The following is a 144,179-nucleotide window of genomic DNA, read 5'->3' on the forward strand; positions in this document are numbered from 1 at the left end:
GTAAAAATAATCAGGTAGAACAAAAACACACAAGATAAAGAAATAAGAAATAAGAAGAACACTAAAGTAAGTAAGAATACTATGTACAGGGTCAGTTCCAGTAACATATTTACAATGTGCCGTTTTGCCGTGATACTGGATCAATAGAGGTGTATATGTATAGGGGTACAGTGACTAGGCATCATGATATATGATAGACAGTGTAAATGATGATTGTATGAGAGTGGGTGTGTAGAGTCAGTTTAAATGTATGTGCATATTATATGTGTGAGCAAATGATGGAGAGAGTGTTTGTGTGTGTTTTGGAGTATCAGTGTGTGAGTGTGTAGAGTCCTGTGAGTGTGCATAGAGACATATAAATAAATAATACAAGCGTCAACTCAGATGTAGCCATGTAACTGTTTTGTTAGCTATTTAGTTAACTATTTGGTAGTCTTATGGCATGGGGATAGAAGCTGTTCATGAGCCTGCTGGTGTCTTGATGCACCGGTACGTTCTTTAGAATGGTGTGTAGACTGATGACACACCCCCTAAGGTGTACGAGAGGAAATGGAATTAGCATAATGCACAAATCCCCATAAAAATCTGTCAGCTTAAGCTAAAGATATCTGTTTTTGCATCGGCTGCATCTCAATCATAGGCATCCGAATTTGTCTCATTTCCGCATCTGCGGTGAAAGGTGACAGACCTAGAGCGGAGTTTGTCAGACCGTGAGACACCATGAGACATCCCGTTTTGCTCTACGACCTCCACTAGTGTCAGGAGACTCATCTGATCTGCCAACTTCTCTCTGTAGCGTCTGAACCGTTTGGGCAACACACTAATAGGTGAGACTCTCACGAACATGTACAAGTCTGTTGTTTTGCTCTAACTTCGTCTGAAGGTTCCCCAGTACCAGATAATTACAAAAGAAAATGGAAGTAGATACGGAAAGTGTTTTAATGCCAAAAATATGGGGTTAAATACATATACATGCTTCCTGATCTTTCTTATATCTCTCAGACAGACACTTCAGAACAAACTTCCTTTTGATATTCTTTGAGACTATCTGTTGTTTCATGCAGTGAATCTGTTATTTAATGCATTTGTATGGGCTTATAACACTAAGGCAAAACAAATTTTCATCAAATATATTTTTTATATATTTTTGGGATACTTCAAGGGGTCTTCAAATTCTAAATCAAATAACTAAATAGCTAAAAGTTATATTTGCATGATTTAGCTTATTCATAATACATTTTTGCATCATTATGTGACGACCGTTACTGGGTCATGCATGTGACAGACCAATACCTCACAAGGATTCTTCTCTCTAAGCTGAGACCTTGAAACTGAGATATCTTTCTCTAAACAAGGCTTTGGGCATACTGCCAAATTGCAGATACTAAAAGTGAAGATTTGTTCAATCAGTCACTTGCATGAACACAGAAATAGCACAAACAGAACACAGACATAGTTTTTTTAGAAAAGCACAAACATAAAAATGTTCATCACAAAGGGACACATCATTTTCCTCCACAATCCCAGGTCTCCAATGCTGCTTTTCACCTGTATTTTTAACCTTTTATTTAACTAGGCAAGTCAGTTAAGAACAAATTATTATTAACAAAGACAGCTTAAGAACAGTGGGTTAACTGCCTTGTTCAGGGACAGAACCACAGATTTGTACCTTGTCAGTTCGGGATGCAGTCTAGCAACGTTTCAGTTACTGGGCCAATGCTCTAACCACTAGGCTACCTGCCACCCTAGTAATGCCAGTGTTAAGCTAGACAGTGTCACCCTTATGTGATACTAGGGAAATTGTGTTTCCAAGGCTGACAGTGAGGAGAATCAACAACCTCTGCATAATCAAAACATTTGCTTTGTGAGAAGGTGTAAACCCATGTTCAGAGTAAGCCATGGTTACTTATGTCCCGCCCGAAAAGCCCCAATGGTCTTGCCTTGGCCCCAAGTTAGAGCAGGTCCACCAGAGCCAAGGCCCAGTGAAACACGATTGCTGGCCCACATAGATGGAAAACGAAAAGTCTGAGCCTTTTGGATAAAACACCGGGGTAAATCCTCAGTGGAAATGTGCCACAAGGGAGGCCAGCTTAGACATTTCTGTCTGTTTGTTGGCTATAGCCGATGGGGGGGCTGAGAGTCTGAGTTTGTCACACACCAGTATCTGTGCTGCAATAGTCTGTGTGGTCTAGAGTCCGTCTGTTACATCTGGTGTTATTCTTCTGTCGAATCTGATGTCCTGTGTGACCCTCCAATTCTCTCTCTCTTCCTTTCTCCCTCCGCTCCCGGAGGATTTGAGCCCTAGTACTGACTCATGGCTGTCCCCAGTCCACCTGGTTGTGCTGCTGCTCCAGTTTCAACAGTTCTGCCTGCGGGTATGAAACCCTCACCTGTTCCCCGGACGTGCTACCTTGTCCCGGACCGTTTGAACATCTTGAAGAACAATATGACCTTAATGGCCATGTACTCTTTTAATCTCCACTTGACACAGCCAGAAGAGGACTGGCCACCCCTCAGAGCCTGGTTCCTCTCTAGGTTACTTCCTTGGTTCCCACCTTTCTAGGGAGTTTTTCCTAGCCACCGTGCTTCTACATCTGCATTGCTTGCTGTTTTGGGGTTTAGGCTGGGTTTCTGAAGAAGCTCTTTGTGTCATCTGCTAATGTAAAAAGGGCTTTATAAATACATTTGACTGATTGATGTGCCGATCTTGTTTCCATGTGGTCGTGGTCCCTGCAGCATGTTTAATAGATGTTCCACTGCCTGGTGTGTGTGTGTGTGTGTGTGTGTGTCCGTCTTGTCCGTGTGTGGTTTCACAGTTATGGTGGGAGAGACTAGGACGTGTCCTGGTGTCACACATGGCTGACAGAATACATACTGTGGTCTAATAGCATTGTGTCATTCATAGATTAATTCACTCAGAGAGAGAGAGAGCGAGAGAGCGAGAGAGTGAGAGTGTGAGCGAGAGAGGGAGAGAAAGAATGAGAGGTAGAGAATTAGGGAAAGAGAGAGATAGGCATGGAGAGAGAGAGAGAAAGAAAAAGAGAGAGAAAGTGAGAGTTAGAAAGAAAGAAAGAAAGAAAGAAAGAAAGAAAGAAAGAAAGAAAGAAAGAAAGAAAGAAAGAAAGATAGATAGAGAGTTAGGGAAAGAGAGAGATTGGCATGGAGAGAGAGAGAAAGAGAAAGAAAGAAAAATAAAGATAATTAAGGAAAGATAGGGATGAGATAGAGAGAGAAAGAAAGAGAGAGAGAGTTGGGAAATAAAGAAAGAAAGAAAGAAAAAGAGAGAGTTGGGAAAGAGGGAGATAGGGATGGAGAGAGAGAGAGAGAAAGAAAGAAAGAAAGAAAGAAAGAAAGAAAGAAAGAAAGAAAGAAAGAAAGAAAGAGAGATATAAATATATATATATATGTCATATTCCTAGAGCTGCATTTCCTATTACACTGTGACAAATATTCAGATCTAAGAGAATGTTTCTTTCCCAACATTATCATTCAGTACAAATCATTTTAAACTATTAAAATCTAATATGTATTGGGTGAAAAGCCAAAATGTGCAGTTTTGGCAGCCAAATATGTGTCTTCCTGCCACAACCTGAGGGACAGACAGTGAAAAGTGCAATGTAATGTCAATAATATTTCTAATTTATTTTTGTTTTGGCTTTCATACGATGTCATGTGTCTTCTCAGTCAGGTTGAGACTGGTCTACTACTATTGCTTTAATGTGTTATTATTGTCATTAATATTGTTGTCACAGTTGCTGTTAATGCTAATCTCATTTCATCTACTACTATTATTATTGCTCTTGGTCCCACCATTTGTGTTATTTGTATACTTTGACAAGTAATTTAACTTGCCATGTCAATAAAGTCTATTGAACTGAAAATGGAATTGAATTGATACTGTAGATAGATGGGGAGAGAGAGAGTGAGAGAGAGAGAGAGAGAGGAAGAGAGAGAAAGAGAGATAGGGGGAGAGAGAGAGAGAGCGATAGGGAGCGAGAGAGATAGGGAGAGAAAAAGAGAGAGAGAGAGGGAGATAGGGAGAGAGAGGGAGAGAGAGAGGAACAAGCTAAACTAATAAAACATTCTTTAACATGGGTATTCCACTGCCTTTTATAAGGACAGCGCTCCAGAGGCAACCGCCTATCATATGGGGGTCGAGAAGGACTAATAAACTCTGGACAGGCTTGCCACACACACACACACACACACACACACACACACACACACACACACACACACACACACACACACACACACACACACACACACACACACACACACACACACACACACACACACACACACACACACACACACACACACACACACACACACACACACACACACACACACACTGTCAGTAAAATATGCAGCATAAAAAGCCTGGGTAGGACTCCCTGGATAAAACGTAGCACAACCCTGTGTCTTTCCAGTCAGGATTTTAACAGTTCTCTTCAGTGGCCAGGCTGCGTTCACACCTGCTGGATTGGTAGAGGAAACTTTGTGCATGTCTCTCCTGGGCCAGGTTTACACCAGATGTGGCCTTGGTGTCTCTGCTGCTAGGTACCTTTCACAGCCCTGTGGCTGACAGGATGAGAAGACAACGCTACAGAGGTTAATGGAAATGCACTGTATAGTCGGTTACCCAACACCTGGTTAAAAAAAACAAAAGGCTACCTGACATAATGTTACATTCAGACATCCAGAGCTTCTGATGTCTTCTAATTTGTCGAGCTTAGAGAAGGAAAGGAGACAATAGCACAAATGTGAAGGGCACAGTCAATATTCTCCAAATTCCTTATCTAACGATCAGCTCAGAGCAATGAGCAACAGATATACTGGTTCATCCCAGTCCGAGGTCAACAGGCTGACCCTGAGATCTTTAATGTACTTCACAGGATATACTGCTGCTACTGCTGGTAATACTGCTACTGCTGCAACGTGTGCTACTGCTGCTAATACTGCTACTGCCACTGCTGCTACTGATGCTGCTACTACTGATACTGCTGCTACTGCTACTACTACTGCTGCTACTAGCACTACTACTACTCCTCCTGCTACTGCTACTGCTATTGCTACTGGTACTACTGCTACTGCCACTGCTGCTACTGCTACTACTGCTACTGCTACTACTGCTACTGCTACTAATGCTGCTACTGCTACTGCTGCTACTGCTACTGCTACTACTGCTACTGCTGCTACTAGTACTACTGCTACTGCTGCTGCTGCTGCTTCTACTACTACTACTACTGCTGCTACTGCTACTACTGCTACTGCTACTACCGCTACTACCACCGCTGCCACCACCACCACCACCGCTACCGCTACTGCTACTACCGCTACCACCACCACCGCCACTGCTGCTACTGCTACTGCTACTACTGCTACTACTGCTACTGCTACTGCTAGTACTGCTACTACTACTGCTGCTGCTACTACTACTACTGCTACTGCTGCTACTGCTACTACTATTACTGCTACTACTGCTGCTAATACTGCTACTGCTACTTCTCCTGCTGCTGCTACTACTGCTACTGCTACTGCTGCTACTGCTACTACTGCTGCTAATACTGCTACTGCTACTGCTGCTGCTACTACTACTACTACTACTACTACTACTGCTGCTACTGCTACTGCTGCTACTGCTACTACTACTGCTATTGCTGCTACTAGTACTACTGCTACTTCTGCTTCTACTGCTGCTACTGCTACTACTGCTACAGCTACTACTGCTACTGCTGCTAATACTGCTACTCTTACTACTGCTACTGCTACAACTGCTGCTACTACTACTACTGCTGCTAATACTGCTACTGCTACTACTGCTACTGCTGCTAATACTGCTACTGCTACTACTGCTACTGGTACTACTGCTGCTAATACCGCTACTGCTACCACCGCTGCTAACACTGCTACTGCTACCACTGCTACCGCTACCACCGCTGCTAATACTGCTACCACTGCTACTGCTACCACTGCTACCGCTGCTACCACTAGTACTACTTCTACCTCCTGCTGCTGCTACTTCTGCTATTGCTGCTACTACTACTACGCTAATATTGCTACTGCTACTGTTACTGCTGCTGCTACTACTGACACTGCTGCTACTACTACTACTGCTACTATCAGTACTACTTCTACTTCTCCTGCTGCTGCTGCTACTTCTGCTATTGCTGCTACTACTACTACTGCTGCTGCTAGTACTGCTGCTAGTACTGCTTCTGCTGCTGCTTCTACTGCTACTGCTGCTACTTCTGCTAGTTCTACCAATGCCGCTACTGCTACTGCTGCTAATACTGCTAATACTGCTACTGCTGCTACTACTAGTACTACTTCTACTTCTCCTGCTGCTGCTACTTCTGCTATTGCTACTACTACTATGCTAATATTGCTACTGCTACTGTTACTGCTGCTGCTACTACTGACACTGCTGCTACTACTACTACTGCTACTACCAGTACTACTTCTACTTCTCCTGCTGCTGCTGCTACTTCTGCTATTGCTGCTACTACTACTACTGCTACTGCTACTGCTGCTAGTACTGCTTCTGCTGCTGCTTCTACTGCTACTGCTGCTACTTCTGCTAGTTCTACCAATGCTGCTACTGCTACTGCTGCTAATACTGCTAATACTGCTACTGCTGCTAATGCTTCTACTGCTACTGCTGTTGATAATACTGCTAACACAGCTGACACTGCTACTGCTGCTAATACTGCTGCTGCTGCTACTGTTACTGCTACGTCTACTACATCTACTACTGCTGCTACTGCTGATGCTACTGCTACTGTTGCTGCTGCTGCTACTTCTTCTACTCCTGCTCATGCTTCTGCTGCTGCTGCTGATGCTACTCCTGCTCATGCTTCTGCTGCTGCTGCTGATGCTACTCCTGCCACTGCCACTGCTACTACTTTTGTTTCTGCTACTGTTAGTGCTGCTACTTCTACTTATGCTGCTTCTACTGCTGCTGCTGCTTCTGCTACTGCTTATACTGCTGCTGCTACTGCTGCTGCTGCTACTGCTACTAATACTACTACTACTACTGCTACTGCTCGTGCTTCTGCTGCTGCTGATGCTACTACTGCCACTACTACTACTTTTGTTTCTGCTACTGTTACTGCTACTGCTGCTACGTATGCTGATTCTACTGCTGCTGCTACTGCTGCTTCTGCTTATACTGCTGTTACTGCTACTTCTACTGCTACTGATAGTGCTACTATTGTTACTGCCATTGATGCTACTACTTCTACTGCTGCTGTTGTTCCTGCTGCTCTGTTAGTGTGCTCCTGCATTACGCACTAGAGTGAATCTGACAGGTCTTGTCTTGGGTTGTTGTCATGACCGTAAACCCCCCCCGGCTGGAGAATGTGTGTGTGTGTGTGTGTGTGTGTGTGTGTGTGTGTGTGTGTGTGTGTGTGTGTGTGTGTGTGTGTGTGTGTGTGTGTGTGTGTGTGTGTGTGTGTGTGTGTGTGTGTGTGTGTGTGTGTGTGTGTGTGTGTGTGTGTTTAAAGGTGGTGGTGACTAAGACAAGTCAAAGGTCACAATATGAACTGAATACTAACCTCTGGAGGAAGAAATACTACTTGAGCCTGGGAATTGTTACAGCAGCATGTAAGGTCAAACAAAGACACATCACTTTTCTTGGAGTGACAGGCTGGAAAAATAGTGATATGGTAAAGTAGAATCTTCGCCTTTACTTTTTATAAGATCTTCGTCATCTTCTCTGGAATTTGCTTGGGTTAAAGATATGATGCAGAAGTTGTAAAGAGGTCAATGGAAAACAGACCGTGGGGATAGAAGAAGGACTTCATATTGGCGAACATTCAACAAATCTGATCTACTGTAGTAAAGTGGATACTGCCATGATTGATATATTCTAACAGGCCCAAAATGTGTTTACTTAAGTCGGATTTTGATATATTTAGCTGTTTTTGGTTTCTAGAAGTTGTTCCTTTTTAGGTTTAGGATGTGACTGCTAAATGCTAACTCCTGTTCATATATAGCCTAAATATAGGCACATTTTGCCGTGGGGTAGTGAGGTGATTCGGGAGCTTTCCCCCACAGCATCTTTCCCCCACACGTTTCCATGGTATTTTCCATTGTTTTGGTCAAGTTCCATTGACCTCTTTACCACATCTATGGTAAAAAGGATCTTGGTCATGTTCTCCATCTTCGTCAGGTCTCAGGAATTTCCCTCCATTGCTCTACAGCAAAGCAAAGTGTCATCATCATGAATCAAGTAACACCCCTAAGTAGAATCAGACATACGGAATGTGGCACCTTGCTACAGCATGTTTGTTTGTCTGAAGGGTACACTACAGCTTTTAAATCATGCTATGAAAAATTATCTGGAGATCGTTTCGAAGCTCAGCTGAACAGGCATTTAACTTGTTTGTAAAATAATGTCTCTTCTTAAGCGGGGCTAAAGTCCATCACTACTGCTACTACTACTGCTATTGCTGCTACTAGTACTACTGCTACTTCTGCTTCTACTGCTGCTACTGCTACTACTGCTACAGCTACTACTGCTACTGCTGCTAATACTGCTACTCTTACTACTGCTACAACTGCTGCTACTACTACTACTGCTGCTAATACTGCTACTGCTACTACTGCTACTGCTGCTAATACTGCTACTGCTACTACTGCTACTGGTACTACTGCTGCTAATACTGCTACTACTACTACTGCTGCTAATACTGCTACTGCTACTACTGCTACTGCTACTACTGCTGCTAATACTGCTACTACTGCTACTGCTACTACTGCTACTGCTGCTACTACTAGTACTACTTCTACTTCTCCTGCTGCTGCTACTTCTGCTATTGCTGCTACTACTACTACGCTAATATTGCTACTGCTACTGTTACTGCTGCTGCTACTACTGACACTGGTGCTACTACTACTACTGCTACTACCAGTACTACTTCTACTTCTCCTCCTGCTGCTGCTACTTCTGCTATTGCTGCTACTACTACTACTGCTACTGCTACTGCTGCTAGTACTGCTTCTGCTGCTGCTTCTACTGCTACTGCTGCTACTTCTGCTAGTTCTACCAATGCTGCTACTGCTACTGCTGCTAATACTGCTAATACTGCTACTGCTGCTAATGCTTCTACTGCTACTGCTGTTGATAATACTGTTAACACAGCTGACACTGCTACTGCTGCTAATACTGCTGCTGCTGCTACTGTTACTGCTACGTCTACTACGTCTACTACTGCTGCTACTGCTGATGCTACTGCTACTGTTGCTGCTGCTGCTACTTCTTCTACTCCTGCTCATGCTTCTGCTGCTGCTGCTGATGCTACTCCTGCTCATGCTTCTGCTGCTGCTGCTGATGCTACTCCTGCCACTGCCACTGCCACTGCTACTACTTTTGTTTCTGCTACTGTTAGTGCTGCTACTTCTACTTATGCTGCTTCTACTGCTGCTGCTGCTTCTGCTACTGCTTATACTGCTGCTGCTACTGCTGCTGCTGCTACTGCTACTAATACTACTACTACTACTGCTACTGCTCATGCTTCTGCTGCTGCTGATGCTACTACTGCCACTACTACTACTTTTGTTTCTGCTACTGTTACTGCTACTGCTGCTACGTATGCTGATTCTACTGCTGCTGCTACTGCTGCTTCTGCTTATACTGCTGTTACTGCTACTTCTACTGCTACTGATAGTGCTACTATTGTTACTGCCATTGATGCTACTACTTCTACTGCTGCTGTTGTTCCTGCTGCTCTGTTAGTGTGCTCCTGCATTACGCACTAGAGTGAATCTGACAGGTCTTGTCTTGGGTTGTTGTCATGACCGTAAACCCCCCCCCCGGCTGGAGAATGTGTGTGTGTGTGTGTGTGTGTGTGTGTGTGTGTGTGTGTGTGTGTGTGTGTGTGTGTGTGTGTGTGTGTGTGTGTGTGTGTGTGTGTGTGTGTGTGTGTGTGTGTGTTTAAAGGTGGTGGTGACTAAGACAAGTCAAAGGTCACAATATGAACTGAATACTAACCTCTGGAGGAAGAAATACTACTTGAGCCTGGGAATTGTTACAGCAGCATGTGAGGTCAAACAAAGACACATCACTTTTCTTGGTGTGACAGGCTGGAAAAATAGTGATATGGTAAAGTAGAATCTTCGCCTTTACTTTTTATAAGATCTTCGTCATCTTCTCTGGAATTTGCTTGGGTTAAAGATATGATGCAGAAGTTGTAAAGAGGTCAATGGAAAACAGACCGTGGGGATAGAAGAAGGACTTCATATTGGCGAACATTCAACAAATCTGATCTACTGTAGTAAAGTGGATACTGCCATGATTGATATATTCTAACAGGCCCAAAATGTGTTTACTTAAGTCGGATTTTGATATATTTAGCTGTTTTTGGTTTCTAGAAGTTGTTCCTTTTTAGGTTTAGGATGTGACTGCTAAATGCTAACTCCTGTTCATATATAGCCTAAATATAGGCACATTTTGCCGTGGGGTAGTGAGGTGATAAGGGAGCTTTCCCCCACAGCATCTTTCCCCCACACGTTTCCATGGTATTTTCCATTGTTTTGGTCAAGTTCCATTGACCTCTTTACCACATCTATGGTAAAAAGGATCTTGGTCATGTTCTCCATCTTCGTCAGGTCTCAGGAATTTCCCTCCATTGCTCTACAGCAAAGCAAAGTGTCATCATCATGAATCAAGTAACACCCCTAAGTAGAATCAGACATACGGAATGTGGCACCTTGCTACAGCATGTTTGTTTGTCTGAAGGGTACACTACAGCTTTTAAATCATGCTATGAAAAATTATCTGGAGATCGTTTCGAAGCTCAGCTGAACAGGCATTTAACTTGTTTGTAAAATAATGTCTCTTCTTAAGCGGGGCTAAAGTCCATCACTAGGCAACCAGAACTGTCAATCAAATGATCCAGAGCTGCCTGTGCGCAGAACCCTCGCTCCTAAGAAAATAACTTTGAAGTTTGTTAAATACAATGACTTACCAATACAATTAGTAGAAAGAAAACACATGTACTGTATCTACGCTCCCATTAAAAAAAAACAGCAGAAAAACAACAGCACATAATTCAGCAACGTTTCTTGTTGTCATGGAAACAATACCGATCAGTCTATGCCGGAGAATAATTATATTGTCTGAAAAGGTACAGACGCTTCTGATACGAAACTTTAAAAAAAAATGTCTGAAAGGTTATCAATTGTTGCTATCGACCGGTTACTGTAGAAGCATCCTATGTATGAAAAGGGTATTGGTTTTTAATATTTAGCTTCGTGATTGTTGTCCAGCAAAAGCACAGTGTCATCAGCCTGAATCAGACACTGTCCATCCCCTTTCCTGTTCTAATTATAATTTTCAATATCATCTCCACACTGATTGCTTCTATGAAAGACGTGGAGGTTTAAATAATATAATGATAGGACAAGACAGTGAGAAAGAAAAAGCCTCCATTCATTTTCATACCACAACACATTACTAGCTGTCTCCAGATGTCAATTAATAGTTTCAGTTCCAATGAATGTTGAGACGTTCATTTCAACAGTTTAAACGAATGGTGGGATGTTAATTTCATTCAGAGTCAAGGTTGCTGTGGTCATTATACTAAGGCTGATTGTGGTATAGAGATTGGAGCAACAGGGTGTCGTATTAGTCAATGTCAGTGTTCAGATGGCAGTTGTCAGTGTTAAGCACTCACACACACACACACATAGTTTAGTTGTCAGGGTTATTACACTCAGATAGCTTAACACACAGGCACAGACGCAATCACACACGCACATGCACACACACGCACGCACGCACACACGCGCACACACACACACACACACACACACACACACACACACACACACACACACACACACACACACACACACACACACACACACACACACACACACACACACACACACACACACACAGTTGTCAGTGTTATATTATACTCCGATATGCATATCATACCATTTGAGTAGTGGCATAGAGCAGTAGAGTAGAGACGATTACAGATGTAGCACACATGGGGACTAGTCTAAACTGTGAAGCCAAGTGTTTAGGATCTGAACACAAAGCTAAACACTTTTCTGTAACACTTTTTAAATGTGTTAAGGCATTTAGAATTTCAATGAAAACACGTTTATAATGTAAACACCAGAACATGTTTATTCAGCTGTAACACTTTTTAAACACACAAACACGTTTATGCAGCACTGGGGGTTTATGTTTTAAACACTAAACACTGGGGGGTTTAACACTGTACTGTTTTTGAGTCAATGTGAGATACCCACCCATGACTGTGTTTGTTAGTGACAGAGACAGGTTGTTGCATTCAGTAACTTCCATTCCTGAAGCCTTCACCAGTTGACTGCCGAAGTGAATTTCACTGCCTAAGTAAACCCTTTATGACCACATATTATACATGTCATAAGGACTTTAGTTATGGCCTAGTAATACTAGACATTGTTGTCTGAAATCCTGGCTCATCAGACCTGCAAATCATAAAACACTGTTTTTGTGAAGTGATTAGTAATTCCTATCAGAATCCAGCCAGAGGGAGGATATCCAACAATTTGAGTATTTTATCACCACCACCAGGTGAAGTACAACAACAAAAGACTACCAACACCATCTAAACTAGAACAACCATCTCAGTAATATTGTGCAATAAGTCCAACCCCTTACAGGTTAGATTAGTGTAGAATTTTTTATTTATTTATGCTTGTATAGTATAAGATCAATTAATCAAACAATATGCATTAGGAACATGGATATTAAAACAAACTATTTTAAAAATAAATCTGCAACAAAGCATGCTGGGCAATATGATAACGAGGTCTTTTTCACTTTCAGTTAACGGAAAAGAACTCAACACGGTTCAGTAACAACACCACGCGATTGAAAATATTTCTTGAATCAAATATCCTCAGTTCAGTTGTGCTGAAATGTACTGTAGGTAAGATGACAGACATTCCTAACACTGATATGAATAAAAGGCATGGAAAGTCACATAAATGTCTAATGACTAAATGCAACCTGAGCAGGACAATGGGGAAGTAAACACTATTGTTTAAAATCTGAACATAGTTGTTCTCCTGCTTGGAAACTGACTGGATAAAGCTGATTATCATGTTTAATGTTGTATTTTAAATGCATGTGTTTATGATGAGAACACTTATTGGCAAATCTAAATGCCTAATATTTAAGTTTTAAACACTGACGTTTAGGTTATAAACGTGTCAGATGTTTCATGGTTTTACAGTGTAGTGTCCAGGAAAAAAAAGTGGCCTTTTATGAATACATTTCATGCAATTCTACGTCATTTTACATGACTGGCGACTTTGGCAGAATCTTTTTTTAATACCGCACAAATAATTGAAATTACAGACTACTATGACACTGGCAAACTGAGAACCTGAGATCAATAAAAGCGATCTCATCTTGAATCCATCCAGCCTAGGCCTACTGTAGGTGTGAGGAGACACATTTTGTACAATATGATGAGGAAATCACAGTCCAAAAAAAGCTTTCCTTTTCTCTGATTCACCCAATGATGCGCAGCTCACTCGTCAGCGATGGCCGCATTGCGTTTGTGCCAAAAGCCTACCTCTCTCTTGTTTTACTTTGTAAACAATGTTTGCTCGATAGGCACATTTGGAAGTTGATAAAATATTGTGGTAGCATACAGCAGACAGATTAGTCTTCACTTTTCAGCAGGAGCCATTTGGAGCAGGAGCCGTTTTCCCACGACTGTATTTGACATATAGAGAAAGACCTGTTTTGTCTCCATGAAGTTCACCGAGAGATTTGCCATGCGTTTCCGATTGTAGGCTATGCCTTGTTATTGGGCTACACACAATCCACAGCTAGGCAATTTTATAAAATAAGCTATTCATCCTCTATGCCTAAAATATAGGCTTACTCATGGTGCTATTCTGAATTATTTCATTTATTTCTGGACAGCAGTAATTCTTTAACTCCAGCACTGTTCCCGCAGTTATGATTCTATAAGGAAATAAACTATGAAGTGCTGGTGCGTGTACTTCAGTTGAAATCGGATGTTTACATACACATTTAAATTCAGTTTTCACAATTCCTGACACTTAATCCTAGTAAAAATTCTCTGTCTTAGGTCAGTTAGGATCACCACCTTATTTTAAGAATGTGAAATGTCAGAATAATCGTAGAGAGAATGATATATTTCAGCTTTTTTTTCTTTCATCACATTCCTAGTGGGTCAGAAGTTTACATACACTCAGTATTTGGTAGCATTGCTTTTAAATTGCTCAACTTGGGTCAAACGTTTCTTGTAGCCTTCCACAAGCTTCCCACAATAAGTTGGATGAATTTTGGCCAGAGCTGGTGTAACTGAGTCAGGTTTGTAGGCGTCCTTGCTCGCACAAGCTTTTTCAGTTCTGCCCACAAATGTTCTATAGGATTGAGGTCAGGGCTTTGTGATGGACACTCCAATACCTTGACTATGTTGTCCTTAAGCCATTTTTCCACAACTTTGGACATATGCTTGGGGTCATTGTCCATTTGGAAGACCCATTTGCGACCAAGCTTTAGCTTCCTGACTGATGTCTTGAGGTGTTGCTTCAATATATCCACATCAGTTTCCTACCTCATGTTGCCATCTATTTTGTGAAGTGCACCAGTCCCTCTTGCAACAAAGCACCCCCACAACATGATGCTGCCACCCCCGTGCTTCATGGTTGGGATGGTGTTCTTCGGCATGCAAGCCACCCCCTTTTTCCTCTAAACATAACGATGGTCATTATGGCCAAACAGTTCTATTTTTGTTTCATCAGACCAGAGGACAATTCTCCAAAAAGTACGATCTTTGTCCCCATGTGCAGTTGCAAACCTTAGTCTGGCTTTTGTTGGAAAAATGTCTTGTGTCATGCACAAAGTAGATGTCCTAACCGACTTGCCAAAACTATAGTTTGTTAATAAGAAATTTGTGGAGTGGTTGAAAAATGAGTTTTAATGACTCCAACCTAAGTGTATGCAAACTTCCGACTTCAACAATATGTATTACACCATACCAAAACCGTCCAGGTGCGTGCGCCATCATGCACAAATTGGTTTTGCCCCCCCCCCCACACCAAACGTGATCATGACACGCAAGTTAAAATATCAAAACAAACTCTGAACCAATTATATTAATTTGGGGACAGGTCGAAAAGCATTAATAATATATGGCAATTTAGGGAGCTATCTTGCTGTTGCTACCTAATAAACGTAGCAACAGCTACCTTATAAACCTTATAAATGTTGCTACCTGTAAGGGCTGTCGTGAGAGAGAGTAGACCAAGGCGCAGCGGAGTTAGTGTTCATCATGATTTTAATTGAACAACGTGAACACTATACAAAAACAAGAAAACTGACAGCTAAACAGTCCTGTCAGGTGCAAAACACTCAACAGAAACAATTACCCACAAAACCCAAAGGAAAAACATGCTCCTTATGTGTGACTCCCAATCAGCAACAACGAACTTCAGCTGTGCCTGATTGGGAGCCACACACGGCCCAAAACAAAGAAATACAAAAACATAGAAAAAGGAACATAGAACGCCCACCCAATGTAACACCCTGGCCTAACCAAAATAAAGAACAAAACCCCTCTCTATGGCCAGGGCGTTACAGTACCGCCCCCAAGGTGTGGACTCCGACCGCAAAACCTGACTCTGAAGGGGAGGGTCCGGGTGGGCCTGCTTACGGCGCCGGCTCAGGTGCAGGACGTGGCCTCTGCTCCACCTTCGGCGTTGCCCTCTTAGGTGGTGCACCTGGCCGTGCCGAAGGTCTGGTGGGTGACCCTGACTGCACCCGGCTGGCGGGCAGTGATAGCTGCGCCCGGCTGGAGGGCGGCGATGGCTGCGCCCGGCTGGCGGGTGACCCTGGTTGCGCCCGGCTGGCGGGCGGTGATGGTTGCGCCCGGCTGGCGGGCGACCCTGGCTGCGCCCGGCTGGCGGGCGGCGATGGCTGCGCCCGGACAGGCGGGCGGCTCTGGCGGCTCCGGACAGGCGGGCGGCGATGGCGGCTCCGGACAGGCGGGCGGCGATGGCTGCGCCGGACAGGCGGGCGGCTCTGGTGGCTCCGGACAGGCGGGCGGCTCTGGCGGCTCCGGACAGGCGGGCGGCTCTGGCGGCTCCGGACAGGCGGGCGGCTCTGGTGGCTCCTGACTGGCGGGCGGCTCTGTTGGCTCCTGACTGGCAGGCGGCTCTGACGGCTCCTGACTGGCGGGCGGCTCTGGCGGCTCCGACTGGCGGGCGGCTCTGGCGGCTCTGGACTGGCGAGACCCACTGGAGGCCTAGTCCAAGGAGGCGGCACAGGAGAGACCAGGATGGGGAGACCCACTGGAGGCCTGGTCCGTGGAGCAGGCACAGGACTGACCAGGATGGGGAGACCCACTGGAGGCCTGGTCCGTGAAAGCGGCACAGGAGAGACCAGGATGGGGAGACCCACTGGAGGCCTGGTCCGTGGAGGAGGCACAGGCTTAACCAGGATGGGGAGACCCACTGGAGGCCTGGTCCGAGGAGGAGGCACAGGATAAACCGGGCTGTGGGGGAGCACTGGAGTTCTGGTATGGACACTCTTTACCCACACTCCAGGCTGAATGCCCACTTTGGCCCGGCACGGGCGGAAAACAGGCATTTGGCGAACTGGACCCTCCCAGCGCCCTGGAGACACAGTGCGCAGAGCCGGTGCAGGATACCCTGGCCCGAAAAGGCGCACTGGAGACCAGACACGCTGAGCTGGCACAACCCATCCTGGCTCGATGCCTGCCCTCGCATGGCACTTGCGGGGGGCTGGTATGTAATGCACCGGGCTTTGAACGCGCACTGGGAACACTGTGCGCTCCACAGCATAACACAGTGTCTTACCAGTACCACGCTGCTTCCGGTAAGCACGGGGAGTTGGCTCAGGTCTACCGCCTGACTCCACCAATCTCCCCGTGTGCCCCCCCAAAAAAATTATTGGGGCTGCCTCCCATGTCCGTCGCTCTCCCTCGGCAGGTTGTTGCAGTGGTCAAATAATTGATCCCATGTCCAGTCAATCCTGGACTCCAACACCTCCAGCGATCAGGATGCCATGACCTCCCGAGCGCGCTGCTTCCTATAGTCCTCCTTGTGCTGCTCCTTCCTCTGCTGCTTGGTCTTCTTGTGGTGGGTAATTCTGTAAGGGCTGTCGTGAGAGAGAGTAGACCAAGGCGCAGCGGAGTTAGTGTTCATCATGATTTTAATTGAACAACGTGAACACTATACAAAAACAAGAAAACTGACAGCCAAACAGTCCTGTCAGGTGCAAAACACTCAACAGAAACAATTACCCACAAAACCCAAAGGAAAAACATGCTCCTTATGTGTGACTCCCAATCAGCAACAACGAACTTCAGCTGTGCCTGATTGGGAGCCACACACGGCCCAAAACAAAGAAATACAAAAACATAGAAAAAGGAACATAGAACACCCACCGAATGTAACACCCTGGCCTAACCAAAATAAAGAACAAAACTCCTCTCTATGGCCAGGGCGTTACACTACCTTATAAACATTGAGTTGTTATTTTACCTGAAATGCACAAGGTCCTCTACTCTGACAATTAATCCACACATAAAACGGTCAACCAAATTGTTTCTAGTCATCTCTCCTCCTTCCAGGCCTTTTCTTCTTTGGAGTTTATATATTGGGATTGGCAACTAACTTTCATAAGGTGTATTACCACCACGACCTCCGTTCGTCTTTCAGTCACCCACGTGGGTATAACCAATGAGGAGATGGCACGTGAGTATCAGCTTCTATAAACCAATGAGGAGATGGGAGAGGCAGGACTTGCAGCGCGATCAGCATCACAAATAGAACTGACTTCTATTTTAGCGTTTGGCAAAGCAGACGCTCGTTGGCACGCACGACCGGTGTTGGTGCAATATTTGAATAGCATGTAAACTCAGCAAAAAAAGAAACGTCCTCTCGCTGTCAACTTCATTTATTTTCAGCAAACTTAACACGTGTAAATAATTTTAAGAACATAAGATTCAATAACTGAGACATAAAATGAACATTTTTGACAGACATGTGACTAGCATAAATGAAATAATGTGTCCCTGAACAAAGAGGGGGTCAAAATCAAAAGTAACAGTCAGTATCTGGTGTGGCCACCAGCTGTATTAAGTACTGCAGTGCATCTCCTCCTCATGGACTGCACCAGATTTGCCAGTTCTTGCTGTGCGATGTTACCCCACTCTTCCACCAAGGCACCTGCAAGTTCCCGGACATTTCTGGGGGGAATGGCCTTAGCCCTCACCCTCTCATCCAACATGTCCCAGATGTGTTTAATGGGATTGAGATCGGGGCTCTTCGCTGGCCATGGCAGAAAACACATTCCTGTCTTGCAGGAAATCACGCACAGAACGAGCAGTATGGCTGGTGGCATTGTCATAGTGGAGCCTGCAGGGAGGGTACCACATGAGGGAGGAAGATGTCTTCCCTCTAATGCATAGCGCTGAGATTGCCTGCATTGACAACAAGCTCAGTCCGATGATGCTGTGACACACCGCCCCAGATCATGATGGACCTTCCACCTCCAAAATCGATCCCGCTCCAGAGTACAGGCCTCGGTGTAAAGCCTTCGACGATAAATGCGAATCCGACCATCACCCCTGGTGAGACAAAACCGCGATTCGTCAGTGAAGAGCACTTTTTGCCAGTCCTGTCTGGTCCAGCGATGCTGGGTTTATGTCCATAGGCAACGTTGTTGCCGGTGATGTCTGGTGAGGACCTGCCTTACAACAGGCCTACAAGCCATCAGTCCAGCCTCTCTCAGCCTATTGCGGACAATCTGAGCACTGATGGAGGGATTGTGCGTTCCTGGTATAACTCGGGCAGTTTTTGTTGTCAACCTGTACCTGTCCCGCAGGTGTGATGTTCAGATGTTACACGTGGTCTCCCACTGCGAGGATGATCAGCTGTCCATCCTGTCTTCCTGTAGCACTGTCTTAGGCCTCTCCCAGTACGGAGTTTGCAATTTATTGCCCTGGCCACATCTGCAGTCCTCATGCCTCCTTGCAGCTTGCCTAAGGCACGTTCATGCAGATGAACAGGAACGCTGGGCATCTTTCTTTCGGTGTTTTTCAGAGTCAGTAGAAAGGCCTCTTTAGTGTCCTAAGTTTTCATAACTGTGACCTTAATTGCATACCGTCTGTAAGCTGTTAGTGTCTTAACGACCGTTCCACAGTTGCATGTTCATTAATTGTGTATGGTTAATTGAACAAGCATGGGAACAAGCAGTGACTAAACCCTTTACAATGAAGATCTGTGAAGTTATTTGGATTTTCACAAATTATCTTTGAAAGAAAAAGGGACATCTCTTTTTTTGCTGAGTTTATGTCTAAATATATTTTGCAACGCTCACGCATGCGACTCAAGCAGTGTAGTCAGCATTTTGTGTAATTTCAGGAAGAATAGCTGATGCGTTTGCAGCCGCTAATGAAGATCCTAATACAGTTTTTAACAATCACTTTGGGACTAATTTCAGAACCTTGTGGTCATTTTTCAAAACTCTAGACACAAAACTCAAAACGGTCATCACTTGTAACACAGGCTGTCCAATGTTCAAAACATTGCATTGTGCATTCATATCTTTAAAGAAATCTTGCACTTGCAGAATCATTGGTTCAAATAACTCATTTATCATGAAATACCATAGAAACATTCATTTAGATCACCCACACACAAGATACCGATAGTTTCACTGTGTAGTTGTTCGTACAATAATTAAATATTGTAGTACAAAATATGTGATACATGTTTCATTATGCTACCACACGTAAATATATCAATGTAAAAGGACTAGTAGAGAGAATACTGCAGACACAGTGGAATCATTGAACAAAATATGACATTTATTGATGAAATACAATAAAATCACAACATAGGTTTCTTTGAATCAAAGCAAAAATAATTAGCTACAAAAAAAGAAAAAAACTACAGTAAAACATAAACTGCAGCGTTCCTCACCTGGCTTACTGTAAAACGCTAAACAAAGGATTGATTACTGTACTTCTATATTTCCATCAACCCTGTCTTGTGGATTTGGCCATAGGTTCTCATCCACGTCTGTCACGTCCTGACCAGTAGAGGGTGTAGTTGGGTCAGGACATGGCAGAAGGGAGTAAGTGTTTTATTGTTTCATTTAATTTTGGCCGTGTGACTTCCAATCAAGCACAGCTGTAGAGGGTTGTGGTTGATTGGGAGTCACACATAAGTTGCCTACGTTTCCGTTGTGTGGTGTGGGTAATTGTGCTTGTCACTGTTGTTGCACCTGACAGGACTGTGTTGGCTGTCAGTTTTGTTGTTTTGTTAATTGCATAGTGTTCGTAACATTAAAAATGACGAACCCTAACTCCGCCGCATTTTGGTCCACTTCTTCCGTAGACAGCCGTTACAGAATTACCCACCAAACCAGGACCAAGCGGCGGAAGAGGAAGGAGCAGCAGGACTACTGCGTTATGGACAAATGGACATGGGAACAGATCCTGGACGGAGAGGGACCATGGACTCAGGCTGGGGATTATCGCCTCCCGCAGTGGGAGATTGAAGCGGCGAGAGCGGAGAGGCGATACTACGAGGAGAGAGAGCGCAACGAGCGCGAGAGGCAGCCCCAATATTTTTTTTGGGGGGGGGGCACACGGGACAGTCGGTGGAGCTGAGGTCGGAACCAGAACCAGTCGGGATGACATTGGAGGTGAGCGAGGGCTATGAGACAGAGACTGTGACGGGGTTAATGGGAAAATTAGGAGAGAGAGAGATGAGAGAGCTGCTAGTGTGGTGCATAAAGTACGGCATTCGCCCTAATGAGCGTGTCGTGGGTATGATGTCACCTGAGGCAGCTCTCCATACTCGTCCTGAGGTGCGTGCTGGTTGTCTGGTAAAGACTGTGCCTGCGCCCAGAAACAGGCCTCCTCCATGTCTTCCCAGCCCTGCACATCCTGTACCTACGCCCAGAACCAAGCCTCCTGCATGTCTTCCTATCCTGGTCAAGCCCGTGCCTCCTCCACGGACCAGTCCTCCAGTGGGTCTCCCTATCCTGGTCAAACCCGTGTCTCCTCCACAGACCAGTCCTCCAGTGGGTCTCCCTATCCTGGTCAAGCCCGTGCCTCCTCCACGGACCAGTACTCCAGTGGGTCTCTCTATCCTGGTCAAGCCCGTGTCTCCTCCACGGACCAGTCCTCCAGTGGGTCTCCCCAGCCTGGTGAATCCTGAGTCGGAGCTGCCCGCCAGTCAACAGTCGTCGGAGCTGCCCGCCAGTCAACAGTCGTCGGAGCTGCCCGCCAGTCAACAGTCGTCAGAGCTGCCCGCCAGTCAACAGTCGTCAGAGCTGCCCGCCAGTCAACAGTCGTCAGAGCTGCCCGCCAGTCAACAGTCGCCAGAGAGGTCAGACTGCCCTGAACTGCCGGAGTGGCCAGACTGCCCTGAACTGCCGGAGTGGCCAGACTGCCCTGAACTGCCGGAGTGGCCAGACTGCCCTGAACTGCCGGAGTGGCCGGACTGCCCTGAACTGCCGGAGTGGCCGGACTGCCCTGAACTGCCGGAGTGGCCGGACTGCCCTGTTCTGCCGGAGTGGCCGGACTGCCCTGTTCTGCCGGAGTGGCCGGACTGCCCTGTTCTGCCGGAGTGGCCGGACTGCCCTGTTCTGCCGGAGTGGCCGGACTGCCCTGTTCTGCCAGAGTGGCCAGACTGCCCGGTTCTGCCAGAGGTGCCCGCCTGCCCTGATCTGCCAGGGTGCCCGGCCTGTCAGGATCAGCCCGAGTGGTCCTCCTGCCCTCCGGTCCAGCCCGAGTGGTCCTCCTGCCCTCCGGTCCAGCCCGAGTGGTCCGCATGCCTTCCGGCCCAGCCCGAGTGGCCCGCATGCCTTCCGGCCCAGCCCGAGTGGCCCGCATGCCTTCCGGCCCAGCCCGAGTGGCCCGCATGCCTTCCGGCCCAGCCCGAGTGGCCCGCATGCCTTTCGGCCCAGCCCGAGTGGCCCGCATGCCTTCCGGCCCAGCCCGAGTGGCCCGCATGCCTTCCGGCCCAGCCCGAGTGGCCCGCATGCCTTCCGGCCCAGCCCGAGTGGCCCGCATGCCTTCCGACCCAGCCCGAGTGGTCCGTCTGCCAGGGTCAGCCCGAGTGGCCCGTCTGCCCGGCGCAGCGATCGGCGCCAACAGAGTGGGCGACGCCGAAGGTGGAGCGAGGTCCACGTCCTGCACCTGAGCCACCTCCAGGATAGGTGGGCTGGGGAGGGAGGGTGTAGCACAGTGCCGTCGGTGACGGCAGCCACCTTCCCTTCCCTCCCTTATTGTTTAGGTGTTCCTTTTTGTTGGGGATTTTTTTTGTGTTTTCCTTTTTTTAGGTGCATCACGGGGTCTGCACCTTGAGGGGGGGGTACTGTCACGTCCTGACCAGTAGAGGGTGTAGTTGGGTCAGGACGTGGCAGAAGGGAGTAAGTGTTTTATTGTTTCATTTAATTTTGGCCGTGTGACTTCCAATCAAGCACAGCTGTAGAGGGTTGTGGTTGATTGGGAGTCACACATAAGTTGCCTACGTTTCCGTTGTGTGGTGTGGGTAATTGTGCTTGTCACTGTTGTTGCACCTGACAGGACTGTGTTGGCTGTCAGTTTTGTTGTTTTGTTAATTGCATAGTGTTCGTAACATTAAAAATGACGAACCCTAACTCCGCCGCATTTTGGTCCACTTCTTCCGTAGACAGCCGTTACAACATCACAATGGATGTTTTCATTAGCCAAACACCTTGGGAAGAATCTTCAGGCATGGCAAAACCAGGCCTGACACTGGTCTGCCGTGATGTCATTGCATGCGTCATCCATGGCCTGGAGAAGGGTGGCTTATTCGTGAGGGCTCCTATCATATACCTTCCACCTCCATGTGGAGAAAAATTCCTCAATCTGGTTAAGGAAAGGAGCGTATGGGGGTAAGTACAGGGTGGTAAATTGTGGATGGGCCTGAAACCATGCTTGCACCATTTGAGCATGGTGGACCCTGACATTATCCCACACAATGACATAGGTCATGCCATCAGCTCTACAGACCTGATTTATCCCATCAAGGAAGGTTACATTTGAACAGCGAATCATGTGGCTGCCTGCAACTCAATATATAGAGTAGAGAGCTTTAGTTGTTGTTCGACCTAACATTAGAACGGGCAAGATGCGTAATCTAAGCAACTTTGACCGTGGTATGATTGTTGATGCCACACATGGTGATTCCAGCATCTCAGAAACAGCTGCCCTCCTGGGATTTTTACGCACTACAGTCTCTAGATTTTACAGAGAATGGTGCGATAAACAAAACGCATTCATTGAGCGGCAGTTCAGTGGGCAAAAACACCTTGTTAATAAGAGAGGTCAGAGGAGAATGTCCAGACTCATTCAAGCTAACAGAAAGGCCATAAATGCTCAAATAACAGCTGTTTAAAGCAGTGGTGTGCAGAAGGGCATCTCTTAACGTACAACACCGTGAATAATTCAGGCTGCTGTGGATGCAAAAGGGGGTCCTACCCAGTACTAGATAGGTGTACCTAGTAAAGTGGCCGGTGAGTGTACAATAATGTAAAATCTGAAAACATGGTCTGGAAAAGTGGTACATGGGACCATAGAAACAGTGTCTCATAAAGAATGATGATGAAATATTACATCCATAGATAATGTAGTCCAATTGGTTCACGTTCCACAGTAACTGGTGTCAATGGATCTCGTTATCCTGAAACTTTCATGATCTAAACATGGAATATTGGTTGTCAGTTTCCATAAAACTCTGCATTAAGAGTAATGCAACAGTTACTTATCATTTTGAGCAGTTGTATCAATTGATAGTTAGATCATTGTAATGAAATAAATAGACAGTCATTTCAGATGTAATGTGTGAATTGCATTTTGAAATGGTAATACTTTGATGTTAAGTTGTGTCATTTTGAACGGGTGATTTTAGTTCAATGAACAAATGATCTTAGCTTTATGTGTATTGTATCCAAGCAATTGGAAAAGTGTTAGAGTTTTGAAAAATGTGCATTTTGATCATTGGTTATGAGTTTTGTGTCTAGAGTTTTGAAAAATGACATCAAGGTTCCGAAATTAGTGCCAAAGTGATTGTAAAAACTGTAAATACCAAATGTAGGCTATCAGCCAATCAGACCAAATATTGGTGACCATGTAAATCAAGTTTTATCAAGTGTTAATCAAATGCTATGCTGCTGTGGCAGTACTATTGGTAATTAAACTAGTTAGCTTGCTATACACACCCAACTGGGAGCGGCACGAGGCATCTTTATACAGATGTCACAATGACTTGTGGGCAATGGGTTCAGAACCACAGCGACAAAAACTGTATTCCAAATAATATGTATACCACCACCCAAAAGGGCACTTGGTGAGTGGGAGGGCAAAGGGGCCGGTGCTGGGCACAGGTAGCAGGTAGACCCCTATCTGTGCACGTGCCTGGTGTGTGGGTGTGTCTGTGTGCACATGTGTGTTTATATGTGCGTGTGTGTGTGTTAGATTGTGTTTGTGTATGTGCGTGTGTGTGTGTGTGTGTGTGTGTGTGTGTGTGTGTGTGTGTGTGTGTGTGTGTGTGTAGTGGCATGTATTCATGGACACCAAGGGAAGCTAGGATCCCCCCTAAAATAAAATAAAAATAGCATTCAAGTTCGCAAGAAGCTGAATGTATCTCACAGGAAATAGCATTTGAGCGAGCAAAACAGCTCCCCTCTGTCTCGCTACGTGTAAGCCATTTACATGATGCTGTCTGGTCCAAACAAGAATGATATTGTTGCCTCCCGTAGCATTCAATGCAAGGGAAGTTAGTGAGCATTTGTCCTCCCTTGAAAAAAAGTATAAAAAATTTGGCAATCAGTGTTGAGCTAAACTGAGTGAGCTCAACTGTGAATGGTCCTGGCAAAAGAAAAAAAATTGTGCCAAGGGAAGCCAGCTTGGATTTGTCGTCTCTCCTATCAAATCGCTTTGAGAGCAATACGTCATTAGCCTGTTATGGCTAGGGGGCAGTATTTTCACGGCTGGATAAAAAACGTACCCGATTTAATCTGGTTACTACTCCTGCCCAGTAACTAGAATATGCATATAATTATTGGCTTTGGATAGAAAACACCCTAAAGTTTCTAAAACTGTTTGAATGGTGTCTGTGAGTATAACAGAACTCATATGGCAGGCCAAAATCTGAGAAGGTTTCATTCAGGAAGTGGCCTGTCTGACAAGGTGTCGTTCTTCTTGTCTCTGTTTATTGAAGAGTGAGGATCTTAGCTGTCCCGTGACACTTCCTACGGCTGCCATAGGTTCTCAGAAGGCGGCAAAAAGCGCAATCGTGGCTTTGCAGGCCCTGGCTGAAACAAAGTAGCGCGTTTGGGTAGTGGCTGGTTACAGTACTGTGAGACACAGGCTCGTGCCCGCGTCGACCGAAAGGTTTGTTTTCATTCCTCTGTTTAGCTAAATGGACATTCCCGGTCGGAATATTATCGCTTTTTTACAAGAAAAATGGCATAAAAATTGATTTTAAACAGCGGTTGACATGCTTCGAAGTACGGTAATGGAATATTTAGATTTTTTTTGTCACGAATTGCGCCATGCGCACGACCCTGATTTACCATTCGGATAGTGTCTGGGACGCACGAACAAAACACCGCTATTCGGATATAACGATGGATTATTTTGGACCAAACCAACATTTGTTATTGAAGTAGCAGTCCTGGGAGTGCATTCTGACGAAGACATCAAAAGGTAATCAAACTTTTATAATAGTAAATCTGATTTTTGGTGAAGGCTAAACCTGCCGGGTGTCTAAATAGCTAGCCCGTGATGCCTGGGCTATGTACTTAGAATATTGCAAAATATGCTTTCACCAAAAAGCTATTTTAAAATCGGACATATCGAGTGCATAGAGGAGTTCTGTATCTATAATTCTTAAAATAATTGTTCTGCTTTTTGTGAACGTTTATCGTGAGTAATTTAGTAAATTCACCGGCAGTGTTCAGTGAGAATGCTAGTCACATGCTAGTCACATGCTAATGTAAAAAGCTGGTCCCACCTAGCCCATAGAAGTTAATTCATACATTGTTGTGCCCCTGTACAGTAGCTACATGTAGAAGACTAATGTTAACTAGCTAACGTTGCCCAAGAATGGAAGTTAGGTTAGCGAGCAAGTGTTTAAACAAAAAAGAAAAGAGTGTACTGTATGACAGAGTGATAGACTGTTTCGTCAACATGAAAGTGCAGAGGATGAGTCAACATGAAAGAGAGGAGGATGGGTCAACATGAAAGTGAAGAGGATGAGTCAACATGAAAGAGAGGAGGATGGGTCAACATGAAAGTGAAGAGGATGGGTCAACATGAAAGAGAGGAGGATGAGTCAACATGAAAGAGAGGAGGATGGGTCAACATGAAAGAGAGGAGGATGGGTCAACATGAAAGAGAGGAGGATGAGTCAACATGAAAGTGAGGAGGATGAGTCAACATGAAAGTGAGGAGGATAAGTCAACATGAAAGAGAGGAGGATGAGTCAACATGAAAGTGAGGAGGATGAGTCAACATGAAAGTGAGGAGGATAAGTCAACATGAAAGAGAGGAGGATGAGTCAACATGAAAGAGAGGAGGATGAGTCAACATGAAAGAGAGGAGGATGGGTCAACATGAAAGAGAGGAGGATGGGTCAACATGAAAGAGAGGAGGATGAGTCAACATGAAAGTGAAGAGGATGAGTCAACATGAAAGAGAGGAGGATGGGTCAACATGAAAGTGAAGAGGATGGGTCAACATGAAAGAGAGGAGGATGAGTCAACATGAAAGAGAGGAGGATGGGTCAACATGAAAGAGAGGAGGATGGGTCAACATGAAAGAGAGGAGGATGAGTCAACATGAAAAAGAGGAGGATGAGTCAACATGAAAGAGAGGAGGATGGGTAAACATGTTTTCTACTTGCACAAAAGTACGTGCACACACACTCACGTGCACAAACAGAAATCAGAACCACGGACAGCCACATCATATGTAGCGTACGTTGTTGGACTAAATTGTTTTTGTTATCTTTTAATTCACTGTATTAGACGAAGCAGAGGTGATGTGATGATGTTGAAATGTTGAAGTTGAAATGGTGCAGAAATAGTGGTGGCAGCTCCTATTTTCTTTGCGACTTGCGGTATCTCTCTGTGGTATCTCTCTGTGGTTCTAAATCAATAGTTGTTTAGTATCTCGAAAATGTCGAAAACATTAACTTGCTTAACCATGCTGTAGGTAATGTACCTGTCTGTGGACTTCACCGGACAGAGGTTGCTCTCCGAATTTGTGGTAAAACAAAGGTGTGGTTGAAATTATTCTGCCACTGTCTTCTTACTGTCTCTGCCTTTAGGCTTGGCTTCCACAGTGATTTTACCCACACACCACTACTGTGTGTGTGTGTGTGTGTGCGCGTGGATGTGCATCTGTGTGTATCTATGTGTGTGTGTGGGTGGTTGTGTCTGTGTTTGTGTGTGTGTGTGTGTGTGTGTGTGTGTGTCTGTGTTTGTGTGTGTGTGTGTGTGTGTGTGTGTGTGTGTGTGTGTGTGTGTTGCATCACCTTGCATTGAAACACTTCCCAGGCAAGCAGATGGTTAGGTGACAGATGAGAAAATTCATGTATGTTGATGAACAGAGCTTCAGGTATTTACAACATCAAAGCAGCTCTTCACACCTTGTTTTCACCTGGAAGAGGTTACAACCACAGTGTAGACTATAGACTCACTTGTTGGGGAGAACTCAGCTAACAGCCATAGTAACAAGGAAATGATTTGAGTTTGTTAGGGTCTCTCTAGAGTAAGCCACTGAGGAGGGATGAATGTGTGACATGCACACAGGCGCACGGACACACTCACACACCACACTCTTCCTCCATAGAAACAATATGACACATGATCATAGGCCAGACCACTCTCACGCCCTCTTCCCCTCATTCCCTCACCGTCATGACTCACCCGTTCACTGCTCTGCCTGTCAGTGATTAAAGTAAAGCGGAGCCCAGCGTGTCGGAAAAATGAAACACCATGACCCTTTTTGCTCAGTTAAACACACTCATCTCGCCACACAGCCCACACGCCATTACTGTAAAACACCTACCCTTTATCTATCTTTCCTGTCCAACTTCCGGACCTGCTGGCCAACACTGTCATAATCACTTAATCCTTATGTGTGTGTGTATGTGTGTGTATTTGAGAAACTCTTACTAATCTCTATCAGTCCCATCTGAGTCATCCAAACCACTATATAATTGGCTGATGTGAGCTCACTTTACGTCGAGCACCTACAGTATTCTTATGAGACAGAAATTAAGGGCAATGTGATGGCAGTTTACAGATAAAATCACTGATGTGATGTATAGGGGCAAAACAGAATGAGGCTAAGACTAAGAAATTCTATTTACAATGAATACTTTTAGCAATTTCCACAACCTATGTTTTCCCATAATTCTGTGAAATATCTTCTCTGAATTAAGATTCAAAGATCTCTGCTCCTATGCACCTCACAAGTTGGTGCTCATGTCTGCCACTATGCACTTCACATGTTGGTGTCATGTCTGCTCCTATACACTACATGTGTTGGTGCTCGTGTCTGCTCCTATACATTTCACATGTTGGTGCTCGTGTCTGCTCCTATACACTACATGTGTTGGTGCTCATGTCTGCTCCTATACATTTCACATGTTGGTGTGCATGTCTGCTCCTATACACTACATGTGTTGGTGCTCGTGTCTGCTCCTATTCGCTTCACATGTTGGTGCTCACGTCTGCTCTTATGCACTTCACGTGTTGGTGCTCACGTCTGCTCCTATGCACTTCACATGTTGGTGATCATATCTGCTCCTATGCACTTCACATGTTGGTGCTCATGTTTGCTCCTATGCACTTCACATGTTGGTGCTAATGTTTGCTCCTATGCACTTCACATGTTGGTGCTCATGTCTGCTCCTATGCCCTTCACATGTTGGTGGTAAATGTATGCTCTTATGCACTTCACATGTTGGTGCTCATGTCTGCTCCTATGCCCTTCACATGTTGGTGGTAAATGTATGCTCCTATGCACTTCACATGTTGGTGCTCGTGTCTGCCCCTATGCATTTCACATGTTGGTGCTCGTGTCTGCTCTTATGCACTTCACGTGTTGGTGCTCGTGTCTGCTCCTATGCACTGCACGTGTTGTTGCTCATGGGATTTTTGACTTGGACGTACCCCTAATCTAGTGCAGTATTGGACAGGGCCATGGGTTAAACCATGCCCTGAAGTCTCATGGCCTTCAACTATATATGACATTGATTTTCACATGTTTTCAAGACACATTCAACATTCTGCATGTCAGTTGGAGGCTAGACAGATGTCACATTTAGGATGTCAGTTGGAGGCTAGACAGATGTCACATTTAGGATGTCAGTTGGAGGCTAGACAGAGATGTTACATTTAGGATGTCAGTTGGAGGCTAGACACAGATGCACGCACACATACTGTACATGCATTTATCTAAACGGGGGGGGGGTGCCCCCTACACAAAATTGGTTGAGATTGTATAATATGCCAAACAAAATTCATACGGTCATTTAAAATTGTTTGTCAAAATTAGCTCAACTGCCCTGTTGATAATAACAAGGCACAAGATAATAATCCAGTGCAGTGTATAAAATCATTCCATCTATTCTCATCTTTTTAAAGATCTGCCGGTCTGGAGGTATGCTCAGTTGGTCTCAGCATGCAGTGTTTTCTCCCTCTGCACTGTGACTGTCAAAGGCTGTCGTAAATGATTCCCTTCCCTGGTCTGAGTGGTTTCAGAGGTAGTGGAGAGAGTGCCCACTAACTACAGACAGCTCTTATTTACATTGCTGTGTTCAAAGGTTCTGGTCTAATTCAGCTGGGCAGAGAGAACATCAATATAGGGGAGCTATGCTCTGGGTTAGGCATCCATTATTAAAGGCCAGTGGCCTTGAGTCCAATGTTGTTTACATACTAGCCTCAACTTAACACGACTCAATGCAGGGGAGACTCCCTCAGGACCGACCACTTCACGGTCTCAGAGTAGAAATCTCTTTCATCTGAGAGTTTGTTGGAAAATAACAATGTTCAATGTGTGTGTGTAAGACAGAGACAGAGAAAGTGTGTTTGTGTGTGTGTGAGTACATGATTCTGGTGTGTTTGTGATTGTAGATGTGTGTCTTAATATGTGTGTCTAATTACAGACCAACGGAGAGTCTGTACTGTCGCCGCAGGATGTTGGATATTTGTGTCATTTACATGTATTCCAGTATTCCACCTTTCTTTTCAAATGTTCAACCAACTGTTTCTTTCCCTCCATAAAACCAGGGTGTTTCTGTGGAAACATGCAGGGCTGAGTGTTATTCAGGCATAACCCACTTTCCAATCGCACGCTGAAGCACATGTCAAATAAATGTACCGTTTGTGAGATAAAGCTCACTGATATTAACAGAATTAACCTTGCATAAGGAAATAAGCGAATGGGAAGATGTGTTCACATACTGCAGGCAGGGGGGTTGCTGAAGAATATTATTTAACTAGGCAAGTCAGTTAACAACAAACTCTTATTTACAATGACGGCCTACCCCAGCCAAACCCAGACCACGCTGGGACAATTGTGCACCGCCTTATGGGGATCCCAATCACAGCTGGATGTGCTACAGCCTGGAATCAAACCAGGGTCTGTAGTTACACCTCTAGCATTGAGATGCAGTGTCTTAAACCGCTGTGCCAATCAGGAGCCCCGATCAGAGGTGGCACAGGTCCCAGAGTGGTGTGACAGAGAAAATATTCTGGGGCCCGTAGTTTTTCTTGATCTGGTAACCTAACCAGGTGAAACTCCAGACTTTATACTGTATGACGTGATTAATCTGTTGTAAAACAGGTTGAATATGGGCTATGATGGGACCAGCATTGTTCTAATCAGGGCACGTTTTTTAAAAACTCCTGGCCTTGGGGAGGATGAAAACCCTGTCAAAATGCAGGAACCTTGTGCTTGTTCATCTGAATTATATTTTAAAGAAGGACTAGGGGGTTTCCTATACACAGACACAGATAAATCAACAGGATTGGTGGTCTTGATTTGATTTGATTGGACAATAAAATCAGAGGGCTGAGCTAGCAGGTTTGCATTGTGTAGTCCTGCCCTATGCAACTGTAGGACTAATAAAAAATGTACCTACAGTTAACGTCACCTATTGTGTTTATTCATTCATTCCAGTTAATAATTTTGGATTGAAAAAGTCTAGGTAGCCTAGTCAGACCAACTTTGAAAATAAACCACATTTGATCCTATTCACATTGTCTCACAAATAAATGCGTTACTGCTTTGTTGACCCTGGCCAGGGGGACATGGCACATAGCAGTCTAGACTATGCAGCTGCTGTTGTTAGTAGCCCACAGTTGATCAGACAAAAAAAATAGTATTGTTTCCATGCAATACAGCATGGCAGATGGCTAGTGTTTAGGTGTATAGGCTGCTACATTTATGGAAGAGTTTTTGCTTGTATCTGTTGGGAGTGATGTGTTATCACGCTTGCTAAATAAATATCTGAGGAAAGTGCGCCTTGAGTTCTGTGCATTGTGCCCGGTGCACCCGATTTCCATGAATCTGATTGGTCAAGACAGACAAAGAGCCTGCAGCAGCACTCTGATGTGAAGGACAGCGTAATTGTGCGCTAGTTAACAAATCATGAGGCAAATCAACAACAAAAAAAGCACTTTGTCCCTCTTTTTAACACTTTGCATCAGTATATTTAGTTCAACTACATCAAAAGTCTGATTGACAATTATTGTTACAAATGCAGTCTTGCCACACGTTCTCCTGTAGTCCTGTTGTGGATTGATGTACTCTAAGAGTGCCGGTAGAACCGAACCACTGCTGGGGTGTGTAATTGTATGTATCCCAAACCTAAAATAAGCTCTGGAAGAAGACATAATGGGATTCTCCCTATAGACGGGTTAACTTAGATTTTTGACAACATGTAAACTATATTTTGTCTCCACATGTTTATTGAAAACATAAATACATTTACACAATGAGCACTTGTTGTCTCTCAAATTCATTGTTACAGTTGTTGGTTAGCTACCTAGCGAATTTTTGTCATATTAGCATTGACATGAAATCAGTTTAAACATCTCAAAACAAGACATGGTATCAAGAAAATGATAAATCTTGCTTAAACGAGCCACCTACGATTCCGTGCATGGCAGCTTCTTGGGAATTTTGCTAGCTATCTCACCGTTCAAAATCATAACAAAGCAATGCTTCCTCCCCCATCGATGGGAGCACATCATTTTCGTGACGTTGTCAGCCAACACGTCAATTCTAAATAAACTCCCATATCAATAACCCAACTCAATTAGGTTCAGGCTCTGACTGGATCCTCATACATGCACAGGGTCACACACACATGCACACGCACACACACACACGAACACGCGCACATACACACACACACACTCGACCCCATGTGGTCTCTGGAATAAGAAATAGCACCCTGCTTATCCAATTCTGTCGCTAGACGTGGTGCTGTGTGTTTTGCCTGAATCTGTGATGATGTCACACCAACTCAATTGAGCAGAAGTTTTCTTAGGCAGTTCCACTAGTGGAGGATTCTGAGAAACAGACAGACAGACTGACATGTTAGAGGAGTGCTTCAACGTGGATTGCAGCAGGAGACTCACTATTTAATTTATGTGATTACCAGGCGATGAGAAATGTCACGAATAATACTTTTTAATTAAGTCTGGTCAGTAAAAAATAAAAATAAAACATAATCACCACTCATAAGCCTCTCTCCTGCGTCGGTAGGCTATCAGGTCATTCTCAACTCCACTTGACAACTCTTTAAATTGTAGACCAGCGCCCACGTTGTTTCATCTCTCAAATGCAATTTGACTCGATTCATATTAATCAGCATCTACTATCCACGGAACAAAAGAGAAAAGTTTTTGACGTTGTGTGAATTGAAGGTTTGGGTATCTAGATAACTCTTTTCACATGAGGTTATGAAAAGTGCAGTACTTAGCATCCTGTTCTATTCAGTGAGCGCATTTAGGGGGCATTCGGTTTATTTGATGTGGTGAAGCTCTCACAGCACCATTAGTAATTGATTTGCACATTCACTTTAGTAACTTAATTTAACTAATGATAAATGAGAACCTCTATTTGAGTTAGCAGGGAATACAATTTGAATCAAAATATGAATATATTTATGTAACTTTATTTAACTATATAGCCTTGCTATTTATATAAAAATAGTACAAATGCAGGTTTTTATTATCATGTACTGGTTGATTACAAGGAAGTGGAATAAAAAGATGTTCTGATTTCTTTCATAATAACAAAGAATCTATTTCAATCCAAATGAAAATAATATCTTCTTATTTCACCATTGGACCAGTACTGTTCACAGTAGAGCCTGTGCATATGAAACTCCAAACTCCATTCAACCCTGACATCCCTCAGAGACCTGTGTCAGTATTTGTGGGAAACACATTCTGAGAAAAGAACAGATCAAGATTCTTTTGGTAGTCAAGTGAACAGAGAAACAACCAAAGTTCCTCGCAATTCTTCCGCATTCCTGGAAGAGGCTTTCTGGCCTAGTGGAAGAGGATTAGAAGAAGACAGCACAGCTCACATGGTCTTAGTGCGGTTTGTCTCCACTCCCAACAGAGAGAGAGAGAGAGAGAGAGAGAGAGAGGGAGAGGGGGAGAGAGAGAGGGAGAGACAGAGAGAGAGAGAGTGTGAGAGAGAGGGTGTCAGAGAGAACGGGAGAGAGAGAGAACAGTGCCCAAAACTCAGAACAGTAATTGTCTTTGCATCCAGCAGGCCAAGCAAGGAGCGTGAGCAAACCACACTCCAACTCCAACCCATCCTGTCTCTTTGTCCCAGCTTCAATAAGTATGATGGACTCATCATTCTGGAAGTCTCAGGCTCTCAACAGTCAGAATTTAGTTTAGAGGGAATGAATCAAATGACGTCCTGGGAATAGAAGGAGAAGATACAGAGAGAGAAAGGAGTAGTTCATATTGTACAAGTTTTTTGGGGGTTCCTCCAACTTGTGAACAATGTCCCACAACCCAGAGTGTGATCTAATTGAGTCACTCAGATCCACAGCAACTTAAGTCCCTCAAATGCTCAGCAAACTGAGTCCCTCAAATCCACAGCAAATTGAGTCCATCAAATCCACAGCAAACTGAGTCCCTCTAATCCACAACAAATTGAGTCCATCAAATCCACAGCAAATTGAGTCCCTCAAATCCACAGCAAATTGAGTCCCTCAAATCCACGGTATGAGCTTCTTTAGAAGGAGAATAAAATACTCAGACACCTACAGTGCATTCAGAAAGTATTCAGACCCATTGACTTTTTTCACATTTTGTTTCATTACAGACTTATTCTAAAATGGAATGAAACCATTTTTTCCACCATCAATCTACACACAATACCCCATAACGACAAAGCAAAAACAGGTTTTTAGAAATTTTGCAAATATATTAAAAACAAAAAACTGAAACATCACATTTATATAAGTATTCAAATCAAAATAAAATGTTATTGGTCACATACACGTATTTAGCAGATCTTATTGCGGGTGTAGCGAAATGCTTGTGTTCCTAGCTCCAACAGTGCATTAGTATCTAACAATTCACAACAATACACACAAATCGAAAAGTAAAAGAAAGGAATTAACCTCTTGTCGTTCGCCTAGGATAGGGGGCGCTACAGCGATTTTTGAAAAAAATTCGTGCCCATTTTAAACGGCCTCCTACTCAAACTCAGAAGCTAGGATATGCATACAATTAATACTTGTGGATAGAAAACACCCTAAAGTTTCTAAAACTGTTTGAATGGTGTCTGTGAGTATAACAGAACTCATATGGCAGTCAAAACCCCGAGACCGATCGTAACAGGAAGTGGAATTCTGAATTGCGGACTCAACTTCATCAGTTTGCCTGTAAATCACACAGTGAGCAATGGTTCATTGAGCACTTCCTATTGCTTCCACTAGATGTCCCCAGTCTTTACAAAGTGATTTGAGCCTTCTACTGTGAAAACTGAATGAATGAGACGCAGTGGAAGGTGGTCACACGGAGAGGGCCATCACCATTATGACGCCGGCGCCCCTGGCTACCCTCCCCTTTCGAAATGTTTTGAAACACAATGCAATCGTCCCCCTTGAATCTTATTGGAGCTCTGGTTGAAAAAGGCCCTAAAGATTTATGTTATACAACATTTGACATGTTTGAACGAACCTACATTTTTTTTTAAATGCATTTTTTCGAAAGTGGAGTCCCGCGCACGACGGAACTTTTGGTGCAGCCTTCAGAACGCGCTAACAAGAACAGGCTATTGGAACATAAAGGATTAACTTTTTCGAACAAAAATACATTTGTTGTGGACCTGGAATTCCTAGAAGTGCTTTCTGATGAAGATAATCAAAGGTAAGGGATTATTGACAATAGTATACAAGACTAGATTTGATATGCGATTGTTCCAAGATGGCGCTGACCTGTAACGGTAGCCTATTTTTCTGAGTATCGCATCCCCTTTTATCGCAAAGTGTGATTACCCAGTAAAGTTCTTTTTAAATCTGGCATTACAGGTGCTTTCAAGAGATATTCATCTATAAATCTTAGAATGACAATATTACATTTTAAAAATGTTTTCGAATAGTAATTTAGTAAATTGTAGCGCTGTTTCACCGGATGCATTTGAGGGAAAATAGTTAGTCAACGTCACGCGCCGATGTAAAATGCTGTTTTTATATATATATATATATGAATATAAATACGACAAGAGGTTTATCGAACAAAAGAATGCATGTATTGTGTAACATGATGTCCTAGGGGTGTCATCTGATGAAGATTGTCAAAGGTTAGTGCTGCCTTTAGCTGTTTTTTGGTTATTTGTGATGCATGTGGTTGGTCGGAAAATGGCTATGTGGCTACTTTTACGATATACTCCTCTAACATAATCTAATGTTTTGCTTTTGCTGTAAAGCCTTTTTGAAATCGGACAACGTGGTTCGCTTCAGGAGAGGTGTATCTATAAAACGATATAACATAGTCCTATATTTGAAAAAATATATATATAAAATTTCGTTATGCTAATGGCGATAGGATTTTTCGCTGGATGTCCGTCCCGTATGCGGTTATTTCTTAACCCCGACCAGGGGTTAAGAAATATATACATATTAGGACGAGCAATGTCGGAGTTGCTTTGAAAAAAATACAGTATTGTAGAATACATTATATACAAGTAAAATGAGTAAAGCAGTATGTAAACATGATTAAAGTGACCAGTGTTGCATTATTAAAGTGACCAGTGATTCCATGTCTATGTAAATCGGGCAGCAGCTTCTAAGGTGCAGGGTTAACCTGTTATGGCTAGGGGGCAGTATTTTCACGGCTGGATAAAAAACGTACCCGATTTAATCTGGTTACTACTCCTGCCCAGTAAATAGAATATGCATATAATTATTGGCTTTGGATAGAAAACACTCCAAAGTTTCTAAAACTGTTTGAATGGTGTCTGTGAGTATAACAGAACTCAAATGGCAGGTCAAAACCTGAGAGATTCCTTTACAGGAAGTGGCCTGTCTGACCATTTCTTGAACTTCTTTGCCATCTCTATCTTTTACAAAGGATCTCTGCTCTAACGTGACACTTCCTACGTCTTCCATGGGCGCTCAGAGCCCGGGAAAAACCTGAATGTCGTCATCCCAGCCCCAGGCTGAAACACATTATCGCCTTTCTCAAGTGGCCGATCAAGGTACTCTGGGCTTAGGCGCGTGCCCTGGCCTCCCCCGTCTTTGTGATTTTTCCTCTGTTTGCCGAAAAGGAGATTCCCGGTCGGAATATTATCACTTTTTTACGAGAAAAATGGCATAAAAATTGGTTTTAACCTGTTAGGGCTAGGGGGCAGTATTGACACGGCTGGATAAAAAACATACCCGATTTAATCTGGTTACCACTCCTACCCAGTAACTAGAATATGCATATACTTATTACATATGGATAGAAAACACCCTACATTTTCTAAAACTGTTTGAATGGTGTCTGTGAGTATAACAGAACTCAAATGGCAGGTCAAAACCTGAGAGATTCCTTTACAGGAAGTGGCCTGTCTGACCATTTCTTGAACTTGTTTTCCATCTCTATCATTTACTAAGGATCTCTGCTCTAACGTGACACTTCCCACGTCTTCCATAGGCTCTCAGAGCCCGGGAAAAAACAGAATGTCGTCATTCCAGCCCCAGGCTGAAACACATTATCGCCTTTCTCAAGTGGCCGATCAAGGGACACTGGCTTATGCGTGTGACCCCGACCGCCCCCGCCTTTGGGATTTTTTCCTCTGTTTGCCGAAAAGGAGATTCCCTGTCGGAATATTATCGCTTTTCTACGATAAAAATTTCGTAAAAATTGATTTTAAACAGCGGTTGACATGCTTCGAAGTACGGTAATGGAATACTTAGAATTTTATTGTCACGAATTGCGCCATGCGCGCGACACTTCTTTACTATTTCGGATAGTGTCTGGAACGCACGAACAAAACGCCGCTATTCGGATATAACGATGGATTATTTTGGACCAAACCAACATTTGTTATTGAAGTAGCAGTCCTGGGTGTGTATTCTGACGAAGACAACAAAAGGTAATCAAACTTTTATAATAGTAAATATGATTATGGTGAGTGCTAAACTTGCCGGGTGTCTAAATAGCGAGCCCGTGATGCCTGGGCTATGTACTTAGAATATTGCAAAATGTGCTTTCACCAAAAAGCTATTTTAAAATCGGACATATCGAGTGCATAGAGGAGGTCTGTATCTATAATTCTTAAAATAATTGTTATGCTTTTTGTGAACGTTTATCGTGAGTAATTTAGTAAAATGTTAGCGAATTCCCCGGAAGTTTGCGGGGGGTATGCTAGTTCTGAACGTCACATGCTAATGTAAAAAGCTGGTTTTTGATATAAATATGAACTTGATTGAACAAAACATGCATGTATTGTATAACATAATGTCCTAGGGTTGTCATCTGATGAAGATCATCAAAGGTGAGTGCTGCATTTAGCTGTCTTCTGGGTTTTGGTGACATTATATGCTGGCTTGAAAAATGGGTGTCTGATTATTTCTGGCTTGGTACTCTGCTGACATAATCTAATGTTTTGCTTTCATTGTAAAGCCTTTTTGAAATCGGACAGTGTGGTTAGATTAACGAGAGTCTTGTCTTTAAATGGCTGTAAAATAGTCATATGTTTGAGAAATTGAAGTAATAGGATTTTTAAGGTTTTGAAAATCGCGCCACAGGATAGCAGTGGCTGTTACGTAGGTGGGACGAATTCGTCCCGCCTAGCCTAGAGAGGTTAAACAGCGGTTGACATGCTTCGAAGTACAGTAATGGAATATTTAGATTTTTTTTTGTCACGAATTGCGCCATGCGCACGACCCTGATTCACCATTTCGGATAGTGTCTGGGACGCACGAACAAAACGCCGCTATTCGGATATAACGATGGATTATTTTGGACCAAACCAACATTTGTTATTGAAGTAGCAGTCCTGGGAGTGCATTCTGACGAAGACAACAAAAGTTAATCAAACTTTTATAATAGTAAATCTGATATTGGTGAAGGCTAAACTTGCCGGGTGTCTAAATAGCTAGCCCGTGATGGCTGGGCTATGTACTTAGAATATTGCAAAATGTGCTTTCACCAAAAAGTTATTTTAAAATCGGACATATCGAGTGCATAGAGGAGTTCTGTATCTATAATTCTTAAAATATTTGTTATGCTTTTTGTGAACATTTATCGTGAGTAATTTAGTAAATTGTTAGCAAATTCCCCGGAATTGCTAGTTCTGAACGTCACATGCTAATGTAAAAAGCTGTTTTTTGATATAAATATTAACTTGATTGAACAAAACATGCATGTATTGTATAACATAATGTCCTAGGTGTGTCATCTGATGAAGATAAAAGGTTAGTGCTGCATTTAGCTGTCTTCTGGGTTTTTGTGACATTATATGCTAGCTTGAAAAATGGGTGTCTGATTATTTCTGGCTTGGTACTCTGCTGACATAATCTAATGTTTTGCTTTCGCTGTAAAGCCTTTTTGAAATCGGACAGTGTGGTTAGATTAACGAGAGTCTTGTCTTTAAAATGGTGTAAAATAGTCATATGTTTGAGAAATTGAAGTAATAGCATTTCTAAGGTATTTGAAAATTGCGCCACGGGATTACACTGGCTGTTGCGTAGGTGCGACGATTTCTTCCCACCTAGCCCAGAGAGGTTATCTAACCACACTGTCCGATTTCAAAAAGGCTTTATGTCAGCAGAGTACCCAGCCAGAAATAATCAGACACCCATTTTTCAAGCTAGCATATAATGTCACAAAAAACAAAACCACAGCTAAATGCAGCACTAACCTTTGATGATCTTCATCAGATGACACACCTAGGACATTATGTTATACAATACATGCATGTTTTGTTCAATCAAGTTCATATTTATATCAAAAAACAGCTTTTTACATTAGCATGTGACGTTCAGAAGTAGCATACCCCCCGCAAACCTCCGGTGAATTTACTAAATTACTCACGATAAACGTTCACAAAAAACATAACAATTATTTTAAGAATTATAGATACAGAACTCCTTTGTGCAATCGAGGTGTCCGATTTTAAAATAGCACATTTTGCAATATTCTGAGTAGATAGCCCAGCCATCACGGCTAGCTATTTAGACACCCACCAAGTTTAGCCCTGACCAAACTCCGATTTACTATTAGAAAAGTTTGATTACCTTTGGTGTTCTTCGTCAGAATGCACTCCCAGGGCTGCTACTTCAATAACAAATGTTGGTTTGGTTCAAAATAATCCATAGTTATATCCAAATAGCGGCATTTTGTTTGTGCGTTCAAGACACTATCCGAAGTGTAAATAAGGGTCTTGCGCACGACGCATTTCGTGACAAAAAATTCTAAATATTCCATTACCATACTTCGAAGCATGTCAACCGCTGTTTAAAATCTATTTTTATGCCATTTTTCTCGTAAAAAAGCGATAATATTCCGACCGGGAAAGCGTGTTTATGTACAAAAGAGAGCGAAAATAAAAGCATGGGATCCCCTCGTGCACGAGCCTGAGTCTCATAGTACTGTGACTGGCCACTATCCAAACGCGCTAATGTTTTTCAGCCAGGGGCTGCCTCGATATCATTCAGCTTTTTGCCGCCTTCTGAGAGCCCATGGGAGCCGTAGGAAGTGTCACGTAACAGCAGAGATCCCCTGTATTGGATAGAGATAATCAAGAAGGCCAAGAAATGGTCAGACAGGGTACTTCCTGTACAGAATCTTCTCAGGTTTTGGCCTGCCAAATGAGTTCTGTTATACTCACAGACACCATTCAAACAGTTTTAGAAACTTTGGAGTGTTTTCTATCCAAAGCTAATAATTATATGCATATTCTAGTTTCTGGGCAGGAGTAATAATCAGATTAAATTGGGTACGTTTTTTATCCGGCCGTGAAAATACTGCCCCCTAGCCATAACAGGTTAATGCCTAATTAGTGGAGTGCTGCAGAGATGGCTGTCCTTCTGGAAGGTTCTCCCATCTCCACAGAGGAACTCTGGAGCTCTGTCAGAGTGACCATCTGTTACGCACGCCTCTAGAAAGAGGGAACGCAACTCCCTGCTACAACTTAACTCTCCGTGGTGTGAAAGAGGTATGGGAGTGTAGGTGTGAGTAAGGATGACAAAAAGGTAGAGAATACCGTTAACAGGGAATTTATTCCTTCACACGGTAAGTTTGGGGAAAAGGGGTTGGACGGAACCAAAGCAAAGAAAGTAAATATCAAAGCCCCCCTCTCCTACCTTACCTGCCTACCCACTACTTAACTAACTAGCACCACCTGGTGCACTAACCAAAATAGAGGGGATGGTCCGCCCAGGTCTTTCATAGTGTGCATAGACAGTAAACTACTACGGGTAATGTTTGCCCGCGGGCCTCTTGCCTAAGCACTCCCTGGGTGCCTTCCCCTTCCCCCCTGGGTACAAAGGAAACAGAATAACACAAATGTAAGTAACAATTCCAATAATCCAAACACTGCGTCCTATTGACACACAACATAATTATCCAATCAGCTACCTCAGCAACAACTAACAGAGTACATACCAAATCTCTTAGTAACAACCAACATGCTACAACCCTCAGCCTCCTCTCTCAGCAAATATCTCTCTTACAATCATCTTTCAGTGGTCATCTTCTCCCTGCAATCATCTCTCTCTGACCAACAGAACACTGGCTTATAAAGCTTTAGGTGGGGTTGGTAATTGGAGACAGCTGCGTCCTGGCGAGGGGGCGGGGTCAGCTCTCCAATCTGCAATGGGGCCGACCAATCAGCTGCTTGGAGAACTTCAGGAAGCCATTACCTGAAACCCACTCACAAATACACAAACTACAACACAGAAACTGGGGAACGTAACACCATCAGGTTCTTGGTCACCTCCCTGACCAAGGCCCTTCTCCTCCGATTGCTCATTTTGGCTGGGCGGCCCGCTCTAGGAAGAGTCCTGGTGGTTCCAAACTTCTTCCATTTAAGAATGATGGAGGCCACTGTGTTCTTGGGGACCTTCAATGCTGCAGAAATGTTTTTGTACACTTCCCCAGATTTGTGCCTCGACACAATCCTGTCTTGGAGCTCTACGGACAATTCCTTTGACTTCATGGCTTGGTTTTTGCTCTGACTTGCACTGCCAACTGTTGGACCTTATATAGACAGGTGTTGCCTTTCCAAATAATGTCCAATCAACTGAATTCACCACAGAGGGACTACAGTCAAATTGTAGAAACATCTTAAGGATGATCAATGGAAACAGGATGCGCCTGAGCTTAATTTTGAGACTCATGTAAATACGTAAAAAAAATATATATATATATTATACATTTGTAAAAAAATATAAAAATGAAAAACTGCTTTCACTTTGTCATTATGGTGTTTTGTGTGTAGATCGATAACAAAAAAGTATAATTTAATCAATTTTAGAATAAGGCTGTACCACAACAAAATGTGGAAAAAGTAATGTGGTCTGAATACTTTCTGAATGCACTGTACATTCCTCTCTGACCGCTAGGCTAGGTTCCAGCCCAGTCCTATATCCTGGAAAGCCTGAGGTCAAGGAACTATCAGACCCCGCCATAACACCTCTGTTCATTCGACAGCGTCTGCCATCAGACACACAAGCCTCATCTAACAACCATTCCACAAAGTAAAGCAATCCCTCTGGCTGCAAACGAGCCAAGATCCCCAGCTTGTTGGGCAAAAGTTCACTCACTCTTTAGTTTCGACCGATATGAATCTACTACACAGAGCCTGTTTCCATTTGTGCCTATTTTCATTTTGTTTTCTCTTTTTTTATTGTCTTCCCCCAAAACAACCCGTTCAGCACTCCATGCAGTTACAGAACGGACTGAGGAAACAAGAGCCTGATGTAGCAGACTGCAGGGACTGCCACTTTCTACATTTTTTGGATCCGTGATGATTTATGCTTTGTGCGTGTGCGTCTCTCTCTCTCTCTCCCCCCCCCATCTGCACATACTAAGATCTCTCCTCTCCTCTCTTCCCTTCCTTCCCCTAGAGTTTTCCAGGCCGGGCCTCCAGCCCAAACTCCACAATACCGGTTGTCTGATTCTGAACAGATGGAACAGGAGGAAGTCCTTGGTAGAGAATCAGAGCGTCTAAGCTGCGATAGTGTTTGATAAGCCTCACACAAGCACTGGGAAAATAAACACTAGGAATGGGATGAAAAGCTGAGACATAAGAGGATGTTCTCTCTAAGGGATCTCTGCACTGTATAAACAATTAAGCCAATTATTATTCTATATATTTGGTTACATACTGTATATAAGGCCTAATTTGTATGTAGCTATTCCACTCCATGTCACAGATGGCTTACAATGGGATTTCTATTTTTTTGTATGTGTTTCATATCTCAAGTGTGCATGCGCAACATGTTTAATAATTGCAAATTAAATGTGTGAAACTGTAATCAAATTATTCTTAGTATGTGTAAAAAAAAAAGACACCAAATTGTTTAGCGTGCTTGTCTCATTATCTCAAGGGTACAAAATGTGTTGCATACAGTAGTAACAAATCGAGAGTTTGGGACTAGAAGGTTCTATCTGCAAAAAGGGGGGTATTACAAAGATATGCGGAATTGTTTTAAGAAGGTCATACCATGTATAATTTTACTATTTGATATAGAGTTTTAAGACCCCTTGAAGTATCATATTTTTTATAAAAAAATATTTGATTTCTACTAAGTTATATAGAATATGTTTGTATGGACTAAAAGGCCAAAAGGCAGTAAGGCCAAATAAAAAATATATTTGACATCCTAAACCCTACTACCCACAAGGCCTAGCTTACTTCCTGTCCCTCCCAGGCAGCTAGCCCTACCCAGCAGTCCATGCCTTTCCAACAATTGAGTGAGTAATGAACTTATTCCGCTGAGTGGTTTTCAGGTTGCACTCTACACCAGGCTGTAAATCCGGAGGCAAAATAGCAGATCAGAAAAAAAACTTGAGGAAATAAATAAAAGCAAAAAAAATCCATAGTACTGTCCTTCACTCACCATGAATTCAGTAAAGGTTTCAGTCAGTTTGTGTCAATCCTATCTTCCCGCTCTTCTGGCCGACGGTCAGTAGCCATCTGAGGCTTTCTGTGGTCTTCTGGAGTTATTAGCTAACAAAGGGTAAGTATCTGTAATGTATCCTGATTATCGTAATAATTGTATCTAACTCCAACTCTGTGTCCCCCTTTCTTTCTTTATTTCATTTTCTTTCTTTCTTTCTTTCTTTCTTTCTTTCTTTCTTTCTTTCTTTCTTTCTTTCTTTCTTTCTTTCTTTCTTTCTTTCTTTCTTTCTTTCTTTCTTTCTTTCATTCTCTCTCTCTTCTTTTTCAAATGTTTTTTATATATATTTTTTTACATCCTTGGACTTTCTCCTTGTCAAGCCACAAACCACCTTGGGCGAAACAGGAGGATCTCTCACAGTCCTGCGGGAAACATGGGGGTCTTTCAAAGTCCAGTGGGAAACATTGGGGTCTCTCACAGTCCAGTGGGAAAAATGGGTGTCTCTCAGAGTCCAATAGGAAAGGAAAGAGAGCAGAGAGCTGCTCCCATTCTACAAATATACCACTGAATTCTTCTCAAAATTAGCAGGCCTCCTGGCCAGATATCAAAATAAGCAGCCTGAAGTCAAAACAAAGGCACAGCACTGGCAGGGGTATAAACCCAAGATGTATACACACACACACACACACACACACACACACACACACACACACACACACACACACACACACACACACTAGAAACCCCAAGTAACCCGTCAAGCGAAAAGAATTCTGCCGACTTCTCATGCTGATGCTACCATGAGGATGATGGGAGAACTGACCTCATCTGTTAAATATTGTTTTTTATCTTGTACAGTAATTCCCCGTCAATTCTGAGTAGGCCCGGCCTACGACGCAGCACGGCGCAGTACGTGTTTATTCCTCTCACAGGGCTATAAATTAGTGTTTTTGTGGGAGCCTGTAACTGTTGCTAAGGGCTGGAGGGGGTGGGAGAAGGGGTGGCCATTGGCCAGTTAAAATACAGATGTTGGATCAGTGGCGTAACTCCATTCAGCCATGATTTATGTTTAGAACAGCAAGCAGTTGCCAAGCTCAGCCTACCACAGTCACTCACATCTCACGCAAGAAATCAAAGCCGACTATAACCTAATGAGAAAAGTGAAACGCTGAACTTTTATGAGTTGCTCGCAAAAGTCCTCTCTCACAACTTTCAGGCTCATAATGCCAAACCTCTTGAAGCTAATCATCTAGCTGAGGTGAGCTTAGAAAGGAGAACCTTCCGTAAGAGCTTCCTTAAAAGTCTATTGACGCACGTGTGTGTCAATCTTAGTAACATAATACAAAACTCCCCATCAAAATCGTCAATTCAAACTACAGCTATCCAGTGACATGCATTCATGGATGCCAAGGGAAGCCAGGCTTCCCCAAAGAATTTACAAAACAATTAAAAATAATACACATATCAAATAATGTATCTTTCGTCTCTAAGTGTTCAATCATTTTCCTTCAATTCTCAAGAGGCTGAATGTATCTCACTGGGGAAAGCATCTGAGCAAGGGAAACAGCGCCTCTTTGTTTCTGTGTGTGTTGCTAATCTATCTGATGCTGAATGGTCAAATAGAGCATGACATTGTTGCCACCCGTAGCATTGAATGCAAGGGAAGCCAGGGAGCATTTGGTCTCCCTTGATAAAAAGAGTATAAAATAATAGCCAATCAGAGTTGAGCTCAACTTAGTGAGCTCAACAGTGAATGGTCCTGGTGCACCAAAAAAAGTGTCAAGGGAAGCCAGTTCGGATTTGGTTTCACACCAATCACATCAAAAGCAAAACATAATTGACATAACAAAACTTTAAATGCATTTCATTGTGTCATTGTCCTCAGGTGGCTAGCTAGCTAAAAATGTCCCTTTCCTAAATTTGCCATGGAGGTCAAGTAACACACAACACAATTTAAAAAAAAAACATTTCTGTCTTGGCTTCTCCAGTGATTTCACCCACGCACCGCCACTGGAGATAGATATATTTTTTGCATGGACTGCGTCTCAATCCACCACTTCCGCCTGCGGTGGAAAGTGGCCGAGCTACAGCTTCGTTTGTCAGACCAGGAGACATCCCGAAAACATCTGAAGCGTCCAAACGGTTTGGCTTACAAACTAATATTTGATTTTTTTATTATTTTTTATTTCACCTTTATTTAACCAGGTTGGCCAGTTGAGAACAAGTTCTCATTTACAACTGCAACCTGGCCAAGATAAAGCAAAGCAGTGCGACACAAACAACAACACAGAGTTACACATCGAATAAACAAGCGTACAGTCAAAAACACAATAGAAAAGTATATATACAGTGTGTGCAAATGAAGTAAGATTAGGGAAGTAATGCAATAAAAAGGACGGAGTGGCGAAATAATTACAATTTAGCAATTAAACATTAGAGTGATAGATGTGCAGAAGATGAATGTGCAAGTAGAGATACTGGGGTGCAAAGGAGCAAAAAAATAAATAATAACAATATGGGGATGAGGTAGTTGGATGGGCTATTTACAGATGGGCTATGTACAGGTTCTATGATCTGTAAGCTGCTTTGATAGCTAATGCTTAAAGTTAGTGAGGGAGATATAAGTCTCCAGGTTCAGTGATTTTTGCAATTCGTTCCAGTCATTGGCAGCAGAGAACTGGAAGGAAAGGCGGCCAAAGGAGGAATTGGCTTTGGGGGTGACCAATGAAATATACCTGCTGGAGCACGTGCTATGGGTGGGTCCTGCTATGGTGACCCATGAGCTAAGGCGGGGCTTAACCTAGCAAAGACATATAGATGACCTGGAGCCAGTGGGATGGCGACAAATATGAAGCGAGGGCCAGCCAACGAGAGCATTCAGGTTGCCGATGTGGGTAGTATATGTGGCTTTGGTGACAAAACGGATGGCACTGTGATAGACTGCATCCAATTTGCTGAGTAGTGTTGGAGGCTATTTTGTAAATGACATCGCCGAAGTCAAGGATCGGTAGGATAATATGAACACTCTACGGAAAAAAGGAGTTAAATATGTGTCCAAAAACAAAAATATTTCCTGAGCTCTCTTTTATCTGCTAGATATACTGTAGGACAGACATTTCAAAGGCTTATTCCTTCTTATGTCTTCAATGTGTTTCTATGGGCTATAGAAGTAAAGGCAAAATTAAATATTAAAAAAATATATGTATATTTTTTTATACCTACAGGTGTCCTAAAATTCAAATTCAAATAGCAAAATTATCCATGATATGACCATCTTAAAACAATTCCCTCTGTTAGCTTAGTAGATGTAAGGCGATGAGTAGTTACGCTCAACTAAGGAATTCAGTATAACTCGGAGAAAACTCTTTGGGATAATAAGAGAAGCTTGAAAGAGAAGTGGTAACATGGCGCAGTGTCAGCTCCTTCTAAATAGTGGGCTTTCAGACTCTTACTTACTGACTGCCTCACTCCTCTTCACTGCCTGTGGAGCATAAGGCCTCAATAAGTCTATGTTATGCCTGTGGAGCATAAGGCCTCAACAGGCCCACGCCATGTAAGACGTTACATTGCAGCTTATTCAGCTGTTTGTTTTTTTTTACTTCAAATTTAGGCTCTCCAGATTCAATAATATAAACATCTACCCCACGCATTTGTACAGTTCTGCTAGTCTGAATAAAACAGGGTGCATTTTGTCCATAGCCAATAACTCAGTCTTTTAGAATCCAGCCGCCTATCTGTAAGACTCGACGCCGGAGATGAGAAGCAGCTATGGGGAGTTGAACATTTAATGTAGGACAGACATGGAACAGGACAAGAACAGTGTCAGAACCAGGTAACAAATGACATACGAACATTAATGTAGCAGCAGGGAACAGAGCTGGGGAACTGACAAATATAGGGGAGGTAATAAACAGGTGATTGAGTCCAGGTGAGTCCAATAAATCGTTGATGCGCATGATGAGGGAAGGCAGGTGTGTGTAATGATGGTGGCAGCAGTGCGTAATGCAGGGCAGCCTGGCGCCCTCGAGCACCAGGGGGGAAGAGCAGGAGCAGGCGTGACAATATCTGCTGTTTTAATACCCCTGTCCAACATATACTGTACAAACCAACCAATCCCTGCAGTCTTTACTCATACCCCAACTTCACACACACACTCAAACGTACGCACGCACGCACACGCGTGCACAAACACACACACACACACACACACACACACACACACACACACACACACACACACACACACACACACACACACACACACACACACACACACACACACACACACACACACACACACACACACACACACGCGGCTCCTGATTCCAGTTTTATAGGCAAAAGTCAGAGAAGCCATGATTTATAATCAACCAGCCTGTAAATTCTACAAACTAATCCATCAATGCAAAGGGGGAGTGCTGGGTAATAAATGCTTGCTTCCTCTTGAGGCAGCCAGATTTATCATTGTGTACAGGAGATGGTTTTGTACAAATAAGATCAAAAAAATGTTGATATTTGCAATTCAATGACACAAATGTTTCTGATGGCGAGAAAAGGGAAGGGAGGGAGAGTGCTTTTGGAAAGGTGTCGTTGAGCACAATTTTCTTTTCCCTTTAGAGTTTCTTCTCGGCTGATAAACAGGATGTTCTACTTGGACAATGGAGACAGGACATGGACTTTACTCTGTCTGTTTGTCTCCGAGGGCTGGGCACGTTGGCTCAATCACTTTCTAATCTTTGCGGTCAAGATGCTCCAATTAAATATCTGAATCAGAGGAAACAGACAATGCCTAAGGAACTTGGAATGCGCCGACGCCAGCAGTTAAACAATGGTCTTGACCTATCCTTCGGATAAATCATTATAGCCCTGACAAGAGGGTCACGAAGGAAAACCAAGAACACAAAACTGGTATTATCTACACAATGTAGGCTAACACTCTGGTTTCAGGAAAGCACTGTAGCTGAGAGGGGAACATATAGAAACAGAAACGTAGTCGGTCCAGTTTCCCTGGCTTTGAGTGTAGTATTCACGGTCTCAGCTCAGCTCAGACATGAACAAATTACATCTTGTAAGATTTTCCCTGAGTTGCACATTCCAGAGTGGGCGGCCTTAATGGAATTAATGCAAACTGTGACATGTCCTATTGATCAAGGCACGAGGGAGCACCTTGCCTCGCCTCACTGTGTGTGTGTGTGTGTGTGTGTGTGTGTGTGTGTGTGTGTGTGTGTGTGTGTGTGTGTGTGTGTGTGGTGGGAAATCCAACCCCTGTACATAATATGACCCTTCAGATGGAATCTTAAGGACAGTGTCCCTCAAATCTGAGCACTGAACATGGGTCGGTTGGGCCTCTCAGTGCACACACACACACACACACACACAGCTGTGTTTTCTTCACCCTTACCCTAACCCTATTTTTCCTAACCCCAAAACCCTAAACCTGACCCTTAAGAAATATTGGATATTGGGTTCCTGATAATGTTGGAAGACAAGTGCACGCACGCGCGCGCACACACGCACGCGCGCACACACGCATGCGCACGCATGCACGCACGCACGCACGCACACACACACACACACACACACACACACACACACACACACAGAACAGGGTGAGTGGAACAGGGGAGACAGACAGTGACAGCAGTATTTCTGAGGTAATCCTGTCCTTTAAAAAGACAGACAATCAAACATGTTCTCTGGCCGTAAAATAAAATATTATTTTAAACGAGAGAGGGGTTGTTGGGGGAGAAGGAGATGCGTGTGCCAATTTTCTTTATGGCAATAAAAAAAGGAGATTTGGGTTTCAGGGTTGCTTTGGGAAGATTGAAAACAAATGTGGGTCTCTCTCTCTATTTCTCTCTCTGTCTCTCTCTCTCTCTCTCTCTCATCTGCTCCCAGGACCCACTCTTTCCTGGCATCCTCAAGATGGAAAATCACATTAATCCTTCCACCAACACCCCACATGCAAGCACATAAAAACTCACACACATGTTCACCTGCACTTACATACACTCAGATAACAAAAATGCTCTCATGTGATTCACAAGCCCATGGACACACACACACACACACACACACACACAGCTGACTCAGCAGGACAGCAGCAGCAGTTACGTGGTCACTCAGATGGAGGAACACATGTTGGTCAGGGGAGAACTGACTGGTGAATGACATCAGCTCTGAGGCGATAATGATTAGGTTACCTAGCAGAGAGCTGGCTTCACTGTAGCACCCAGCGAACACAGCAGACCACGTTCTCACAAAATCATCAGCTGCACGCACACACACACACACACACACACACACACACACACACACACACACACACACGTGCAAACACACACAGCACCGCTATACTTTTATGGCAATCTGAATCCAATTAACAGGCAACCCACTCAGAGTTCAATTGCCAGAGGGGGGATTCAGTAAAGAAATATCAGGAATGTAATATTTTTTTATGGAGAATTCCTGGGTCTTTGTGATGTTCAACAATGGCTTTGTTCTCACAGAGAAGGAAAGAGTGCTCACCGTCTTTTTCTTGTCCCTGAGAGTGGAGGATTACGATGGAGGAGAGTCTCTCTTTTTCTCTCTTTTCTCTTCTTTAATCACGCTGCTTCGAAGTCATCCATCCGGGGTCAGAAAGAGTTTTGGGTAATCATTGTTTGAGGGATGGTGTCTTGAACACATCTGATTGGATCGGGGGAGGTGGTGGAGGAGCAGGGGAGAGGTGGGTGGGGGAGATGGTGTTGTAGGAGGGAACGGTGGATGGGAGAGGTGGTGGTGGAGGAGGGGAGATGTGAATGGGGGAGGCGGTGGTGGAGGAGGGGAGAGGTGGGGGAGGAGGTGGTGGAGGAGGGGAGAGGTGGGGGAGGCGGTGGTGGAGGAGGGGAGAGGTGGGGGGAGGCAGTGGTGGAGGAGGGGAGAGGTGGGGGGAGGCGGTGGTGGAGGAGGGGAGAGGTGGGTGGGGGAGGCGGTGGTGGAGGAGGGGAGAGCTGGGGGAGGCGGTGGTGGAGGAGGGGAGAGGTGGATGGGGGAGGCGGTGGTGGTGGAGGGGAGAGGTGGGTGGAAACAATGACACACTTTGGCATGGAAGGTGCGTCTAATCCCCTGCGGATACTTTGACACGGTGGTGCCATACAGAAGGAGAGAATAGAACGTCTGTGACGGATAAAGGATTGGATTGAATATACTCCGACAGGATATGTTAATGTGGAACCAAATAAGTTTCATATGCTGCAGCACAAGTGGCTGGATCGCTCTCGAGACGCAGCACTCCGTATGAAAAGGGTGTTGAAACACACGGCAATTGCTTTCAGTGTGGTTTGGCAGTTGTGTGTGAGCTTTCTGACTTTAGTAGCATTTTTTAGACAGGTGGTTTCTCTGTATTATTCTGGTAACATTACTGTACATTTCAAAGAGAAAGAGGGGAAAACCCGGCGATGTGCACTTTTAAAACTTGAGAAGCAATAAAAAAATAGGGAAAATGGCGACTTTCGAGAAATGAGGATAAACCTTCTCTGTGGAAACATTTTGTGCAGCAAAATAGGAACATAATAAATGATTTCAAAAGGTTACCTTGCTGGGAGCTCTCTGTATAACACAATCACCGCTGTTAGTGGTGGGAAAAAGGACACAAAAATAAATATAATCAGCATTGCAGCCTACTGTCATGAGCCTCTGAATAATTGAAACATTTTGAAAAACACCAGCTGGTGACTCAAGAAAATCTAAACATTTAACAATGGCTATTGTTGTCAGGCTGAGATTCCTCTAGCATAGGTGTTTCTTGCCAGGAAACTTGTCTTTCTCCTTTCCCTGACACTCGTACACTCCTATTCAATGTCTTCCTCTATTAACTGACTGAGGACTGAGTGTGTGTCATTCCCCTTCTTCATGGCAGGAAACTGATTTGTGAAGAGTTTTACACAAGATGGCTGCCGTGAATCATCCAGGTAGGTCGACACAGCACTGATGGATGAGGTGACTAACTTACCTAACTCCCATTCTCACAGTACAGTTCTACTTTCACATTCTCAGATACCACGAACAGCCACCTCATTACGGTAGATGTTTATGGTTTGAATCATAATGCAATCAGCATTACAATACTGAGAGAAAGAACTGAGAGAGAGGTACTGTCATCACACACACACACACACACACATCATAGATTATGCTTATAGCCTCCCTGCAGCCCTAGAGCCATGTGTACCCTTTACGGTGACCATATTGGGACAATTTCAAAGTCACAAGGAGTTGGGGAATGAATTCATTCATTTATTTGACAGATTTTTCAAATACATATATATTTGGCTCAACCACATGAGTACAACAATGCACCCATTAAAAATAATCAATTATTATTTCCATTGTGGTCCTAATTGGTGACTCTGACAGCAACACCTTGTGAGCATGAGGCTGTCCTAATATGGACACCGTACCAATGGCTCTGGGGCTGTGTTCTGTGCTGTCAGATATAACTGATATGTGGGGTTGGAGGTGTAATGGCATCCAGCTGTCTCTGAGCCTGTGGTCTTGACTCCTGACTGAGCTGAGCGATGTGGAGGTGCCACTGACAGGCAGCTTGACATATAAGTGTGGAGGAGGCAATGAGAACTGGGCTATTCTTACATAGCTGTGATACTCACAGACATGGTATTTTGTAACACTGGCAGGTAGTTTTATTGTTTATTACGAGGTTGTGACATTGTGTGTTGTCTTGAACTATCCCAGTAGGACTCTGACCTCAAAAGAACTTGATAAAATGACAAAACTACAGTATATGGCATGAAGAAAGAACATCACTTTTCCACCATAGTGCCAATGACTAGGATCTACTCTAAAACAAACCAAATTCCCTTTGGAGACAATGAATATTAATGAATTAATTGATTGATCGAATGATAGATTGTTTGAGACAACTGCCCATAGAATATACTGTATGGTCAATGATTTGGTATCATCAGGCAGACCATGTCCGATTGCTGTGAAATCAATATTTTCTTTTGATTAAAGTCATCATTAAATTGCAGTCTATCTCCCGATAGACTTGCAGTCTAAAGCCCGTAGATGAGAGACGAGGACTCAGAGATGAGGACCAAGCGTAGAGATGAATTCAACGATTCAAGGCCAAACCGGATTTAATATTTCAGAGGTTTTCTTTACGTAAGAGCCCAGAACATTAATGCCCATTTCAGCAAAAGTGGAGAATCTACTGGATGTTGGCAGATGTCAGTCAGTCTTCTGAGGGTGACACACACCATGGGACCAAGGCCTTCAGCCATTGCAGTCCTACTTATGGGAGTTGAAAGAGAGGAGATAGAAATGAATTCCTATTGACGTGTGAGGGAGGTTTTAATGTACCGCGATGTCTCACATCTTCTGAAATGTTTCTAACTAATGACAGATATGACAAGAACTATTTTACTTAAAATCACAGTTTTAGACGCTATGCTGAAATAAATGTATAATTTTATACTGTGGTTTTCACAACATTGGTCTGAGAATGTTGTGAGAAACCACCTCTCATTACACCAACTAATGCCAGCGATAAATCAAGAAGGAAAGAAAATACTTTTCCTAAAGTAACAAGCTAAGCAAAAACAAATGCAACAGTGAGACTGAAGTGTAGAAAACCTGGAGGTGACAACAAAATAAAACGATTTATAAATGGGCAGTTTGCAGCCGGCTGAAGAGCAAAAACAGAAAATTAAAGCAGACAAATCACATGCAACAAATCTAACAAAGTTAGTAAGCCTTTATCCTACTGTACCAGTCCTTCAAGGGTCTCATTCCTTGATATTCCTCCTGGTAAAAAAACTTTCCCCAAATATCAAAACACAGAAATCCCCTCCCCTCAAATCATAAAACATAAAAATCTCTAAAAACTGAAGTAACTTGGAGGACCTTGTCACGTCCTGGCCAGTATAAGGGTTAATTGTTATTGTAGTTTGGTCAGGACGTGGCAGAGGGTATTTGTTTTATGTGGTTCGGGGTGGTGTTTTGGTAAAAGGGTGTTTGATTTAGTATTTCCGGGTTTTTGGTTTATGGTCTATGTTTATGTATTTCTATGTGTAGTCTAGTAAGTGTGTTTCTATGGTTGGTTAATTGGGGTTGGGATTCTCAATTGAAGGCAGGTGTTTTCCCTTTTGCCTTTGATTGAGAGTCCCATATATTAGTTGGGTGTGTTTGTCTGTGTTAATTGTGGGAGATTGTTCTGAGTTTAGCCTTGTGCCTTGCCAGACTGTTTTGTTGTTCGTGAGTTCGTTTTGGTGTTCATTTAGTTTGTAAATAAATACACAAGATGAGCATCCACATACCTGCTGCGTTTTGGTCGACGACAACCGTGACAGACCTAGAAGCGAAAGCAATTCAACTACTTTGCTTTTCCAACATCTACAAAAAAAGGAGGATTTTAGGATGGGGTCCAAAGAGACTTCTCTTATTTTGATGCCTGTATAAAGTCACCAGGTTAACCCTTACAAAAAAAAGAAACATTTGCTGTTTTATATGTGAAAATTGGATTTGTTTATACATTTTCTAACTATTCAATTTTAGTTTTACCTACACTATTCTAATAAAGCTTATGTAGACATATTTAGTTGTCAGAGGTGTGACAGTCTACAGCTGTGACAGTCTGACAGTGGATTTGATCAGAGATATCAGCAACCCACTATTATCATCCCCTGTCACAGACAGACAGACAGCATCTTCAGAACTCTGACTGCAGATGGAGCTTCCACAGTTCCACATCTACCTTCTAATTCTACACTTCCATTCTACCATTATCTAGCTGGCAAGATTAAATTCTGTTTTTTCAGGGGGATGTGTGTGGAGCTGCTGTTTCCATTCAGACCTTGTGTCTGTGCTGTGAGTGCTGTGAGCTTCCAGTGTTCAGGCCTGCTGGGAGAGCCTCTTTTGCTTTTTTTAAATCATGCCACGAAAGCCTGTATTCAACCTCACAACACTGCAATTAATTTCTATGCCCATGTCAGGAGCCTCTGGGAAATTTGACCTGTTATTGCCTTCCTGAGTAAGTATGTTCTTTCTGTCGCCACTTCCGAATACCAAACTAGTACAAAATGAGTCCCAGCCAGGCTCCAGTGCATTTCTGTTCCATGGCTGTCTGATATGCCATAGCAAATTAAAATTATGTGTAGGAGCTGGTGATTTAATATGCTGAACTTCTCAAAGTTATAGCTACCAAATGATAAAATCAATTGGTTTACAAACAGTACCTACATGAGGACTGATGTTTTTATTACTTCACGATGATTGCTTTTCCTTTATTTTCCAACTGGTGTGATCCCCCAGAGATGTTATTTTTTGTTTGTTTAGGGTTGACATGCAGTGGTTTGTTTTTCCACAAAGGATCGTGACAATAATTTATTCAACCATAGATTTGCCAGATGTAACCACAGCAGTGATGCATAACTGGGGAGGTTACCTCCCTAAGCCACATGTTTCAATATGAGTCAGATAAACACTGATACTGTTGCATGTTGATACCTCCTTACGTGATAGCAACCACTCCTACAGATCTGGACTGATTAGCAATGCAAGAGGATGTGTGCTGTCTACTGTACATCAATGTGTGCAGGGGCTGTCTAAACATCAAATATTGGATTTTATCTAGGACGTTTTCATACTGAGGTTATGTTCTGAGGCTTTAGGAGGTAGCCCTTTCCTGCATTCAATGACCAAAAGCGCCCTCTTTGGCCTCATGGGTGGAATGTAATGAATATTTTTCACAATTTCTTAATTATTAAAGTTAAGAAAAGAAAAGACTATAATCAGATTTTTCTATTTCAAAACAGTTTTGTTATATTTCAGTCTTCTGTGATGTTTATAAAGTGTAATATTGGGATACAACTGAAAATGTAATACATTTCAAATCTTTATCTGATACCATACAGGTGTCTTCTTTGTTTAAGCCCATAACCATGTGTGTGAGGTGTATACTTTTGTTTCAAAGTAGATGTGCTTAAGACTACCAAGAAACACCCTGTGTGAGCCTGATTTAGCTCACCGCAGTAAAAGTTTAAGGTACAAGCTGTAAGATGTAACAATCATAGGAAAAATCATAATACCCTTACACACAGTCTATGAGTTTTCCTAGTGGTTTATTTTCCCCAGCCTGTTAAAATGACAGACTGTGCATTTAAATTCAGCCATATGTTTCTGTCATACGGGAACGACAGGTCCACAATGGCATCAGGACCACAGCTTGGTACAGTGGTGACTGGAAGAAACCAAAACAAGACAGAGGGTTAAACTATGACTCCATTTCCAAACATCTGTTCTTATCTCAGAGTTTGTGTACACTATGGTATTTACACACAGGTCAAGACAACTGCCAAATAGGAATAATCATTTGGAAATATGAATTACAATTTGTCTACAGCATGTGTTCTAATGTCCTTCCTTCCTTCCTTCCTTCCTTCCTTCCTTCCTTCCTACGTTACTTACTAGATAACTTTATTTGGACAAACATATCATATCCGTTTCAGAAGTAGGCCAAAATGGGTCAAATTGCTAAACCACAAAACTAGCCAGCCTACAGAGGGCCAAAAACACAATGGGACAAGTCATCTTCCAAATCCTCAATCAAACTCATTAACTCCATTCTTGTCTTCAATACTGTAGTTATCAACAACAGTTCAATAGTTATTTCAACACATGACATCATAGAATGCGGAACCCCACATTGCGGCCTAGGTGTTTTAAATTGCACATAAAATGCTTTTCATGCAAAAGTTAAGGGCGCAAAAGTCGGCAGAACCCAATTAGGCCGAACCATGAAAGAGCGTGCTCTTAGCCTGCAGGTGAATAAAGTCCATTATAACAAGACGAAGAGAAGGGGGGAAGGACATGGGAATTAGCCATTTGAAGTGACGAAGTGGCCCGGCGGCTATTTGCCCGAGCAGATTTTCATGGGGTATTAAGAACCAGCATTAATTGAGTGCAGATTCCCGAAAAGTAGTTTCCATCAATTCATTTGGATTTAAACGGTCCCCGCTAATGTGGCATTGAGGTTCCAGTAATTATCATGAAAGGGATGTTTAATACTTGTGACAGATACAGGGGTAGCTGATTTGTAATGTTGAGAAAAATCGAGTTATTGTACTGTAACTACCTTTATTCATTGCCATGCCTTTATGAAGCAGGTGAATAGACTATTGTTAGAACTGTCCTATTCTGTGACATTCTTAATATTAACAACCAAGAATAACCTTTTTATTCAATCTTTTGGATTGACTAAAGCATTGTTGGAGTAACTATTGAGTATAAATTCAATGTGTCAGAGTCTTTTAGAGATAGATAACATGGATCAGCAGAACTGATGATCTGTTTCCATATTCTGTGGCTGTGCTGTGGGATGTCAAGGTCTGCTTCGGCTATTGATTTCCTCTCTGAATAGCTTATACATCTTGTGACCTTGTTAATATATGAAAATGAGATGAGTCAGTGAGACGTAAGAGATGGGTGAATGATGCATTAACAACTAATCAAAACAAACAGAGGGAAACACGCGGCTTGGGTAAATAAATAAAACGTTGCGGATTGGAAATGAGGTTGTGACCTTTTTGTCCTTTAGTGACGGGATGAGAGGCTAGGGTGCCATTTTAGATACATTAATTAGTCTGGTGAAGATGGCCAGGGACGAACTTACCAATTTGTGGATTTGGGGAATGGAGAACCTGGCATCACAGACAACAAATAAATACACCAGCCACATCACGTCACCAGCTGATGAACACACATTTGTTTTTTAATAGACATTATAAACTGGGTGGTTCGAGCCCTGAATGCTGATTGGCTGACAGCCGTGGTATATCAGACTGTATACCACGGGTATGACAAAACATATATTTTTAAAATAAATGACGTTGGTAACTAGTTTATAATAGCAATACGGCACCTCTGGGTTTGTGGTATACTGTATGGCCAATATACCACACCGTGATGCATTATGCCTAAGAACAGCCCTTAGCCATGGTATATTGGCCATATACCACCCCCCCTCGTGCCTTATTGCTTAAATTTACCGTACAAAGGTGATGCTTGCAGACCTAGACTCTTAGAAAAAAAGGTGCTATCTCGAAACCTAAAACGGTTATTTGGTTGTCCCTGTAGGATAACTCTTTGAAGAACAAATTTTGGTTCAAGGATGAACCCTTTATGGATTCCATGTAGAACCCTTTCCACAAAGGGTTCTAAATGGAACCCAAAAGGGTTCTATCTGAAACCAAAACGGGGGTCAGCCAAAGAACACTTTTGGAAGTCATCAGAAGAGATCCAAAAAGGGTCTTTGTACATACTGAGGGTACATGGATCTCTCTCTATGCCACCAGAATGGTTGACTCAAACCTTCATTGTTTTAAGGTAGACTCTGCAAAGTGAAGTTGCTGCAAGCAGCACCAGATATTGAGGTAAGCAGTCAGATATTTCTTAATTGCATGTTTTTTTTTGGGGGGGGGGGGTTGGTGTATATGTGTATAGTTTTGTATACAGCACTGTTACCTTTAAGCATACGCTCTTATCCAGAGCAATTTACAGGCACGATGCACCTGCGATAACATCTGCTAAACAGGTGTACGTGACCAATGCAATTTGATTTGATTTGATGCTCTCACACAGTCACACACAGTATCTGCTAATGTGCACGGGTTCACTGTACGGAGAACCTGTGCACATTAGGGGCACCAAAACAGCAGAATTGAGCCAGGAGCTTCAACGGTCTTATTTATTGTAGAAATTGACTCACTGAGTTTGCCTTTTCTTTCCCTTTTAATAATCTCAGTCCATTCTGTCAGTCCATTCTGTCAGTCTATTCTGTCAGGTCAAAGGGAGTACTGATTTACAGCCTTTTCCTAATCACTTAGGTTACATTTCCCTCAGGCTGTGTTTTTACCCATGATTCATAGCCTCTCAGGAAAACGTCCTATTTGGCTCTAATTAAGCATAAGGTCAGTCACTAATCATCACCTCTCAGCAGTGTGTGTGTGTGTGTGTGTGTGTGTGTGTGTGTGTGTGTGTGTGTGTGTGTGTGTGTGTGTGTGTGTGCGCGTGTAGGCGTGTGTGTGTGTGTGTGTGTGTGTGTGTGTGTGTGTGTGTGTGTGTGTGTGTGTGTGTGTGTGTGTGTGTGTGTGTGTGTGTGTGCGCGCGCACGTGTGTGTGTGTGTGTATGTGCATGTGCATGAGTGTGTGCATGTGAACAACTGGCCCTGGCTGACACCAACACAGAGTTTCACAGTTCCCATAAACAGGGAAAAAAATACTAAATTATCTCCTCAAACGCAACATAAAGGACTTGTCCCAACATGCATTATTCTAACACAGTTATGAAAGCTAATGATGTGACTTGGAGCATACTTTTCTCAGTATGTGAACAAATTGGCCCAGTTGGTAGAGAATGGTGTTTGCAACGCCAGGGTTTTGGGTTTGATTAGCACGGGGGGACACGTATAAAATCTAGGCACTCATTACTGTAAGTCACTTCCGCTAGATGACTAAAATGTAAATATTTGTATTTATTTGTGAAGAATGCATGAAACCCTTATAAAGGGGGATAGAATATCACAGTGTTACTATTACGAGGCAACGGTACTCTTGAAAGATTGATTCCTAACCACTTTTAACCCTCCTCTCCTTCACACTTAACACACACCCACACACACGTCGGCATGCATATTACGTCTCCAAACTAACTCATTTCTACTGACGTTTATGGTCTATAAGTACCAGCGCAGCGGTCCCATGTGCAATGACTTAGCCGCTGTCTGCACTAGCTGCTAGTCCCCTTCCTCCTCATGCTTCTCCAGTCATCTAGCCCCCCCACCAATATTGCTGTAATCCTTACACACACACACACACACACACACACACACACACACACACACACACACACACACAGTCAGTCACCTCTAATGACCGACCACAGTCAGATCAGGAGTGTGTGACCATTCACTGTGAGACAGGGTGCATTGTTCTGAGCGCGTGACCCTGTACCTTAGCCCTGACACAGAGAGCTGTGTTTACCCTGTGACAGGTCTCTCTGCTCCCAAGCCATATCCAACGTAACCACGACCACCAGACCTTACAGACCTCACATAACCCCCAGGTCAAAGGACCAAGCCTGCCCAGATGCATTAATATGAGGAACAATGACCACAAATAGGTAGAAGATAAAACACTGCCAATGAATGGGATGTACACATCTTCATCTTGTGTTTCAGTCTTTCTAGATCAAGACTGGCTCAGTTGTTCCTTCCCTCTCCCCGTCTTCTGTTGTAAAACTTTTGGAACTAACATAGCACAGCACATCTGTTTGGTATTTACAACACAAGCTGTGTTATGATATTGCTTTTCTTAGCTTGTAAAACAAAGAAATGTCTACTTGATTTCTCCATTGACGTCAAGCATAGTTGCGTTTCTTTTTGGAACGGAATGGAATGGGATCAAAGTTTATGATCCTCTACCAGATATACTGAAAAATCTATTTCAGCCGATATCAGAGAGCTTGGCAGTCATTTCAGTCCAATGATGGAACCAGAAATGCAGCAGCCCAATGCAGTGGTGTAAAGTACTTAAGTAATATTACTTTAAAGTACTACTTAAGTAGTTTTTTGGGTATTTGTACTTTACTTGCTATTTATAATTCTGACAACTTTTACTTCACTACATTCCTGTAGAAAATAATGTTATTTTTACTCCATACATACTCGTTATATTTTGAATTCTTAGCAGGACAGGAAAATTGTCCAATTCATGGACTTATCAAGAGAACATCCCTGGTCATCCCCTGCCTCTGATCTGGCGGACTCACTAAATGCTTCATTTGTAAATGCTTCATTTGTAAGTTATGTCTGAGTGTTGGAGTATGCCCTTGGCTATCCAATTTATAATTTATTTTATTAAATGGTGACGTCTGGTTTGCTTAATATAAGGAATTTGAAATTATTTATACTTTTACTTTTGATTCTTAAGTACATTTTAGCAATTACATTTACTTTGATACTTAAGTATATTTAAAAATCAAATACTTTCAGACTTTTACTCAAGTACTATTTTACTGGGTGACTTTCACTTTTATTTGAGTCATTTTCTGGAAGTGGCACAGCGGTCTAAGGCACTGCATCTCAGTGGTAGAGGCATGACTACAGACACCTTGTTTCGATTCCAGGCTGTATCACAACCGGTCGTGATTGGGAGTTCCATAGGGCGGAGCATTACATTACATTTAAGTCATTTAGCAAACGCTCTTATCCAGAGCAACATACAATTCATACATTTCATTTATTTATTTTTTTCCATACTGGCCCCCCGTGGGAATCGAACCCACAACCCTGGCATTGCAAACACCATGCATTGCAAACACCATGCTCTACCAACTGAGCTACAGGGAACACCTGTTTAGTGTCGTCCGGGTTTGCCCAGTGTCGTCCGGGTTTGGCCAGTTTAGGCCGTCATTGTAAATAAGAACTTGTTCTTAACTGACTTACCTGGTTAAATAAAGGTTCAATTCAACAAAATATATATTTAAAAAAAATTAAGGTATCTTTATTTTTACTCAAGTATGACAATTGGGTACCTTTTCCACTACAGGCCCCATATCATGTAAACCAATGTAAGACCTGTCCTGAGTGATCTATGCTAGCAAAGGGGGCAACTATAACAGTCTACCAGAGACAGTCAGTCAGACAGACTGCTGAGCAGCCAGCCAACCGTGTAGGTCATCCTCTCGTCCTGGGTGTGTTCCTGTAGGGATACATGGTAATGGATGGAGGATTAAAAGTGCCAGACTCTTCACACAGACCATTGCAATTCTCCTGTGCCCAAAGTGTCAGAAACAAAAGGCCGTAATAGCTTGGCCTCTGACTCAGACCGCATTATTATGAACTTGCAGAAGGACACTGATGTCTTCCAGGACAAATGGCTCTCTGGGGTTAAGACACCAGCCAGTCCATACTTGTTGGTATAAGAGACCAGTAGCATTCAGTCAGGAGCAGACCTGTCAATTCCTATCAACCACAGAGGTACAAAAAAAAGTCCAGACAGTGTTTGCTTCCATAGGTGTCACATGATCCAGATAGTTTCTTGGCAGCTGCTACTGTTGAACTGTTAAATGTAGTCTGATGCGTATGCAGCCAGCACCCGTAGTCAAAAGGCATCTCAGAGTAGGAAGGCTGATCTAGGTTTAAGTTCCCCCTGACCATATAATCATATTCATTATGATCTAAAATGCCAAACTGATCCCAGATCAGCATTCTTACACTGACACTCTTTGTCAATATGGTCCAGATCTTCCCTAAAACATGGACTTGGCAACGTCTTTGCAGCCATTGTTGGAAAGTTAGGTGTAGTCTTTTGTATGCAGCCAGATCTCCTCTTTAGCTTAAGGGACGATGCAGACAGATCTCCTCTTTAGCTTAAAGGACTATGCAGCCAGATCTCCTCTTTAGCTTAACCTCTATGGCTAGGTGGGACGCAGCCAGTGTAATCCCGTGGCGCGATATTCAAATACCTCAAAAATGCAAAAACTTCAATTTTTCAAACATATGACTATTTTACACCATTTTAAAGACAAGACTCTCGTTAATCTAACCCCACTGTCCGATTTCAAAAAGGCTTTACAACGAAAGCAAAACATTAGATTATGTCAGCAGAGTACCCAGCCAGACACCCATTTTTCAAGCTAGCATATAATGTCACATAAACCCAAACCACAGCTAAATGCAGCACTAACCTTTGATGATCTTCATCAGATGACAACCCTAGGATATTATGTTAAACAATACATGCATGTTTTGTTCAATCAAGTTCATATTTATATCAAAAACCAGCTTTTACATTAGCATGTGACTAGCATGTGACTAGCATTCCCACCGAACACTGCCGGTGAATTTACTAAATTACTCACGATAAACGTTCACAAAAAACATAACAATTATTTTAAGAATTATAGATACAGAACTCCTCTATGCACTCGATATGTCCGATTTTAAAATAGCTTTTCGGTGAAAGCACATTTTGCAATATTCTCAGTAGATAGCCCGGCATCACAGGGCTAGCTATTTAGACACCCAGCAAGTTTAGCACTCACCAAAGTCAGATTTACTATAAGAAAAATGTTATTACCTTTGCTGTTCTTCGTCAGAATGCACTCCCAGGACTTCTACTTCAATAACAAATGTTGGTTTGGTCCCAAATAATCCATTGTTATATCCAAATAGCGGCGTTTCGTTCGTGCGTTCAAGACACTATCCGAAAGGGTAAATAAGGGTGACGAGCATGGCGCATTTCGTGACAAAAAAATTCTAAATATTCCATTACCGTACTTCGAAGCATGTCAACCGCTGTTTAAAATCAATTTTTATGCCATTTTTCGCGTAAAAAAGCGATAATATTCCGACCGGGAATCTGCGTTTAGGTAAAAAGAGGAAAGAAAATAAAGCACGGGGTCGACTCGTGCACGCGCCTAAGCCCATTGTCCTCTGATCGGCCACTTGCCAAACGCGATAATGTGTTTCAGCCAGAGGCTGCCTCGATATCATTCAGCTTTTTCCCGGGCTCTGAGAGCCTATGGGAGCCGTAGGAAGTGTCACGTTACAGCAAAGATCCCCAGTCTTCAATAAAAAGAGCCAAGATGAACAACAACTTGTCAGACAGGACACTTCCTGTTCAGAATCTTCTCAGGTTTTTGCCTGCCATATGAGTTATGTTATACTCACAGACACCATTCAAACAGTTTTAGAAACTTTAGGGTGTTTTCTATCCAAAGCCAATAATTATATGCATATTCTAGGTACTGGGCAGGAGTAGTAACCAGATTAAATCGGGTACGTTTTTTATCCGGCCGTGTCAATACTGCCCCCTAGCCCTAACAGGTTAAGGGACGATGCAGCCAGATCTCCTCTTTAGCTTAAAGGATGATGCAGACAGATCTCATCTTTAGCTTAAAGGACGATGCAGCCAGATCTCCTCTTTAGCTTAAAGGACTATGCAGCCAGATCTCCTCTTTAGCTTAAAGGACTATGCAGACAGATCTCCTCTTTAGCTTAAAGGACTATGCAGACATATCTCATCTCTAGCGTAAAGGACGATGCAGCCAGATCTCCTCGCAAGCTAAAGAATGGTCTGAATTATTCCACTCTCTCAAACCTGATAAAAAAGTTAAATATGCTGCAGCGATTTCCTGGTGATCATATTTCATGCTTCTCAGTATTCTCAGTATCGGCGACTTTAATTTCTAAAATTTATATCTCTGGGAGTCTTGTCAGTTTTCATTCATATTTCAATTTGTAAGCAAATCATCACAGCCTCAGCCATTTCCAGCATCATATAAAATGCTATGTTTTCTTGGCTTGATGCTCACATCATGTGACTTAGGCAGCCATCATGTGACTCAAATCCACCTTATGATATATTGATGCAGTGCAGAACTGTGACAACTTAGCGATAGTGTCTTGCAAGCCACCTTAACTGTTGTCTTTCTCATAATTGCATCCTGGTTGGTTTCATGCGTGAATCTCTAAGTCAGTTTGAAGGCTTTTTCCTTTGCTCGTCGCCACACTTCCTCGCTGTGTCAAAGCCTGGTAATAGTCATTGTCTTGTTGTATTAATTTCGTGGAAGCAGTTAAACATGAGGAATACATTTAAATAGCACATCCTTTCCTCCTGTCAACTCTCCTCTCCCTCCCTCCCTCTCTCTCTCTGATCTGTCCTGATCTGGACTCGATTTTGGTCACATGTCAGGCCTGGGCTGGTCCAGAGAACTAAGGTCAGGATGGTCAAGACGTGTGCCCTCCACGGGACACCCTCCCCCATCCCTCTCTCATCCCCTCCTCCTCCCAGCCATCTCTCCCCAGCTGCTCCTTCAGCTGTGTCCACTGGCCCCTGTCCCACTCCCCAGTGCATGTCCTGTTTATCTAATACACGTCTCCCCCGTCTCCAAAGTCCTCCAGCTAGCCATCACAGCTTTTCCATAGAAATATGTGTTATTGTGGAGATTGTGTTGACCAGAGGACACATATGTCATTGGCTTTTCACATCACTTTTGTGTTTCTTTTTTTTGGACATTCAAGGATCTGCTTGGGATATGGGTAAGAAATTAAAGCATGTCAATGTGTCCAGTTGTATAGATTAGCAGATTGGAAAAATATTATATAATAATATACTGAAAAGTGATTAGTTAATGAATCTACTGTCCATATGAAAGAGCATTATACCCATTAAAAGGTGCTGTATACTGTACATAGGCTTACACAGCTGAGGTAAGAGAGACACACACCTGTGGTCTGAACAATGGTGGACTGAGAGAAGGCTCAAGTGTTCTCCCCTAACAGCACCACAAGGAAACGGAGATTGTCTGCTTCCTCTGTATAAACCTAATCAGTGTAGTCTGGATGGAACACAGCTCCTCCTGCTGCTCCTTAGCAGCCCCAGAAAGGTGATCTGGGCCCTGAGCGAACTGACTGGAATCTCAGTGAATTCAACCCCAAAGCAAATAAATACAAGGAAAACAAAAAAATACAAAAAGTATATATATATATATATATATATACATATATATATACACACACAGTTGAAGTCGGAAGTTTACATACACATTAGCCAAATACATTTAAACTCAGTTTTTCACAATTCATGACATTTAATCCTAGTAAAAATTGCCTGTTTTAGGTCAGTTAGTTCACATTCTTAAAATAAAATGGTGATCCTATCAGAATAATAGTAGAGAGAATGATTTATTTCAGCTTTTATTTCTTTATCACATTCCCAGTGGGTCAGAAGTTTACATACACTCAGTTAGTATTTGGTAGCATTGCGTTTACATTTTTTTAACTTGGGTCAAACGTTTCGGGAAGCCTTCCACAAGCTTCCCACAATAAATCCCCAAGCACTCTCATTTGTTGAATTCTGTAATCGAAAAAGCCTTGGTTTCATGCATGTTAACATCAGAAGCCTCCTCCCTAAGTTTGTTTTACTCACTGCTTTAGCACACTCCGCCAACCCCGATGTCCTTGCCGTGTCTGAATCCTGGCTTAGGAAGGCCACCAAAAATTCGGAGATTTCCATACCCAACTAGAACAGTTTCCGTCAAGATAGAACTGCCAAAGGGGGAGGAGTTGCAATCTACTGCAGAGATAGCTTGCAAAGTTCTGTCATACTTTCCAGGTCTATGCCCAAACAGTATGAGCTTCTAATTTTAAAAATTAATCTCTCCAGAGATAAGTCTCTCACTGTTGCCGCCTGTTATAGACCCCCCTCAGCTCCCAGCTGTGCCCTGGACACCATATGTGAATTGATTGCCCCCATCTATCTTCAGAGTTCGTTCTGATAGGTGACCTAAACTGGGATATGCTTAACACCCCAGCAGTCATACAATCTAAGCTAGATGCCCTCAATCTCACACAAATTATCAAGGAAACCACCAGGTACAACCCTAAATCCATAAACATGGGCACCCTCATAGATACAGTGCTTGCGAAAGTATTCGGCCCCCTTGAACTTTTCAACCTTTTGCCACATTTCAGGCTTCAAACATAAAGATATAAAACTGTAATTTTTTGTGAAGAATCAACAACAAGTGGGACACAATCATGAAGTGGAACGAAATTTATTGGATATTTCAAACTTTTTTAACAAATAAAAAACTGAAAAATTGGCCGTGCAAAATTATTCAGCCCCCTTAAGTTAATACTTTGTAGCGCCACCTTTTTCTGCGATTACAGCTGTAAGTCGCTTGGGATATGTCTCTATCAGTTTTGCACATCGAGAGACTGAAATATTTGCCCATTCCTCCTTGCAAAACAGCTCGAGCTCAGTGAGGTTGGATGGAGAGCGTTTGTGAACAGCAGTTTTCAGTTCTTTCCAATGACTGGAACGAATTGAAAAAAAATCGCTGAAGCTGGAGACCTACATTTCCCTCACTAACTTTAAACATCAGCTATCTGAGCAGCTAACCGATCGCTGCAGCTGTACATAGTCCATCTGTAAATAGCCCACCCAATCTGCTCTTTTGCACACCAGCATCACTACTTACACACCATCATCTGCTCATCATCATCTGCTCATCTATCACTCCAGTGTTAATCTGCTAAATTGTAATTACTTTGCTACTATGGCCTATTTATTGCCATACCTCCTCATGCCATTTGCACACACTGTATATAGACTTTCTTTTTTTCTATTGTGTTGACGGTACGCTTGTTTATTCCATGTAACTCTGTGTTGTTGTTTCTGTCGCACTGCTTTGCTTTATCTTTGCCAGGTCGCAGTTGTAAATGAGAACTTGTTCTCAACTAGCTTACCTGTTTAAATAAAGGTGAAATAAAAAAAGTAAAACAATTAAATAAAAATAAGTTGGGTGAATTTTGGCCCATTCTTCCTGACAGAGCCGGTGTAACTGAGTCAGGTTTGCAGGCCTCCTTGCTCGCACACACTTTTTCAGTTCTGCCCACAGATTTTCTATAGGGTTGAGGTCAGGACTTTGTGATGGCCACTCCAATACCTTGACTTTGTTGTCCTTAAGCCATTTTGCCACAACTTTGGAAGTATGCTTGGGGTCATTGTCCAGTTGGAAGACTCATTTGTGACCAAGCTTTAGCTTCCTGACTGATGTCTTGAGACGTTGCTTTAATATATTCACATAAATTTCCATCCTCATGTTGCCATCTATTTTGTGAATTGCACCAGTCCCTCCTGCAGCAAAGCACCCCACAACATGATGCTGCCACCCCCGTGCTTCACGTTTGGGATGGTGTTCTTCGGCTTGCAAGCCTCCCCCTTTTTCCTCCAAACAGTTCTATTTTTGTTTCATCAGACCAGAGGACATTTCTCCAAAAAGTACGATACTTGTGCAGTTGCAAAACATAGTCTGGCTTTTTTATTGTGGTTTTGGAGCGGTGGCTTCTTCCTTCCTGAGCGGCCTTTCAGGTTTTGTCGATATAGGACAAATTATACTGTGGATATAGATACTTTTGTACCTGTTTCCTCCAGCATCTTCACAAGGTCCTTTGCTGTTGTTCAGGGATTGATTTGCACTTTTCGCACCAAAGTATGTTCATCTCTAGGAGACAGAACGCGCCTCCTTCCTGAGTGGTATGGCGTCTGCGTGGTCCCATGGTGTTTATACTTGCGTACTATTGTTTGTACAGATGAACGTGGTACCTTCAGGCATTTGGAAATGGCTCCCAGGGATGAACCAGACTTGTGGAAATCTACAAAAACAATGTTGAGGTCTTGGCTGATTTCTTTTGATTTTCCCATGATGTCAAGCAAAGAGGCACTGGGTTTGAAGCTAGTTTCTCTGAAACTGGAAACACTTATCTCCCTCACTAGCTTTAAGCACCAGTTGTCAGAGCAGCTCACAGATCACTGCACCTGTACATAGCCCATCTATAATTTAGCCCAAACAACTACCTCTTCCCCTACTGTATTTATTTATTTATTTATTTAGCTCCTTTGTACCCCATTATTTCTATTTCTACTTTGCACTTTCTTCTACTACAAATCTACCATTCCATTGTTTTACTTGCTATATTGTATTTACTTTGCCACCATGGCCTTTTTTGCCTTTACCTCCCTCATCTCACCTCATTTGCTCACATTGTATACAGACTTATTTTTCTACTGTATTATTGACTGTATGTTTGTTTTACTCCATGTGTAACTCTGTGTTGTTGTATGTGTCGAACTGCTTTGCTTTGTCTTGGCCAGGTCGCAATTGTAAATGAGAACTTGTTTTCAACTTGCCTACCTGGTTAAATAAAGGTGAAATAAATAAAGGCCTCGAAATACATCCACAAGTACACCTCCAATTGACTTAAATTATGTCAATTAGCCTATCAGAAGCTTCTAAAGCCATGACATCATTTTCTGGAATTTTCCAAGCTGTTTAAAGGAACAGTCAAATTAATGCATGTAAACTTCTGACCCATTGGAATTGTGATACAGTGAATTATAAGTGAAATAATCTGTCTGTAAACAATTGTTGGAAAAATGACTTGTGTCATGCACAAAGTAGATGTCCTAACCGACTTGCCAAAACTATAGTTTGTTAACAAGAAATTTGTGGACGGGTTGAAAACGAGTTTTAATGACTCCAACCTAAGTATATGTATACTTCGACTTCAGCTGTGTATATATATATATATATATATATTTACAGGCTATGTCTCAGCTGCTGCGTGCTTATCTTTATTAAAACAACGTTCCCATTCTTTAAGAGCCAAGGCCTGCCTGGTCTGTCTGGTGTTGTTCTGTTTAAAGCTACAATCTGTGATTATTTTTCACAGAGCGTCAGCCCTGTCGCTTGTTTTGGTATAGAGAGTGATGCTGTTAATTAAAACAGTCGTGCTAAGGTCATGAGGCATTTATAAGTTATAGTCTTTTGAGAACCAATGGGTAAATATCAAGAATGGAAATGACCATCGAATACATTCCCAGATCTGAGAATTTACCTTTAAGCTTGAATTTATTTCTGGATTGCAGTAGAGAAAAGCAGCCAAATTTAACATGTCATAAATTACATACCTACATTCTTCATCTTACTTTGATTAGGCAGGCTTGGGATAATATGTTCCATTCATGTGTGTGTGTGTGTGTGTGTGTGTGTGTGTGTGTGTGTGTGTGTATGCCTCACATAGCCCAGTCTGTTTAGTAAAGGCTTTTCATGCAGAACCCCTTTGTGACTAATGTTGAAGGATGAAGAAATTAGAACGTATGAAAACAGCTACAAATCCATAGCATTAATCTGGTAAAGATCTGTAAGGCGGTGTAATCTGCATGTTATCTGAGACACATTTCTTAAATAAGGAATTTATTTATTTATTTTTACATTGCTCGCTGAGTGAGAGAGTGAATCAAGGGAACAGTCGGCTTCTTTCGGAATGATAGAAGACATTGAAATGCTACACTTAGCTTTCTTTCTGAGATTCACCAATCATTTCTGGCCGTGCCTTTATTTTTTTCTCTGGCTCCGTTTCTCTCCCCCCACAGTGTGATCAAATCCAAAGCCAGAAAATACGCTGGGATATGGCAGACGGCATACTTTGAAATTGAGTTTGACAGCATTCGAATAGAGATGATATTTGATATTCAGGAGAAGAGAACAACAGAGGAAAGGAAGTGATGATATGAAGAGTGGAGCAGAAGAGAAGAGAAGGAAGTGATGATAGGAAGAGTGGAGCAGAAGAGAAGATAAGAGAAGGAAGAGAAGATAAGAGGAGAAGATAAGAGGAGGAGAGAGAGAGAGAGAGAGAGAGACTCTTCTAATGTGTGTGTATGTCTGTGAGTATGTCTGTGTGTGTGTTTGTGTGTGCACCCTGCAAGGCAAATCCCAGCACACATGCCTTTTGTTTAATATCAAAGACGCCTGCAATGGCATTCTTCTACAAAACAAAGTTAATTAAAGATCAAGTGGAGAGGAAGTTATGCCTTCATTCAGGAGTGAACATACGTTTCTCTCTCTCTCACCCCCCCATCTCTCTCTGACTCCCTCTCTCTCTCACTCAAACATGAACACAGACACACATGAAAACGGTTCATGTCAGTTTTTTCCCCCCCATTTCATTACAACTCTATTAACGTGTTGCAGGCGGAAAAACGACCAAAAGGCCACATAAGAGGATGTGTACCAAAAATAAAAGCTGTGATTGATTGAGTCAAATGTTACAACATTATCAAAGGAAAAGTAGTCACAGAAAAAAGACAAAACAATAAAAAAAAAGACAGATAAAGAAAACGTAATAAATAACTTCTAAAGACAATTTTATACATTCATTTTTGGTGAAACATTTTTTTTCTGAGGTTCAACCTGGTCTCAGAGCATTTCTTAATATTCTGTACGCAAATCTGGCCATTACATATTATGTTTCATATGGTAGAGTATGTATTCATTTGTGGTTGTCCATCACTCATTTCATAAAATATGTTACATGTTAATATGTTTACAATTTGTATTTTATGTTATGAATTTGCAGTGTACAATATGTTACGAAATTGGAAAAAGTACAATATATTTCAAATTTGCTAAACACATGATCTATTATGAATTCTAGCTAGGTGTCTAGGTGGCTAAATTTAGCTAGCTGGCTACGGTTTCCTACGCTAGCAGTTAGGGCTAGGCGTTAGGTTATGTTTAAGTTAAGGAGTTAGGTTAAAGGGTTAAGATTAGGGGAAGGGTTAGCTCAAAGGGTTAAGGTTAGGGGAAGGGTTAGCTAAAAGGCTAAGTAGTTGCAAAATAGCTAAAAAGTAGCAAATACACTGAACAAAAATATAAACTCAACATGCTAAATTAAAAATATTTACAATTGATACAAGGAAATCAATCAGTTTAAATTAATTCATTAGGCCCTAATCTATGGATTTCACATCTGGGAATACAGATATAATTCTGTTGGTCACTGATACCTTAAAAAAGTATGAGCGTGGATCAGAAAACCAGTCAGTATATGGTGTGACCACCAGCGCCACACATCTCCTTCACATAGAGTTGATCAAGCTGCTAATTGTGGCCTGTGGAATGCTGTCCCAATCCTCTTCAATGGCTGTGCGAAGTTGGTGGATATTGGCAGGAACTGGAACACGCTGTCGTACACGTCGATCAAGAACATCCCAAGAATGTTCAATGGGTGACATGTCTGGTGAGTATGCAGGCCATGGAAGAACTGGGACATTTTCAGCTTCCAGGAATTGTGTACAGATCCTTGCGACATGGGGTTGATCATTAAGAGCATTATCATGCTGAAACATGAGGTGATGGCGGTGAATGAATGGCACAACAATGGGCCTCAAGATCCCGTCACGGTATCTCTGTGCCTTCAAATCAGTAAAATGCAATTGTGTTTGTTGTCCATAGCTTATGCCTGCCCATTCCATAACCCCACCGCCACCATGGGGCACTCTGTTCACAATGCTGACATCAGCAAACCACTCGCCCACACGACACCATCTGCCCGGTACAGTTGAAACTGGGATTCATCAATGAAGAGCACAAATCTCCAGCGTGCCAGCGGCCATTGACGGTGAGCATTTTCCCACTTAAGTCAGTTACAAAGCAGAACTAGTCAGGTCAAGACCTTGGTGAGGACGATGAGCACGCCGATGAGCTTTCTGTGACAGTTTTTGAAGAAATTCTTTGGTTGTGCAAACCCACAGCTTCATCAGCTGTCCAGGTGGCTGGTCTCAGATGATCCCGCAGGTGAAGTAGCTGGATGTGGTGGACATTAATATGCTGTATGGGCATGAATTAAGCCAGAGCCCTACCCCTGCTCGCAACATTCAGGCCCTACCCTACCCAGGCATGATTGCTTCTTACAAATTCTGGGCCCTGCTCGAAACCCAAAATCAGAAAGAACTTCCTCCGTTAGTAAATCCATTAACTGCTTCTCTCTGTCTGTCACTTAATTGCTCTGCTTGGGCTGCTCTGCCAGTGATATTAGAGAAAGGAGGAGATAGGAATCGCATTGGGCAATGAATGGAGGAAGAGCAGACTGTCGACCAATCGCGTTCACATTGTCTTGCTGCGTCATGTGGATGCTAAGCTAATTGTCACGCAATCCTTTTTCAAAGTCAGGGTATGAGTTGAGAAACGTGCCTATTTTCCTTGAAAGTACATAATGCACCGCGCGGCCCATTGACGTAGCATGGACAAAGTACACAATGGCTGTTAATACTATTCCAATGGCGTTTCCCATCTCCTCAAATGTACCCGTACCGTAGTTACTGATGAAAAAAAACAGGCCCTACCTGGCCCTAACCCGATGTATAAAATCAGGGCACGTTGGGCTCACAACTGGTAGCAGAGCTCTAGTGGATATTCCTGCAGTCATCATGCCAATTGCACACTCCCTCAAAACTTCAGACATCTGTGGCATTGTGTTGTGTGACAAAACTGCATATTTTAGAGTGGCCTTTTATTTTCCCAAGCACAAGGTGCACTGTGTAATGATCATGCTGTTTAATCAGCTTCTTGATATGCCACATCTGTCAGGTGGATGGATTCTCTGGCAAAGGAGAAATGATCACTAACAGGGATCTAACTAATTTGTGCCCAAAATTGGAGAGAAACAATGTTTTTGTGCATGTGGAAAACTTCTGGGATCCCAACCTTTGGGTTGCTAGAATTTCATGTTATACGGCTACCCATCTACCCCTACCAACCACCCTACTTTCGTTTTTGCCTTAAGTAACCATCTGTCTCATGTAACCATACCAAACATAACATATATCATACTAATTTGAGTGTACCGGATTTACATTTACTATGTTACATCTAGTCTATGAGACCAGGCTGTGAGGTTTCACTCAGCTCATTGCTGATGTAATTTCTTCGTTTCTTCATCCCCCTTTCTTCTAGATTTTTTTCCAAGGAAGGAGGGAGGGAGGGGAGAACATCATGGCTCGTGACAGATACAGGCTTGGGTTGAAGATATGACATTTTGGCATTGTTGAATCATTCATTCATAAACATTCTTATCGGTCACTTAGGAAAGGTGCTTATAATAAATTGTCAACTGTAGTTGTTCACAGCAGAGGGAAGGGAGGGAGAAGGCAGAGAGAGCGAGGGAGAGAGAAAGCAGGGAGAGGGATCGACAGAGAGAGCGAGGGAGAGAGAAAGCAGGGAGAGGGATCGACAGAGAGAGCGAGGGAGAGAGAAAGCAGGGAGAGGGATCGACAGAGAGAGAGCGAGAGAGCCGAGAGAGAGAGAAGTCAAAGAGATGGAAGGAGCACTCTGTGCTTGTTTAAACAAAGTTAATTATTTGGAAGGCAATCAAACATAATTTAGGATATTTATGATGTGAGCTCATATCTACAGGAGATATCGAAGACAGTGATGGCTTCCAGAGCTCAAAGTTGGGCTGGGATCCAGGTCAAGATCACCACACTTCCCATTGCTAGCATACAGTAACTATTGTTGACACAATGCTACAGTACATGTGGTTTGTAAGTCTTGTCTCCTATACAGCCATTGGAGAGGATACTGTTTTGAGAGTACTTGAATCAGCCTGTTGAGCTAAGCAATATACTGTACAAGATGATGACATGAAAGAGACAGTGGATGACAGTCAGGGCCCTATTCAGTCATAACAGAATGCAGTAAACAGCTGGTTGTCAATAGCAATACATGGTAAGCACAAATATCTCCACACAATATCTCAAGATAGCCTACATGGTAGCTGCACTCCACAAACAAACGTCCATTAAACTCAGTATACTTACAAACTCAGGATACTCATAAACTCAGTTTATTCCTATGAAGTCAGTATAGTTATAAACTCAGCATACTTCTAAACTCAGTATACCTATGAAGTCAGTATACTTCTGAAGTCAGCATACTCATAAACTCAGTATACTCATAAACTCAGTATACTCATAAACTCAATATGCTTAAAAATGCAGTACAGTAGAATCGTGTTGCTATATTACATGTTGTGAAAAGTGTTCTCCTACTGGTGCAAGAGTGAAAGTGACTATGAGGATTGAAATGCAAAGGCTGTTGAGCAGATAGCGTTAGCTTGCTCAGAAGACAGAAGGTAATCCTCAGGCCAATCCATGCTCGTCCAGGCGAGACATTATGTACGGGCGACCCACAATGCTCCTCTCTCAAAAAGCCTCTCTCAGACACGGCAGACCTCTCCCTCCATAACTTATTACCATTTTGAAGATTTCCCACAAAACCAGTTCACATGGCCGGGGACTTTGGAATTAGGCTGATGGCAAAGGCCACAACGCCAACTCTCTCCTCTTCCAAAACGACTACTTAAAGACACTGGAAGGGAGGTGAGTCTATCTAACTCAAACAAATAAAATGTTATTTGTCACATGCACCAAACACAACAGGTGTAGACCTTACCGTGAAATTCTTACATACAAGCCCTTCACCAACAATGCAGTTAAGAAAATATAGTTAAGAAAATGTTTACTAAATGAAAAAGCTATAAAAAAGAACACAATAAAATAACATTAATGTGGCCATATGCAGGGAGAACCGGTACCGAGTCAATGTGTGGGGGTGTGGGTTAGTCGAGGTAATTTGTACATGTAGGTAGGGGTAAAGTGACTATGCATAGATAATAAACAGAGAGTAGTAGCAGCGGGGGCGGGGGGGGATGGGGGGGGGGGGTTCATGCAAATAGTCAGGGTGGCCATTTGATTAATTGTTCAGCAGTCTTATGGCTTGGGGGTAGAAGCTGTTAAGGAGCCTATTGGACCTAGACTTGGATCTCCGGTACCGCTTGCCGTGCGGTAGCAGAGAGAACAGTCTATGACTTGGGTAACTGGAGTCTTTGACAATTTTTGGGGCCTTCATCTTACACCGCCTAGTATATAGGTCCTGGATGGCAGGAAACTTGGCCCCAGTGATGTATTGTGTCGTACACACTACCCTCTGTAGCGCCTTACGGTCAGATGCCGATCAGTAGCCATACCAGGCGGTGATGCAACCAGTCAGGATGCTCTCTATGGTGCAGCTGTAGAACTTTTTGAGGATCTGGGGACCCATACCAAAATATTTTCAGTCTCCTGAGGGGGAAAAGGCATTGTTGTGCCCTCTTTACAACTTTCTTGGTGTGTTTGGACCATGATGGTTTGTTGGTGATGTGGACACCAAGGAATTTGAACCTATTGACCCGCTCAACTACAGCCCTGTCGATGTGAATGGGGGCGTGTTCGGCCCTCCTTTTTCTGTAGTCCCCAATTGTATTCTTTGTCTTGCTTACGTTGAGGGAGAGGTTGTTGTCCTGGCCCCACACTGCGACATCTCGGATCTCCTCCCTATAGGCTGTCTCATCATTGTCGGTGATCAGGCCTGCCACCTATGTGTCGTCAGAAAACTTAATGATGGTGTTTGAGTTGTGCTTGGCCACGCAGTCGTGGGTGAACAGGGAGTACAGGAGGGGACTAAGCACGCACCCCTGAAGGGCCCCCGTGTTGAGGATCAGCGTGGCCAATTTTTTTGTTGCCTACCCTTACTACCTGGGGGCAGCGAGTCAGGAAGTCCAGGATCCAGTTGCATTGAGCTTCATGGACTCTATGGTGTTGAATGCTGAGCTGTAGTCAATGAACAGTATTCTCAAATAGGTGTTCCTCTTGTCCAGGTGGGAAAGGGTAGTGTGGAGTGCCCACTCCATTGCTGGCAGGCCTACATGAAGCTGACTGCTAGCCTCCTGTAACCCGACTTCAAATCTACAGTGGGGCTGTGGAGCTCAGATGTACCATTTCCTAATATGAATGAGTCATCTAAGCCACCAGAGAGAGAAAAACTTAGGAATGTTCAATGTTGCCTAGCATTACTGCAGCTTGAAGTTTGGTGCAACTTATCATAATGATGTAGCACTTGTGGTGAAGTGGTAGATTTGAATTGAGAGTGTCCATTGTAGAGACAGATTTGTTAGGACTATTACACAGACAAACCAGGACAAAGTTAATATATAATTATTTTTACTTTCAGACTATCAGAATTCATCATTTAGCTTTTATTTGACATCAGTGGGAACTGGGAATAGCATCTAAAATATAATTTGACCAGTGAGATTGGGAGGTCTGAACTAATAATTCTGAATTCATAACTTCTCTCTATGTTTTTAACACACTCCCCATAGGGCGTAGCATGAGTCATATTTCCTCATTCAACACCGTAATAACGGCACTTGACACTGACTGAAATACCACAGTGGAACTACAAAGACAGTCAAAAGGTTGAAGTAATGTGAATTTCACAGCAATACTCATTTGCTTTTGTATTCTAACATATTGGCTTGGGATTGTATTTTTTATTTTACCAGATAAATTGACTGAGAACAAATTCTCATTTACAATAGCAACCCAGGGGGATGAATGAACCAATTTGTAGCTGAGGTTGATTAGGTGGCCAGGATGGTATGCGGGACAGAATGGGGATTTAGCCAGGACACTGGAGTTAACACCCCTACTCTTACGATAAGTGCCATAAGATCTTTACTGACCACAGATAATTAGGACACCTGTTTAACATTCCATCCAAAAGACAGAACACGACACAGGGCAATTTCCCCAATGACTGCCCTGGGAATCTTTTTTGGACCAGAGGAAAGAGTGCCTCCTACTGGCCCTCCAACAGCACTTCCAGCAGTATTTGGTCTCCCATTCAGGAACCAACAACAACCAACCCTGTTTAGCTTCAGAGGCAAGCCATCAGTGGTATGCAGGGTGGTCTACTGCTGTAACAGTCTGTCGCTACTTCAAAATAAACTCATCTGACAAATAGTTATGCGACTGATACTAAAGAATAATATCAAATCTGTCCATTCATTTTTCAATTCCCGAGAGGCATAAAACACCACTCTGAGGACAAATGATGGCAACACTTTCTCTTTGAGAAGGCATTCCATTTGGGGCTGATTGAAAAGACTGAGTGCCCCTAGGTTTAAACAACCCATTACAAGGCACTGTGTCTAGGCTCTTGGCTCCCATCTTCAACAGACAGGCATACTGGAGACGGACCGACACTGAGATATGAAGTGAGAGCAAAGAGAGAGAGAGTGACAGAGAGAGAGAGAGTGACAGAGAGAGAGAGAGAGAGAGAAGCAGAAAGAGACAGAGAGAGACAGAGAGCAGAGAGAGAGATGTAGAGCAGAGAGAGATAGAGGGAGAGCAGAGAGAGAGACAGAGCAGAGAGAGAACAGAGAGGGATAGAGAGAGACATAGAGAGGGAGAGCAGAGAGAGAGAGACAGAGATCAGAGAGAGAGAGATGTAGAGCAGAGAGGGAGAGACATGGAGAGCAGAGAGAGAGAGAGAGAGAGACATGGAGAGCAGAGAGAGAGAGGCAGAGAGAGAGAGAGACATGGAGAGCAGAGAGAGCAGAGAGAGAGAGAGATGTAGAGCAGAAAGAGAGAGAGAGACAAGAGCAGAAAGAGAGAGAGAGACAGAGATCAGAGAGAGAGAGATGTAGAGCAGAGAGGGAGAGACGTGGAGAGCAGAGAGAGAGACGTGGAGAGCAGAGAGAGAGACGTGGAGAGCAGAGAGAGAGACGTGGAGAGCAGAGAGAGAGACATGGAGAGCAGAGAGAGAGAGGGAGAGAGAGAGAGAGAGAGAGAGAGCGATGTAGAGCAGAAAGAGAGAGAGACAGATCAGAAAGAGAGAGAGAGATGTAGAGCAGAGAGGGAGAGACGTGGAGAGCAGAGAGAGAGACACATGGAGAGCAGAGAGAGAGACACATGGAGAGCAGAGAGAGAGAGACATGGAGAGCAGAGAGAGAGAGACATGGAGAGCAGAGAGAGAGAGACATGGAGAGCAGAGAGAGAGAGACATGGAGAGCAGAGAGAGAGAGACATGGAGAGCAGAGAGAGAGAGACATGGAGAGCAGAGAGAGAGAGACATGGAGAGCAGAGAGAGAGAGACGTGGAGAGCAGAGAGAGAGAGACATGGAGAGCAGAGAGAGAGAGACATGGAGAGCAGAGAGAGAGAGACATGGAGAGCAGAGAGAGAGACGTGGAGAGCAGAGAGAGAGACATGGAGAGCAGAGAGAGAGACATGGAGAGCAGAGAGAGAGACATGGAGAGCAGAGAGAGAGACATGGAGAGCAGAGAGAGAGACATGGAGAGCAGAGAGAGAGACATGGAGAGCAGAGAGAGAGACATGGAGAGCAGAGAGAGAGACATGGAGAGCAGAGAGAGAGACATGGAGAGCAGAGAGAGAGACATGGAGAGCAGAGAGAGAGACATGGAGAGCAGAGAGAGAGACATGGAGAGCAGAGAGAGAGACATGGAGAGCAGAGAGAGAGACATGGAGAGCAGAGAGAGAGACATGGAGAGCAGAGAGAGAGACATGGAGAGCAGAGAGAGAGACATGGAGAGCAGAGAGAGAGACATGGAGAGCAGAGAGAGAGACATGGAGAGCAGAGAGAGAGAGACATGGAGAGCAGAGAGAGAGAGACATGGAGAGCAGAGAGAGAGAGAGATGGAGAGCGAGAGAGAGAGAGACATGGAGAGCAGAGAGAGAGAGACATGGAGAGCAGAGAGAGAGAGACGTGGAGAGCAGAGAGAGAGAGACATGGAGAGCAGAGAGAGAGAGACATGGAGAGCAGAGAGAGAGACATGGAGAGCAGAGAGAGAGACATGGAGAGCAGAGAGAGAGACATGGAGAGCAGAGAGAGAGACATGGAGAGCAGAGAGAGAGACATGGAGAGCAGAGAGAGAGAGACATGGAGAGCAGAGAGAGAGACATGGAGAGCGAGAGAGAGAGACATGGAGAGCAGAGAGAGAGACATGGAGAGCAGAGAGAGAGACATGGAGAGCAGAGAGAGAGACATGGAGAGCAGAGAGAGAGACATGGAGAGCAGAGAGAGAGACATGGAGAGCAGAGAGAGAGACATGGAGAGCAGAGAGAGAGACATGGAGAGCAGAGAGAGAGACATGGAGAGCAGAGAGAGAGACATGGAGAGCAGAGAGAGAGACATGGAGAGCAGAGAGAGAGACATGGAGAGCAGAGAGAGAGACATGGAGAGCAGAGAGAGAGACATGGAGAGCAGAGAGAGAGACATGGAGAGCAGAGAGAGAGAGAGAGAGAGAGAGAGAGAGAGAGAGAGAGAGAGCGATGTAGAGCAGAGAGAGAGAGATGTAGAGCAGAGAGAGAGAGATGTAGAGCAGAGAGAGAGAGAGAGATGTAGAGCAGAGAGAGAGATGGAGAGAGACAGAGAGCGGAGAGAGATAGAGAGAAGCAGAGAGATAGAAAGAGAGATAGAGAGGGAGACACTGGATGATACCAAGGATCAGCCCTAGAAAATCAATCATGGGACACACATTACAGACAAGGCATCGGTATCAGGCAGACATTTATTTCTACATCACATTGTTGTGCGAAACAAAACTCCATCAGCAGAAGCTTTTACAAAAAAATGTATGATCCATAACCCATGTCAAATCTCATTCTATGACAAAGCCATCACAGCTGAAGATCAACATAGAGTTAGATATGATATACTGTATTTTCATGTATGGTTATATGTTTCCATGTGTATTACTGTTGTAATGGTTGCCTCGATAAAGTTAACATGGATTTTATTCCATATATGAAATATGGAAATATGACATCCAGTTTAGTGGAGATGTGCTGCTTGCCTAGATTTGATATTCTGCTGTTCACTGCTGTAAGAAAGCAATGTTTTTGCCAATCATCAAATCATCAAGAAATACTAGAAAACTTGGAGGGCAATCAAATGTTCTTGTGATGTTCTACAGTGAAAAGAGAAGCAAGCTCTGAAGAATGGACAATCAATAAAGTACTGTCCAGGCCTAGCTGAATATAGCACTGTAAAGGGAGGAAATATAGGTTGAAAGAAAGGCAAGACATACCTGTACTTGGGTTGATGTTCCAGTGATAAGGGAGGGAAATTCTATTCAGGGCCTAGAGGATGTGTGGTCTATTTCTAGTACTACAGAGATTCTTCCCCTTTTCGTAAGAATATCACAACTCAGTTTAGGTATTTCCTCAACTTTGGAAAGGAATTAGGAAAGAATGAAATCAAATTGGTGTAATATAATGAATGACAACATAAGAATATCATGGCTCAATTCAAGTATTTCTTGCTTTTGGAAATAATTACATTAATGTGGAGTAAAACAAATAGCAATGAAACCAATTATAACAGTTTCACATCAACCTTACAGTACACACGAACAGAATTTCTCACAGGCAACACAGGTGATGTCGTACACTTTTTCAGCTGCAAATAACTTTTCTTCTACATTTTTCTACCTTCCCCGGTATCCAAGAAGCTGTCAGAAAACACATGTCTATATAAAGCAGATGCCAGTAACTCAACAACGTGACCTTTCAGATTCAATTAAAACATTCCCTTCACAACACATTACTGCAGTGAAGGTTAACGACACCGCACACACCATCCTCTAGAACCATGCATATTTTCAAACTAAACACTTTGGTTAGCTTGAAGAACCCACCATGATCCATTCAGGGTGTGTGTGTGTGTGTGGTGCTTAAGACTGAAGAAAGATGGCGGTTGCCTCTTTGTGGGAGAGAGGAACAGAGAACAGGCAGGCAGGCAGGCAGGCAGGCAGCGTCAGTGGTGGAAAAAGGGAAAGGGAAAGGGGGATACCTAGTTGTACAACTTAATGCCTTGAAATTAAATGTGTCTTCCGGCATTTAACCAAACCCCTCTGAATCAGAGAAGTGCAGGGGACTGCCTAAAGCTTGTTAGGGATAGGGTCTAGTTTCCTGAATTTCCACCTGACTGACATGCCCAAAGTAAACTGCCTGTTACTCAGGCCCAGAAGCCACTATATGCATATAATTGGAAGCATTGGATAGAAAACACTTTGAAGTTTCTAAAACTCTAGTAATGTCTGAGACTATAACAGAATTGATATGGCAGGTGAAAATCCAAAGAAAAACCAACCGGAAATATATATTTTCTGAGGTCCCAGGCTCTTACAATGGAAAGCTATGGGTCCTATGTAACTCTGTCTCCCAGATTGCAATTCCTATGGCTTCCACTAGATGTCAACAGTCTTTATTCAAGGTTTCAGGCTTGTTTTTTGAAAAACAAGCAAGAATTTTGAGTTTTGGTGAGGAGCGCACCGGAACAATATCAGTCTTTCGGCGCAGAAGGGAGAGGGAGCGCACTTACTAATTTTGCTTTCCTATTGAACATACTACTTTCCGTATGAAATATTATAGTTTATTTACATTTTAGAGTACATCAGGATTAAATAGAAATGTTGTTTGACTTGTTTGGACGAAGTTTAGCGGTAGCTTTTTGGACTTCTTTGTCTGCATGTTGAACGAGTGCATTACTCAAATCGATGACGCCAACTAAACAGACTTTTTGGGATATAAAGAAGGATTTTATCTAACAAAACGACCATTCATGTTGTAGCAGGGACCCTTGGGATTGCAAACAGAGGAAGAATTTCAAATGTAAGTGATTTATTTAATCGCTATTTGTGATTTTGTGAAGCCTGTGCTGGCTGAAAAATATATGTTGATATGGGGCGCCGTCCTCAGACCATCGCATGGTATGCTTTCGCGGTAAAGCCTATTGTAAAATCGTACAACGCAGTTAGATTAACAAGAATTTAAGCTTTAAAATGATATAAGACACTTGTATGTTCATGAATGTTTAATATTATGATTATTTATTTGAATTGCGCGCCCTCCAATTTCAACGGATGTTGTCGACATCCACGCCTATTTAATCGACATCCACGTCTTTGGTGCCCGGGGAGCAGTGGATTAACTGCCTTGATTGGGGGCAGAACAACAGATGTTTACCTTGTCAGCTCAGGGATTCAATCCAGCAACCTTCCGGATACAAAATTACTAAATTGTCATACTTGAGTAAAAGTAAAGATACCTTAATAGAAAATGACTCAAGTAAAAGTGAAAGTCACCCAGTAAAATACTACTTGAGTAAAAGTAATTGGTTCTAAATATACTTAAGTATCAAAAGTAAAAGTATAAATCCTTTCAAATTCATTATATTATGCAGACCAGACGGCACAATTTTCTTGTTTTATTTACGGACAGCCAGGGGCACACTCCAACATCATTTACAAATGAAGCATGTGTGTTTAGTGAGTCCACCAGATCAGAGGCAGTAGGGATGACATGGGATGTTCTCTTGATATGTGTGTGAATTAGACAATTTTCTTGTCCTGCTAAGCATTCAAAATGTAATGAGTACTTTTGGGTGTCAGGGAAATTGTAAGGAGTAAAAAGTACAATATTTTTCCTTAGGAATGTAAAAAGTAAAGTAAAGTACAGAAAAAAAGAAAAAACTACTTAAGTAGTACTTTAAACTATTTTTACTTAATTACTTTACACCATTTAGTTGCGTAAGGTTTTCTTCCCCACTACAGTAGGTAGGTACATGAGAGACAGGCAGGCAGATGTAAGCGTTTCTTCCCCACTATAGTAGGTAGGTATATGAGAGACAGGCAGGCAGATGTTCACAACATGACTGCTCCTTCTTGAATATCTGATTATCTACCAGCTTCCCAGGAACTTGCTCTATTTAAGCTTCCTCTACTGGGAAACAGATTTATGTTGATTGTCATGAGTCTTGTCCTGGAGGCAGAACTGAGCTATTTCCCCTTAGATAGGTCAGCTGCAAAGTCAAAATTGGCTATATTGTAAAAATTCATGAAAACAAAAATGAGCTTTTTGGTCTTATTGTGACCGACCACTTTGATTTGGTCTTATGTCGCAAAATTTGAAATTGTGTTTTTTTACATTGGATAAAAGCAGAGACACAGAGCTACAAAATTGGTATATCATACCCTGCATTTGAGGAACAATGGGAAAGTAATTCTGCTTTGAAAGTTGATAAACAATGGCCTTTCAATGTTTTGGTACCTACTGGAGAGCTCTTCTTTGTCTAAACCAATTCAGCATCGTTCACACCCTCTTAAGCTGTAGCGCCACCCATCTCTTTAAGGGTTGATCCGAGCATTCTGTCCTAACAACAGTCAAGCACCCAAGCTAACTGGCTAACGTTGGCTAGCTTGATAGCTTGCTTCCAGACACAAATGAGAGAACAGCTCACTGACCAGTTTACTTGCCCTAGCAGAGCTGGTTGGGTTGTTTATGTTATCCAGAGCGTTGTTGACTGCAACTGCAACAATTGCCAGCGTTTAACCTGTTATGGCTAGGGGGCAGTATTTTCACGGCTGGATAAAAAACATACCCGATTTAATCTGGTTACCACTCCTACCCAGTAACTAGAATATGCATATACTTATTACATATGGATAGAAAACACCCTAAAGTTTCTAAAACTGTTTGAATGGTGTCTGAGTATAACAGAACTCAAATGGCAGGTCAAAACCTGAGAGATTCCTTTACAGGAAGTGGCCTGTCTGACCATTTCTTGAACTTCTTTTCCATCTCTATCTTTTACTAAGGATCTCTGCTCTAACGTGACACTTCCTACGTCGTCCATAGGCGCTCACAGCCCGGGAAAAAACAGAATGTCGTCATCCCAGCCCCAGCCATTTAAAGATAAGACTCTCGTTAATCTAACCACACTGTCCGATTTCAAAAAGGCTTTACAACGAAAGCAAAACATTAGATTATGTCAGCAGAGTACCAAGCCAGAAATAATCAGACACCCATTTTTCAAGCCAGCATATAATGTCACCAAAACCCAGAAGACAGCTAAATGCAGCACTCACCTTTGATGATCTTCATCAGATGACAACCCTAGGACATTATGTTATACAATACATGCATGTTTTGTTCAATCAAGTTCATATTTATATCAAAAACCAGCTTTTTACATTAGCATGTGGCGTTCAGAACTAGCATACCCCCCGCAAACTCCCGGGGAATTCGCTAACATTTTACTAAATTACTCACGATAAACGTTCACAAAAAGCATAACAATTATTTTAAGAATTATAGATACAGACCTCCTCTATGCACTCGATATGTCCGATTTTAAAATAGCTTTTTGGTGAAAGCACATTTTGCAATATTCTAAGTACATAGCCCAGGCATCACGGGCTCGCTATTTAGACACCCGGCAAGTTTAGCACTCACCATAATCATATTTACTATTATAAAAATGTCATTACCTTTTGTTGTCTTCGTCAGAATACACACCCAGGACAGCTACTTCAATAACAAATGTTGGTTTGGTCCAAAATAATCCATCGTTATATCCGAATAGCGGCGTTTTGTTCGTATGCGTTCCAGACACTATCCGAAATAGTAAAGAAGTGTCGCGCGCATGGCGCAATTCGTGACAATAAAATTCTAAGTATTCCATTACCGTACGTCGAAGCATGTCAACCGCTGTTTAAAATCAATTTTTACGACATTTTTCTCGTAGAAAAGCGATAATATTCCGACAGGGAATCTCCTTTTCGGCAAACAGAGGAAAAAATCCCAAAGGCGGGGGCGGTCGGGGTCACGCGCATAAGCTAGTGTCTCTTGATGGGCCACTTGAGAAAGGCGATAATGTGTTTCAGCCTGGGGCTGGAATGACGACATTCTGTTTTTTCCCGGGCTCTGAGAGCCTATGGAAGACGTGGGAAGTGTCACGTTAGAGCAGAGATCCTTAGTAAATGATAGAGATGGAAAAGAAGTTCAACAAATGGTCAGACAGGCCACTTCCTGTAAAGGAATCTCTCAGGTTTTGACCTGCCATTTGAGTTCTGTTATACTCACAGACACCATTCAAAGAGTTTTAGAAAATTTAGGGTGTTTTCTATCCATATGTAATAAGTATATGCATATTCTAGTTACTGAGTAGGAGTGGTAACCAGATTAAATCGGGTATGTTTTTTATCCAGCCGTGTCAATGCTGCCCCCTAGCCCTAACAGGTTAACCTCTCTAGGGTATGTGGGACGAACTCAGCCAGTGGAATCCCGTGGCACGATATTCAAATACCTTAGAAATACTATTACTTCAATTTCTCAAACACATGACTATTTTACACCATTTTAAAGACAAGACTCTCGTTAATCTAACCACACTGTCCGATTTCAAAAAGGCTTTACAACGAAAGCAAAACATTAGATTATGTCAGCAGAGTACCCAGCCAGAAATAATCAGACACCCATTTTTCAAGCTAGCATATAATGTCACATAAACCCAAACCACAGCTAAATGCAGCACTAACCTTTGATGATCTTCATCAGTTGACACTCCTAGGACATTATGTTATAAAATACATGCATGTTTTATTCAATCAAGTTCATATTTATATCAAAAAACATCTTTTTACATTAGCATGTGACATTCAGAACTAGCATACCCACCGCAAACTTCCGGTGAATTTACTAAATTACTCACGATAAACGTTCACAAAAAACATAATTATTTTAAGAATTATAGATACAGAACTCCTTTATGCAATCGCTATGTACGATTTTAAAATAGCTTTTCGGCAAAAGCACATTTTGCAATATTCTGAGTAGATAGCTCGCCATCACGGGCTAGCTATTTTGACACCCACCAAGTTTGGCCCTCACCAAACTCAGATTTACTATAAGAAAAATTGGATTACCTTTGCTGTTCTTCGTCAGAATGCACTCCCAGGACTTTTACTTCAATAACAAATGTTGGTTTGGTTCAAAATAATCCATAGTTATGTTCAAATATCCTCTGATTTGTTCGTGCGTTCAAGACACTATCCGAAGGGTGACGAAGGGTGACGCGCCCGACGCGTTTCGTGACAAAAAAATTCTAAATATTCCATTACCGTACTTCAAAGCATGTCAACCGCTGTTTAAAATAAATTATGCGATTTTTCTCGTAAAAAAGCGTTAATATTCTGACCGGGAAACCCTGTTTTCGTTCAAAGACGAAAAAATAAAAACATGGTGTCGGCTCGTGCACGCGCCCCCAGTCTCATTGTTCTCTGATCGACCACTATCCAAATGCACTACTGTTGTTCAGCCATGGCCTGCAAAGTCATCATTCACCGTTCTGCCGCCTTCTGAGAGCCTATGGGAGCCGTAGGAAGTGTCACGTTACAGCAGAGATCCTCAGTTTTCAATAAAGAGAGTGTAGAAGGCCAAGAAATGGTCAGAGAGGGCATTTCCTGTAAGGAATCTTCTCAGGTTTTTGCCTGCCATATGAGTTCTGTTATACTCAGACACCATTCAAATAGTTTTAGAAACTTTAGGGTGTTTTCTATCCAAATCAAACAGTTATATGCATATTCTAGTTTCTGGGAAGTAGTAATAACCAGATTAAATCGGGTACGTTTTTTTATCCGGCCGTGCAAATACTGCCCCTACCCTAGAGAGGTTAAAACAAGGAGCTAGCTAGGTAAACAATGAACCATAATCCCAACTCATGACGTTACTACCCTGCATGATTCTGCAGGTAGCTAACCAACCAGGTTCAATGTTAGCTAGCTAACATTATGTTATAACTAGCAAAGCAAATGGTTCTGAGATATGAATAATAAGATCATACATGTAACGTTAGCTAGCGAGACAGCCAGCTAATATTAGCTAGCTAGCTAACAGTACACTAACTTGAAATGAAAATGACTGTCAAAATTAGAAACGTGTAATATCTGAAAATGTTGCTAGCTAAGACTATCTTACCCATCATGGATGGATGCCTTTCCCTGCCACAGATGCCAAGGTTGCCCTTATTTTGAAGATTTAATCCAGCGATGTGTTTTCTCCATTTCCTTAGCTGTCATACTCTAATTCCACTGATTTCAAAACGTGATCCTCCAGAAAGTGGAGAGCAACACTTATGCAGTTCTACTACGCAAAATAGATTTTTTTTAAAGTAGTGTTAGACAGGATTACCAACACATACTGGCTAGCTCAAATAGACAGAAGAATGCTATATGGAAGATCTCATTTCTCAGCATGTCCAGCCCACTCATTATCTCAGCCAATCATGGCAAGCGGGATGGTTGCTGTCTATTTCTGTGGCTAAACCAATGAGGCTTGCAATTTAACAATTTTATTCGTATTTATAGATGGCATACAAGTCTGTTATTAAGGCATACGAAAGTTCACATGTTCCATTAGGAATGTCAGCCAAAAAACACATTTTGATTAAAAAAAAGTTGATGTTCAAATGGCTCTCCTGTGAAGTAGCGACCTGTGACATATGCCTAGTTTCCTGAAACAAGTCACAATTTAAGGTTAGCGTTAGGCATGCAGTTTATCAGTATGGTTAAGGTTAGGGATAAGGTTAGGGTTTGGTTTAAAATCAGATTTATGACATTGTGGCTGTTCCACCTAGCGACCTCTCTGCAGAGCTGCCTCCAGAAGAAGATTCATGATGAAAAACGCTTCCCTGTTACTGGCACTGTCAGTGGGGTTGCCTGTTTTGGTGCTGCCAGGTCCCACAAAGTCTGTCAAATCCACTTGGGTTGCCAGGTATACAGAGTCTGTTAAAAAAAAAAAAAATCATACCTATAGCATTACACCTAAGTAATGATTTTCAGTGGGGTTGCCAAGTCTGTAGAATTCACCCACACCAGTACACTTGAGTAATCACACCTTCATACCGGGGTGCTTGTGCTGCTTTTCACAGCAGCTAATGTTCCTCTTTTTCATACAATCAAATAAATGTAGTCCTTCATTCAGCCACTAGGACTGGGAATGGGGAATTGGCTTCAGACCCTGGCCAAAAGCTCTGTGGCTCGCAGTGGTGTAAAGTACTTAAGTAAAATACTTGTTAGTATTACTTAAGTCGTTTTTTTGGGTATCTGTACTCTACTATTTATATTTTTGACTACTTTTACTCCACTACATTCCTAAAGAAAATTATGTATTTTTTACTCCTTACATTTTGAATGCTTAGCAGGACAGGAAAATGGTCTAATTTATACATTTATCAAGAGAACATCAATGGTCATCCCTACTACCTCTGATCTGGTGGACTCACTAAACACAAATGCTTCATTTGTAAATGAATCTGTAAATCTGTTTAATTTACAGATTTGTAAATAAAAAAACAAGACAATTGTGCTGCCGGGTTTCTTAATATAAGGAATTTAAATGATTTATACTTTTACTTTTGATACTTAACTACATTTAAAACCAAATACTTTTTCACTTTTACTCAACTAGTATTTTACTGGGTGACTTTCACTTTTACTTGTGTCATTTTCTTAAGGTATCTTTACTTTTAATCAAGTATGAAAATGTGGTACTTTTTCCACCACTGGTGGCTCGGTATGCTTTACAAAGCTATACATGTCCCCTGGCCTTGAACTGCACTGGAGGCAGCCGATGTGTCTGTCTTAGATTGGCATGTTTGGAATTTCACTGACAGAGATGTCCGTGTTACAACAATTTGAGGGAAAATGTTAGTAAATGGCACTGTGAATTGGTGCGCACACACACAATCCCAGTTTGCAGAGAGAGCAGTGTGATCAGCCATTGTTCGGTTTTGTCAAGTATAATGGGAATAGCAGCAGGCAGTCTACACTATAATGAGATCTCAGCAGTACGATATACTAACGCTCCCGTAGCGTGGCCTCAGATTCCCACTGAATAAGAAGTGCAACACCAGTTGAAGCTCCCGGCTGTTATAGTAAATGACAAAATTATAAGATTGTATAACACACTTCAAAATAGAGTCATAGGGGTGGAGTTTAATGGAGTTAATTGGTCTTAATTCACTTCCACTATGTTCTTCATTGAATGGAACAGTGAGGTTCAACTTATCCTACTATGGTACATCCTTTATAGTATAGAGCTCAAATGGTTTTGATTATAGGAAGCTTTGTTTCTCTGTCGCCATGTTATTTTTTTCGCTCAATTACACACACCATCTTTGATGCCAAATATAGTGCAATCATGATTAGGTTTTTCTGAGGAAGGTGCATGTTGTCTGGATTCAGAAAATAGGCTGCAATCACAAAGGCAGCCCAATTGTCTTTTTTTAATTTTTATTAATTTGACCAATCAGATCAGCTATGAAAAAATATTTGATGTGAAAAGATTTGATGTGATTGGTTAAAAAAACAAATAGTAAAAAGTTAAATGGCCTGTGTAAACGCAGCCATAGTGTACGATATTGTATCAATAAACGTGATTTACATTTGACAAACTACAAAGCCCTGGCTTTATACTTCAACATTTAACTATATCATATAGAATGAGTTCTCTCACTTCTCTTAAACATGTCAGATTTGAAACAGAACTTGGGAACAATGTAATTCCCAGTAATGTGATCAGAGATGAGGAACAACAAAGAACGCTGTTGGCAGATTTTTGGCCAGCTTTGTACAGCCGACCACAGGAAACATGAAGCATAAATAACTAACTAAGAACGAAAAACTCTAAAGGAACTTGGCAGCACAAGATGTTTTTGTACATTTTATATTCACTTGTCCATATGTCAGTGTTGTCTGGTCTCGAGACCACATATTGAGTGTCTCAGTCTTGTCTTGGAGTCTGATACATTTTTACTTGGTCTTGACTCATAATTTCTTCCTGAGACCAGCGGAGTAAAAAAACTCATAATTATCAGCTTCCATTCAGTCAGTGCATAAAAGCGCTTCGCCAGGCCGAATATATAGGCTACACTCATTTCTTGAAACATAAATATCTTATCGCCTATTAAAACCTGGGATTCCTGCTTTACTCTTAACATTACTGTCCTTTACATTCATTGAAAAATAACTGCAACCACCAAAAATATATTTATTTTTATTTTTCCCAGACCTCTAAAATGGTCTGATGTAGTTTAACATTGTTATGGACTTAGAACATCACATTTTTTTTCAATATTTTTTTTAATTAAAAAGTGTAATTGTGAGTGAAAATCTGAAAAAGCTATAGGAAAACATAGGCTTTTTTGCAAGGGTGCCTTTCCTTCACACAGGACCCACTTCTCCAGGGACCGCTACACCGGTGCATAGGGCCGATGGAAAGACAGCAGTCCATTCACTCGGACATAAGCCAGTAGGTCCCAATCATAAGAATACAAAAACACAATCATTAGGCTAAGCATTTTCCCAATCGAAATGTACAGCTATTACACGCAAAGTAACCAGTGATCTAAAGATTAAATGCAACAATGTTTCACACAAGTTATTTTCAAAGAGATGGATTTTCAAAGAGATAGCATGCGAGCTGCAGTAACAAACAAAGTTCCACTCCGATCATTTGAAACGTAACTTCATGTTGTAAGTTATTCTTGAAAAGGGAGAATCTAACAAAATAGCAAGAACATCCTCATTGATAACACCTGCTGCAGCTGCTGCAAACTAGCCTACATCAAAAGCTAGCTAGACTGTGGGAAAACTACTGCTCACTATTGCACAGTGACCCGTTGGCCTTCAACCTGTTGGCCATTACAAGTCAATGTGATTGGTTGATTCCACTGTCACTCCAAAATTGTGCCCTAATACAGTTGAATGGCAAATGCCTTCTAGCAAGCTTCTGATGGCCTAGCCAACGGCTGACTTGGCTAGTTAGATGCATCTCCCAAGAGACCACCAAAGAAACATTCTGATTGGATCTTTTTTTCTCTTCAGTGTTAACTTTTTCCTTTCTAACAAAAACTGAAGATATTAAATCAGAACATAATATAATTATTATTATTATTATTATTATTATTATTTTATAAATCCTTGGCCTTTCGATGAAAACGTAAAGGCCCTCATTGTTCCCCACTGTGTTTGGGTTAGTAAACATTTATAGAGTGGCTCTATTTACCATCAGCATGCCTTTTTTTCACCATTCTGAATGTCCAAAGAATCCAAATGTTCTTCTGAAATATGAACACAGAAATACTGGACATTTTTAACTCTTATGGTGACGATTTGACAAAATTACAGTCATGGTCTTGAATTGGACTTGCATTTTTCTGGTCTCGGTCTTGACACGGTCTCGGACTTCTCATCCCCCTCCTGGTCTCGGTCTTGACACGGTCTCGGACTTCTCATCCCCCTCCTGGTCTCGGTCTTGACACGGTCTCGGACTTCTCATCCCCCTCCTGGTCTCGGTCTTGACACGGTCTCGGACTTCTCATCCCCCTCCTGGTCTCGGTCTTGACACGGTCTCGGACTTCTCATCCCCCTCCTGGTCTCGGTCTTGACACGGTCTCGGACTTCTCATCCCCCTCCTGATCTCGGTCTTGACTCGGTTTTTGTTTTATTATTTTTACTTAAAAATTGATGCTTTCTCCTTGAGAAACCCTGCTGGAGAAATACTAAGTTAACAGATTTTCCATGATCTGTAGGTAGGTACAGTAGGACTGTGGTCTGAATGTACAGTTCAGATGTTCTGCTCTTTTCTATAACCTGTAGGGAACACAATATAAGGTCTATGCTTGTCATGTAGATTCCTCACTTATGAATGGCAAGTATTTCACTACCCCCGCAATAACATATGCTAAATGTGTTTGTGACCAATCTAATTTGATTTGAAAATTGGGATATGGGGGGAATGGGCAGGGTTCATGCAAATTAAATGCTATTGTAGGGTTTACTCTAGTATTCTACATTATACTTCAACATTCTATATTAAGTACTACACATGATCAAGGGATACTACAGTGTGTAGTACAGTATATTACAATTTACTACAGAATTATGTGGTAAGTACTGTAGTATTCTTTCTTTTGGGAGAGAAAGAAAGAGACAGACATGCAGACATCTTACACAGGCATTTAGGACAGTTGTATTACGTTCATGTATTCCCTTAGGATAGTATTTTGTCTGTGAGACTGTATGGCACTCTTCTAAAATCTTGCAGAGGCATCCTGTGATGGCTCCATGTTGTTATGGATACGGTTACTGTTTTGATCTGTCTCTGCTTATCAGAGTCCGACTCCTGTATTCATCTAACCAATTACTGTGCCACTCGTTCTCCACACCAGCAAAGATAGTGGTATTTAAGTTACAGAACTAGAATGAGATTTTATATCTATGACTGAAGTATCTACAGACAGAAGTAAACACAACACTTCTGAAACAATCTAACACAACCTCTAATAAAATACGGTACTTTTGAAGGAACCACAACCATTGTAGGTCTATCTAGCTTCTGTTTGTCGCTCTCTGAACCTGCTAACGACCGACTGACCTCCTAAAGATTAATCCTCAGCAGGCAGACAATTTCATTGAATGTTGACCTCGTCTCCCTCTAACTGTTTCCCTCTGCACGGTACTGACCCTCAGAAACCCAGGGCCCCCTTCGGTGACCCCTGTATGGGCCTGTCAGTACAGCACACACGTGCACACGCACACTGAAGGGGCCTCTCAGTGGTGGAGTAGTAGCCTTCTCTCCCAGTGGGTGGTTAGTGGCGTGTCTAAAACGATGCCACAGACCCGTGACTGCTGGGGGAATGAAACCACACCTGAACAATCACACAGACACCAACATTTATAAACACCTATACACACTCATGACCACACAAACATCTGGACACACACACGCATGGATACACACAGACAGGTACACACACGCATGGATGGACACACACAGGTGTACTCATAACCAAATTAGTTAATCCCTTCTCATCTCTCCTCAGGGAGGAAGTGGACGTGTGCGGTGTCTGGAAAAAAAATGAAGAATTTGTCTACAAGGTGCAGCTCATAAGCAACGCACACACTCACACATGCTCTCACACACATGCCACACACTCATTATGTGAAGCTACTTTTACTGAAGGTCTGTTTAACTCAACATAGCACTGTCTAACTAACCATATTAGTTCCTAATTGGATGAAGAAGTGTCTGCAGCATTCAGCACACACACATTAAAGATATTCTCTGGTACATTTGTATACTTTAGCCAGTAGTTCTGAAAGTAGCGCTCACAAGCAAAAGTAGTCCCTGAAAATTGCTTACTATGTCACATGTGCACCACCCCATCTCTCCCCCCGTTGGGCCCACCCTGCAGCCTCATTGGATAACGCTGGGCAGGCCTCTTGCTAGCTGTTATGAACCCCTTTACCCTGCAGTCTAGGGGGGGGGTGGAAACGAGACCCGTACCATATCTCATGCAAATCACCACAGTGAAAAAGCAACAGTGAGAACTAAAAACCACAGACAACTTAAATCTACCGTCAAACACTTCAGGTTTATTTCAAACACACGGTAAGTGGGGTGTGGGAAAAAGGGACTGAGCTGGACCCAAGGAAATAAATAATAAATATCCAAACAAACCCCTAAGCTAATCTAGCCTGCTTTAAGAACAGCTCGCTAACTAACCATAAATACAGCGGGTGGTCCGCCCACTGTATTTATGTTCTAACTAGAGTATTTAGACACTGTTTTCCTATGGGTAATGTAGGCCCATGGTCAACTTGGCTGGTTATCCCCTTTTCCCACCAACAAAAAGTCATATAACAATACAATACTCACAGGCTAACGGATGCCATGTAGGTGTAAAAACAAAAGAGAGATCTGCAGAGAGAACGGATTGGGATACTTTTAAACCAAGGGAAAGGGGATGTGATTGGATAAGGGAAAAGGAGCAGGTGTGTCTTCAGTGGCGACTGATTGGCGAATGATGAGTGACACCTGTGACTAGGGCAGAAGGAAAGAAAACAAATACACACACAGGATACCTGTATCTGTAACACTAGCTGTCACTCAAATGTGAGGGACTGAAGGTAATTGGCTGTAACTCGATTTGCTTGCTTGTTGACCCATGTAGGTAGAAATTTTGCAAAAATGGCACTGCACAGCTTCAAGAAAACAGTCGCTTTCAAACTAGGGATTTTGCGGCTAAGTAAACTAAGACCGTAATCCTGCTCATAGATTACACATGTATGAACTACACATTGACACATACAGTCCAAAGAGGGAAGTAAAAAAAATACTTTGTCACCAAAGTACAGGAGCATGTCTTTAATTACAATAAACAATTGGTTATAAAAGACAACTAGATGCTGAAGATGTAATATTACTCAGAAAGGTTTGACGGTTTCCATGTAGATTTTTCTTTTTTTCCAACGGTGATCAAAAGGTATTTTCATGGAAGACAGCAAACTCTCAATGTCATGCAGAAAGAATTAATAAACCACTGATACTGTTTCATGAAATGACTCTAAATAAGCTTACAAAATATTGAATAGGTATTCTCTTGGAGCAGTTCATTAGAATGGATGGCATGACCGGCAGTCCTGATGGCATAATTAAAAAGTGAATGAATTGTCTGTTCTGTTTATTTCTGGTAAATGTTTATCTGCATTTGAGTTCAAGTGGAGTTGAGATGTGATTGTGTACCAGGAAGATATGCGCCAAAAAAAAAAAACACGACACACACACACACACACACACACACACACACACACACACACACACACACACACACACACACACACACACACACACACACACACACACACACACACACACACACACACACACACACACACACACACACACACACACACACACAGTCTGGCTCCGTCTGGGCTTAAATTCAATCAGTCTGTCCGAGGACCAACATCTCAGCTCGTTATCAGGGCTGGCTAGCACGTATTGCTGCTCCCATCTCATCTCCCCTTAAACCTACAGAGAAGACGAGGACAGGCCCCCAGGCTACCACCCAAAACACATGGGGAGGAGAGGAGAGGAGAGAGGAGGAGAGGGGAGGAGGAGATGCTAACCCTAACCCAAAAGAGAGAGAACACCCAGCTTTAAAATTATGTTATGAGGAAAGAGAATGGTACAAAGTTGGCTGATGGGAGCATGAACAAGAATCATGACATATTTTGGAGGTACATTAAGTGCCTCTTGGATGCTGTAATTGCGTGTAATTGGTGTTGACATTCATGCGACTGACAATTGTTTTCCTGGTTGAAAAGAAACGTGTGGATGTTCTCAGCAGCTGTACTTTCTTCTACTTCTACCGACGATGAGGAGGATGTTTCCTCTCTGGTCGGTAAATACCATTGTTTTTTTTGTATATTTTAAAAATGAAATTTGAACAAATCACTTTCCCTTTTCTTCTTTCATTGAATAAAATAACCCCCAAAACGTTTTATTTTTATTTATAAGTGAAGAGCGATGGGAATCACACTGTAAATCCCATTAGACCAAAAAAGATGCTATGAGTCTCTCTTTGAAGGAGTCAACACCTGTTTTCTGCTATAGCCAGCGCCTCTCCAGAGACGCACCGCTTGAACGTCTCATCTCCTTCCTAAAGGTTTTGAAGGTCTCATCTCCTTCCTAAAGGTTTTGAACGTCTCATCTCCTTCCTAAAGATTTTGAACGTCTCATCTCCTTCCTAAAGGTTTTGAACGTCTCATCTCCTTCCTAAAGATTTTGAACGTCTCATCTCCTTCCTAGATGTTTTGAACGTCACATCTCCTTCCTAAAGGTTTTGAACGTCTCATCTCCTTCCTAAAGATTTTGAACGTCACATCTCCTTACTAAAGATTTTGAACGTCTCATCTCCTTCCTAAAGGTTTTGAACGTCTCATCTCCTTCCAAAAGATTTTGAACGTCACATCTCCTTACTAAAGATTTTTAACGTCTCATCTCCTTCCTAAAGATTTTGAACGTCACATCTCCACCCTAAAGGTTTTGAACGTCTCATCTCCTTCCTAAAGGTTTTGAACGTCACATCTCCACCCTAAAGGTTTTGAACGTCTCATCTCCTTCCTAAAGGTTTTGAACGTCACATCTCCACCCTAAAGGTTTTGAACGTCTCATCTCCTTCCTAAAGATTTTGAACATCTCATCTCCTTCCTAAAGGTTTTGGACGTCTCATCTCCTTACTAAAGGTTTTGATGCGGACACCACACTTGGTATTCACCATGAAACTGATCAACCACACACACACACGCAGGCACTTATGCACGCACACACACACACACACACACACACACACACACACACACACACACACACACACACACACACACACACACACACACACACACACACACACACACACACACACACACACACGCGTGTTTGTTTTACTATTCTTGTGGGGACCTAACAATTGATTCGCATTCACAATCCTATTTTCCATAAACCCTACTTCCAAGCCTAACCCCTCAACTAAAATAAAATGTTTCCTTATGGGGACTGGTGAAAGGTCCCCATTTGTCCACTTTTCCCTGTTTTACTATCCTTGTGAGAGCTTCTGGTCCCCACAACGATAGCTAAACCAAAACACACACACACACAGGTTTTTATGCAGTAGGTATACATTTGGTATTCACCATGAACCCTGTGTTCTGACCTTGAGGGAGAGGGTTTGGGGACCTGCCCTGTCTTGTAGCAAGCTGTGTGCGTGTGTGTGCATGTGTGTTTGTCTAGTCACAATGTAGAGTATAAGCCCTGGCCTAGAATTCCAAATGCTGTGAGGGCTGACCGCATTGTCCAGAAATATAATAGAATTTATACAATGGTTGGGTCTAATCCTGAATGCTGATTGGTTAAAACTGCATTCCAGCTGGTGTTTTATCCACAAGTTTACACAAATCTATGATGTTGAAATGCCTATTTACTCTGTTCCATCTGACTGCGCAATCCACTGTCTCATCAGCCCAGCCAGGCAATTTATAAACTTGATCGTCACTATAAAAGCATCTAGACATTATCTCACATTTATTTTAGACTAACATTTAGTTTCCAACAGCGGAGATTTGTATAAACCTTGCTGTTTGTCTCTCTGACATTTCCAACATTGTTTCAATATTCAAATTTGATCTCCAGCTGTCCCATAGTAATGAACGTGTCGGGAGTCGGGACAAGACAGACAGACAGGCAGCGTTTTTCAGCTAGTCGAACTCATAAATCAGCTGGCATAATTTTTATGGATATAAATACATGTTAATTGAAAAAAGGTACAATGAAACGAAGTGCAGTTAGTTTGCAGTCTTTCCTGCTTCAGTTTGAAATGATTGTGTTAGCTGTGTTGTTAGCTAGCTCCTCTGAACAACAGTGTCCTGATGAGAGAGCACATTTCTATGCCAGGTAAAATCGCACCTCATTAGCTCATTGTTATGGATGTATCCAAATAAATTTCACTAGTAAACAGCTTAAACAAATGCAAATGCACTTTTTGACAAGACTGTAAGTTAGCCGTAGTTGGCTAAAAAGCAAGCAAGGGATAAGAACGTTGCCAGCCAGTATGGCAAAAAAGAACAAAAAGACTGAACAACTGGATCGCGTCTCTGGCATCCGAACCAATGGAATGAATGACCAGCCTGCTTGGGTAGCAACCCTAGATTTGTGTTGGGACTATATCTTATGGAAGGTTGAAATAGTATGAATAAATTCAACAAAATAACGTTTTTAATAAAAATATGTCAATCATTAATTGAGTAGGTTAGTAACCCATTGTATATTATGCCCTCGAAGCCAGTGTTTGGAGGATATATTGGCACGGTTTTCTTGCGCTCGACTTCGTCTCGGGCTTCACGGCATTATCATGTAAATAATGTAATGTTATGTAAATACACGACATGGCACGACAGTGTATTTGTTTGTCGTTAAACTCTTGGGTATTTGTTATTATTAGCTTGGTAACAGTGTATTATTATATTCTGCAGTTTGAGTCATCTCAGCAAACATCACACAGAAATAAATAACAGTTTACATTTAGAGATAATAGCTCGTTATTTCAAAATTGAATGAATAGGTTTATTGTCACATGCACAAGTACAGTGAAATGCTTAACTTGCAAGCTCTACACAATGAGTTCAATATAGTACAACTAATATATATATTTTTTAAATGAATAACATGAAGAATAAGAAATCAGAGAGGACGGTATATACAGGGTCCATGTCAGTACCACATGTACAATGTCATGGGATACTGGAGCATTTGAGGTAGATATGTTCACTTAATCTTTCTAAAATGTAAGATATAATTTCATGTGTTCACATTTGTTATTAGTTATTATTACAGTTTTTCAAAACGAAGTGTTACATAACATTACAATATCTTGGAAGAAATACACAGTTTAATTCATCAACTACTACTCCAATTCATTCACTACTGACTGATACACTGCCACTTTAACTCATGTAGGATTATCTTTTTACCGACTTCAGCTTCCTCTCATCTGAGGCACACAGTCTCCATTCTATTCCACGGTAGATACACACAAACCATGCAGCATCTGGGCAGAGCGGCAGGGAGAGGAAAACAGTGAGGCACCTATCCACAGTGCACAGCACCATGACCAGAAAGCAGCCATTTTCAATGGACCACCAGCAAACACCTCATCTTCTCCGCCTTCACATTGATTAATGGCCTGTGCCCGGCGGGGTTAAAGAACCGCAACACCCGCTGCTTATTGGCTTCCTGCTTGTTTGTTGACATGTTGTCCAAGACACACTTAACATATCATCTAGTGGGGAAGAGGTTACAGATCAGCTACAAAGAGGTCAGGGGTCAGGTTATTACATTACCATCTGTTAACAATGGAGCTGTTCTGACGGAGGGACGGAGGGATGGAAGGGTGGACGAGAAGGAGGGAGGCCTCATCATCACAGGGACAGACAGGCGGACGAAAGGGGCGTGGGCGGGGGGATATCCCACAGATTCTGGGATATGCAGCACCAGAGAAGTAATTCACAAGGAGCACATGTGACCTCCTGGGAGCCAATCAGAGTGTCCAAAAGACTGTGGGAGCGAATCAGAAACTCAGGAATGTGTGCCTCTCTCTAATCAGAAGCACATGGCGGGTGTGTCTGAAGATGAGGATTCAGATGGGAGCAGACAGGGCTGAGTGGATACCAGGGGCTCTGTGAAAACACACAGAAACTGAAGAGAAATGTAGGCCAACTGCACGTCTTTTCTTTTGCCCCTGTCTTTTTCCTACTGCTTTTTCCCCTGTATGACCCTGTTCGAATGAAATAGAGAGAGGGTGAGAGAGAGAGAGAGAGAGAGAGAGAGAGAGAGAGAGAGAGAGAGAGAGAGAGAGAGAGAGAAAGCAACATGTACTGGTACAAGAGCCTGGCAGGCAGTGCCAGCTTTAGTCATACAGAACAGTCAGAAATGATAAAGTATCGTAAGAAGTTTTATGGCGTTAAGAATAGTCACTGTTTTTTATGCTGTAACCACAGCGATCCATCCAATACTGAAACCCTCCACTCTTAGACTATATACAGTGAGGGAAAAAAGTATTTGATCCCCTGCTGATTTTGTACGTTTGCCCACTGACAAAGAAATGATCAGTCTATAATGTTAATGGTAGGTTTATTTGAACAGTGAGAGACAGAATAACAACAACAAAAAATCCAGAAAAACACGTCAAAAATGTTATAAATTGATTTGCATTTTAATGAGGGAAATAAGTATTTGACCCCTCTGCAAAACATGACTTACTACTTGGTGGCAAAACCCTTGTTGGCAATCACAGAGGTCAAACGTTTCTTGTAGTTGGCCACCAGGTTTGCACACATCTCAGGAGGGATTTTGTCCCACTCCTCTTTGAAGATCTACTCCAAGTCATTAAGGTTTCGAGGCTGACGTTTGGCAACTCGAACCTTCAGCTCCCTCCACAGATTTTCTATGGGATTAAGGTCTGGAGACTGGCTAGGCCACTCCAGGACCTTAATGTGCTTCTTCTTGAGCCACTCCTTTGTTGCCTTGGCCGTGTGTTTTGGGTCATTGTCATGCTGGAATACCCATCCACGACCCATTTTCAATGTCCTGGCTGAGGGAAGGAGGTTCTCACCCAAGATTTGACGGTACATGGCCCCGTCCATCGTCCCTTGATGTGGTGAAGTTGTCCTGTCCCCTTAGCAGAAAAACACCAACAAAGCATAATGTTTCCACCTCCATGTTTGATGGTGGAGATGGTGTTCTTGGGGTCAGAGGCAGCATTCCTCCTCCTCCAAACACGGCGAGTTGAGTCGATGCCAAAGAGCTCAATTTTGGTCTCATCTGACCACAACACTTTCACCCAGTTGTCCTCTGAATCATTCAGATGTTCATTGGCAAACTTCAGACGGGCATGTATATGTGCTTTCTTGAGCAGGGGGACCTTGCGGGCGCTGCAGGATTTCAGTCCTTCACGGCGTAGTGTGTTACCAATTGTTTTCTTGGTGACTATGCTCCCAGCTGCCTTGAGATCATTGACAAGATCCTCCCGTGTAGTTCTGGGCTGATTCCTCACCGTTCTCATGATCATTGCAACTCCACAAGGTGAGATCTTGCATGGAGCCCCAGGCCGAGGGAGATTGACATTTCTTTTGTGTTTCTTCCATTTGCAAATAATCGCACCAACTGTTGTCACCTTCTCACCAAGCTGATTGGCGATGGTCTCGTAGCCCATTCCAGCATTGTGTAGGTCTACTATCTTGTCCCTGACATCCTTGGAGAGCTCTTTGGTCTTGGCCATGCTGGAGAGTTTGGAATCTGAATCTGGGTGATCACTCTTTTGAAAGTGATGGACCTTTGGCATGTGTAGCTTGGTAAATAGAACACTTGCGTGAGCCCTTTATGTGCTTATTACAAAAGCAAATTGCCTGAATAACGTGTAAGCAATAACTGTTTAATTATGGTATCACAATGAAGACGGTAAACACGGCTTGGGAAACAAAAAGCTTGTAAATAACCTCGGCAAAGGGGACTTTTTATTTTAATGAAATTTATCGCCTGTTGTAAAATTAGGTAATGTACAGTTTTATGCACAAAGAGTCAGATGCAGCTAATTTTATTTCCGGAGCTACTAAGCGAATGATAAAATGGGTCTTGGATTTATGGTGTTTCTTGTTGCCCAGAGGGCTTTGGCCTTATAGTGGTATTAATCAAAGAGGGACAGCCTGCAGAGAAGAGAGGCCGTGATTTGTGGAATTAAATTCCAGCTACAGTAAGTCCTGGCCTGGACACTGCAGAACACAACTCCTTAGTATAGATAAGTACAGTGCTCCTGGTGCAAGGTTCTTCTGTCCTGAGTGCCAGTCTGTTTCTACTCTCTTACCAACTCCTTATAGATTTGGTATGACAATGAGTGAAGGAGTTGGCATGATAACACCAACAGACTGGCACCCAAGCTCTTCAGTTCTTGGTACACACCTACTCATTCAAGGGTTTTGTAGAATAATACTGAAGACATCAACACTGTAAAATAACACATATGGAATCATGTAGTAACAAAAAAAAGTGTTCAACAAATGAAAATATGTTTTGCCTTGATGACAGTTTTGCACACTCTTGGCATTGTCAGCAGTGTATGCTATGCTCTAACTTACTTGACAGAGATTGTATTCAATAGTATTTCTAGCTTCTGGTATGCTACTCATGCAAAGTGTTCCACGATAGTAAAATGTGCAACATCTGTATTGATGTTTATCATGGTTTATTACCTGCTGTGTGAAACTGACAATACAATCTAAGTAAACACATCAAATAATAATAAGATAAATGGTGTTTGTGCTCCACCGGTTTCCTTTTTCTAATGTCAACAGGGGTGTGTCTCTCTCTCTCTCTCTCTCTCTCTCTGTCTCTCTCTCTCTCTCTCTCTCTCTCTCTCTCTCTTTCTCTCTCTCTCAATAAGGGAAGCTGGCCTTAACCCTGGTGGTGAAGTGAGCTGCATTAAAACCTGTTAATGCATTGCGTGGAGTGAGAGAGAGACAGAGAGAGAAGTGAATCAAGTCCAACTCTTAGATAAGTGGGGCTGGGCTTTCAGCCCAGAATAAAATGCATTACTGTCACATTATGTCGCCGGTATTAATTAAGCACTTTACTTCATTCCCTATTTTACTATTTTATTATCTATTTTCAGGACAAGCACCCCCCACTCTCTCTCTGTCTCTCTTCTCTCTCTCTCTCTCTCTCTCTCTCTCTCTCTCTCTCGCCCTCTCTCTAATCTGCATTCAAACAATCTGACACTTTGACCCTGGGCTGTTGGAATGTGACAACTTGCAATGTAATTGGTTTTATAATTTAGTGTGGTTAATGAGCGGACCACGCTGCGGTAATTCAGGCATTTCAGAACGATGACAGAGAGGACTCAGTCCGGTCATTCCACTATGATTTTTCCTCGGCCAAATGAACGATGTTACAACACTTAGATGAGATGCAGCAGCTTTTCATTAGAGGTCAGCTGTCGGCCATTCCGGCTTTGTAAAAATAGTCGGCTGCTCAAGGTCCTCCTCCCTTTTTCACGGCTCTGACAAAGACACTGTCAATGTTTAGTCTTTTTTTCTACCACTGCAAGCCTGCCTGTCTAAAAGCCCTTGGACTTTCCCAACCCTTGAAAATAATGAAGGACGTGTCATATTTATAATGACATCTCGTCCAAACAGATTAATGAAGATCGCCGTGCCCTGGTGGTCTGTTTGAGTGGACTAAAACAGTACGGCCTAGGGGTCTGGCTGTGTGTGTGTGTATGTGTGGGTTTGTATTAATATGCAAAAGAGCTCTAATTCATACACACTACTAGGTACTGTAGAAACATTTCCATCTGTATATTGTTTTTGCTGACAGTCACTTCCCATGAAATATGTGGACAGGAGATAACACTGTTGGCTGGAGAGGAGATAACACTGTTGGCTCGAGAATGCAAAGGACAAAACAATGTGACAAGGTACCAAAGCTAAATCTGTCCCTTCAGACTAACTGTTTATTTCCTGAGTGACAAGCCAGAAAATGCACACAATAGAAAAGCTCAACAGGACGAGTTTCAACAGGACACCCATCCACTCTTCCATTTAAACAGACAGGGAAACATGACCTACAGCCATTCCAATATGATGAAGAAAGAGAATGGATATGCAGGCTACACCACACCGCACCACCCAAAGGTAATGGCTCTACCTTAGGGTGTACCTATTTCCTATTCAGGTTTGTTTGTGCACGTGTGTTTGCGTGTGTGTGTGTGTGTGTGTGTGTGTGTGTGTGTGTGTGTGTGTGTGTGTGTGTGTGTGTGTGTGTGTGTGTGTGCGTGTGTGTGTGCGTGTGTGTGTGTTTGTATGCTAGCTAGGCATAAAACAGCTACTATTCTTAGCGAACTCCCTGCAGGTGAATTATAGATGAGGAGCGCTTAATGATATGTTGCTGATCGTATATCATGCTAAAAGGCCACTTATAGTGTGATACATCCCGGACTGCACAAAACAGAAAACCTCTGTTCTCCATGGACGTGTGACACCAGACAGAGAGCGAGAGAGAGAGAACGTAGAACACCAAATAATGCATGCAGAGCAGAATTAGGCCGATACCCGCTAATTATCACAATCCAGAAAAGAGCCGTTAAATTCTACAACCACCTAAAAGGAAGTGATTCTCAAACCTTCCATAACAAAGCCATCACCTACAGAGAGATGAACCTGGAGAAGAGTCCCTTAAGCAAGCTTGTCCTGGGGCTCTGTTCACAAACACAAACACACCCCACAGAGCCCCAGGACAGCAACACAATTAGACGCAACCAAATCATGAGAAAACTAAAAGATAATTACTTGACACATTGGAAAGAATAAAAAAAACAAAAAAAACAGCAAACTAGAATGCTATTTGGCCCTAAACAGAGACTACACAGTGGCAGAATACCTGACCACTGTGACTGACCCAAACTTAAGGAAAGCTTTGACTATGTACAGACTCAGTGAGCATAGCCTTGCTATTGAGAAAGGCCGACGTAGGCAGACATGGCTCTCAAGAGAAGACAGGCCATGTGCACACTGCTCACAAAATGAGGTGGAAACTGAGCTGCACTTCCTAACCTTCCAAATGTATGACCATATTAGAGACACATATTTCCCTCAGATTACACAGATCCACAAAGAATTTGAAAACATCCCAATTTTGATAAACTCTCTTATCTACTGGGTGAAATACCACAGTGTGCCATCACCGCAGCAAGATTTGTGACCTGTTGCCACAAGAAAAGGTCAACCAGTGAAGAACAAGCACCGTTGTAAATACAACCCATATTTGTGCTTTTTTCTATTCCTTTTTGCACATTAACCATTTGTACATCGTTACAACACTGTATATATACATAATATGACATTTGTAATGTCTTTATTCTTTTGAAACTTCTGTATGTTAAATGTTTTCTGTTAACTAGTATTGTTTATTTCACTTTTGTATATTATCTACCTCACTTGCTTTGGCAATGTTAACATATGTTTCCCATGCCAATAAAGCCCCTTGAATTGAATTGACAGACAGACAGACAGACAGACAGACAGACAGACAGACAGACAGACAGACAGACAGACAGACAGACAGACAGACAGACAGACAGACAGACAGACAGACAGACAGACAGACAGACAGACAGACAGACAGACAGACAGACAGACAGACAGACAGACAGACAGACAGACAGACAGACAGACAGACAGACAGAGAAGGGGGAGAGAGTGAAAGAGAGGGTGGGAGAGTGAGAGAGAAAGAAAAAGAGAAATACACAGTGTGAGAGAGAGAGACAGACAAGGAGAGAGAGAGGGAGAAAGAGAGGGAGAGAAATAGAGAGAAAGAGATGGAGAGTGAGAGCGGTAAAGGGGGAGAAAGAGAGGGAGGGAGAGAGGGAGGGAGAAAGAGAGAGAGGTGGAAGAGAGTGGGAGTGAGAAGGAGAACGAGAGGGAGAGCGACAGGGAGTGGGAAAGGGGATAGATAGAGATAGAGAAAGAAAGAGAGAAATACAGATAGAGAGAGAGAGAGAGGGAGAGAGGGAGAAAGAGAGGGAGAGAAATATAAAGAAAGAGATGGAGAGACCGAGAGAGTGAGAGAAGGAGAGAGAGAGAGAGAGACAGACAGAGAGAGTTGGGGGAGAGAGAGTGAAAGTGAGGGCGAGAGATAGGGGGAGAGAAAGAGAGAGAGAAATACAGAGAGATAGAGAGAGAGGGGAGAGGGACGGAGGGAGGGAGGGAGGGAGGGAGGGAGGGAGGGAGGGAGGGAGGGAGGGAGGGAGGGAGGGAGGGAGGGAGAAAGAGAGAGAGGTGGAAGAGAGTTGGAGTGAAAAGGAGAACGAGAGGGAGAGCGACAGGGAGAGAGAAAGGGGATAGATAGAGAAAGACAGACCGACAGAGAGAGAGAGAGGGGGCGGAGAGGGGAGAGAGAGAGAGAGACAGAGAGAGACAGACAGACAGAGAGAGATGGGGAGAGAGAGGGGCGAGAGAGTGAAAGAGAGGGCGAGAGAGAGGGAGAGGGGGAGAAAGAAAGAGAGAAATACAGAAAGGGAGAGGGAGAGAGAGGGAGAAAGAGAGGGAGAGAAATATCGAGAAAGAGATGGAGAGAGAGAGACCAAGAGAGAGAGAGAGAGGGAGAGCGTGAGAGAGAGTCAGACAGAGAGTTGGGGGAGAGAGAGGGGGAGAGAGTGGGGCGAGAGAGTGAAAGTGAGGGCGAGAGATAGGGGGAGAGAAAGAGAGAGAGAAATACAGAGAGATAGAGAGAGAGGGGAGAGGGAGGGAGGGAGGGAGGGAGGGAGGGAGGGAGGGAGGGAGGGAGGGAGGGAGGGAGGGAGGGAGGGAGGGAGGGAGGGAGGGAGGGAGGGAGGGAGGTGGAAGAGAGTTGGAGTGAAAAGGAGAACGAGAGGGAGAGCGACAGGGAGAGAGAAAGGGGATAGATAGAGAAAGACAGACCGACAGAGAGAGAGAGGGGGCGGAGAGGGGAGAGAGAGAGAGAGACAGAGAGAGACAGACAGACAGAGAGAGATGGGGAGAGAGAGGGGGCGAGAGAGTGAAAGAGAGGGCGAGAGAGAGGGAGAGGGGGGAGAAAGAAAGAGAGAAATACAGAGAGGGAGAGGGAGAGAGAGGGAGAAAGAGAGGGAGAGAAATATCGAGAAAGAGATGGAGAGAGAGAGACCAAGAGAGAGAGAGAGAGGGAGAGCGTGAGAGAGAGACAGACAGAGAGTTGGGGAGAGAGATGGGGAGAGAGAGTGAAAGTGAGGGCAAGAGAGAGGGAGAGGGGGAGAGAAAGAGAGAGAGAAATACAGAGAGAGAGAGGGGGAGAGAGAGGGAGAAAGAGAGGGAGAGAGAGAGAGAGAGAGAGAGAGAGAGAGGAAAGGGCAACAGAGACAGACACTGTCTGGGAACAGATAACACTCCCCAGTGACATGTTTTATTACATCATCACGTAGACCGTATGATCTTATCAGGACCTCAATTCTGCATCACATAGTGTGTCGTACATACGACTCCAGGTGTGCTGTGGTCTGAATTTAGGACGTTTACTTTTTCAACTGCTCTCAATTTTATCCGCCAAGATGTGGGTTAACTATCTTTCTCATCTAAAATTGATGTCGTACTTGTTAGTCATGCATTGAGTAACAACATGGCGTTCATACATCGCAACAGTAACTTACTGTTGCTATATAACATCTATGAAGATCATTTTATACACATTCTATGAATCTTTCTGGTTATCTATCTCATATTGAGGTAATAACATGACTTGCTCAGGTTCTATTAGATCTAATGTAAACATATATGATGTGTTTCCATGGTTTCATTAACCTTGCTCATTCAGTTCTACAGCACCCATCCATCCCTCAGCTAAATGGCAAATCAAGTGACAGGGCTGCCTTTTAGTGTTTTTTTTAATTCAGTAGTGGGCCTTTAAGTTGTGACTTTGAAAATGTAATAGAATAAACATGATCTCCCATGCAGCCAGTGTGGCCATCCTCATGACCATGGTCACACACAGACACACACACACGCACACACACGCGTACCACATGAGGATGTGTGAAACTTACTCCTCAGCCTGATGTATACCCATTTGCACCAGAGAATAGCTAGCTTTTCACCTGGCAACGACACACACACACACACACACACACACACACACACACACACACACACACACACACACACACACACACACACACACACACACACACACACACACACTGAGTGTTGGAATGAAGGAGCGTTGACCATGACGGTGTTACCCTCCAGGAGAGGAGAGGTTATGTGAAGCTATTGGAATGAAGGGTTTATAGAATTCTATGTTAGGAGAGGGATTGTAAATGTATAGTTTAGAGGAGAGTTATGGAGTTTACATCCTGTACTCTAAGTGAATGAAAGGAATGGAGATGGAGATGGAGGAGAGAAGAGGAAGGCTCTGCGTAAACAACCACACTGCATACCTGCCTCTAGTATGGTATTCTCATCAAAATAGTACCATGGCAGCTCAATGACCAGTTCACTATTTACACTTCTATGGTAATGGCAAGAGCAATATACTTCAAATATGGTTATTATATAATGAATGGTTTTACCATGGTAAATGACAAATGCATGTCAACGTAGCTCGGCACTAGGGGACATAGCTATATAGTGTATGTAACTATGAGTCTGTCAACAGCGGTAATTAGGTAGCTACGTCTATAACTAGATATCTGGATGTAATTGCATCTCCTGGGATTGCTGGGATATGATTGTCATTTTTCAAATGTTTATTTTTAAATTTTTTATTTCACCTTTATTTAACCAGGTAGGCTAGTTGAGAACAAGTTCTCATTTACAACTGCGACCTGGCCAAGATAAAGCAAAGCAGTGTGAAACAGACAACAACAGAGTTACACATGGAATAACATGGAATAAACAATAAACAAGCCAATAACAAAAACAAGTCAATGACACAGTAGAAAAAAAGAAAGTCTATGTACAGCCCTATATATACATCATTAAAATACAAATCAATTTATAACATTTTTGACATGCGTTTCTCTGGATTTTTTGTTGTTGTTATTCTGTCTCTCACTGTTCAAATAAACCTACCATTAAAATTATAGACTGATCATTTCTTTGTCAGTGGGCAAACGTACAAAATCAGCAGGGGATCAAATACTTTTTCCCTCACTGTACAGTGTGTGCAAAAGGCATGAGGAGGTAGGCAATAAATAGACCATGGTTGCGAAGAATTACAATTTAACAGACTAAGACTGGAGTGATAAATGAGCAGATGATGATGTGCAAGTAGAGATATTGGAGTGCAAAAGAGCAGAAAAGTAAATAAAAACAGTATGGGGATGAGCTAGGTAGATTGGGTGGGCTATTTACAGATGGACTATGTATAGCTGCAGCGATCGGTTAGCAGCTCAGATAGCTGATGTTTAAAGTTTGTGAGGGAAATATGTCTCAAGCTTCAGCGATTTTTGCAATTCGTTCCAGTCACTGGCAACAGAGAACTGGAAGGAAAGGCGGCCAAAGTAGGTGTTGGCTTTGGGGATGATCAGTGAGATTTACCTGCTGGAACGTGTGCTACGGGTGGGTGTTGTTATTGTGACCAGTGAGCTGAGATAAGGCGGAGCTTTACCTAGCATAGACTTATAGATGACCTGGAGCCAGTGGGTCTGGAGACGAATATGTAGCGAAGGCCAGCCCACTAGAGCATACAGGTCGCAGTGGTGGGTGGTAAAAGGTGATTTGGTAACAAAACGGATCGCGCTGTGATAGACTGCATCCATTTTGCTGAGTAGAGTATTGGAAGCTATTTTGAAGATGACATCGCCGAAGTCGAGGATCGGCAGGATAGTCAGCTTCACTAAGGTAAGTAGAATGTGCAGACTTGTTTACGCTGCTGTGCATTTTTGTTGCCGATCTTACTTTGCTACCTTTCCCTCACTCAACTTTTTTCATTCAACTTTTTTTTACCTGGAGGTTTTATCTGGACATGGTTCGTCAGGACTTCAAACAGCCGAAGCTAAGTAACATTAACATGATGCCTTCTAATTGCAGTCGTTGTACTTATAATATACAGGAGAACGATCGCCTTACGGCAAGGACAGCTGTGCTGCAAGCCCAGCTTCAGACGCAATCGTTAGGCAAGGGTAATTTCAGTGTAGGAAAGGATGAAACAGCGTCTGTGCCACCAGTAAGTACAGATAGTAACGTTAGTATAAACCCCCTCGCACGGTCCCCGCAGCCGGACATCTTTCTCATGGCTTCTGGAGGGAAACGCTGTAGGAATGCTCAACCGGTGTCGCTTATTCAGCCGACAGAAACTTTCAACCGGTTCTCCCCATTAAGTGAGTCGGAGTCAGAGGCCGAGACTTCTCTGGTCTCTACTCCTCCCATTGTGGGGTCTGAGACGCCGAAGGCTCCCACCATTTAGCTCTGACAAATTGAAAACAGTTCTTCATGCACAGAATTCATGCACAGTTCTTGCTCCTACCTATCTTTCCGATTTGGTCCTGCCGTACATACCTACACGTACGCTACGGTCACAAGACGCAGGCCTCCTAATTGTCCCTAGAATTTCTAAGCAAACGGCTGGAGGTAGGGCTTTCTCCTATAGAGCTCCATTTTTATGGAATGGTCTGCCTACCCATGTGAGAGACGCAGACTCAGTCTCAACCTTTAAGTCTTTACTGAAGACTTATCTCTTCAGTAGGTCCTATGATTAAGTATAGTTTGGCCCAGGAGTGTGAAGGTGAATGGAAAGGCTGGAGCAACGAACCACCCTTGCTGTCTCTGCCTTGCCGGTTCCCCTCTCTCCACTGGGATTCTCTGCCTCTAACCCTATTACAGGGGCTGAGTCACTGGCATACTGGAGTTCTTCCATGCCGTCCATGGGAGGGGTGCGTCACTTGAGTGGGCTGAGTCACTGACGTGGTCTTCCTGTCTGGGTTGGCGCCCCCCCTTGGGTTGTGCCGTGGCGGAGATCTTTGTGGGCTATACTCGGCCTTGTCTTAGGACGGTAAGTTGGTGGTTGGAGACATCCCTCTAGTGGTGTGGGGGCTGTGCTTTGGCAAAGTGGGTGGGGTTATATCCTGTCTGTTTGGCCCTTTCTGGGGGTTTCATCGGATGGGGCCGCAGTGTCTCCTGATCCCTCCTGTCTCAGCCTCCAGTATTTATGCTGCAGTAGTTTGTGTCGGGGGGCTAGGGTCAGTCTGTTACATCTGGAGTATTTCTCTTGTCTTATACGGTGTCCTGTGTGAATTTAAATATGCTCTCTCTAATTCTCTCTTTCTCTCTCTTTCTTTCTTTCTCTCGGAGGACCTGAGCCCTAGGACCATGCCTCAGGACTACCTGGCATGATGACTCCTTGCTGTCCCCAGTCCACCTGGCCGTGCTGCTGCTCCAGTTTCAACTGTTCTGCCTGCGGCTATGGAACCCTGACCTGTTGACCGGACGTGCTTGTTGCACCCTCGACAACTACTATGATTATTATTATTTGACCATGCTGGTCATTTATGAACATTTTAACATCTTGACCATGTTCTGTTATAATATCCTCCCGGCACAGACAGAAGAGGACTGGCCACCCCTCATAGCCTGGTTCCTCTCTAGGTTTCTTCCTAGGTTTTTGGCCTTTCTAGGGAGTTTTTCCTAGGGAGTTTTTCCTACCCACCGTGCTTCTTTCACATGCATTGCTTGCTGTTTGGGGTTTTAGGCTGGGTTTCTGTACAGCACTTTGAGATATCAGCTGATGTACGAAGGGCTATATAAATACATTTGATTTGATTTTGATTTAAGTTTGGCAGCGTGAGTGAAGGAGGCTTTGTTGCTAAATAGAAAGCCAATTCTAGATTTGATTTTGGATTGGAGATGTTTAATATGAGTCTGGAAGGAGAGTTTACAGTCTAGCCAGACACCTAGGTATTTATAGTTGTCCACATATTCTAGGTCAGAACCGTCCAGGGTGGTGATTCTAGTCGGGCGGGCGGGGGCGGGCAGCGATCGGTTGAAAAGCATGCATTTGGTTTTACTAGCGTTTAAGAGCAGTTGGAGGCCACGGAAGGAGTGTTGTATGGCATTGAAGCTCGTTTGGAGGTTAGTTAGCACATTGTCCAAGGAAGGGCCAGAAGTATACAGAATGGTGTAGTCTGCGTAGAGGTGGATCAGGGAATCACCAGCAGCAAGAGCGACATCATTGATATATACAGAGAAAAGAGTCGACCCGAGAATTGAACCCTATGGTACCCCCATAAAGACTGCCAGAGTTCCGGACAACTGATTTGACACACTGAACTCTGTCTGCAAAGTAGTTGGTGAACCAGGCGAGGCAGTCATTAGAGAAACCAAGGCTATTGAGTCTGCCGATAAGAATACGGTGATTGACAGAGTCGAAAGCCTTGGCCAGGTCGATGAAGATGGCTGCACAGTACTGTCTTTTATCGATGGCAGTTATAATATAGTTTAGTACCTTGAGCGTGGCTGAGGTGCACCCGTGACCGGCTCGGAAACCGGATTGCACAGCGGAGAAGGTACGGTGGGATTCGAAATGGTCAGTGATCTGTTTATTAACTTGGCTTTTGAAGACTTTAGAGAGGCAGGGCAGGATAGATATAGGTCTAGGATAGATATAGGCCAGGAGGAAGCATGGCCACCGTAGAGAAATGCTTATTGACATTTTCGATGGATTTATCAGTGGTGACCGTGTTACCTAGCCTCAATGCAGTGGGCAGCTGGGAGGAGGTGCTCTTGTTCTCCATGGACTTTACAGTGTCCCAAAACTTTTTGGAGTTTGAGCTACAGGACGCAAATTTCTGCTTGAAAAAGCTAGCCTTTGCTTTCCTGACTGACTGCGTGTATTGGTTCCTGACTTCCCTGAACAGTTGCATATCGCTGGGTCTATTCGGTGCTATTGCAGTCCGCCACAGGATGTTTTTGTGCTGATCAAGGGCAGTCAGGTCTGGAGTGAACCAAGGGCTATATCTGTTCTTAGTTATGCATTTTTTGAAAGTGGCATGCTTATCTAAGATGGTGAGAACGACCAGGCATCCTCGACTGACGGGATGAGTTCAATATCCTTTAAGGATACCCGGGCCAGGTCGATTAGAAAGGCCTGCTCGCAGAAGTGTTTTAGGGAGCGTTTGACAGTGATGAGGGGTGGTTGTTTGACCGTGGACCCATAGCGGATACAGGCAATGAGGCAGTGATCACTGAGATCCTGATTGAAAACAGCAGAGGTGTATTTGGAGGGCAAGTTGGTCAGGATAATGTCTATGAGGGTGCCCATGTTTATGGATTTAGGGTTGTACCTGGTGGGTTCCTTGATGATTTGTTTGAGAATGAGGGCATCTAGGTTAGATTGTAGGACTGCTGGTGTAACAGTGTAGGTTCAGTCCCTCTCTTCGCCCCAACTTGGGCTCGAACCAGGGACCCTTGCACACATCAACAACTGACACCCACGAAGCATCGTTACCCATCGCGCCACAAAAGCCACGGCCCTTGCAACGCAAGGGGAAACCCTACTTCAAGTCTCAGAGCGAGTGACGTCACTGATTGAAACGCTATTAGCTCGCACCACCGCTAACTAACTAGCCATTTCACATCGGTTACACTCACCCCCTTTTGACCTCCTCCTTTTCCGCAGCAACCAATGATCCGGGTAAACAGCATCAATGTAACAGTGCAGGTTCCGTCCCTCTCTTCGCCCCAACCTGGGCTCGAACCAGGGACCCTTGCACACATCAACAACTGACACCCACGAAGCATCATTACCCATCGCGCCACAAAAGCCGCGGCCCTTGCAACGCAAGGGGAAACCCTACTTCAAGTCTCAGAGCGAGTGACATCACTTATTAAAATGCTATTAGCGCGCACCACCGCTAACTAACTAGCCATTTCACATCGGTTACACTGGGGTGCTAGCATATCCCAGTTTAGGTCACCTAACAGAATGATCTCTGAAGCTAGATGGGGGGCGATCAATTCACATATGGTGTCCAGGGCACAGCTGGGAGCGGAGGGGGGTCGATAACAGGCGGCAACAGTGAGAGTCTTATTTCTGGAGAGATTCATTTTTAAAATTAGAGGTTCGTACTGTTTGGGCATAGACCTGGAAAGTATGACAGAACTTTGCATGCTATCTCTGCAGTAGATTGCAACTCCTCCCCCTTTGGCAGTTCTATCTTGACGGAAAATGTTGTAGTTGGGTATGGAAATCTCAGAATTTTTGGTGGCCTTACAAAGCCAGGATTCAGACACGACAAGGACATCAGGGTCGGCGGAGTGTGCTAAAGCAGTGAGTAAAACAAACTTAGGGAGGAGGCTTCTGATGTTAACATGCATGAAACCAAGGCTTTTTTGATCACAGAAGTCAACAAATGAGGGTGCCTGGGGACACGCAGGGCCTGGGTTTACCTCCACATCACCCGAGGAACAGAGGAGGAGTAGGATGAGGGTACGGCTAAAGGCTATCAATACTGGTCGTCTAGAGCATTGGGGCCAAAGAATAAAAGGAGCAGATTTCTGGATGTGGTAGAATAGATTCAGGGCATAATGTGCAGACTGGGGTATGGTGGGGTGCGGGTACAGCGGAGGTAAGCCCAGGCACTGAGTGATGATAAGAGAGGTTGCACCTCTGGACATGCTGGTTATAATGGGTGAGGTCACCGCATGTGTGGGAGGTGGGACAAAGGAGGTATCAGAGGTATGATGAGTGGAACTAGGGGCTCCATTGTAAACTAAAACAATGATAACTAACCTAAACAACAGTATACAAGTCATATTGACATTTGAGAGAGACATAAAGCGAGGTATAAAGCAATCACAGGTGTTGATTGGGAGAGCTAGCTAAGACAGCTAATCAGCTAAAACAACAACAACAGGAAAAATGGCAATGAATGGGCAGAGAGGGTCGGTTAACTACACACAGATTCTGAGTTCATGGCTGGGGCCGACAGATAAACAAAAATAAACAGAATGGAGTACCGTGATTAATGGACAGTCCAGCAGGCATCAGCTATGTTGCCAAGTGGTCATTGGGTCCAGAGGACAGCAATAGATGGGACAGGGAAGCCGCGGAGTAGTCGATACTACGCTAGCACGCGTGCGACACGGCGTTTAAAGTTAGCAGGCCGGGGCTAGTAGAAGTGTCTGCTCCGCCGTCCGACAGAGGCCGGTTGAAGGCACAGCGGATGGAGTATTCGTCGGCAGACCAGTCGTGGTGGTGCGGCGAGGCGCAGTGTCGACAAAGGATCCAAGCCAGATGGCGAAAGAGGTATTGTAGTTGTAGTAATTTAGTTTGCTAGCCGGGAGATGCGCCTGGCTCACGGCTAACTGGTTCTAGCTTCGGGGCAAGGATGTTAGCCACTATAGCCACTCGGTAGCAGCGGTGATCCGGTGCCAAGGTCCAGAGCTTACGGCAAGGATCCGGTGGAGTAGTGGATTCTAGCCGTGTTTGGGTGGAGTCCGGGTGAACAACTGAGTAGGCTGGGAGGTGGGCCTGGCCTGGCTCAGGGCTAGCTTCGGTACTGGGTCACTCGGTGGCAGCCACATTTACATTTACGTCATTTAGCAGACGCTCTTATCCAGAGCGACTTAGCTAGCTGGCTGTGAAGATCAGGAGTAATGGTCCAGGGTTTACGGCAGGAATCCGGCGTTGTGGTGGAGAAACAGTCCGATACTGGTAGGCTGGCAAGTATTATCCAGGCTAAGAAAAAGGGCTGGTATCTGTGCAGAAGGTAAAGTCCGCTAGCAGTGGCTAACAATGACTAAATAGCTTGTTGCTAATTAGCTGGTTAGCTCTGATGGCTAGCTTCTGATGGCTAGGTGGTTCTGGCTATAATGTCTAAAAAATAACAAATAAATAGCTGTTCCGTATCATATTGGGTGAGGCAGGTTACCAGAAGGTATACTTGATTTAAAATGGAAACGAGATTGAATATAACATTTAAATATATACAAAAAAGGACGAAAAATACAAAAGTAAACGAGAGGACGAACAAAACACGTCTGCACGGCTACGCCAACTTGGAAGATAGTAGTAATCTCCTTGATGCTGCCAACGACAACATGATCCTTAGATGTGGTCCTACTGTACATAAGGAACTATAGAGTGTGTGTGTGTGTGTGTGTGTGTGTGTGTGTGTGTGTGTGTGTGTGTGTGTGTGTGTGTGTGTGTGTGTGTGTGTGTGTGTGCGTGCAAGTGTGCGAGCAAGTGTGCGTGCGTGGAGCCGGATCAAACAGTGAGCACGAGAGGAGGTGACCTGGGGAGTCCTGAGGTACAGGAATGCATGAAAAAAAAACTACTTTATAATAAAGCATTGTAATCATAACATCACATTTGCGTAATGGCATAGAGCAGTAGAGTAGAGACACTTACAGAAGTTGCACACATAGGTACATTTTTAGTAGCATAATGTCCAGGAAAATGTTGGCCTTTTATAAGCAATTCTACATCATTTTACATGACTGGAGACTTTGGCAGAATCTTTGTTAATACAACACAAATGATTGAAATGGAAGGCTACTTTAACACTGATAAACTGAGAATCTGAGATCAATAAAAAACGACCTTGTCTTGAATCCATCAGTAGCCTAGACCTAGGTGTGGGTAGACATATTGTACAATATGACCAGGAAATTATAGTTCTGAAAAGCTTTCCAGTTTCACTGACTCACCCAATGATGCACAGCCCACTCACTGGTGATGGCCGATGCACTCAGTGCCAAAAGCCTACCTCTCATTCTCTTTTGTAAAACAATGTTTGGAATTTGACCAAATATGTTGGTGGCCTACAGCCTAGTCTAAATAAATGATTAAGTGCAATGCTTGAGAAATTAAGTTCAGGCTCTCATGAGAGTCTTTCAGAGCAGAGAGGTAGAGAGATCATAGAAAGTGAATCTCATTCCAGTTGTGAGAGATACCGGCGTGCTTCTCACACAGCCACCGTCACGCGTCAGCCTCGCGATGGTCTCAAACATATACTATGCCCACTCTAGTATAGCTGTGGTGCTTACAAGCCTGAATTTATTCTAGCCTAATTTTCAAGACATCAATGTACAGCAATATTTTTAAGGCGTCACTGCAGAACACCCGCCATATGCATATTCACACATACTCAGCTATGTGGAGTACAAGACTCGAATTTCATATACTTTTTCAAGACATAAATATAGCAGTAGAACATATCACAATCATTTGATTTGATATCAGAATATGCTTCACTTAAAATAAATGTAGGCTACTGCAGAACACATATTATAATATATAGGCCTCCTGCCTATGTGATAGTATGAAGCGCATATACAGTTCATACGTTTGTAAAGGAAAAATAATGTATGATCCTACCTTAGTTTTCCAAAACCTCCCACAACAAAGCCATTTCCTTGTGCGTCTTCTCCTCCCTATTTCTTGTTTTGCTCCTGGTGTCTGTGACACATCTGTGTCCTTTAGCAATCCATGACCTCGCATAGGGGACTGGGTTAAATTTGGTCAGGGGTGGTCCAACAAGGTTCAGAAGGAGTAGCCCTGATATGGTGGAGGTATGCAGACAAGCACGGGTTGAGGTGCAAATCAGATTCATTTGAGTAAATCCCCTCTCACATTCTGCAATGGAGATGGGGACGGTGCTGACCGCCATCACCAGCTCTTTAAGTCCATCTGGAATGTCTCCTTTATCATTACCATTAGTGTCCCTATGCTGCCCTGTAGGCCTGTATGACCATACATGGACTGTCAATGCCAAACCACTGGCAGAGAGATTCTATCTCTGTTTCTCCATACAGTGCTCCTACGTCTTCCGGATAGTATTGTGCGTTAAGCAACTTCAGCTCCTCTATGAACTGGCTGTATCCTGTATTGTCCACCGCCCATCCTCCTTGAGAGAACATTCTAGCCTCCATGTTCCTCACCAAGCTTGCGAGAAACTCCCTCTGATTAAGGTCTCTGGGTCTTCCACCATTTAGCTTGACGCCTTGGAAAGAGTTCTAACGGAATCTCTCTCTGGCTAAGTTGTGTGTGTCGTCCTGGCTGCTCTGCCATTGCGCTGAACACACTCGCTTCCCTGGTGAGTGCCCTGTGTGCAGTAATAATTGTGCAGTCTCTCTTTTGGAGCTTGATTGAAAATTCAGGTAGTTCTTGAAGTGCATCCCACATAAGGCCTAGATTGTTAACAAACGCATGCGAATATATGCGCATGGGGAGGCCACTATAGCTCTGACGGGTTATGCCGTCGAGGGCAGGCATCCTCAGCTGCTGTGGTGAAACGCTTGTGAAGAGGCAGGTCATTTTTCCTCACCAACTCTACAGTTCTAAAACTGGATGCCACCCATCTAGTGTCCAAGATCGTGGCGATTTTGCCCAGCTGAATGTCTAAACTCTTTGTGAACTTCCTCGGTTTTTGTTGGATAGGGTATAAAGTGCATATAGCTTGTCCATAAGTATTTTTAAGTCATTGATAGCTCCCCATCTCTGTTACCACATTGACTACTGCTAGCTCAAGCCTGTGTGCCGAGCAGTCTCAAACAGCTATATTAGGGAAGATTGCCTGGAGCCTTGTTGCTACTCTTCTCTTGCACCCCAGCATTACAGACGCACCATCACATGTAATTCCAATGAGGGTTTTGGAGAAAAAGTCCTCTGTAAACTAAACTGTACACCCTCTAATGCAGACAAGAGATTACGAATAATTCCCCCAGCAGATAAATCCTCCAGTTCCACAAGATCAACAAAAATGTTTGCTGGTACATCCATATCTGCAATGCTTGCTGCTGCTAAATGGGCCTTGGTTTGTGCATGTTCAAAAACCTAGTGGAGGTGCCAGTGGTGATGCTGAACTGGTGGGATAAGCAGTGCTGCTAGTTAAGGCATCGCCATCGGGATCAGTTTGCTTCTCACTCCTCTAACCCGGGTTCGATTCATCATATTTCTTAGGATATTTGGACTTGGAAAACTTGATCATAGTTGATTGCCTTTTCTTATTAATTTCTGATTTGGCTTTCCCTCAGTTTCAAATTCAGTCGACTGACCACCACTGCCAATACCTGTTTCAAGATCAGCTACTTACCTCACTGGCCGCCCCTTAAATAACCTATACGTACAAATAAGAGAGTAGGTCTGAAATCAGTGTGGAAGGATTAGGATAATTGCACAGAAGGATCACCGCGCATTTACCTTATGGTTTTTCTGGGAGGTGGGAGAAATAACCAGGAGGCAACTTGATTTAACTCTGTTGAAAAAATGTATAAATAATGCCCAAACAGCTGGTGCACGAAATCTAAGGAAGTCTCAAGGTTTTGCTCGCCTGAGGTAGAGTATCTCATGATAAGCTGTAGACCACACTATTTACCAAGAGAGTTTACATCTATATTTTTTGTAGCTGTCTATATACCACCGCAGACCGATGCTGGCACTAAGACTGCACTCAATGAGATGTATACGGCCATAAGCAAACAGGAAAATGCTCATCCAGAGGCGGTGGTCCCAGTGGCCGGGGACTTTAATGCAGGGAGATCTCTATCAGCATGTTAAATGTGCAACCAGAATGAAAAAAACAACTCTAGACCAGATTTACTCCACACACAGAGACTGCACAAAGCTCTCCCTCGCCTTCCATTTGGCAAATCTGACCATAATTCTATCCTCCTGATTCCTACTCACAAGCAAAATCTAAAGCAGGAAGCACCAGTGACTCGGTAAATAAGAAAGTGGTCAGATGAAGCAGATGCTAAGCTACAGGAATGTTTTTCTAGCACCAACTAGAATATGTTCCAGGATTCTTTCAATGGCATTGAGGAGTACACCACATCAGTCACTGGCTTCATCAATAAATGCATCGATGACATCCCCCCCACAGTGACCATACGTACATACCCCAACCAGAAACCATAAATTACAGGCAACATACGCAGTGAGCTAAAGGGTAGAGCTGCTGCTTTCAAGGAGCGGGACTCTAACCCGGAAGCCTGTAAGAAATCCCGCTATGCCCTCCAACAAACCATCAAACAGGCAAAGCGTCAATACAGGACTAAGATTGAATCATACCACACCGGCTCCGACGCTCGTCGGATGTGGTAGGGCTTGCAAACTATTACAGACTACAAAGGGAAGCACAGCCATGAGTTGCCTAGTGACACGAACCTACCAGATTAACTAAATTACTTCTATGCTCACTTCGAGGTAAGTAACACTGAAACATGCATGAGAGCACCATCTGTTCCGGATAACTTTGTGATCACGCTTTCCGTAGCCGATGTGAATAAGACTTTTAAATAGGTCAACATTCACAAGGCCACGTGGCCAGATGGATTACCAGGACGTGTACTCTGAGCATGTGCTGACCAACTGGCAAGTGTCTTCACTGACATTTTCAGCTTGTCCCTGACAGAGTCTGTAATACCAACATGTTTCAAGCAGACCACCATAGTCCCTCTGCCCGTCTGTAGCCATGAAGTGCTTTGAAAGGCTTGTCATGGCTCACATCAACACCATTTTCCCAGAAACCCTAGACCCACTCCAATTTGCATAACGCCCCAACAGATCCACAGACGATGCAACCTCTATTACACTCCACACTGCCCTTTCTCACCTGGACAAAAGGAACACCTATGTGAGAATGCTATACATTGGCTGCATCTCAGTGTTCAATACCATAGCTCACCACTAAGCTAAGGACCCTGGGACTAAACACCTCCCTCTGCAAATGGATCCTGGACTTCCTGACGGGCCGTCCCCAGGTGGTAATGGTAGGGAACAAAACATCCACCACAATGACCCTCAACACAGGGCCCCCTCAGGGGTGCGTTCTCAGTCCCCTCCTGTACTCCTTGTTCACTCATCAAGTTGCCGATGACACAACAGCGGTAGGGCTGATCACCGACAATGATGAGACAGCCTATATGGAGGAGGTCAGAGACCTGGTCGTGTGGTGCGAGGACAACAACCTCTCCCTCAACGTGATCAAGACAAAGGAGATGAATGTGGACTTCATAATAAGGAGGATAGAGCATGCCCCCATTGTCATTGACGGGGCTGTAGTGGAACAGGTTGAGAGCTTCAAGTTCCTTGGTGTCCATATCACCAACAAACTATCATGATCAAAAGCAAACCAAGACAGTCGTGAAGAGGGCACCACAAAGCCTATTTCCCCTCAGGAGACTGAAAAGATTTTGCATGGGTCCCCAGATCCTCAAAAGGGTCTACAGCTGCACCATCGAGAGCATCCTGACTGGTTGCATCACTGCCTGGTATGGCAACTGCTCGGGCTCCGACCGCAAGGCACTACAGAGGGTAGTGTGTACGGCCCAGTACATCACTGGGGCCAGCTTCCTGCCATCCAGGACCTCTATATCAGGTGGTGTCAGAGGAAGGCCCTAAAAAATGACTCCAGCCACCCTAGTCATAGACTGTTCTCTCTGCTGCCGCACGAGAAGCGGTACCGGAGGGCCAAGTCGAGGTCCAAAAGGCTTCTTAACAGCTCCTACCCCCAAGCCATAAGACACCTCAACAGCTAATTCAAGGGCTACCGAGACCCCTCTTTTACGTTGCTGCTACTCTCTGTTTAAAATCTATGCATAGTCACTTTAACTCCACCTACATATTACCTCAATTACCTCAACTAACCGTTGCCCCCACACATTGACTCTGTACCGGTACCCCCTGTATATAGCCTCGCTTGTTATTTTAGTGCTGCTGTTTAATTATTTGTTACTTTTCTTTTCTATTTTCTATTTTTTACTTGTCTATTTTTTACTTAACACTTATTTTTTAAAGCATTGTTGGTTAAGGGTTTGTTAGTAAGCATTTCACTGTAAGGTGAAACCTGTTGTATTTGGCACATGTGACAAATACAATTTGATTTGATTTGAGATATAGAGCAATACATCACTGTAGTGTGCCCTTCACAACTACAGTACAAGAGAGGTCCCTATGTGTAACAATGTAAATGCATTTTGACAAACAAATAGTGTCACGTCCTGGCCAGTATAAAGGTTAATTAGTATTGTAGTTTGGTCAGGACGTGGCAGAGGGTATTCGTTTTATGTGGTTCGGGGTGGTGTGTTTGTTGAAGGGGCATTTGATTTAGTATTCCGGGGTTTTTTGGCACTGTTTGGTTTCCATGTATTCTATGTTTAGTCTAGTATGTCTGGTTCTATGTTGGGTTAATTGGGGTTGGGACTCTCAGTTGAAGGCAGGTGTTGTCTATCTGCCTTTGATTGATAGTCCCATATATTAGGGTGTGTTTGTTATTTGTGGGTGATTGTTTCGTGTTTAGCGTAAGTAAGCCTAACAGGACTGTCAGTTTATCGTGAGTTTGTTTTGTTATTTTTGTATATCCATTTTGAGTTTATTAAATGTTCAAAATGAACTATATCAACTCTGCTGCGTATTGGTCATCTTTTTCCGACGAAGAAATCCCTGACAAATAGTCTCTATATATTGTATGAAATAAATCATGAATTTATATGGTAATGGTAATGTGTGTATGCTTTGGGACTAATTATTCAAACATAAGCCACTACACTAACTGGACATGTTGTATGAATAATAATAAACCAACAAAAAGCACTTTCAGACGGGATTAAATGTTGGATCATTATAAAAAAATCTAAAACCAAAAAATTGAATTTATTTATACAGCCCTTCTTACATCAGTTGACATCTGAAAGTGCTGTACAGAAACCCAGCCTAAAACCCCAAACAGCAAGCAATGCAGGTGAGGGTTCCATAGCCGCAGGCAGAACATTTGAAACTGGAGCAGCAGCACGGCCAGGTGGACTGGGGACAGCAAGGAGTCATCATGCCAGGTAGTGCTGAGGCATAGGGCTCAGGTCCTCCGAGAGAGAGAAAGAAAGAAAGAATTAGAGAGAGCATACTTAAATTCACACTGGACACCGGATAAGACAGGAGAAATACTCCAGATATAACAGACTGACCCTAGCCACCCGACACATAAACTACTGCAACATAAATACTGGAGGCTGGGACAGGAGGGGTCAGGAGACACTGTGGCCCCATCCGATGATATAAAATGTGTTAGTTCAAGTTTCCAAATTCACTTCTGTAAATTTTACAGCGCAGCAAAAATGGCTACAGTTATCCCCTGCAGTGTATATATATACTGCTCAAAAAAATAAAGGGAACACTAAAATAACACATCCTAGATCTGAATGAATGAAATAATCTTATTAAATACTTTTTCTTTGCATAGTTGAATGTGCTGACAACAAAATCACACAAAAATAATCAATGGAAATCCAATTTATCAACCCATGGAGGTCTGGATTTGGAGTCACACTCAAAATTAAAGTGGAAAACCACACTACAGGCTGATCCAACTTTGATGTAATGTCCTTAAAACAAGTAAAAATGAGGCTCAGTAGTGTGTGTGGCCTCCACGTGCCTGTATGACCTCCCTACAATGCCTGGGCATGCTCCTGATGAGGTGGCGGATGGTCTCCTGAGGGATCTCCTCCCAGACCTGGACTAAAGCATCCGCCAACTCCTGGACAGTCTGTGGTGCAATGTGGCGTTGGTGGATGGAGCGAGACATGATGTCCCAGATGTGCTCAATTGGATTCAGGTCTGGGGAACGGGCGGGCCAGTCAATAGCATCAATACCTTCCTCTTGCAGGAACTGCTGACACACTCCAGCCACATGAGGTCTAACCCAGGGCCAACCGCACCAGCATATGGTCTCACAAGGGGTCTGAGGATCTCATCTCGGGACCTAATGGCAGTCAGGCTACCTCTGGCGAGCACATGGAGGGCTGTGCGGCCCCCTAAAGAAATGCCACCCCACACCATGACTGACCCACCGCCAAACCGGTCATGCTGGAGGATGTTGCAGGCAGCAGAACGTTCTCCACGGCGTCTCCAGACTCTGTCACGTCTGTCACATGTGCTCAGTGTGAACCTGCTTCATCTGTGAAGAGCACAGGGCGCCAGTGGCGAATTTGCCAATCTTGGTGTTCTCTGGCAAATGCCAACTGTCCTGCACGGTGTTGGGCTGTAAGCACAACCCCCACCTGTGGACGTCGGGCCCTCATACCACCCTCATGGAGTCTGTTTCTGACCATTTGAGCAGACACATGCACATTTGTGGCCTGCTGGAGGTCATTTTGCAGGGCTCTGGCAGTGCTCCTCCTGCTCCTCCTTGCACAAAAGCAGAGGTAGCGGTCCTGCTGCTGGGTTGTTGCCCTCCTACGGCCTCCTCCACGTCTCCTGATGTACTGGCCTGTCTCCTGGTAGCGCCTCCATGCTCTGGACACTACGCTGACAGACACAGCAAACCTTCTTGCCACAGCTCGCATTGATGTGCCATCCTGGATGAGCTGCACTACCTGAGCCACTTGTGTGGGTTGTAGACTCCGTCTCATGCTACCACTAGAGTGAAAGCACCGCCAGCATTCAAAAGTGACCAAAACATCAGCCAGGAAGCATAAGAACTGAGAAGTGGTCTGTGGTCACCACCTGCCGAACCACTCCTTTATTGGGGGTGTCTTGCTAATTGCCTATAATTTCCACCTGTTGTCTATTCCATTTGCACAACAGCATGTGAAATTTATTGTCAATCAGTGTTGCTTCCTAAGTGGACAGTTTGATTTCACAGAAGTGTGATTGACTTGGAGTTACATTGTGTTGTTTAAGTGTTCCCTTTATTTTTTTGAGCAGTGTACATTTATATATATATAGTTTATACGTTATTTACAACCACCTAATGTTCTGGAAAATACAGCTGCAATAAATGCGTCTGTAAGGGCTTGGTGCCGGGGCTAAGATGGCCGCTCTGCTAGAATCAGCACAATTAACCTGCAGTGAGAACATACTGTTTTACCATCCTGTCTTAATTCATTACCACCTCCACCACCATAATGTGCATCTGTTCAGCAAATGTACATTTAAGGAGAAGAGAGCTGAGCACTTCAGGCAGACAGATTAAGCTCAATGGTGGTGAAAACGACAGATAGTCACTGCTATCTGGCTATGCTAGACATGTCTGACAAAACATGTGCTTTTAATTACTATAATCTTTGCCCTTAATCTTTTACCCTAAATTAAGATACAATCTGACCTGCTCATCAGGTTCTGTTGATATTTCAACCATTATCCATGTAGTAACTTCCCTCAAACCTCTGGTCAGAGTCAGATCATCTGACTGTCAATGAGAGGAGGCTGGTGGGAGGTGCTATAGGAGGACGGGCTCATTGTAATGGCTGTTCCATTCCATTCATTAGAATGAGCCTCCCTTCCTATAACTCCTCCCACCAGCATTCTCCATTATTAATGTTTAATAGGTGATAATGTTTGGCAGGCTAGCTCAAGGATTCAGTGACTGCAAAGGTATATTCCAGGGTTCCTCAACTGGCATCCAGCAGGTCTTTTTTTTTGGCCCCCCGTGTTTTCTAAGGAAAAAATATATACAGTGCACTTGGATAGTATTCAGACCCCTTTCCTTTTTACACATTTTGTTATGTTACAGCCTTGTTCTAAAATTGATTAAATATTTTTTTCCTCATCAATCCACACACAATACCCCATAATGACAAAGCGAAAACAGGTTTTTAGAATTGTTTGCAAATTTATTGAAAATAAACAGAAATACCTTATTTACATAAGTATTCAGATCATTTGCTATGAGATTCGAAATTGATCTCACTTGCATCCTGTTTCCATTGATCATCCTTGAGATGTATGCCAGCAGCATATTTTCAATAAATTTGCAAACAATTCTAAAATCCTGTTTTCGCAGTCTACAAATGATTTGTAATTATGTTCCGGCCCCCCGACCATCCACTCACAAAAAAATTGGGCCGCGGCTGAATCTAGTTGATGATCCCTGCTATGACACACAGTCTGAACGCTCCAGCACTGACATCTCTGTCCAGGCTGGTCAACATGCACATTGTCTTAGACACCTCAACTACTTTGTATGCTAACAAGACATGTGTCATGGCAGACACAGAGGCTGTGTGGTATCATAAAGCCAAGGCTGGATTGATATTATCAGGGGACAGTGACTCATAACATCTTTGTCCTGGCATGATAGAGTGACAAGTCATTGGTTGTGGCTGTGACTGGTACCAAATAGACACATGCAAGAGTATCTCAATAATCAAAATGTCAACCTCTTCTTGTCTCCTTTCCCTCACCTGAGGAGAGAATAGAAGTTGAACCGAGCAGAGCCAAGCCAAGCAGAGGACAATAAAACATTTTAGAAAATGGAGATGATGCACAGCCACAGTATCCTCACCGGGATGAAACAGAGACTTTCATGTTGATATGATATCCCCGAGGAGAACAAGCCACTGTTTCCTGATGATATCAGGATGTTAGAGTCAGCCCCATCAGTTTGTGTTCTCAGACAGACAGAGACAGACCCTCAGAGGGGAATACTACAAAGCAGGATTATGGAGTTAGCCAGCTAAGTGGCTAACTCCATACTTTTGAAAAGAAAGGGAAGGTTGAAATGGGCATGGACAAATTGATTTAACAAACAAAAAGACCTATCTATGTTTAGCTTTTTTAATTATCCATAAAATCAATCTTTTTTTCTGGTTGCTAATCAATGTTAGCTGGCTAACTCATTGATCCTGCTTTGTAGTACACCTCTGGCCTGGGGGAGATATTCTGAGCTCGTTGACTATCAACATACTGACCACATCTTTATCCTCCCTCTGAAATACCCCATGTCTACCTCACATCTCATCACATACGCTATAACATCAAGCCTGATCTGGGATCAAATAGTATTGGTTTTCTTTTCAAATATTTTTATTTCACCCCCTATTTCGCTCATGAAACTTGCCAAATGCTTTCATACATCCTGAAGTCGAGCTGTGTCCAAGTCTCACCACATTTATTCCTGAAGTCGAGCTGTGTCCAAGTCTCACCACATTTATTCCTGAAGTTGAGCTGTGTCCAAGTCTAACAATTGTTTTTCCTGAAGTCGAGCTGTGTCCAAGTCTCACACCATTTTTTCCTGAAGTCGAGCTGTGTTCATGTCTTACCACATTTATTCCTGAAGTCGACCTGTGTCCAAGTCTCACCACATTTATTCCATATACCCATAAAATATCTGTTGTCTTGATTGCCAGGATGAATAAAAAATACACTCCAGCTTACTTATACACCAGTTAATTGTTCTAAATAGATACCTCATTTGCAAAAGCATTCAGTAAACAAATGATTGGTGGAATTTTGCTTACTCTTTTTGCACGCGTTACCTGACTGAATGTAATTAACCGTTTTCCCCCAAAATTCTCCCTATTATCGAGAGAACTTGCTGGAACAGCCAAAACAGGGAGTAAATTAGCATCTGTGTATTAGCAACATAGCAAACTATCAATGCTAAATACACTAAACAAAATTGCTATATTAACTCAAGGAGAACAAGACATGTACAGCTAGTTCAGCAGTCCAGCTTTCAACCTATCATTTGTTAACTGATATAAAAAATTAAAAAAAATGGAAGTAGTTATATTATTTGGAACAAATGTTCCATATGGGAAGCAAAACTGCAGAGACTTTAAGGTTATATAGAATAAATGCAGTGGGACGTGGACACCTGCTTGCTTGCTTGTGCAAATACACACACACACACACACACACACACACACACACACACACACACACACACACACACACACACACACACACACACACACACACACACACACACACACACACACACAGAGGTCGACCGATTATGATTTTTCAATGCTCGATACCGATTATTGGATGCCCAAAAACCCCGCTACCGATTAATCGGACGATTTATTTTCTTAAATGTATTTATTTATTTGTAATAATGACATTTACAACAATACTGAATGAACACTTTTATTTTAACTTAATATAATACATCAATCAAATCAATTTAGCCTCAAATAAATAATGAAACATGTTCAATTTGGTTTAAATTATGCAAAAACAACGTGTTGGAGAAGAAAGTAAAAGTGCAATATGTGCCATGTAAAAAAGCTAACGTTTAAGTTCCTTGCTCAGAACATATGAAAGCTGGTGGTTCCTTTTAACATGAATCTTCAATATTCCCAGGTAAGAAGTTTTAGGTTGAGGTTCTAATAGGAATTATAGGACTATTTCTCTCTATACCATTTGTATTTCATATACCTTTGACTATTGGATGTTTTTATAGGCACTATAGTATTGCCAGTGTAACAGTATAGCTTCCTTCCCTCTCCTCGCCCCTACCTGGGCTCGAACCAGGAACACATCGAAAACAGCAACCCTCGAAGCATCGTTACCCATGCAGAGCAAGGGGAACAACTACTCCAAGTCTCAGAGCGAGTGACGTTTGAAACGCTATTAGCGTGCACCCCGCTAACTAGCTAGCCATTTCACATCGGTTACACCAGCCTAATCTCGGGAGTTGATAGGCTTGAAGTCATAAACAGAGCTGTTTGACGAAAGTGCTGTTTGAATGAATGCTTACGAGCCTGCTGCTGCCTACCACCACTCAGTCAGACTGCTCTATCAAATATCAAATCATAGACTTAATTATAACATAATAACACACAGAAATACGAGCCTTAGGTCATTAATATGGTCAAATCTATCTTTTCGAAAATAAAACGTTTATTCTTTCAGTGAAATACGGAACCGTTCCTTATTTTATCTAACGGGTGGCATCCATAAGTCTAAATATACCTGTTACATTGCACAACGTTCAATGTTATGTCATAACTACGTAGAATTCTGGGAAATTAGTTCGCAACAAGCCAGGCGGCCCAAACTGTTGCATATACCCTGACTCTGCGTACAATGAACGCAAGAGAAGTGACACAATTTCCCTAGTTTAATATTACCTGCAAACATGAATTTCTTTTAACTAAATATGCAGGTTTAAAAAAATATACTTCTGTGTATTGATTTTAAGAAAGGCATTGATGTTTATGGTTAGGTACATTTGTGCAATGATTGTGCTTTTTTCGCAAATGCGCTTTTGTTAAATCCTCCCCCGTTTGGCGAAGTAGGCTGTCTTTGTTAGGAAGAAATAGTCTTCACACAGTTCGTAACGAGCCAGGCGGCCCAAACTGCTGCATATACCCTGACTCTGTTGCACAGAACGCAAGAGAAGTGACACAATTTCCCTAGTTAAAATAAATTCATGTTAGCAGGCAATATTAACTAAATATGCAGGTTTAAAAATATATGCTTGTGTATTGATTTTAAGAAAGGCGCTTTTTTCGCGAATGCGCTTGTTAAATCACCCATTTGGCGGAGTAGGCTATGATTCAATGATAAATTAACAGGCACCGCATCGATTATATGCAACGCAGGACAAGCTAGATAAACTAGCAATATCATCAACCATGTGTAGTTAACTAGTGATTATGTTAAGATTGATTGTTTTTTATAAGATAAGTTTAATGCTAGCTAGCACCTTACCTTGGCTCCTTGCTGCACTCAGATAACAGGTAGTCAGCCTGCCACGCAGTCTCCTCGTGGAGTGCAATGTAATCGACCATTATCGGTGTCCAAAAATGCCGATCACCGATTGTTATGAAAACTTGAAATCAGCCCTAATTAATCGGCCATTCCGATGAATCGGTCGACCTCTACACACACACACACACACACACACACACACACACACACACACACACACACACACACAATATATATATTGATACTTGGGGATTTGAAACCCCCTCCAGTAGTTACTTGTAGTTATGTACCTGGCCTAAGCAGTATATTCTGTGTCAGGAGAAAGCTGCAATACATTTCAGTGCAGCTGGTTAAGTGATGAAAACCAAAGTTACCCAAGCTGTAAATAAGCATCAGAGAGAAGAACTCTAGTGGTAATGTAAACGTCCATTCTACATTCACATTCTAAAACTTTAGAAAATATTGAATAAACCCAATTAATTAGCATAAAGAGAAGAATCAGTGGTCCTACATCACGATTCTGTTGATTGTTATCCCCGTGTCATGTTGATTAGTATGGGCAGGGGGTGTGTGTGCAAGGTGCAGCCATTACACAAAGGCACATAAAAACCACTATAGAGAAGAAATAGAAGATCCTGGCTGTCTGTCGGGGGGGGGTGGGTGGGGGCCCTGAGAGTCTGGTGGCCTTGGTGTTCAGAGGAAATGGGACTCACTCAGTACTGTGCATGTGAGCCTGCGTGTGTGTGTGTGTGTGTGTGTGTGTGTGTGTGTGTGTGTGTGTGTGTGTGTGTGTGTGTGTGTGTGTGTGTGTGTGTGTGTGTGTGTGTGTGTGTGTGTGTGTTTGTGTGGCATTGGGGGGGGGTTAGTTGACTCATGGTGTTGACACTGGCCCAGTGACATTCTAAACACTCTCTCCTGCTTCGGTGGAGTCCCACCTTGGCTCCCTGACTGACATGAATATTAAAGGGATACTTTTGTAGGCAGTGTGCACATAGCCTGTCTTCTCTTGATAGCCAGGTCTGCCTTCGGCGGCCTTTCTCAGTAGCAAGGCTATGATCACTGAGTCTGTACATAGTGAAAGCTTTCCTTAAGATTGGGTTAGTCACAGTGGTCAGGTATTCTGACATTGTGTACTCTCTGTTTAGGGCATTCTAGTTTGCTCAGTTTTTTTGTTAATCTTACATCTAGATGTTCCGCTAGCGGAACACCTGCTCCAATATCCAATGATGGGCGTGGCGCGAAATACAAAGTCCTCGAAAATCCGAAAACTTCAATTTTTCAAACATATGACTATTTTACACCTTTTTAAAGACAAGACTCTCCTTTATCTAACCACACTGTCCGATTTCAAAAAGGCTTTACAGCGAAAGCAAAACATTAGATTATGTCAGCAGAGTACCCAGCCAGAAATAATCAGACACCCATTTTTCAAGCTAGCATATAATGTCACAAAAAACAAAACCACAGCTAAATGCAGCACTAACCTTTGATGATCTTCATCAGATGACACGCCTAGGACATTATGTTATACAATACATGCATGTTTTGTTCAATCAAGTTCATATTTATATCAAAAAACTGCTTTTTACATTAGCATGTGACGTTCAGAACTAGCATACCCACCGAAACTTCCGGTGAATTTACTAAATTACTCACGATAAACGTTCACAAAAAACATAACAATTATTTTAAGAATTATAGATACAGAACTCCTTTATGCAATCGCTATGTCCGATTTTAAAATAGCTTTTCGGTGAAAGCACATTTTGCAATATTCGGAGTAGATAGCTCGCCATCACGGGCTAGCTATTTTGACACCCACCAAGTTTGGTACTCACCAAACTCAGATTTACTATAAGAAAAATTGGATTACCTTTGCTGTTCTTCGTCAGAATGCACTCCCAGGACTTCTACTTCAATAACAAATGTTGGTTTGGTTCCAAATAATCCATATTTATATCCAAATAGCGGCGTTTTGTTGTGCGTTCAAGACACTATCCGAAGGGTGACGAAGGGTGACGCGCCCAGCGCGTTTCGAGACAAAAAATTCAAAATATTCCATTATTGTACTTCGAAGCATGTCAAACGCTGTTTAAAATCAATTTTTATGCGATTTTTCTCGTAAAAAAGCGATAATATTCCGACCGGGAGTCATTGTTTTCGTTCAAAGACTGAAAATTTAAACATGGAGTCGTCTCGTGCACGAACCCCCAGTCTCATTGTTCTCAGATCGACCACTATCCAAATGCGCTACTGTTTTTCAGCCATGGCCTGCAAAGTCATCATTCAACGTTCTACCGCCTTCTGAGAGCCTATGGGAGCCATAGGAAGTGTCACGTTACAGCAGAGATCCTCAGTTTTCAATAAAGAGAGTGTAGAAGGCCAAGAAATGGTCAGAGAGGGCACTTCCTGTAAGGTTTTGGCCTGCCAAATGAGTTCTGTTATACTCACAGACACCATTCAAACAGTTTTAGAAACTTTGGAGTGTTTTCTATCCAAAGCTAATAATTATATGCATATTCTAGTTTCTGGGCAGGAGTAATAATCAGACTAAATCGGGTACGTTTTTTATCCGGCCGTGAAAATACTGCCCCCTATCCATAACAGGTTAAAACTTTCCAATGTGTCAAGTAATTATCTTTTTGTTTTCCCATGATTTGGTTGGGTCTAATTGTGTTGCTGTTCTGGGGCCCTGTGGGGTCTGTTTTGTTTGTGAACAGAGTGATGGCATTGTTGTGGAAGATTTGGGAATCGCGTCCTTTTAGGTGGTTGTAGAATTTAACGGCTCTTTTCTGGATTTTGATCATTAGTGTCTATCGGCCTAATTCTGCTCTGCATGCATTAGTTGTTTTACGTTGTACACAGAATTCTGGAAGTTACCTGTGGCGCTGATGTTTAGGCCAAGGTATGTAGAGTTTTTTGTGTGCTCTAGGGCAACGGTGTCTAGATGGAATTTGTATTTGTGGTCCTGGCAACTGGACCTTTTTTGGAACACCATTAGTTTGACATTACTAAGATTTACTGTCAGGGCCCAGGTCTGGCAGAATCTTTGCAGAAGATCTAGATGCTGCTGTAGGGCCTCCTTGATTGGTGACAGAAGCACCAGATCATAAAGCAAACAGTAGACATTTGACTTCAGATTCTAGTAGGGTGAGGACAGGTGCTGCAGACTGTTCTAGTGCCCTCGCCAATTTGTTGATATATATGTTGAAGAGGGTAGGGCTTAAGCTGCATCCCTATCTCAACCCACGGCCCTGTGGAAATACATTTATTTTTTGCCAATTTTAACCACATACTTGTTGTTTGTGTACATGGATTTTATAATGCTGTATGTTTTTCCCCCAACACCACTTTCCATCAATTTGTATAGCAGACCCTCATGCCAAATTGATTGAAAAGCTTTTTGGAAAACATGAGTAGACTTTGCCTGTCACGTCCTGACCAGTATAAGGGGTTATTTGTTATTGTAGTTTGGTCAGGGCGTGGCAGGGGTGTGTTTGTTTTGTGTTATCGGGGTTTTTGGGTATGGTTCTAAGTTTTTTGTATTTCTATGTTTTTTCTATGTTGTGTATTTCTTTGTGTTGGCCTGGTATGGCTGTCAATCAGGAACAGCTGTACATCGTTGTTGCTGATTGGGAGCCATACTTAGGTAGCCCTTTTTCCACCTGTCTTTTGTGGGAAGTTGTTTTTGCACTGCTGTGTATAGCCTGCAAAACTGTTTTGCTGTCGTTCGTTTTTTCGTTTTCTTGTTTTTGTGTAGTGTTCTAAAAAAAGTAAATATGAGCATTCACGTACCCGCTGCATTTTGGTCTACTCACTACGACGGCCGTGACATTGCCTTTGTTTTGGTTTGTTTATTTGTTAATTAGGGTGTGCAGGGTGAATACATGGTCTGTCGTACGGTAATTTGGTAAAAAGCCAATTTGACATTTGCTCAGCACCTTGTTTTCACTAGAAAATGTACAAGTCTGATGTTAATAATAATGCAGAGGATTTTCCCAAGGTTACTGTTGACGCATATCCCATGGTAATTATTGGGGTCAAATAAAGTCTCCACTTTTGTTGATTGGGGTGATCAGTCCTTGGTTCCAAATATGGGGGAAGATGACAGAGATAAGAATGATGTTAAATAGTTTAAGTATAGCCAATTGGAATTTGTGGTCTGTACATTTATAATTTCTTTGACTGTACCATCAACACCACAGGCTGTTTAGGGATGGACGGTTTGTATTTTGACCTGTAGTTCATTCAATGTAATTGGAGAATACAGTGAGTTCTGGTAGTATTTAATAGTTGATTATAAGATTTATATTTGATCATGTATACGTTTTTGTTGTTTGTTATAGTGCCAAAAAGATTGAAGAAGTGGTTTATCCATACATCTCCATTTCGGGTAGATAACTCTTTGTGTTGTTTGTTTAGTGTTTTCCAATTTTCTCAGAAGTTAGATTCTATGGATTCTTGGTTTACATTGAGCTGATTTCTTACGTGATGTTCCTTCATTTTCCATAGTGTAATTTCTGTATTGTTTTAGTGATTTACCATAGTGACGGTGTAGGCTCAGGTTTTCTGGGTCTCCATGTTTTTGGTTGGTTAGGTTTCTCAATTTCTTTCTTAGGTTTTTGCAATCTCAGTCAAGCTATTTGAGTGGTGCAGCGGTCGAAAGCACCACATCTCAGTGCTAGAAGCATCACTACAGACCCTGGTTCAATTCGAGGCTGATCACAACTGGTTGTGATCAGGAGTCCCATAGGGTGGTGCATAATTGGCCTGGTGTTATCTGGGTTGAGGTTGGCAGCTGTAGGCCTTTGTTGTAAATAAGAATTTATTCTAAACTGCTTTGTCTACTTAAAAAAAGGTTAAAAATACATTTAAAAACTGTCATTGTTGTTCATTTTCTTAGGTTACCTGCTTTAAATGTTTCGATTTGATAGGGAAGCTGAGAGGTCAATTATACTGTTTAGGTTTTCTACTGCCAAGTTTTACACCTTCGCTAGGTTTTCTACTGCCAAGTTTACACCTTCGCTAATGCAACATTTTGTCCAGGAAGGTGTCTAAAATGGATTGAATTTGTTGCTGCCTTAATGTTTTTTGTGGGTTTCCACACTACTTTCCTTCCATCTATAGCATTTAATAATATTATTCAGTTCCTTTGGCTTTGATGCCTCATGACTGAGTATTGCTCTGTGATTTTGCTGTGATCTGATAGGGTTGTCAGTGGGCTGACTGTGAATGCTCTGAGAGACTCTGGGTTGAGGTCACCAATAAAGTAGTCTTCAGTATAACTGCCAAGAGATGAGCTATAGGTGTACCTACCGTAGGAGTCCACCATTGACTATTTACATACCCAGCGTGTGACAGAGTTGCGACACGTTTTTGTTGGATATGTTGCCGTAGTTGTGCATAGGGGGGCATTTGGGGGAAGAAATGCTGTCACCTCCAGGCAGGTGTTTGTCCCACTGTATACTGAGGGTGTCAGGTTCTTGTCCAGTACTGGCATTTAGGTTGTCACAGGCTAGCACATCTCTCTCTCTCTCTCTCTCTCTCTCTCTCTCTCTCTCTCTCTCTCTCTCTCTCTCTCTCTCTCTCTGTCTCTGTCTCTGTCTCTCTCTCTGTGTAGCCTTGAAGGAAAACATTTAACCATCTCCAGGAGGTCAAAAAACGCCTTACCTCCTATGGTCATTACGCATGACCTGCAATGTGATTTAGACTGACAAGCTGAACCTGAACAAATTTACACTGTCAAGAGTATTGAGGAGTATACCGCTTCAGTCATGGGCTCAAAAAGTTATACAGCTGCATCATCGAGAGCATCCTGACCGGTTGCATCACCGCCTGGTATGGCAACTGCTCGGCATATGACCGTAAGGCGCTACAGAGGGTAGTGCGTACGGCCCAGTACATCACTGGGGCCAAGCTTCCTGCCATACAGGACCTATATATTAGGCTGTGTCAGAGGAAACTCCAGTCACCCAATTCATAGACTGTTTTCTCTGCTACCGCACGGCAAGTGGTGTCGGAGCACCAAGTCTAGGACCAAAAGGCTCCTTAACAGCTTCTACCCCCAAGCCATAAGACTGCTGAACAATTCATCAAATGGCCTCCGGACTATTTACATTGACCCCCCCTCCATTTGTTTTGTACGCTGCTGCTACTCACTGTTAATTATCTATGCATAGTCACTTCACCCCTACCTACAGTACATGTACAAATTACCTCGACTAACCTGTACCCCCGCACATTGACTCGGTACCAGTACCCCCTGTATATAGCCTTGTTATTGTTATTTTATTGAGTTACTTTTTATTATTTTTTACTTTACTTTATTTGGTCAATATTTTCTTAAGTATTGTATAAGTAAGCATTTCACAGTAAGGTCTACACTTGTTATATTCGGCCCATGTGACAACTTGATTTTGATTTTATTTGAAGTTCGATGTTTAACAAGGTACCTATGCGCAGTATTCTGAGTTTAATTGTTAAGTTACTGCTGGTACATTGGTTGTAAAGCAAATCATCACAGCCATATTTTCAAGTAAGTCTCTTTAGTTTGAAGAGGCAAGAGAGTGAATGAGAAAGTGTTTCAATATTATTTGTTTTTCAGAGAAGATATCCCAATGTCAATAACAGTCCACCATTAGAAAAGGAATTCCAATACAAGAAAGTCCTGCCTGGAACAATTGATGTTCTCTTACATTTTTAGATCCACAATTAACACTTTTGCAACACAGGTATGGAGCCATTAAGTAGATCAAGTATTCACTCTGATAGCCACACATGCAGGTGTAGGGTGTGTCTGTATGGTAACAGCTCTGGTTATAACCCGTGCATGCTATATAGTGTCTGTGGGCAGATACAAAACTTAACATTTAGTGTAGGTCTCTGTGTATCGCTGCTCTTCCATCTTCCCAGTTTGTTTAAACCCCCGGAATACCTGCAATATATCTTCTGAGTTTTGCAAATCGCACCTCAACCTTCACAGCTAGCGGAGATGAGAGTTGGATCGGGCTGTTAAATATTAATGCTCAGCCTATCTGCCCAGACTATCTGCTGGCATTTAATCCTCTCCAGAAGGACAAGGCCCAATAGGACTAACAGCAACCAGGAGAGGTCTCGCACCTCTGGATCACAGAACCCCTTAAAGGATTAAATCTGCTCTGAACCGGGACTGAACCCGCCTGGAGAGAGGAGAGAGTGGGGGGAAGGGAGAGAGAGGTTTGTCATAACTGCAGGGGGAAGGAACCCTTGAGATCGAGCTGGACGGACGCGTGCACTAAGGCAAACATTTCCCACTGTTTAGTCTCTTCCCCTGCTGTATGGCTCTACCTCTCCATCTCTCGCTCTCTCTCTCCCAAGGCCAAATGAAGGACAAGCACTACGTAAGTGCTGAGGATCCACTCGATCCCCACGGGGCTCTTGGCCTCCATCATTACACCCCAGGGGCCTTCAATCACAACCACAGCTTCAGCCACCAGCCACTATTCCCATATTTATAATGAGGAAGATGCCACAGCACACATTTCTGGGAGTACTGTCTTTGAGATGCCATTTCTGGGAGGACTGTGTGTGTGTTTTTTTATATCAGGAAGAGAGGAAAGCGTGCCTACACTGTGCAGCGAGAGGTAATCCATCATAATGTTAGCAACTGTATTGCGTGATTTTTAGATCATCTGGACAAGCTGTTGAAAATCAGTAAGCGAGATGAGGCAGCATACCTCGCTATAAAATGAAAGTGTGTGGCTTTGGTGCAGATTCCTCTTTCTGTCGGGATGGCCATATTGCACCAGATACCAAAATGATTCTGTATGTAAAATGGTGTTGAGCTTAATAAAATATATTTAGCAGGGCGATAGATACACTCCTAGAAAAAAATTGTGTTATATAGAACCTTAAAGGGTTCTTCAGATTACCCCATAGGAGAACCGTATGAAAAACCCTTTTTGGTTGGAGATAGAACCCTTTTGGGTTCCATGTAGAACCCTATCTATGGAGGGTTCTACGTGGAACCCAAAATGATTCTACCTGGAACCAAAAAAGGTTTCTTCCTGGAACCAAAAAGGGTTATCCTATGGAGACATCCGCAGAACCCTTTTGGAACCCTTTTTTGTAAGTGTAGATGGAATGCAAGGACCTGGTATGAATCATACAAGAAATGAAAATAAAATATTTTTTTCTGGAGATTTGCAGAGTAGAGAATGAGAGATGTGGTGAAAGCGTCATGGAGTTCACTATGTTATTTGAGGGTTTGAGAGGGTTTGAGTTTGCAAGGCTGTCTGGGGCTGTGTGTGTGTGTGTGTGTGTGTGTGTGTGTGTGTGTGTGTGTGTGTGTGTGTGTGTGTGTGTGTGTGTGAAATAGAAATAGACAGAGAGAGAAAGGTTGTCTGGGCTGGAAAAAATAGCTCAATCAGATAGAGAGAGAAGAGAGGAGCTGCATACAGGATGTGACTAAGCTCAGGATTCATGAGGTCTGAACTTCTCTACCCACTGAACTTCTCCTGTGCACTCTGATCTTCCTGAAGAAAACTAAGGAAGATCTCTCTCCTTCAAACCTGTGTTTTTTCATAAGTTCAGGCACTGAAGGAATGCACCACTGAATTCTAATGTTGAATTTGTAATATTGGATTCCAAACAACACAAGGAGATCTGTTTGTCTGTCTCTCTCGCTTTCTCAATTGAATTATATTCAAAGGGTTTAATTGGCCTGGGGAACATATCCTTACAATGCCAAAGCAGATAGAATAAACAATAAACAAAAGGGAAATAAACAAAGGAAACATTAGCGAGTTTTAACCTGTTGGGGATAGGGGGCAGTATTTGCATGGCCGGATAAAAAACGTACCCAATTTAATCTGATTATTACTCCTGCCCAGAAACTAGAATATGCATATAATTATTAGCTTTGGATAGAAAACACTCCAAAGGTTCTAAAACTGTTTGAATGGTGTCTGTGAGTATAACAGAACTCATTTGGCAGGCCAAAATCTGAGAAGATTCCAAACAGGAAGCGCTCTCTCTGACCATTTCTTGGCCTTCTTGATCATCTCTAATCAAAACAGGGGATCTCTGCTGTAACGTGACACTTCCTACGGCTCCCATGGGCTCTCAGAAGGTGGTTGATCAGAGAACAGAGACTGGAGGCGTGTGCACGAGCCGACCCCATGTCTTTATTCTTTCGTCTTTGAACGAAAACAACGACTCCCGGTCGGAATATTATTGCTTTTTTACGAGAAAAATAGCATAAAAATTGATTTTAAACAGCGGTTGACATGCTTCGAAGTACGGTAATGGAATATTTAGAATTTTTTTGTCACGAAACGCGTCGGGCGCATAACCCTTCGTCACCCTTGGATAGTGTCTTGAACGCAAAAACAAAATGCCGCTATTTGGATATAACTATGGCTTATTTTGAACCAAACCAACATTTGTTATTGAAGTAGAAGTCCTGGGAGTGCATTCTGACGAAGAACAGGAAAGGTAATCAAACTTTTCTAATAGTAAATCGGAGTTTGGTGAGGGTCAAACTTGGTGGGTGTCAAAATAGCTAGCCGTGATGGCTGGGCTATCTACTCAGAATATTGCAAAATGTGCTTTCACCGAAAAGCTATTTTAAAATCGGACATAGCGATTGCATAAAGGAGTTCTGTATCTATAATTCTTAAAATAATTGTTATGTTTTTTGTGAACGTTTATCGTGAGTAATTTAGTAAATTCACCGGAAGTTTCGGTGGGTATGCTAGTTCTGAACGTCACATGCTAATGTAAAAAGCTGTTTTTTGATATAAATATGAACTTGATTGAACAAAACATGCATGTATTGTATAACATAATGTCCTAGGCGTGTCATCTGATGAAGATCATCAAAGGTTAGTGCTGCATTTAGCTGTGGTTTTGTTTTTTGTGACATTATATGCTAGCTTGAAAAATGGGTGTCTGATTATTTCTGGCTGGGTACTCTGCTGACATAATCTAATGTTTTGCTTTCGCTGTAAAGCCTTTTTGAAATCGGACAGTGTGGTTAGTTAAGAGGTGACTTATTTACAGAGGGTTGAATGAGTGTGTGTTATTTCAGAAAATCACAGAAATCTCGCAGAGCTCCGAAACCTGCCTTAACGGATTCATCTGAACACGCTGCAACTGAACACGCTGCAGTAATTTTGAATAAAACAAATTTTTTTGAACATCACCAATTGTACATTGTACAATTTCTCTTAAATGACGATAGATAAATGTCTGGTTCTTTTTTCCTGACACCGTAGGCTCATGTACTTTGACGTGAAGCGGTCAAATTAGCGCTCTATTTTCATTTTTGACCTTTAATCCCAGAAAAATGGCCTTTACTCAAAAATCATTGAGGCCTCGACTCCATCTTGTTCGGGGCCAACTGCCCATTATGCCAAACCTATGCTCACCAAGTTTCATCTTCGAAGTCTTTTCCGTTTAGGAGAAAAGGCCACGTCGTGAATCGTGACGTTTTGTACGTTTGCAATATGATCCATTCGCCCTCTGCTGGTATTTTCCGGGACAGGTGAAAAATGACCAAAATTTGAAAATGATCTAAAACGGAAACCGAATGTCTGAGAGACTTCGTTCGATGACTTCCCGGAAGATCCGGGACCAAGGAGCTCTCCCAAACAGGTCAGGGACAAAGTTGTGGAGAAGTACAGATCAACGTTAGTAAGAAAATAATATCCGAAACTTTGAACATCCCACGGAGCACCATTAAATCCATTATTAAAAAATGGAAAGAACATGGCACCACAACAAAACTGCCAAGAGAGGGCCGCCCACCAAAACTCACAGACCAGGCAAGGAGGTGTCGTGTCTTTGGCATCATTAAAACTGAAGACATATTTATCAAATAACTCTCTGTAATTATTATTATGCAAATAACCTGATTAATCATGAAACTGTAATTAACTAGGAAGTCGGGGCACCAAGGAAAATAATATAAGTTATAAAACGGCATGGTGGCTTGTTAGACAAAAGGGGAGTGGGGGGGGTCAACTGAGGAGACAATACAGAGTTGATAATTATAACAATTGAAATGCTAATCCTTTGCACATGAACGCTCACTCATTCGGGAACAATTGCAATCAATATATATATTTACGCTCAGTGTGTCATCAGGATCTCTGTTGAAAAGTTTGTTTCTGTTGGAGAGTCTGTCCGCCCTCTCTCTCTCTGTCGTGGTTAGAATGGGTAGTTCAGAGTGACATTTATTCATGTCGTAATAGAATATCTATTTCGGCGGTTGTCGGTCTTCGCGTTCAATGATACCGAATGCCTAGCTGCAGACTAGTAATTAATATCAAAGACTTGTTCTTATTCTGTCGGTATCGATAGTCTAAGAGTTTAAAGACAAGACTCTCCTTTATCTAACCACACTGTCCGATTTCAAAAAGGCTTTACAGCGAAAGCAAAACATTAGATTATGTCAGCAGAGTACCAAGCCAGAAATAATCAGACACCCATTTTTCAAGCTAGCATATAATGTCACAAAAACCCAGAAGACAGCTAAATGCAGCACTAACCTTTGATGATCTTCATCAGATGACACACCTAGGACATTATGTTATACAATACATGCATGTTTTGTTCAATCAAGTTCATATTTATATCAAAAAACTGCTTTTTACATTAGCAGAACTAGCATACCCCCCCGCAAACTTCCGGGGAATTTGCTAACAATTTACTAAATTACTCACGATAAACGTTCACAAAAAGCATAACAATTATTTTAAGAATTATAGATACAGAACTCCTCTATGCACTCGATATGTCCGATTTTAAAATAGCTTTTTGGTGAAAGCACATTTTGCAATATTCTAAGTACATAGCCCAGCCATCACGGGCTAGCTATTTAGACACCCGGCAAGTTTAGACTTCACCATAATCAGATTTACTATTATAAAAGTTTGATTACCTTTTGTTGTCTTCGTCAGAATGCACTCCCAGGACTGCTACTTCAATAAAAAATGTTGGTTTGGTCCAAAATAATCCATCGTTATAGCCGAATAGCGGCGTTTTGTTCGTGCGTCCCAGACACTATCCGAAATGGTAAATCAGGGTCGTGCGCATGGCGCAATTCGTGACAAAAAAATTCTATATATTCCATTACCGTACTTCGAAGCATGTCAACCGCTGTTTAAAATCAATTTTTATGCAATTTATCTCGTAAAAAAGCGATAATATTCCGACCGGGAATCTCCTTTTCGGCAAACAGAGGAAAAATCACAAAGACGGGGGGGCGGCCAGGGCACGCGCCTAAGCCCACAGTCCCTTGATCGGCCACTTGAGAAAGGCGATAATGTGTTTCAGCCTGGGGCTGGGATGACGACATTCAGGTTTTTCCCGGGCTCTGAGCGCCCATGGAAGACGTAGGAAGTGTCACGTTAGAGCAGAGATCCTTTGTAAAAGATAGAGATGGCAAAGAAGTTCAAGAAATGGTCAGACAGGCCACTTCCTGTAAAGGAATCTCTCAGGTTTTGACCTGCCATATGAGTTCTGTTATACTCACAGACACCATTCAAACAGTTTTAGAAACTTTGGAGTGTTTTCTATCCAAAGCCAATAATTATATGCATATTCTAGTTACTGGGCAGGAGTAGTAACCAGATTAAATCTGGTACGTTTTTTATCCAGCCGTGAAAATACTGCCCCCTAGCCATAACAGGTTAAAAGTTCAGCAAGAGGAAAGCTTACTCTCCTCTCAAACCTTGGCCCTCTCATTATCGAGGTAAGCTGGTCTCCAACCTTTAGCCATCTCGTAATTGAGGTAAGCTCAGTCTAGTGATAGAAAACCTAGGTGGGAGGTTTTATTTGGAAGAGCAGAAAAGGGCCAGTCCCATGAAGCCAGACCATAACTGTGCTCATGGGTGGTCCTCTGATTTAGTTCAACTCCAAAGGGAATTGGAGTTTCCTTCATTAAACAGTCCAAAATCACATTACACAATTTCACAAACAGTTCCATCCTTATTCATTCATTTTATACAACCATTTAAATGTAAGTCTCATAGCTGAGGCTATTGTATAAACATGATTATGGTAATGTGGCCGTATTGTCTCTCATGAGTTTCACAAAAATGTACCAAACGGACCAGTTCATAGCTGGATTCTTCACTGATCTTTTATACCTTCTCCAGAACCTGAATGTCGTTCGGTTCTCCAGTTCTGTGAGGTGGAAGAAATTCCTTTGTCTTCTCTATGCTGTGGCCATGAGGAGAGGGTCTCCTCGTAGGAATTTACGACCGCTCTTACAGAGCCTGGTGTCAGAAGTATAGAGGTTGGGGGATGGTATTCGCAGTGTCCAAAGAGGGCAACGTCATGGCAGAGGGCATTAATCAGAGAGGCAACAAAGAGACCAAAGATAGCCCTGAAGGAGCTGCAAAGCAAAACAGCGGAGATTGGAGTGTCTGTCCACAGGACCACTTTAAGCCGTTCACTCCACAGAGCTGGGCTTTACGGAAGTGTGGCCAGAAAAAAATAAACAAACATGATTGGTGCTTTCCAAAAGGCATGTGGGAGACTCCCCAAACATATGTAAGAAGGAACTCGGGTCAGATGAGACTAAAATGTAGCTTTTTGGCCATCAAGGAAAATGCTATGACCGGCGCAAACCCAACAACTCTCATCACCCCGAGAGCACATCCCCACAGTGAAGCATCGTGGTGGCAGCATCATGCTGTGGGGATGTTTTTCATCGGCAGGGACTGGGAAACTGGTCAGAATTGAAGGAATGATGGATGACGCTAAATACAGGGAAATTCTTGAGGGAAACTTGTTCCAGTAGGACAATGACTCTAGGCATACTGCTCAAGCAACACTCGAGTGGTTTAAGGGGAAACATTTAAATGTCTTGGAATGGCCTAGTCAAAGCCCAGACCTCAATACAATTGAGAATATGTGGTATGACTTAAAGATTGCTGTACATCAGCATAACCCATCCAACTTGAAGGAGCTGGAGCAGTTTTGCCTTGAAGAATAGGCAAAAATCTAAGTGGCTAGATGTGCCAAGCATATAGAGACATACCCCAAGAGACCTGCAGCTGTAATTGCTGCAAAAGGTGGCTTAACAAAGTATTGACTTTGGGGGTGAATAGTTATGCTGTCACGGTTGTCGTAGGATGAAGCGGACCAAAGTGCAGCATGATTATCGTTCCACATATTTTATTATTAAACTGTGAAACTATGCAATACATACAAATAAACTAAAGAACAAAAACCAACAAACCGTGACGCAGAGTTGAAACATACACTAACTCAAAAACAATCTCCCACAAACCCAGGTGGGAAAAACACCAATTAAGTATGATCTCCAATTAGAGACAATGATGACCAGCTGCCTCTAATTGGAGATCATCCAAACAAAAACCCAACCTAGAAATACAAAACTAGAACATAACAACATAGAAAATCTAAACTAGAAAAAAACCCTGTCACGCCCTGACCTACTCTACCATAGAAAATAACAGTTTTCTATCGTCAGGACGTGACATATGGACGCTCAAATGTTCTGTTTTTTGTCTTATTTTTTGTTTGTTTCACAATAAAAAATATTTTGCTTCTTCAAAGTGGTAGGCATGTTGTGTAAATCAAATGATACAAACCTTCCAAAAACCAATTTTATTTCCAGGCTGTAAGGCAACAAAATAGGAAAATTCCCAAGGGGGGTGAATACTTTTGCAAGGCACTATATATATATATACACATACACACATACACACATACAGTTGAAGTCGGAAGTTTTCATACACTTAGGTTGGAGTCATTAAAACTCGTTTTTCAACCCCTCCACAAATTTCTTGTCAACAAACTATAGTTTTGGCAAGTCGGTTAGGACATCTACTTTGTGCATGACACAAGTAATTTTTCCAACAATTGTTTACAGACAGATTATTTCACTTATATTTCACTGTATCACAATTCCAGTGGGTCAGAAATTTACATGCACTAAGTTGACTGTGCATTTATACAGCTTTGAAAATTATGTCATGGCTTTAGAAGCTTCTGATAGGCTAATTGACATCATTTGAGTCAATTGGAGGTGTACCTGTGGATGTATTTCAAGGCCTACCTTCAAACTCAGTGCCTCTTTGCTTGACATCGTGGGAAAATCAAAAGAAATCAGCCAAGACCTCAGAAAAAAATTGTAGACCTCTTTGGCTCCTTGGGAGCCATTTCCAAATGCCTGAAGGTACCACGTTCATCTGTACAAACAATAGTACGCAAGTATAAACACCATGGACCATGCAGCCGTCATACCGCTCAGGAAGGAGACGTGCTTTGGTGAATGTGTTTTGGTGCGAAAAGTGCAAATCAATCCCAGAACAACAGCAAAGGACCTCGTGAAGATGCTGGAGGAAACAGGTACAAATGTATCTACATCCACAGTAAAACGAGTCCTATATCGACATAACCTGAAAGGCCACTCAGCAATGAAGAAGCCACTGCTCCAAAAACACCATAAAAAAGCCAGACTAAGGTTTGCAACTGCACATGGGGACAAAGATCGTACTTTTTGGAGAAATGTCCTCTGGTCTGATGAAACAAAAATAGAACTGTTTGGCCGTAATGACATCATTGTTTGGAGGAAAAGGGGGAGGCTTGCAAGCCGAAGAACACCATCCCAACCGTGAAGCACGGGGGTGGCAGCATCATGTTGTGGGGTTGCTTTGATGCAGGAGGGACTGGTGCACTTCACAAAATAGATGGCATCACGAGGGAGGAAAATTACGGGGAAATATTGAAGCAACATCTCAAGACATCAGTCAGGAAGCTAAAGCTTGGTTGAAAATGGGTCTTCCAAATGGACAATGACCCCAAGCATACTTCCAAAGTTGTGGCAAAATGGCTTAAGGACAACAAAGGCAAGGTATTGGAGTGGCGAACACAAAGCCCTGACCTCAATCCCATAGAAAATGTGTGGGCAGTGTCGTGACGTTGTATTAGTTAATGTGACGACTGCTGCTCGTGTTGCGTTTTGGATTTGTTGACTACTCAGACCTTTGCTGCAGCTCGGGTCACTTAGTCTGATATGTTAATTCTTAACTCACATGTCTTATACCCTCGGGTCAGATGTGGGCGTAACCGCCTTTAGGGCAATTCT

Source organism: Salmo salar, chromosome ssa06, assembly GCF_905237065.1.
Source record: "Salmo salar chromosome ssa06, Ssal_v3.1, whole genome shotgun sequence".
NCBI lineage: Eukaryota > Metazoa > Chordata > Actinopteri > Salmoniformes > Salmonidae > Salmo > Salmo salar.